Raw genomic sequence first — 144,179 nt, forward strand, 5'->3', positions numbered from 1 at the left:
AATTTTCTTTGTCAGAAAAAAAATCGTCTGCGCATATCTTTATGTAGAAACATAAATGACTTCGAGTTTATTCGCCAAAAACTGAGTACCTAAGTTGAAACTTTAGCGTAAAAATAAAAACAAGTCATATGAACAATAATTATTTCACAGTTAAAACCATAGCTGCGGAGTCGGAGTCAATCTCATTTTGAGATAAAGGAGTCGGAGTCGAATATTTAAGAATCGGAGTCAGTCATTTGTCCACCGTGTATAAATATTTGCCAAAACTACGAAGTCAGAGTCAAAGTCGGGGAGTCGGAGTCCGATTAATTGTCGGGCACAGGAGTCGGAGTCGGAGTCAAGTGCCCCTAAATTCTCGGAGTCAAAGTCTGGAGTTTGACGTCAAGAGTTATTTCCAACAAAATTTGTTTGAAGTAAATCCGCCTTCAAGTACGGATCTTCATTGACTTTCAGTTTCCCCGTAGGCACTATTGTTAAGTGATTTGAACTGTTCAAAATTAAACGGAAAATTGTTCAAATCAAAAAGATATTTTATATACAAGTTTTTCATCAAAAACTTTTTCCTACAAAGCTTGTTTGAAGCAAATTCGCCTCACAGTTCGGAATTGCTTTGAATTTCCCCGTAGGCGCTAATGTTAAGTTTTTTTAAACTGTTCAAAATTGAACAAAATATAGTTCAAATCAAAAAGTGAAATATGGGAATGAGGTGTCCTCGCCGAGATCTTTCGAACAAAAAAAAGTTTGTTCGAATCGGACTATTCATTCAAAAGTTATTAGGGGGGGACAGACAGACAGACCGACAGACAGACCGACAGACATTTTTCCCCATCTCAATACCCTACTTTCCAATTTTTAATTTTTCAATATTTATTTAATTATTTTATTTATTTTTGACTTTTTTTTTGTTTTTCACGATATTTTTAAGATGCATTAAGCCTTCTTTCATGCTTTTTTCTTCTTTTTCTGACTTTTACTGGGAAAGTAGGCTAAAAAGGGTTTACAATAAATGAACTGAATCAATAAAACTGTCTTTGTTGCCATACGTGAGAGGCGAGGTGCATTGGGCGGATTTATAGGGGGGAAGGGGACCAGTGCCCCCCAGTCTTTGGAACACTTAATGCATATTGACAACAAACCTTCCAAAATCTGAAAAGAAAAAAAATCATGTTTTTTTTTCTTTTTTGAATAGTTCAGAAGTGAAAAAAAAAAGAGAATAGCGACTGTCCTTTTCTAATTAGGGGGGGGGGTGGCACCATACACTGTATTACAAGTAGTAAAACTGTCACTGGGTTGCTGAAAATGTATTGAAAACGACTACTTTGAACTTAAAACCATTAGGGTAAGTATATAAGTGGAAATATCGGCTTAACGAGCTATGTATTCAGCTGCAATATTTAAAATAATCGACGATTATTTTAATAAATTAGAAACTAAAGCAAAGATTTAAAAAAAAAAAACGATTTTACCTATAAACTAAACAAGCTATAGCTTAGGGCCTTTGTTGATGGCCCCCTAACTCTCGAAAATTTCATGATTTGTTTCTTAAACAAGTTCCGTCTAGAACAGAGGTTCCCAACCGGTGGTTCGCGAACCGTCAGGGGTTCGCGAGGTGCAGGAAGGGGGTTCGCGAAAATTTCGGTGCAATGGCGGATTTTTCCTAGTTTGGTAAAAAATTATAAAACATTCAATTTGCACACATAGTTACTAAATTTTTTTTTTAATTTGAAAACGCGTCAAACTCTTGTATTAAGCTCAAAAAAAAAAAAAAAAATCTTTCAGCGGTTTTATATTCTTGGTTAAAAAGAAATTTTCTCATTTTTTTTTCCGATAGACAACAAAAAGAGATATCCTTCCTTCTTTATTGCGAGGCGCCATGCAGAAACGTTGTATTAAGCTGTGGCGGGGATCACGATGACCTTAAAAAGGCGCCATCGCGTGGAGTCAATCAAACAATATACGTAATATACATATGTCGAAAAAAAAAAAGAATTCTCAAACAATGCATCATAGGGGTATTATTTCTAATCTGGTTGAAATATAACTCGGGAATTTCCGTCGAATTCAGTCATCGAATAGCAGACATGAGAGCAAAAGGCTCCAAACTTAAAATTTATTACTGGATTTTACCCATCTGTTCGTTTTCAAAAATATATAACATCAGCATGCTCATAGTTCTGGGGAAATAGTTGTTAACAGACGTATTTAGAAATACTTTAGAGATGCTTGAAAACAAGTGATTTTGTTTGCAATTGGTTTTGCTACGTGAACTTGCTACTCTGTTTGTGAAGTTATAATCGTGTTGGTAATTTTTATGATTTAATAACTTTTTGCTGTTATGGATCGATGGTTGAAAACTGGTAGTTTGGTTGAGCGACAAATGGACAAGCAGTCAATCGATCAACCCTCAACATCAGCAGTAACTTTCGAATCAACACAGGATATTGAAATAGATAGCTGTAATGAACTGCCGCCTCCCCCGACTAAACAGAAAAGTGAACTAGGAGAGAAAAAAGCGAAAATATGACAGTGACTATTTACAAATGGGCTTTTATTTTACTGGAGAAGAGTCTGAACCTAGACCGCTTTGTCTTCTCTGCAACGAAGTTCTAGCGAACAGCAGTTTGAAACCGTCACTTCTGAGAAGACACCTCGAAACAAAGCATCCGACACACAAGGTCAAACTTATCGAATATTTTAAAAGAAAATTGGAATATAATAAAAAGTGTAGCATCTCTACGTTCCTGTTAGAATCCAACGAAGATAGTAAAATGGCCCTTGAAGCTTCATATCGAGTCAGTTATAGAATTGCAAGATCTGGACAGCTACATACAATTGCAGAAAATTTAATTGGACCGTGTGCTAAAGATATTGTTAAGTGTTTGCTGGGAGAAAAGTCAGCAAAAAAAATTGACCTGGTTCCGCTATCAAACAACACACTATCACGCAGAATTACTGATTTGGCAAGTAATGTGGAGAAAGAACTTGTGAATAGAATAAAAGAGAATAATTTTGCGATCCAGCTTGATGAGTCGACTGATGTAGCAAACGCTGCAATATTACTTGTCTATGTTAGGTATATGTTTAACGATACAATTAAAGAAGATGTACTATTTGCAAAACCTTTGAAAACAAACACAATTAGAGAAGCAATTTTCGAACTGGTCAACAGTTATTTTGAAGAAAATGGAATAGATTGGTCTTTGTGTGTGGGTGTGTGCACGGATGGTGCAAAATCAATGACAGGAAAATTTGTTGGCTTTGTGGTGCGAGTAAAGAAGATTAACGAGAAAATTGAATGCACTCATTGCTGCATTCATAGACAAGCATTAGCATGTAAGCGTATTCCTGCAGAATTATCCGCTACTTTGAATGATGCGGTAAAAATTGTAAATTTCATAAATTCACGTGCCACAAACTGCCGTCTATTTCACGCGCTTTGTGAGGAATTTAGAAGCCTTCATGTTACTTTACTTCTTCACACAGAAGTTAGATGGCTTTCCCGTGGCAAAATTTTGACACGCTTATTTGAATTGAAGTCAGAAGTTCAAGCATTTTTTGTTGATCATCCATTTCACTTGTCCACTTGCATATTCGATCCTCTTTGGATGCAAAGGCTTGCATATTTAGCTGACATCTTTTCAAAATTAAATGAATTAAATCTATCCTTGCAAGGTGCAGTTGTTAATATTTTCGTTGTATCTGATAAAATTGAAGCTATGGTAAAAAAATTGAATTTCTGGATCCAATGCCTGGAAATGGGTGAGTTTTCTTGTTTCATTTCTCTTAGTAGTTTTTTATCAGAAAACTCAATGAAACTTGATGAAAGCGTTAAAAGAAATGTATGTGAACATCTGCAACATCTTGAACTAACTTTTGACGAGTATTTTACTAATAGGGGTAACGTCCCTCTCTCAAACAACTGGATACGCAATCCTTTTGAAGGAAATCCATGCTTAGAGAACACCCTGACATTACCTGAAAAGGAAATGCTCATCGAGTTATCCTGTGATAATTCATTGAAAACTACCTTTAAAGAGCTCTCGTTAATTGACTTCTGGCTCAGTGTAAGAAATGACTATACCGTTTTGTCCAAAAAAGCAATTCGAATTTTATTACCATTTTGTACAACATATCTGTGCGAGAAAGGATTTTCCTCCTATACTTATCTCAAAGATATATACCGAAGCAGATTGAATGCAGAGCCTGATTTAAGACTCAAACTGTCAGACATTGAACCAAACTTTCAGTTTCTTTGTTCCGTCAAACAGCCACAAATATCGCATTAAGGATTTTTTCCCCAATTTAAAGTATGCTTAAAAAAATAGTTTGTTTATAAAACTTCTTGTTTATAATTTTTCTTGTAGATGTAGTATTAACGTTTTATTAATGTTTGCACTTAATGATATTTTACAATTATATATTTGTTTATTGCAATCAAATGCTGCAAAAAATGGAAAGCAAACATGCTGTTTTGTTATTGTTTCTTACATGTTACTAATTTCAACATCAGGGGGTTCGCGAACTTTTTTGCCTGTTCCAAGGGGTTCGCAAAGAGAAAAAGGTTGGGAACCGCTGGTCTAGAACTAGACGAGCCTACTTTCCCGTATACCCATACTACTTTCTAGTACCTGATCAATATTCTCAAAAATAGCTAAAATCGCAAATTTTTTCAAACATATTTTTTTAAATATTTTAAGCTGATTTCTAGGAATAAAATATTCCTTACTTTTCTTCAAAAAAAAAAAAAAAAAAAAAAAAAAAAACGAACAAATAAAATAGCAGCACCTTTTAAACAAAGCAGCTAATACACTTCTTTCCATTAAAAAATTTTTTTAACAGCTTTCAAAACGAAAAAATAATAATAATAAGTTTATTAAAATAAATACATCATATAAAAAAAAATCGTTTCTTTTTCCCCTGTTGCCAAAAAAATTTTTTCAACGAATTAATGCACTTACCAAAATAAAATAAAAAAACAATAAAATGTCAACTTAAAGAAATAATTTTCATTGTCAAAAAAAAAAAAAAAAAAAAATCGTCAGCGCATATTTTTCGAGTTTATTCACCGAAAACTAAATACCTAAATTAAAACTTTAGCGTGAAAATAAAAACAAATCATATCAACAATAATTATTTCACAGTTAAAACCACAGCAGCGGAGTCGGAGTCGGAGTCAATCTCATTTTGGGATAAAAGAGTCGGAGTCGAATATCCAAGAATCGGAGTCAGTCATTTGTCCTCCGTGTATAAATGTTTGCCAAAGCTACGAAGTCAGAGTCGAAGTCGGGGAGTCGGAGTCCGATTAATTGTCGGGAACAGGAGTCAGAGTCGGTGTCAGGTGCCCCTAAATTCTCGGAGTCGGAGTCGGGAGTAGGTCGTCAAGAGCTATTTCCAACAAAGTTTGTTTGAAGTAAATCCGCCTTTAAGTTCGGAATCTATATTGACTTTCAGTTTCCCCTTAGGCGCTAATGTTAAGAGATTTGAACTGTTCAAAATTGAACGAAAACTTGTTCAAATCAAAAAGATATTTTCGATACATGTTTTTTATCAAAAGTTTTTCCCTACAAAGTTTGTTTGAAGCCACTTCGCTTCTAAGTTCAAGATTTATTTTTGATTTGAATTTCCCCGTAGGCGCCAATGTTAAGTTTTTTTGAACTGTTTAAAATTGAACGAAAAATTGTTCAAATCAAAAAATGAATTATGGGAATGAGATGTCCTCGCCGAGATCTTTCTAACAAAAAAAAAATTTGTTCGAATCGGACTTTTCATTCAAAAGTTATTAGGGGGGACAGACAGACAGACCGACAGACAGACCGACAGACAGACAGACCGACAGACAGACCGACAGACATTTTCCCCCATCTCAATACCCTACTTTCCAATTTTTAATTTTTCAATATTTATCTAACTATTTTATTTATTTTTGACTTTTTTTTGTTTTTCGGGATATTTTTAAGATGTATTAAGCCTTCTTTCATGCTTTTTTCTTCTTTCTCTGATTTTTACTGGGAAAGTAGGCTAAAAAATTATGGGAAAAAATTTTCATTTTAAAGTGCTTAAAAAATTGAAATGTGGAAAAGTGTGAATTCAAACCATAAATTTTAAAATTTATAATAAGAGGGGTTAGGGGAAGAAATGCCAAAATATATCAAATTCAGCTCCTTTCACATCCTGCATCAAAAATGTAAAAATCATGGTTCTCGCGTTTCTGAGACATATTACTTGAGATAAATTTTTGTGAGTCACATGTTTCATATCTTGCTGAAAAAAGATACACTAATATCTCTCTCTATTCGTTTTTGTTTTCTCCACTACTTTTAATTGAAAAAAAAAGTTTTTGCAAAGAGAAATCTAGTTTTTTTCCTTTTAAACTTGAAATTGTTATATAGTATAGTTTCTTACAATGTTAGAGACATACTGTAAAATTGTACCATATAGTACTAAATTGCAGAGACTGGAAAGGGCAAAATGAAGTGCGTTAAATAATTAAAATTATTCTCTAGTCCTTGAAAAGGTTTAGATGAATCTTTGAAATTCCCAAGCAAAGTGTGCTTCAATTTCCTACTACGCCTAAGTGTAGGGCGGTAACTTACTGAATATACCTGCCTTGCCTTCAATATTCGAGTTGAACCGAACCATTGTTTCGGTCACTCGTCTGGTCAGTGCTAAATCTGTATTCTCGACAGCAGGGTTTCTTGACTATGGAGAAATAAGCTGAGGCGAAGAGCAGGAAGTAGTTCCTAGTTCCTTGTCCACTATTCGAACGAAATTCGGTCTTTTTCTTAAGAAATGCTGTTAGTTTGTAAAAACGACGAACATCAAGCACTTTTTCGTCATAATTTGGGTAAATAATTCAATATTTTAAATTTTACGAGCGGCGCAGCGCGGATTAGTACATGGATTTAGAAGCATACAAGTCAGCCAATCAGAGCTCACAAACGGTTGGCGATTTTCCGAGATTCTGCGTTTGGCGCGATTTTGCGAATGAACGTTCACTCTCGTTCGCTGTAGACTTTCGCTCTCGCTCCGTTTATATTTATCTTGTACGCTTTATATTTTATCTCGCTTGCTTGTTTTGTATTTTGTTTCGCTCTTTTTCATTGATTATGATGGAATCGACTCCGAGATTGAATTACGTTTTCCAACCTCACGAGCAAGGTAGTGCTTTGAAAAGCTCAGCAAAAACAAATAGTTATGAATGTGTTTCATAAGTTACAAGAGTGGAATCCCAACGATACCGTTCATGATGTCTTCCATACATATCTTCTATACATATAATAAAATAAGATGTTTGTGTGTGTGTGTGTGGCGCGCTTCCCGGGAAAACGGTAAGGCCTAGAAAGATGAAATTTGGTATACAGTTGCAGTTTTTGCCGAAGATGTGCACCTCGGGCTTCGATTTTTGAAATTTTAATTAGAAAAAAAGTTATTTGATGTTTTATGTGTTTTTTTTGCACTTTTTAGTACGTTTTACCTCACAGACCCCGAACCAATGGCACCACACAAATATTTTTTGTACTATAGTGTAGGAAATTTAATTTTAAATATGATGAATGAAAAAATTTGAAGATAGAGCAGTTTTTGAATTTTTTATGAATTTTTGAAAAAACCTTTAATTTGCATTTTTTCCTGGGTTTTATTTTTTTCTAATATCATCCTGTGAGAAGTATCAAAGCCTCGTTTCTAAAATTTAAGTTGGTAATAGAAAAAACATTTCGCCCTCTTCAAAAGAAAAAAGTTCTTAAAAATACGCAATAGTTTTTTTTTTTACAATTTTTTTAATGCTGAACACATCATGTCTTTCCACGCATCGGTCGAAAAAAAGCGTTCTTCAATCTTGATGTCTCTGACGTCACTATTTGGATTTCGATTCGATATTTAGGATAAAATCTTAATCGCAAACAAATGTTAATCTTTTTTTTTACCTATATAGCTTACTTCTACATTTTATGAAGTGATGACCACGTGTTTTACCGGCAGCGCTTGCTTTTTTTCTTTCCTTCTTTTTCTTTTTTTTTTTTTTTTTGTTTTATTTAGGGATTGCATTTTTTTCTTTTTCCATTCCCTCCCCCCCCCGCCCAAGCTGGACGTTTTGCTGTATCTATATTATTTTACATTTCATAGTTGTGCGCATTTATTTCAATAAAAACAGCGAGATTTTTTTTCTTTGTCAAACGCTACATTTTGCACACTACGGGGAATTTCGGAGATAACTTTTTTTTTTTTTGCTCTACTTAAATAAAAAAAAAAAAAGCGAATTTTCGAGTGATCTATGTTTTATTAAGAAATGGGCGGGGAGGTTAAAATAAATAGAGATGGAAAATTTAGAGATGGATCGTAAGGGTAGATAGCCGCCGAAGGCGGCAATCTTGGCTTAAAAATGTGAATGGCACAAAAAAAGATAGAGGTGGATTGATTAATACTGCTGTCGAATTTATTCAAACAGCCGCCGAAGGCGGCAAACTTGAAGTAAAAAGGTAAATGATAAGTTAGCCAAACAGTCGCCGTAGGTGGCTGCTTGCATAGAAAGGCGAATGGCGTAAGAAGGCGAACCAGCTGGTCGCCGCAGGCGGCTAGTAATAAAATAAGATGTTTGTGTGTGTGTGTGTGTGTGCGTGGCGCGCATCCCGAGAAAACGGTAAGGCCTAGAAAGATGAAATTTGGTATACAGGTGCAGTTTTTGCTGAAGATGTGCACCTCGGTCTTCGATTTTTGATATTTTAATTAGAAAAAAAAGTTATTTAATGTTTTATGTGTTTTTTTGCACTTTTTACCTCACAGACATCCGAACCAATCGCACCACACAAATATTTTTTGCACTATAAGGTATGAGATTAAATTTTAAATATGATGAATGAAAAAAATTTGAAGATAGAGCAATTTTTGTATTTTTAATGAATTTTTCAAAAAACCTTTAATTTGCATTTTTCCTGGTTTTTTTTTTTTAAATATCATCCTGCGAGAAGTATCAAAGCCCCATTTCTAAATTTTAAGTTGGTAATAGTAAAACCATTTCGCCCTCTTCAGAAGAAAAAAGTTCTTAAAAATACGCAATAGTTTTTTTTAAACAATTTTTTAATGCTGAACACATTATGTCTTTCCACGCATCGGTCGAAAAAAGCGTTCTTCAATCTTTTATGCCTTTGACGTCACTACTTGGATTTCGATTCGGTATTTATGATGGAATCTTAATCGCAAACAATGTTTATCTTTTGTTTTTACTATACAGCTTACTTCTACATTTTATGACGTGATGACCGCGTGTTTTCCGGCAGAGCTTGCTTTTTTTCTTTCCTTTTTTTCTTTTATTTAGGGATGGCATTTAATTCTTTTTCCGTCCCCCCACCCAAGCTGCAACGTTTTGCTGCATCTATATTACGTTACATTTCATAGTTATGCACATTCAATTCAATAATAACAGAGATTTTTTTTTTTCTTTGTCAAACGCTACTTTGCACACTATGGGGAATTTTGAAGAACTTTTTTTTTTTTGCTCTACTTAAATAAAAAAAGGTGTTTTTTTTTCTTGAGAAATCTTTGTTTTTATCAGGAAATGGGCGGGGAGGTTAAAATAAATAGAGATGGATAAGAAAATTTAGAGATAGATCGTAAAGGTAGTTAGCCGCCGAAGGCGGCAATCTTGGCGTAAAAATGTGAATGGCACAACAAAAGATAGAGATATATTGATTAATACTGCTGCCAAATTTATTTAAACAGCCGCCGAAGTCGGCAAACTTGAAGTAAAAATTTAAATGACAAGTTAGCCAAACAGCCGCCGTAGGTGGCTGCTTGCATAGAAAGGCGAATGGCGTAAGAAAGCGGACCGGCTGGTCGCCGCAGGCGGCTAGTTTTGAATAAAACTTCGGATGACTTAACAGGAGTTTCAAGTCGCAGCATCTTACGAATGCGAAAAGAACTTTTTTTCTACACCTGGGAAAAAAAGGCCTGCAAGAAAAGGCAAAGCAACGCGTCTTCAGAAGTTTCAGAAGTTTGATAACTTTGTTCTGTCTGCACATGATTTCATTACTTTCAAAAAGAAATAAAATCATTTTAATAAATTTATGTGCATTCCGATTGTTTTTGGAAAACTTTTTCATAGTTTAAAAAATAGAAAAAAATCGCCTTAACTATCCGTAACGATTTTTATATTTCTGAGGAGGAGGAAAGAATTTTTAAAAGAAAATAATACGAAAAATAAATATTCTTTAGTTGAAAAAGCGAAACGAAAAAGTATTATTTATTAATAAAATTAGCTGCCATTCAGTCAAACTCGTCTGTTGGTATATTGAAAGGAAATCCCGCTTAATATAATACATTTTCAATGTACAAAACAGTTATAATTTGCCTTTTTGGTTACGAATGTTGGTATATCCCGCTTATTAGAATAATTTTAGTTGCGAAATGGTTATTCCAACGTGCGAAATACGCGAAAGCGAATCAATTCGCCAAGTAGGCCCCCAGCAAGCGCGGTGTCTTATCGAAACTCCTTCTTGCAAACCTTCAAGCGATCTGTTCACTCAGAGCTTTTCATCCGCGCCTCGTGACGTCATTGTCAACTTAAGTTGCTATCTAGGGCACTCTAGGCTTCCTTAAGAGGTTTTTCACCTCCAGCTCAGTCACTCCTATGCCGGGCTGATGAGTGCTATAAGCACGAAACTGCAGTCCTCGGCTGGAATTGACTGAGCTGACGGTGTATTTTATGTATTTCTGCCTTTGGGGGCCCTGGCTGTAGGGCGGTAACTTACTGAATAGTTCAATACTACCGTAAGTGAAAAGTTAAACTTTTTGATTTTATGTCGTATTTTAGTGCTAACATGATGGACTTTGAAATAAAATGCAGCCACAACTGATTCAGTTTAATTTATGTATGTAGTGATTACGTTTAATTGTACTTCATTTCAAAGCCCATTAGGTTAAAACTGCAAAAGCGCCATAAAATAAAAAAGTCTGCACTGAAGTGGTATTGAACTGGACCAACGAAATGTTTTACATACTAGGGTTCCATTGTATATACTCCAGAACATTCCAAAAAAAGAAAAGCACTTAAGTAATATTGAACTGAATGTATGAAAGATTTTATACGTTAGGGTCCTGTATAACTGCACTTATGATAGTATTGAAGTGGACGCACGAACTTTTTTTACACATATGGGTTCTATATATATGCTTCAGAAACATTCAAAATCAAGAGCAAAAATTTAGCTCTTTAGCGGTATTGAACTAAATGTACGAAATGTTTTATATACAAGGGTTTCCCATATATTCTCCAAAAAACTTTAAAAATCAAAAATAAAAAAATGCACTTAAGCGGTATTGAATTAGAAGAATGAAACTTTTTTCCACATAAGGGTTCTACACTTGAGGCAGTGAGAAACAAAGGGATGCAAGTGGCAAAATTAAAAATTTGGAGATAAACAGTACAAATGGTAGGTGAACCCCTCCTCTATCTTTGGGGTAAGATATAATACTAGTAGCCCTGGTAGGTTCCGGTATACAGCTTGATTTAGAAAAAAATTTCAATGTAATCCTACCTAGAATCGGATCTTTAAACGCGTTTTATTCAAAACTTCAAAATGTCCACTTACATCCCTTGCTCACTGCCTCATATATGCTCCAAAACTTTCGCAAAAAAAAAAAAAAAAAAAAACACTTATGGCGGTATTGAACTGAATGTATGAAATGATTTACATATAAGAGTTCCACACATCGCACATTTGGAAGAAAAGTGCCACAATATACGAAGAAATGAAATTTTACAGGAGAAGCGTTTGAAGTTTAACTAATCAGGAAATTTGCTGTAAGAAAAATAGATTTGCTGTGTTCTCCAGTGGTTAATATTAGAACAAAAAAATCTGTCATTATTTCCAAAGAAAATAACGTCATTTGAAGCCCTTTAAGAAAAAAATAAAATTAAAAATTTAAAACTAAGGCATCGATATCATTTTATTTGTTTAGAATACTTGTTAATATAATAATAAACTTGATATCTTTAGCAAACGGAAATCTTCTGACCATTGACGTTGAATCAGAGCAGCTACAGTTACGACTGCACGATAAGAGGATATGCGTGTGTCAGGATTTGCCATTTGTGTCAGACTAAATACTATTCAAATCATTATTGTTCTCAACAATAGACGTATATATTAACTGGAAGAGCTCCTTTCATTGGTGGACATAATCAAGTTAGCGGGATAAACGTCACTGAAACTAGCAACGCAGTTCCACCGATAGTCTAAATTAAGCAGTGCCTGTGCTAACACATATTAATCTGTTATTTTAATTAAACTAAATTATTATTAAGCTACACTTTAGGGCATATCAAAGTATTCTAAAGTGATGAAAAGCAAACACACGTACACTGTTGCGAAAAACGTAACTTATTTCATGACGGATTTTGCAATGTTTATTGAAACATTATTTTAAACCAGACAAAAATTGAACAATAATTTTAGCCAGTAAAAACTTTAGAATCCAGACAAATGTTTACGTAGAGTTTAAGGGAAAATGCAATGCAACATGGCATCTAAAAGATTCTTGTACTGAAAGAAGTAGTCGTCAAGGCTTTTTTTCGCCCGCCATTTATCGGACCCTGTATCTGTATTATGAACCGCGGCGGATATAGGGGGAGGGTCATGTGGGTTTCATGACACCCTCCCCTAAACCATCGGCAACTGTACCAGTCCTCATTGTGTTCAAACAATTTATGCAAAAATGTAAACGATTACAGTATCTTTTCAATTGATTAATTGTTTTTGAAAGTATGTACTCGTATTTGAACTACCACTTCGGTTCATTGCTTATGAAATTAATTTTCAACGTTTATCCCCAATTAGGTCTCTTATTTCTGGCCGATTTAGTGCTTTTTATTGACCACCAAGCCGTTTCAGAAAGTTTTCTACCCAAAACCGTAGGTTCGCTCATGGGAGGAGGGGAGGAGGTAGTCTTCAGCATGGAATCCCCTAAAATGGTTTTCTGTACCCACCCCTAATTATAAAAGTCCGAAATACGGTAAATGTTGAAAATAGCCGTAGAATATAATCATTCACATATAAAAGACATCGGCAAAGAACAAATATTCCTGGATGATCATCGGTGAAAATCGATAATTTCCTATTTCTGTCTTTCACGGTGACATACAGGGGAAACTAGGGAGATTTGACCACACGGGAGGTCTAATCCACCCTCTCTTTTTAATATTTAAACATTTTTTCAACTGATGAGCATCATATGATAGTGTGGTATCAATTAAAACACAAAGTTGATTCCATTTTCTAGTCATTTTGAAGTAGAATCAAGGAGCATTCATACGTGAAGTATTTTTCACACAACAAAGTATCTTTCTGCTGCAAGTTCATGTCTCCTGTACTATTTGTCATTAACTTACCCAAAAGTGAATGGAATTATTTATTAGCTCAAATTAATATAATGAAAGCTTGAGTACTTATTTTTTACTTTCAATTTTTGTATTGCTGTAGTTTTTAATTTTTGGTAACATGGCTATTAAGAGAGGTTTTACAGACATCAATTCTATCTAGTTTCATTTGATGATGTAACAGATTGTAAACTGTATACAACATTTAAAGAGTTAAATGATGGAAGTTTTTTTCTTACCTTGCATTCAGTGCCTTGACAGTCATTTGAGCATTACTATGATCAAATTAAACGCAACTGAAAGTTTCTCTTCTTACTTGTTAGCAAAGCTATTAAGATACTCAACCCGTATCTGAATAACTTTCCTCAGCTATTAGCTAGTCTTTAATTTATCGTTACTAAATTATCTTTTATTTTATAATATAAAAATCATTGTACCTAATTAAGGATTTACCCTTCCGAACCTGATATCGAAAAAATGCCTAATGTGGGAGGAAAAAAAGAGAAAAAGACCAGCAAACAAACAAAAGTGAATATTAGTTTCGTCTTCAGACAACGAATCTGAACCAAAATAATTTCTCCTCTCAAACAACTGTTGTATCATTGAAATTGAAGGTTTTTCGCAAAATATTTAACCATCTGAACTTTCTTACATTGTATTGGTTGTTCCATAAAAGTAAATATTCATGAATTTTCTGCAAATTGCCTTAGAAGATATGCTGCATGTAGCTTCAGCTTTATTTGTCCTGTAAAAGAAAATGTTTCAGCAATGTCCAAAAAAAGAAGTCATGAAGCTTCCTCATCCGAGGATCAGTAGAGGCGCAGAAAGAGCTGTTTTGGAAATGAAATTTGGAAGTGACAATTCTCTCAATCTAAATCATTACTGATTCAAATTTAATTCGCGAAATAATTTTTGATATTTCTTTTACAATTAATTATTGCTGGTACCTTATAATAGCCTCTCATTAGACATGCAATTACTTCTGCAGCATTTTTTAAACTTTATCTCCGTGAATCAAGACTGCCTTATAATGAGTCAAACCTCCCTCATATGGGAAGATTTTACTCAGTTTGGACACTCTTTAAAAAGTATAAATGAAATAATTCATACCATATTATAATAAAACATAAATAACGTAAAAACTTGCCAGACATCTGAAAGAAAAAACAATGTCAACTTGGAAATTTTCTTGCGGCCAGAAAAAAATAGAAAAAAGTAGTATTTGTAAAAAGTGGTTCAAACCTTCCTACACAGTTTCTGCTTCCATAGTTTAGTTTGCTCCGGGAAAAACATCGAGTAATGCCGCAATCTTCAATTTACTTAAAATAATTTATTTTTTCTAAACAAAATACTAAAATCCTTTTTGAAAAATATATTCTGGTAAGGGATTCTAAATTTCAATAATAATTCATGGTAGAATATTCTGTTACTTCTTTTACTATTATATTACTTTGTGTGATAACTTCTTTATTCTATTATTATTTTATTACTTTGTGCGATAAAATTAAATATATGCATTCCTAAAACTAATAGACAAAATATTTTGCAAAAAAATCGCTCATATACAATTCCTAGAATAAAAAAGAAAAAAATATATAACAACGAAATGGAAAATAGTTTCTAACGTTCATCATACAAATGATGGCAAGGCTCAAAGACTTAGAAAATTCCTTTTAATGGCTATATTTCTGCATTTATTTCGTAGAATATAATTGGGAAAAACTCCAGCAAGCATATATTTCATTCAATTATTTAAGATAAAAAAAAAACTTCTTCCGCGCAGGATTCTCATTCCGAACCGAACCTCAAGACCGCAGTTTTAAACTTTCGGAAGAACATAAATAACGGAATTAATTGATTAATTATTTTCGCGAATGGAAATTTCGAAGTAGGAAACGATCCTTTGGTTGGGAAATGGAAGCGTGTTTCTTCGTCTGTGACAAAAGTTGGAATGGGAAAAGGAGAAAAAAGCGCGGATGGAGATTACCAATGATATCGATTTTTGTCTCTGGTAAGGTAAGTATTACAAAAGCATTGATTAAACCAAAAATCAGGCAAGAACTTGTTAGGATGATTTTATTCTTTCGTTATGCATTTTTTTTTAATGCTGTAACTTGTTTCCATTTCGAGCGGAGTAGGTTACACGTGTTTTATATAATCCTCTTCATCAGACAAAGGGGTTTGTATGATTAAAAATAAAAGTAAAATCATTACCAGTAACAAAATTTAATAAGTTATGAAATGTATGATTTCTGTACCAAATAGGTTAGATATATGCTCTATTTCAGGGCTTCCCAAACTTTATAGCAGGCAGACCCCTTTTATTGAACACTATTCAGTGCGAATACCTGTCATTGAAAGGCATAGATATATGTAGTTTGTAGTTAATTGGAATAAATTAAGTTAGCTCTTAATAATAAGAGGGGAAAATCAGCATTTAAAAAACATTTGGTACGTAGTCTACTATGCCTATCTTGATTGACAAAGTCTGGAGATTAAAGTTTAAAATTAAGTATTGAATTAATGGATTAAATAACCGTTAGTTTTTTTTTATTTGGCACAATTTTAATGTATTGGGTGTTAAATTTTGATACCTGCTGTCGAATATTTCAGAATCTAAACAGCTTTGATATTTAGTTTTTGTCGCTGCATAGGTATAAACTCATTTAATTTGCATAGGTGTGCTGTGACAAATGGAAGAACACGCATTGCTTTCCCAGCGAGCAACACACGTTTTTTTTTTTTGGTTTTGCAGATGAAGTCAAAATGAGAGTAAGTAGCTACCAAGTAGATTTCCATGTGCACTCTGAAGTTACGTTTATATTCACATGACGACAGACTGCAAGGATTTGCCAACGGTTATTTGTCATACGCATGATCTGGCTGCATTATATCTCGAGATGTCGGGAAGTAGTGCTCAAAGCACAACTCTAAGACGAAAATTCTGGTTTTTAAATGCAAAAGAGTTCTTCAAATATTGCTTGATGTTTTTTGAACCTTTTTCCCTTATCAAGGGCAAGGCGGACCCCAAAGGAGTCCGACGACCACAGTTTGAAAATCATGCTCCACTACAAAAAAAAAAAAAAAAAAAAAAAAAAAAAAAAAGAAAGAAAAAAGAAACTGTGTAGTAGCAACACTACTTTTCTACAAGGCATGCATCAGCTAGTAGCGAGGGACAGATTATATCCCTAGTGCAAAATAACAAATCCTTTGTTCGAAGTTACTTTTAACACAAATGAATGAATGATGGTATAAGAGCTGAAAAAACTTTTAAATATTTTCTAACTATAAATGTTTGCAACACATACTTTGTGGCTTTGACTTACACAGGAAATGTATAGATACCTCCATATGAAGATAACTATTCTTTTATGTAAGATAAATTTAGAATGTCAGGGAAGTTAAATTCATCGCTGTTACTCAACCTCATTGAGAAATGAATAGCTTAGGGGTGACGTTCTCAATTTAGCTCAAGATTTCAACCCGAATCATTATAAGGGTTAATAATTGCAGTATCACATTTCTACCTATTTCATTTTCTCTCCTATACTGTCTGTGCTCTTTGCGTGGACAAATATGAGGAGATTAATTGTGGACGAAAGTGGAGAATGCCGGGTGACTGATTCGAATTGCACAACGATGGTTGTTGTAATTATATCCTTGCCGGAAGGGAGCAACTTTTAATGGATTTATTTAAAGTGAGTCATATTTATAAATGTAAAGAAATAGGGGAAGATGGGGCAAGATTTTCTACCAATTGCGGCAGTTTGGTGATGAGAATTACGATTGAGAAAGAAGTCAAGAGGCTCTCACCTGGCGGTAAAAAACGAACAATCGGGGGACCGGAAAAGGTAACGTCGTTTTTCATGAAAAAATGAATTTTGAACAAATTTTTATTTTAAATTAGTGGTGTAAATGTTCACGTCATAGGGTACTCGTTGCAATCTAATGTGCAAATTTTTCAATTCCGGATCAATGAAAATCAGTTTGTTTTGGAGCAAAATGTCTGGAGATAGCATTTCAGATATCAGCCGATTTTGTAGGAATTTTATGTCACACAGTGGTTGAAATGACGGGAAATCAGATGGTGCAATATCGAGTGGTAGCAAAAAAAATTGCATCACCCGCGCCGTAAAGGAGAGGAATATCATCCCGACTGCATTCAACACACAGTCAAGCATCCCGTATCCCAGATGATTTGGGGATGTATTTCTGGTCAAGGAGTTGGTGGGCTTCACTTTGTGCAAGGAACAGTAAACGTTCAGGTGTACATTGGCATTTGGAGGAGAAATTGCTTTCACTATCCGGGATCACTTCAGTTCCAAAAGTCATTTTCCAGGATGATTCTGCTCCATGCCATAGGGCAAAACTGGTAAGTAACAATTTAAAAACCTTTATCCTGCCATTAGGCTTAAATTGACATGGGGTTAAGTATTTTTTTTCTCTAAGCTCACACGCAGGTTCAGAAATGGAAAAATAAGCATGGGGTGGTCAGCAGTTTGCCTTGACCCGGAAACGGCCCCGATCTACGTAAACAATTGTCGAATTCCTGCTGTTAAATGTTTATTTCATAAGTTTGCAGAATTTCACATACATTCATTGTTAATCGGTCGACCAAAACTTCTCAGTGAAAATGCGAGGGTGATGCAACTTTTTTACCATCACTGTAGTAGGTGGGTTGACCCTCCACAAATTAATATTTTTTCTATGGTTTTGTTTTGAGAATTGTTTTGAGTTGCACAACAAAAGTTGGAATTATTCACTTGCCTGAAGGTGGGAACTTTTGATGCCCTTATTTTAAGTGAATCATAATTATAGTGTAAAGAAATAAGGAAAGGTGGTTCAAGATGACGAACATGAGCTTGAAATGTTTTTTTCGCTTTAAGATGACTTGAAGTTTGAACTTATTTCTTCTTTAATTTACTGTTTGAAGTAAAGGAATGAAATTTCTCTCTTATTGATATTTCCAAAAATTGCATCAAAACCAAGGAGCATTTTTTTTGTCATCTTACCCCACGTGACGGGTAAGATGATGAGCAGCCGAAAGTGAGCATTAAGAAAGAAAGTATGTTTTAAATATACTTAGAAACAAATTAAATTACTATTCAGTGGAAATAAATAAAATGATAGACTTCTTAAAATAAATCGAAATTCTGTAAAGATTAGGAGGAACACAAATGTGGAAAAACAAGAATATTAAATTACTTTGTATACAATTCTTGACTCAACTTATGACAAATTATGTGTACGTAGTTACCTGAAATGTTTTAGTTTTCCATGCTTTTCATTGCTTTCTTAGAGGATATTCTTTTAGCTTTTTGTTTTAACCTTTCTTGACTTTTTAGTTCTAGCAATTCTTTTGAAATACATTCTGTGTAGTTTTTAGAGGCATCAATATGCAATAAAAATATAGAGCATCATTTTTTTATTTATATATTTTCAAATTTGAAATTCCGTAAACTCAAGTATACTCAAACTTGAATTTTCACAAAGAGCTGAAATGCAAAGAACAAATTAGACAATATTGCTCATAATGGAGCATTCCAATTTTCTGATTTGAGAAAAACACATCAATGTTTATTGTTTAAATGTTTTTCTTTTCCCTTAAGATTCCTTTAGAAGATTTACTACGTTATAGTTACACTATATTAGTGCTTACATTTTGTTGGTACGTGTGAAAGCAAGTTCAATTAGTTTTTGTTGACTTAAAAAAAGACAGAACTTTTGCTCATGTCTGAGAATGCATTATTACATGATTAGGAGATAATACCGACACTTCTCCAGCCATACAGAAAAAATAATTGATAAATTTTAATTAAGAAATAATCTTATTTATCATTAAAAATAAGAAAATGCTTAACCATCATCCTTTTTTAATTAATTAAAAAGTAAAAAGTTTGTTTTAAATAACACTAATAAGAGTTAAATACTAAGAGAAACTTTTGAAGTTTTAAAGTGATCAAATTGTCTCCACTTCATAAGAGATTAAAAAACACAAGCGCGCCTTCTTCCAATTACGGAAAAAGTAGGAAAAAGAAGCCCGGCTTCTATTAAGCCCACACGAGCAAAACCACGGTTTTGTACTTTTTTTGCTGAACGTAAATAACAGAATTAATTGATTAATTAATTTCACGACGGTGAATTCGAAGAACGAAATAATTCCCGGTTGACGGGGAAGCGTGTCTTTTCATCTGTGACAGCAGTTGAAGTTGAAGTAGGGGAAAAAACTTAGGGATGAAATTGCTTCGAGTATTGATTTTTTTTCTATGAATCCAATGGGTTGCCAGAAAAATAATGAATACATGTGAATGGGAGCTTTTAGGCAACAAAAATATTTATTACGTGCACCATTATTCTATAAGAATAGATGATTCACAATGATAATGCTTTAATACGCGAATAATGAAATAAAGAATGCTTTTCTACTAGAAAGTATACGTAAAATTTGTTGAAACATTAGATGTGTTAAAAAAAGAAAAAAATAATAATTGCACAAAATGGCAGATTGCTGCTGACGCGTGTTCCGGCGTTACAAGGACCGTCTTTTTCAAAGTAAAAGAGATGAGCTTATGTATAACAAGATATTCTTGAAAAAAAAAAAAAAACCCTTTGTCGCGTTATAACTTTGTTATATTTGCCGGATACATTTGAACATCAATGGTGAAAATATAACTTTATAACATGATTCGCTCCGCACTCCAAGGATATACAACTATACAAGGCTGGATCTAATTACTGGTTTTGAAGGGGTCATTATCAAGAAAGGAAAATAATGTGCAATACCCTTCAGTTGAAATTAAGGAATAGCTAAACATTTTTTTTTATTAGGGAGACAGAGTACTATGACAAGGAGAACTTTATGTACAAATTCTAAGATTATAGGTAAAAAATTAAAAAAGTTACGTTACGGTCCAATGAACTAGACATAAATGTTTAAATAAATATTTCAGCCTAAAAGACCATAAAGCATCAAATTTCCTAGCAAAACGTTCTCTAAACAATAAGAAAACATTATGTGAGCATTTGAAAGAAAAATAACTTGTTTTTTAAAAAATCATTAAAAAAACTTTTGCGACGAGACTCCATGCTTGGAAAAACGTGGCAATTCGAATTTCCCAATCCCTAATCCCTGTTTGTTTGTATTGCCAATCCCAAAAACGAGAAACTCTTTCGTAGATGACAATAAGCAAAATGTATAGTCAACCACAATTTAATCCATTGTTTAATGTTATGCAAGTTGTTAAAAGTTCAATTCCGGTCTATATTTGCGCATGCAACTATAAGATTTTTGGAACTTTTTTTGTTATTTGTCGTCGTAGTTTTTAAAATAAAACCAACCTGTTTTAAAATATTAGTGTACAAAAATATTTTGCTTGCGTATTTTTTATGTTATTTCAAAAACTGAATGTGTAATCATGTTTTTTAGCCTACTTTCCCAAAAAAAAGTCAAAAAAAGAAGATAAAAGCAGGAAAGAAGGCTTAATGCATCTTAAAAATATCCCGAAAAAAAAAAAAAAAAAAAAAAAAACAAAAAAAAAAAAAAAAAAAAAGTCAAAAATAAATAAAGAAATTAAATAAATATCAAAAAATTAAAAATTGGAAAGTAGGGTATTGAGATGGGGAAAAATGTCTGTCGGTCTGTCTGTCTGTCCCCCCCCCCCTAATATAACTTTTGAATGAATAGTCCGATTTGAACAAACTTTTTTTTTGTTCAAAAGATCTCGGCAAGGACACCTCATTCCCATGTTTCACTTTTTGATTTGAACTATTTTTTGTTCAATTTTGAACAGTTCAAAAAAACTTAACATTAGCTCCTATGGGGAAATTCATAGCAATTCCGAACTATGAGGCGAATTTGCTTCAAACAAACTTTGCATACGAAAAAGCTTTTGATGAAAAACCTTATATAAAATATATTTTTGATTTGAACAATTTTCTGTTCAATTTCGAACCGTTCAAATCCCTTAACATTAGCGCCTACGGGAAAACTGAAAGTCAATGTAGATTCCGTAATTGAAGGCGGATTTACTTAAAACAAATTTTGTTGGAAATAGCTCTTGACGGCAAACTTCAGACTCCGACTCCGAGAATTTAGAGGCACCTGACTCCGAATCCGACTCCTGTGCCCGACAATTAATCGGACTTCGACTTCGACTCTGACTTCGTAGCTTTGGCAAAAATTTATACACGGAGGACAAATGACTGACTCCGATTCTTAGATATTCGTCTCCGACTCCTTTATCCCAAAATGAGATTGACTCCGACTCCGACGCTATGGTTTTAACTGTAAAATAATTATTGTTGATGTAATTTGTTTTTATTTTAACGCTAAAGTTTTTATTTAGGTATTCAGTTTTCGGTGAATAAACTCGAAGTCATTTATGTTTCTACATAAAGATATGCGCAGACGATTTTTTTTTTTTTTTTGACAATGAAAAGTATTTCTTTACGTTGACATTTTATTGTTTTTATTTATCTTGATAAGTGCATTAATTCATTTAAAAAAATATTTTTGGCAACAGGAGAAAAAGAAACGATTTTTTTTTGATATGAAGTATTTATTTTAATGAGCTTATTAATTTTAATTATTATTTTTTCGTTTTGAAAGCTGTTGAAGAATTTTTTTTAATGGAAAAAAGTGTATTAGCTGCTTTGTTTAAAAGGTGCTGCTATTTTATTTGTTCGTTTTTTTTCCTTTTTTTACGCATCTATTTTTTTTAGATGAGTGAGGAATATTTTATTCCTAGAAAGTAGCTTAAAATATTGGGAAAATATGTTTGAAACAATTTGCGAGTTTAGCTATCTTTGAGAACAGTGATCAGGTACTAGAAAGTAGTATGGGTATACGGGAAAGTAGGCTCGTCTAGTTCTAGACAGAACTTCTTGTTTGAAAACAGGATGTCTGTTTAAATTTACGATTCTAAATATTTATAATCTCATTTGCTCATAGAATTTATTTTACTCAGCAGAGTAAATATAGTAAAGGTAACATTAAAAAGAAAAAAAAAAAAAAACACATATTTTAATTTATTTTTAAAAGCAGAAATTTTGCTTCCTCATAAGAAGGTGCTGATTTCAATGTATGTTTTAATCAGATCTTGAAATTACACTCAAAACAAAAATTGGTTCATGTGCTTTTATAATGCAAATTTTTTAATATTCAAAATAACATAAACTCAAACCTGCTTTTGTGCGATCTTTTTTTGTGCGTTTTCTTTTGTGCGATTTTTTTTTCTACGGTCTATAAAAATTTCACACAACTGACTTCGGCACTCAACTGACTAACCTATCTTTAAAACAACTGCTACCTACCGCAAAAAAACAAGTTTGAGTAAATTTATCTACTCCATACTATCTACATAGTTGGTACTAAAAAAACATCTGTAATAAAGATAATTTTATGGGCTTCAGAATTAACCCTTACAAAATGCTTGTTGATTAATTTTCAAACCCGAGAATAGGAAAACACAAGTTCTAGAGTTCTTCGCATCTTTGAATTAAAGTGTTTTTGGTCATCAAGTCTGTTTAACTTAAGGTCTTCGCATGTAGATACTTAGAGCGCTAACAATTGCAGTGTCATATTTATTCTATCTCTTAGAAAGAGAGATTTGTATGGTTTAAAATGTTTATCTGCTGAAACTTGGTGTAAAATTAATTTACCCTCATGCAAAGGGGATGAATATGAAACGGTGTCTCTCGTTACGTAAGGATTATAAACTTGTTTTAATTAGTCTGGCTGCATTAAGGAAGGAATTATGATGGTGCGGTTAAGAGAAGTTGTTGCGAAATCCTTTTGTACCCATTGAAATTTTCGTGACCTAAGATGATTTCAAAGTCTGTTAAAACAATACCTTTTTCATAAAATAGAGTTGACTGCTTTTATTTATCTGACTGAGTCAAAAGCGTTCTTCTGTTGGATTACAAATTGGAAAATGGATAAGCATTGATGGAAGTTTCATCTTTCTATAATTCAATTTTAATTAAAAGTGCGCTGTATGTTTTGTTTAATCATGTGTATGCAAATTATAAAATACATATGTTTTTACAAAGTAATTAAACTCTTATTGGCTCTTTAACGATTTCAATGGGGTCGTTTCCGAAATTTTAAAAGCCTTTTTTTTCGAAAGAACTTGCTTAAAAACATAGGATCTGATCATTTTTTAAATAATTAGACAAAGTTTAATATTTTTAAAACAATATTTTAATTGGTGTGCAAATTCAATTTAGTTTTTATACGCTTCTGGACATGACATCACAAGTGATGAAATGCTATTCACTGATGCCATTAGCGCAGAGTGCAATATTTAATTCGCATCTTTACTCACATGTACTGGCAACGATATGGTTGATAGCAAACGTAGAGCGCAATAGTTAGTTCGCTTCTGAATTATCACAAGCTGGTAACGTGGTAGACAGCAAGCGTCAGCACTCAGCGCGTCAGTAGAATACGCGCCAAAGTTCATCACTTGTGACATCATGAAGACCACGCTTTGTTTGAAAAATTGGATATTTAAAAGAATTAATTAAAAATTAAACGTTTTGTAGTAAAAGATTTTCCTCGCTCCATGTAATTATTTTTTTGCTCATTCTATCTACTTCAGCAACTAAAAGTAATACTTTTGACTGATGGAAGCGATTGCCATTGTAAAGCAATTACTTTTTAAATAATTTAAAAAAAGTTTCCACGTATGGTTGGAAATGATACAGTGACATTTTTAGGGGCGGGTGAATACTGATAACTTTATACCATGTGAGTGGTCTCCCAGAAAAAGTTTCATTATTAATGCATTAGGTCAGGGGTTCTCAAACTTTCAGACAGTGCGACCCCATTTTTAGACTAAGTATTTTGGCGATTCCCTAAAGTGTAAACTGTCTAAACCCCTAAAACAACAACTAAAAACTACACAAATGGTTAAGTTTTATCTTTAGAAACACAAGCAACTAGAAAAATAAACATGAATTTTTTACAGCAATAAATTAATTTTATTTAAACTTTTCTTCAACATCTCGGCGCCCCCGGGCACATCCCGCGACCCTCCTGGACACATCCCGTGACCCTCCTGGAGTTCGCGACCCATCGTTTGAGAACCCCTGCTTTAGGTTAACTACAAATATATAACATGAACCTCTTGTGAATGTGCAATGGTTCTTTCTGCTACAATGACAATTAAACTCGATGAATTTGGTGAAAATATTTAATAGCTCTGGATAGAGAAGGAATGGCTTTCTTGCATCTCCGGACCGCAACAAATTGAAAAAAATAAGTTAGGCACATGTAAAAGAAAGGTTTTTTGATGACCCACAAATCAAAGCGGCGTTTCAAGGTAAAAAGTTTTATAAAACTAAACTAACACAAGTTCGAAAGCAAGCCTGACTGAAATTAAACCTCCAGAACCCGCGCAGTTTTAGTATATACTATCTTCTAATCTTAAATTTACGATTTCTGTAATATGATTTTTTTCTTTTTTACAATTGAGGATTAAAACTTTTAGTTAGCAAAACGTACGCTATTAATAAAAAAAAGGGGATAGGGGTATAGTTTTTGCCCAATATGTGAGTGCTAGTTTCTACAAATAAGGAAAGTTTCAGACAAGCATTTCACGTTTAGAACTATTTCCTTCATTTTTTTTTTAAATCAAATATGTGTTTAGTCATTAAAAAGGTTAAATTTTCATAAAAAAAGTCATTCTTCGCGCAGTTCTAAAAATCTGCAAAACATTATTAAGAACTTCGTGTGAAATATTTGATGTTTTATCAACATTACGCAAAATATAGTTTGAGACATTTCGAATTTAAAAGTAATTCTCAGAATTTGGTTCAACTTGCTTTCAAAATGTTCATTTTTCGTATGAACGAAAAAACAATGTCATTATTATTTTTTAAAACTTAGTGCAGAATTTGAAAACTTGCATCCCACAATTTTTATTACATGTTATTAAAAAAATAAAAAAGGCTACATGCAGTCTAATGGCAGAAAAAAGGATTTTAATTTTCATGATAAATTGCTTTTCATGTAAATAAATGACGCAATTATTCATGGTCTGCTGAGGACAGTAAGGCACTTGAAGTGAGAATAATGTTGCGAGGAAAATTAATGAACTGTGCCGAATTGAACTCATATAAATATTACAATTTTGCTGAGACGCAATTCTAAAGAAATCCTGTCACGTTTTTCTATGAAAATATTAAAACCGTTTTTTCAGTTTAAAATACGCGTTGACTCTGAGGGTAATAGCACCAGTCACAGGCATGCTTAAGACATCACTCTCAGGTTAACTCGATTTTCTGAGCCTTTTTAATGTATTTGAAATACACAGCCAGCTCAGTCAATTCCAGCGTAGGACTGCAGTTTTGTGCTTATTAGCCTCATCAGAGGTTGTCCACCTTTAGCTCAGCCACTTCCTAAGCCGGGCTGATGAGTGCTAATAAGCACGAAACTGCAGTCTTCGGCTGGAATTGACTTAGCTGGCGGTGTATTCCAAGTATTTCTGCCTTAGCCCTGGCTATAGGGCGGTAATTTAGTGAATATACCTTTTTAATGTATTTAGACTTTTAAAACTATTATTCTGTCATGGAACTGCATCTCGTCTAACGTTTGGCTGATTTTGGATCCTCTGAATCAATTATATTTTTATTTGCTAAATTTCGAAAAAACGGTTCATCCCTTAGTGACAGACACCGAAAAATCTGATGATAACCTATAATAAATAGGTTGTGGAAAGGATGAGTAAAGGACTAAATTTCCTTTTTCTCTTTAAAATATGCAAATGTTCTTTATTTTTAGATCTAAAACCTTATTAAAATGAAATGAACATGAAACACTGGCAGATCTCGTGGTGGCTGTTCATAACCTTCTACCACTGCCTTTTAAATACCAACTGGCTCATGAAATTCACTCTGATAACACTAGATGCTTGCATCGTATTTATGAGTTACAGCAACATCAGTTTCACCCGACTAAAACTCTTGTTACTTAAATCTAATCTTACAACTGTCTGTTATTGGACCCTTGTCTGTCACTGGTGCCATTAACATATATACTTCTATTATTTCGTCACTTGTAAAAAGCAGTTTGGAAAATAACCACGTGACTGTATATATAGTGAAGATTTTATTCTTAACGAATGAAACATCAAATTTTTAGCCAAACTTTAGTTTTATTTTACATAGATTACTAAATTGGAGTCTTTAAAAATTTTTGTAGGTTTAGTTTGAACAAAGCCTGGTGCTTCCAAGGTTATTTTGATTTTGAAAAAAATCATGACAGCACACACACACACACACACAAATGAGCTTAGGTTTATGTTCAACTTCATGGTTTAGTTTTTCATATGAGGTAGTGAGAAGCAAAGAGATGTAGGTAGAAATTTTCAAGTTTTGAGTAAAATGCGTTTAAGTATAAGGTTCGAGGTAGACCGGGGATACTAATACTATTCACTGCCCCAAGACAGAGGGGAGGTTCACCTACCCTTTGTACTGATATCTCCAAATTTTAAATCTTGCATCTTACATACGTATACTTCTCATTTCCTCATACATGTTAGTATTTTTTTTTGTTATGCCAGTCACAACCAAACGCTATTATCTTCAGATAAAGGGCATAAATATTCCGAAAAATGGTTAGAAACTATGTACAGTTTGGCTTTGATAGATTAAGTCATGACCTCGACAATGTTTACCTGTTTTGCGGGTAATAGGGTAGGGTAATTGGCTATGAATTGAGTTGAATTAGTTTCGTCGTAGTTTTACAAAAGTATATCAACTGAAATCTGTGCCCATTACGCATCCCTTTTTCACTGAACTTCCAAAAAAGAACGGAACATTTCAAGTTCATAGCTCAATTTATCAGTCACGTTATGTATACTATATAATGTAACTATTATTATTGTTTTTCTTATATGTTAATGAAGGTTTAGTTGATCGTCTAAGCTTAGAATAAATATTAAAGTTTATTAAGCAATTATTTCAGAAAAGTAAATGTCTCATAAGATTGATGCTTAACACTTAACTGAATTTCAAAAAACAAATCTCAACCTCAGAGCCAGACTAACGTAAGTTTGAAAATTGCAATTTTCTGTTTATTAGTGCATTGTTTGTAGAATCCTATTCCACATCGAACCATATGAACGTGATGCCATAAAAGAAATCTTTTGTAATTATTTACCAGTGTTAAACGAGCGTAAGTCCCATTCTTTGAATGCATCAGGCCAACTTTTCCTGCTCACCTCTAAACTATTAGCCCTTATGCGACTTACGTTCGGCTGACTTTGATGTACAGAAATGCTCCTGCATTTCAGAAAGCATATGTCAAATAGGATTGATGCTTAACACTTAACTGAAGTTCAATAAACAAATTTTCCTGCATTTTAGAGAGTGAATGCCCCGTAGGATTAATGCTTAACACAAAACTGATGTGGGTTACCTGATTGTGGTTTATTTTACACTACAAGAATTCAACTTTTGCATTCAAACATTTTGCTCTTAAGAGTTGCGCTTTTTTCTTGATATGTATGTGTTGCATATGTATGTGACATACGTAACTGTTTAAACTGTATTTATGTAGGGAAATAATAATAAAAAAATATTGGAACATTTCCTTCTTTAATTTGCTACGTTTTGTGGAATAAAAATAAACAAACAGTGGCGGATACAAGGGGAGGGTCATGGGGGTTATGACCTCCCCTAAACCGTCGACAATGTTATCAGTCCACATTGCGTTCAAGCACTCGATGGATAAAAAGTAAACGACTTCAGTTCTCTTTTCAATTAATTAATGTTTTTAAAGTAAATGTTTGAAATATTGCTTCTTTTCATTGATTATAAAATTAACGTTAATGCTCTACTAAGTGCCTTATTCCTGGCCAAATTGGTGCTTTTTATTGATCCCCCAAGCAGTTTCAGAAATTTTTAGCACCCAAACCGTAAGTAAGTTCGTTCATGGGGGGGGGGGGGGTCTTTCTGCATTCCTCCCTAAAACAGTTGTATGTACCTGTCCCTGACCATAGCACTTACGTTCCAAAAAAAAAAAATCACCTCACTAGTTAAGGGTTAATGCACGTTACATTTATATTCAGTTGTATCTACAGCGAATTACGGGACGCGGGAGCGTCCCGCCCCGTCAAGGAAACCAAACGTCAGTTGCCAACAGAAGCAAATCCACCGCCAAAGACAAAAGGAAATAAAAGCGACCAATCTACTGCGAATTACGGGACGCGGGAGCGTCCCGCCTCGCCAAGGAAACCAAACGTCAGCTGCCAACAGAAGCAAATCCACCGCCAAAGACGAAAGGAAATAAAAACGACCAAGACCAAGATTACACAACAGAACAAGTTGGGGTTTTTTGGGTTTTTCACCCCTCTGTATCTCAGCCCCATGAAGACTCCCGGAGTTGATTTTTGGTACACTCAATCTCTAGTGGCCCCTGACGCCGTAAACCAAAATACAATCCCCTGGACCATCAGGAGGAGGAGGTATTAAAGTTATAAAATCGCTGTTCAAAAAAGTTTTCGCTTTCTTTGACAGGGCTACAGCCCAGACGAAAAAAGAAATGAAGCTGAAATTTCGCACACACATCCTTTGTGCCCTACTGATGTGCCTTTTGTGCCATTTGACCCCCTCCCCTTCCCCCGTCGTTTTTACCCCCTAAATTGTACCTTCCCGGGGTTCTATCACAGCCCCCCGGGGGGCTACGGTAATGATTTTTTGTATACATATTCTTGGGGGGCCATTGAGTACCTATACAAAAATTCAACCCCCAGGGAAATCATGGGCCAGAGTAATTGAAGTTTGAAAATCACTAATTTTCCCTAAATTATTATGTACTTACTCTCAGCTCATAGGGTTTGTTTATCTCGGACTGCAATTGCAAGGTTAGAACAGATCTAACAGTTATTCCAAAGTTGTCTTAGGAAATGAAATTCAATCAAGACTAAAACATATCCTACAGTTGCAACTAGACGTTAAATCGCGGATATCACAAATTTACCACAGCGACTGCGCATGCGCGCAAACTTGGCTCATTGGGCTTTCTGTTTTCAGATTCTATGTTGTTTGTTTATACTTAAGCAGAAAAACAAATTAATGAATGAGATTAGAATGCTGTCCCCCCCCTCCCCCCCAAGTTTTGCCGATACGAAATTTCCTTCCCCCTGTTTTTCAGTTTTTATATATTTTTGGAGGGAAGAAATTTTGAATGTCGGCGCGAAACAGGGGTTAAACCATTACAATATTTTACGTGACAAATTATATGAAACTGTAAGCATATGAATACGGCACATATAACTTTTTAATTGAAAGCGAAAAATAGCACTTTTTTATTGGTTTGCTTTTTTTCTAAAGTAATGGATTTTTCACAAACAACACATAATGAATTGAAAATGTATGAAATACGTGTGTGGATATCCGTGCTTTGCAGTAATTTGTTAGCTGAAAATTTTTTTGCAATTAATTTAAGCAAGACTTTTAATGAGCTTAGTCCGCGCGCAACATGCGCATTCGCTATGGCAAATTTAGGATAGCCGCGATTTGACATCGAGTAAAGTTTTATAGATCTTCTGAAACATTTAAATTTGAAATATTTAATGGCTTAGTTTTTTTTTTTTTTTGCTTGGTGATAACATGCGTTATTTCGTTTTTTAAATGAACTTTTAAACAAAACTAGGTATTAAACAAGACAAAGACTTGTATCAAGAAAAAGATAAATCACCAAACAATTAAAATTATCCCACAAAACGTAAAATAACCCACCATTTAAGAAAAAATGTAATTAAACAAGAAAGTGAAAAGCTAGATTAAAATAGCTCTCAAGCTGTAAAACACTTAAAGAAAGCTTCATGAAAATGTTGAATAATCTGTCAAATAAAGAAACTGTAGTAGAATTTATTGCGAAGTTGTAAAATACTCGAAAACAATATAATTTAAAATATAGTATTTTATTATCCAAGAAGTTTTCTTTGCAACAGAGAGGATACAAAGATTGCAATAAAATTTAAACCGTCCAATTCTTGCAAAATGAACATAGAATCTTAATAGTCAGAAAATAACTTGACGTAAAATTAGTCTACCCATTATTGTTCCTTAAAAACACAAAACAGCGTTGTTTCAATTGAAAATTTTCTGACTTGACGTTCTCAATTCTAAAAATACAGACAAAGTAATAATATCAATGCAAAAAGATGTGATATCTCATCAAAAACAACTCTGTTGCAAAAATTTCCCCGCCAAGAAAACCTTTAACTTTTCCGCACAAAAAAGAAAACCTGCGTCCTAAGCCCAAAAACCCTCAGCCATAAAAAGTTATGATATCTAGTTTGCCCGCCAAGTATCTGCCAAACTATCATCCTCCCTCTTCTTCTTTTTCATCACAGCTACTTCCATTAGAACCTCCTCCCACCTTCAACTCCTCAGAAATATGAATAGATCTTTTAAATTGTTTATCTTGTTTGGCGGGAAGCTTTTTGCTCACCAAGCAACCACTTCACTTTGAAAAGCTTCCCGCCAAACAAGATAAACAATTTAAAAGATCCTATTCCTATTCAGAGTCACAACTGACTACAACTGTATTTAAGTCGAGGACTGCATATTAAGTGCTTTGCCTCCATTATTTTATATACCGATAGATGGCAGCACCATCACCGGATCGAACAGTTATTGAGAATTTAGAACTAGTATAGGAGCTAATAGCTACCTAGTGCTAGCACCCCCCAGAGGTATCGTTTCACTTGGAGGACATTGAGACCACGAGCATATTTAGCGTCGCCTAGTCCCCTTTAATGACGACGGTGGGTCTTCGACCATCGAGGTTCGAACCCAGGACCCTCCGGCCCCGAATCAGACACTCTACCGATTGGGCTACCACGGCCCCATTTAAAAGATCTATCCATATTTCTGAGGAGTTGAAGGTGGGAGGAGATTCTAATGGAAGTAGCTGTGATGAAAAAGGAGAAGAGGGAGGATGATAGTTTGGCAGATACTTGGCGGGCAAACTAGATATCATAACTTTTTATGGCTGAGGCTTTTTGGGTTTAGGATGCAGGTTTTCTTTTTTGTGCGGAAAAGTTAAAGGTTTTCTTGGCGGGGAAATTTTTACAACAGGGTTGTTTTTGATGAGATTAGGTATATTCTCAAAATAAAATTGCTTTTGCGTATTGGTTAACTTAGTGACCACAGTACCTGAGTTAAAACATAACTTTTGCGAATAAAATATAGTTATATTTCGATCTAAAATTCTTGAATACGGTTAGTCAATTAATTTAAAGTTAAACCTTACATTTTCAAGAAAAAAAAAATAATTTTCACAAAATTTCATAGCACAATGCAAGAACCTTTACCAATTTTTTTAAAAACTTTAACGTTAACATTTATCTGTACTTTTTTTTTTTTTTTTGGAAATGAAAGAAAATATTTTAAGCCAGAAGCAAACTGGAGCAATAAAGCAAAATATGTATACATTCGTAACTATTAAAGTACTTTTCTGAAAATAGTGCTCCAAATAACCACTTTAGAAGGACAATAAATACACAAATGGTAATAACAACAGTAATAATGCAAAATGAATATTCAATTTTACCGAGAACTTACTTTTCAAGAAAAAGTTCGTCAATGTCCAGTTTATTTACTTCATTTCGGCCGCTCATTACACTGATAAATAGACTGTAGCACATGAAAAATATATATTGTTCCTAAAGTAATATTTGTTGCTGGTTTTAAATATTGAACGAAATTCATTTTATCAATTGCGATTTTTTTTCAATAATAGTTTTTACATTATTGTTTTTTAATGTCATGTCACGCTTGAAGAGTTTTCAGTGAAATTCATACCAATCAAGCTTGGGAATAAAAAGGCGATCTGGTTTTTCTGTTTTGCAGTGGCAGCATGATGGCCAGTTTGATTGGCGCCATATTTAAAATTATACGAAGTAGGTTCTAAAAGTTTCTGGAATAGTGCCGTACTTTTAAAAGTGCTTCTATTAATTGCCAGAATGGTGGAAATAGTGCATTGATGCAGGTTTAAAGTGTTTTGGAGGAAAATAAGGTAAAAAGTGTAATATATTCTTTCAACAAGCTCTGAAGTACAATCAAGTGCCCATGCTTGGAACTGCATCCTAACCTGATGCATTCTGGGTAAGTTATTTTCAGTGCTCATACACATATCAGTATTCCACTAATATGAAATAAATAATGGTATAGGTTAAATGTTTTTTTTTTTTTTTTTTTTGAGATTACGCGAGCTAAACTTGGAATGCATCTGAATGGGTAAGTTTAAATGTTTTGAAAATTTCAACAGAATCTGCAATTTTTAATTATTCAAATAACTTTGGTAACATGTATTAAGAGTAGCATTAATGTGAATTTTACCCCTATTTTTCTAGTCTATATATAATTGTACACTTTTATTTCTACTTAAGTAATTCTATTCATTTTTGCAAAAATTAAAAATAATGCAGTAATGCTCCAAATTAGAAACACTGTCGTAAGTGCAAGTACAAAGACTAGTATCCAAGAAAAGAACTATCGACAATGTGAAGAGTACCGTAAAATGGTACAACTTTGTACCACGGGGGCAACAATGGGCCACTATTGCTATGGTGATTATTTTGCTCTCTAGTGACCACTTTTTTGAACTTACGAGCTCCAAAAAAATTCATCACGTAGTGCAACCATTCAGGTAGTTAATGACACTTTATCAGAGATTGCTACTGTTGTTGTATACCTTAGAGAATTTAGTCCTTCTAAGTGCGTGATACGACTCAAAAGTGGTCTGCCCAAAAGTCTTCTTTTGGCAGACCACTTATACTGTTTTCCAACATTTGGTAAGTTCAGATTTGCTTTACTATTTTGTTAGTTATAGATCAAGCCGCTTTTTGACATAAAATGTGTCTTAGTTTTCACAACTTTTCAACATTTATCGATAGTAGGAATGTTGGGGTACAACAATGGCTCACCTATTTTTCACGATTTTTAGTGACTTGGAGCTTCATTTTGTTCTCTGTAGGGATGTTTTGACCATATTTTGTGTTTTTATTGTAAATAATGGCAAGAAAAGACAGAAGAAAGCTTGGGGGTCGCCCTATCACCCGTATTCATAGGAGTTTTGCAGAAGGTGCTGACTGAAATCCGGACCAAATATAAACTGAGATAATTTTTAAAAATTATTTATTTTGGTGAGATTTGGAACATGTGAAATGTGATTTCCCAGTTTAGTTTTCAAAATTTTTGTTGACCTCGTTTAAAACTTTTCGGACTTACGTATTTTCTGAGACTGAACTGTAGGTATATAGCCTTTAGTTGGTGAGATTTTTTTAGTTTTCAAATGTTTCTATGTCAAATCCTAGGCAGATAATAACTAACGTTACCAACTTTTACCATGTTGATGTTTATTAATCACTCAAAATGATGAGTGATGATTAAACCTTAATAAATTGGAAAAAAAAAAAGGTAAAAGATGGACTAAACAAATTGTTTAGTTATTTTCAAGCAGAGGGTAACTTTAATCTACAGACAACAATAGGCCAGGTCAAGTTTTTAATGTGTTTTCTTGGTTAAAAGGAGGTGACCCATAGTTGTACCCCGTAGGGGTACAACTATGGACCACGGGGGAAAATTTCCCTTCCTCTTCTTTCCAACTGAGATTTTTTTAAAACATTTCATTTGAAAGACGAGATGTATAGCTACCATTGCTAAAGTCCTCAAGTTTCTAAATCAAAGATGTACCCAGAATTTTCATTGAAAACATCGAAAACTGGTCCATAGGTGGACCATTTTACGGTATTGAGAGAATGCCTGTTGTTTTAAAAACGATAAGAAGAAAAATTTGAGCGAAAAAATTGAAAAATGATTACAAAATAAGGTCAACTTACTTCAAAACCAGATTAATGAGATACTTTGTATTTTTGTGTGTGAAATGACAATACTGCTAATTTAGGGGGGAAAAAACGAAGATTAAGTCGTGCGCCAAATGTTGTTCAAACAGTTCAGTTAAAAAAAAAGGAAATAAATAATAATAATAATAATTAAAAAAAACAGATCAAATCTTTTGGTGAAATTAAACGAGCAGAGCGTGAAATGTTTTTTTTTTCGTCTCTCCTGCTTTTTTTTTTTAAATGTAATGATCTGGTTTTGATACTAAACACTTCAAATGAAATAAGCAATGTGTCGGAAGGGAAGGAATGCTGAAAATCAGAATAATGAAATACATAAAAGTCAAAACAAACAACGTAAGTAGAAGCACAAATTTGTAAATTTACAAATTTGTGCTTCTACTTACGTTGTTTGTTTTGACTTTACTATTAAAAACAGGTTCAATACATAATGCGTATGTTAATAATTACCTATATATGATTTGCGTGGATATAAATTATCAGCTATGCCGTCACTGTTTGACGAATGAACCTGCTATCGTGTGCATTTGAGCTTTGTGAAGTTAGCATTTCTGATGCTTTGTTGGCAGTTGAATCTGTCAAGCTTGCGAGCAGGTGATTAGTAATTAACTGAAACTGTTCGTTAATTATATGGGATTTAATTAAAATTGGATAACAGGTTGAGATGCATAAGTGTGAACTAGTTAAAAGGGCTCCGATTCGTAAATTTAATTGTCCGAAAGATTTTAAAATTGTTCATGAAGAAAAAAAGCAAGATCTGAAATGTGTCGAAAATTCTGTATTTCTCTTATTGTTTTAAAAACTTTTCGTAATAATCTAAATATTGATCGTTTGACTTGAATATCTACAGTTTAAAAAGAGAAACAGTATTTTTTTAATGTTATTTATGTCTAAATATTATTATTATACTATGAAAGCAGTACTCCCAAGTAATACTTGGCATCAGGGGCGTGCACAGGGGGAGGGGATAGAAAGGACACCTGTTGGTTCGGGCATTAGAGTAAATAATAATGTACATCAATATTAGACATTGTACTAAAATTATAAACTATTAGTATATTCTCAAATTTAATCATTTCGAAATATATTAAAATTGTGTACTATTTTTAAATACAAATTTTCAGTTAACAAAAATGATAACAAATTTAAGCTGTAGTTTAATCAAGAGAGCGCTTAATATTAGATTCATGCTAATCATTAAAATAGCTCATTGTTTGCTCAATTTACATAATTACTTCCTTGAAATTAAATAGACTTCTATTTTCGAACACTGAAAGTTTTTTATTTATTTTATTTTTTTACTTCCGTGAATTTGTTATTTGTTATATTTTTTTAACTTATGAGTAAAATAATTGGAACTAGAAGCTACCATAAACAATGTCCCAAATAATTTATTTGGGACATTGTTTATGGTAGCTTCTAGTAAGTGACAGTTTCATGTAAGATCGAGAGAGAGAAAAAAAAAGAAAACAAGACAAAAAGTTTTGATACTAAATTTTTTTTAATTCAAAAGTTACGGATTCTGGAGGATGACATATATATAATATACTAATACATTGCATTTTTGGAAAAACTTTACCATTATTAACGTACACGTCGCGTCGTAACTCTCAAAGATTCATTAAACAGAAAACGGGTCCTTTTAAAGCCAAAAATAGTTTTATTGATCAATGACAAACTTTTACCTTTTTACTGAACATCAATTATATTATGCTGCAATTAACCTCTCTAATTTCCAAAAAATAGTTTTTTAAACGTACATTGAGTATTATGGTGAATTCAAGAACTTTTCCATTTTTGCTCTATTATTTGTTTTGAATACATTGACTAGGGTCAAAATTAGAGTAATAATAGTGAACCATTTGTCATTAAAATTAGATTCATCACCAGATGCATTGTTTCAAGAAATAGTATCGTTATGATAGTCATATCAGAGTACCTTTTTGTAAAATATTGTTGTTGTCATGTGTATTTTCTGGCAAAAGTAACAGTGCAACCACAAGTCCTTTCTTGTCATTTTTTGCATTGCCATAATAAGTCATTTCTTGTCTTTATTCTTTCGAAATTAGTGTCGTATAAATGATAGGAAATTAGCATCTTTATGATCAGTAATGTGTTTTCAAAATAAGTGTTGTATTACTCAGTCAAGATTAGTAACATCATTAACAACAATTTCTCGTCAAAATTAATGTTATTCTCACCATTCTCATTCTTGATTGAAGGTAAAGGAGGTACAATCTCTGTTTTTTATTTTCAGCTCTAGTGCCGTCGTTTTCAGTCATTATGATTAAAAATAAGTATTCTTATAATGGATTACTGCTCTGAATTTAATTAGTTATAATCAGCGATTTATTCGTACTATTAAAGTAGTCATAACCAGCAATTTCATTTTTGTAGTTCCTCTGTCATGATCTGTCATTTCTTCTCATTATTAGTTTCATTATATTCAGACCAAATTATTATTCTCATAAACAACCATTTCCTTGTCCAAATCAGTAATATCACAATCATTCAAAATTACTATAATTATAGTCAGTTCAAATCAGTATCACCACAATCAGCCAAGATTAGTATCGTCATAATCAGTCAAAAATAGTATAGTCATAGTCAGTCCAAATCAGTATCACCACAATCAGACAAGATTAGTATCGTCAGGGTCAATATTATCTCTGTAAAAATTATGAGCGTCGTAAATAGTCATTGTTCGCCAAAATTAAGGGCCCGTCATTGGTTTCGTCAAAATTAATGGTTTTAGTTAGTTCATCCTTGTTAATATTAGTGTCATCATATTCAAAATACATACAATTATAAAGAAAAAATATAAACTATATACATATATACTGCATTCCAATGACTTTGGGATGATTATTCCGTTGTTGCTCTTAATATAAATAAGTGTTTGTGCACTTGCAATGCCTGCTATCTCGTCTGATTTCTTCTAAGAATAAGCCGGCCAAAGCAGAGCAGTGGCGTTGTACAAAACCCTCTAGACGACGCTCCAAGCGCCTTGCAATATCACGTAACTTATACGCAGTGCTATAAAGCAGCACCACAGCAACACGTAAGCAAACGCTTATTTGGTTGCCCATAGTAGATCAGTACACTGTTATAACCAGGGGTTCCAGACGAGTGAATATATTCCCCCTAAGGTGAAAGCAGGGTGTCCAAGGGTGCCATCTTGGCCAAGAAATAGAGCAGGGGTGCGAAAACAGCGACAATCGCAGACAGGGGTGCCAAAACAGCAAGCAATCGCTAAATGACTCGCTGGCGCATGCGCTGCCGGCATACATTCACCATTCAACCACTCCAATATGGCGAGGTTATATTCCTATAAACTACTACCTAACGTAACTAAGTAGGTTTAGTTTTAAAGACTAATTTCGCGTATAGTTAAATTAGTATTTAATTCAGGATTCGGTGGATTGTCAGTTTCGTTATGTAGTTGTCTATAGGAGACCCCGACTTCAAAAGGTTATTAAAAATTAAGAGATCGTATATAATTAGTTAGGTATGTATTTAAAATAATTCATCGTATAGTAATTTAAATCAGTGTTTATTTTATAATTCGGTGTTTAGTTTAGTTGATTTTTGTACTGGAATTGTAAAATAAATTTCATTTCTATGTTTGGGTAGGAAATAGAATATAAGTGTAATCAGTTATTTTTTGCTTTTTAGTTCCTGGGTATTTTTTGAAGGCGGTTTTTTTTTTATTTAAAAGTAATTTATAAATATTTTTAATGCTTCATGAAACTCAGAAACAGTGCCAGAAGACTGGAAATTGGCTAACATATCTCCGCTCTCTTCAAGAAAGGGTCTAAAGGTAATACTGGGAATTATAGACCTGTATTTCAGACTTTAATGGTTTGTAAGATTTTCGAAACTTTGATCAAAATTATTATTATGAATTTCTTAGAGACTAATAATCTGTTGACTAGTTGGCAGTATGGGTTAAGGAAAAGTAAATCTTGTGCTACTAATTTTCTTGCATTTCTACGACAAGGTTACCTTAGGTTTAGATAACAAAAAGTGTGTTGATGTTGTTTATATTAATTTTCAAAAAGCTTTTGGTAAGGTACCGCAAGTTGCTCTTCTCAGCAAATTAACTGATATAGGAATAGGAGGAAAAACTTGACTTTGGGTTAGAAATTGGCTGGCTGGAAGCAAACAAAGAGCAGTTGTGAGGGGAAATCATTCTAAATGGAGTGATGTTTTAAGCGGGGTTCCTCATGGTTCAGTTTCAGGGCCCCTCTTGTTTATTATTTTTATGAATGACATCAATGAGAATATTTCTGGGAGCATGAAATGTTTTGCTGATGATGTAAAAGTTATGGGGATTGTAGAGAATGAAGAACAGGTAAAACAGCTTCAAGATGATTGAGATTATATTACTAAGTGGGTGGATAAAAAGGGGTATGGCAGTTAATGTAGGGAAATGTCAAGTGCTATATTTGTCATGGAAATAAGCGTACGAGTTATCGTTTACAGGGTTCAATTATTAGTCAGGCAGAAAATGTTATTGATCGGGGTATCTTAATAAATCAGGACATTAAGTTTAGTCAACAGTTCAGCATTGCAAGTAACAAAGCCAACAGAATGCTTGAGTTTATCAATAGATCTAGTTCAAACAAATCTAAGAAGGTTCTTCTTCCTTTATATAGGAGTTTAGTAAGACCCCATTTGGAGTATGCTGTGCAGTTTTGGTTTTCTCATCTGAGGAAAGATATTTGTGTATTAGAAAGGGTTCCAAGAATTGTAACTAGACTAGTAAGGGGACTTTCAGATTTAGATTATGATACTAGATTAAATAGGCTTAATATGTATAGCCTGGAGCGAAGGAGGATCAGAGGGGACATGATTCAGTTGTTTAAATTTATCAAAATGAATGATGTTAATGGATTAAATATTTGTACACCGAAAGCAGGACGAGGGGTCATTGCTTTAAGCTATTCAAATCTCAGGCTAACCTGGAAATAAGGAAAAACTGCTTCTTTAGTAGGGTTGTGGGCACTTGGAACAGCTTATTGGAAGAGGTAGTAATGAACAAGGGGGTGGTTAGCTTTAAGAGGGCCATTGATCTTCATTGAGGACTAATAAATTGACTAGGACCAGCCTAGCTGGGCCAAGAGCCTGTTGCTGGTCGTCACATTTGTATTTGTATTTATATTTGAACGTTCTGTCCACTTCTTAAAAACTTGTGAAGGTTAAGTTTGTGAGAGTTCATTCAAAACCGCCTCTGCAGAGTTTAGACATGATTTGTTGCTTTCAAAATGTTTGCCTCGTAATGGTTTCTTAAGTTAAGAAAACAGTCAGAAATCACTGATGCAAAATAATTCTGTGATTCCAGCAGTGTTAATCATTGTTTCTGTGATGACGTTAAAGGTTGTCCCTTAGGTTCAATATCTTCCGCATTTTGCCTGCCTTCCTTAAAATTTTTATGCCAGCAAAAAGTACTGACTCTAAACATTGCTTCATCTTTGAAAGCTTCACGCATCATATCAAAGATTACCGATGCTGATTTTTACAGACGAAAACAAACTTTAATCGCATAACTTTTTTCCAACGACGCTTCCGTTTTGACAACTGGCTGCATCTTGTAGGCGCCCGCCAACATGCTTCCATTCAATTATACGTGATAATCAATAATAAGTGAGCATGAGTCTGTACGCTCCAACTATTGGTAGCTTTTGTTAATACACACAGAAGACGTTTTTCGTGCCAGAGAAATTAACACTCCGATGAGTTTTTCGCAGCAGTAAAGTTAGTTTTATTTCTTGTAGGCGTCCACCAACAGGCTTCAATTCAATCACGTAATACTTAGGAACATGAGCCAACTATCGGTAGTTTTTGTTAGTACAGACCACAGACATTTCTTATGCCTCAGGCATTAACATTCCAATAAGTGGATTCGCTGCAGTAAAATTAGTCTTGTTACTTATACCCTACGTATTAGCTTACGTATATATTGTTCCGTGCATTGAGTAAAAAAAGCAGCCACCACTTCAAAAAGTAGTAACTAGTGAAATAGTTACTCCCGATCACTGGCAATTAAAGAATTTCCAGTTCCCCTCCCATGTGAATATGGAAAAAATATTTATTCTTTTAAAAACTGAGGAGAAGCAGCAACTTTTTATTTTGTTGAATTTGCAAATGTATGTAACATTTTACCTTAACATAGCTTAAAAGAATAACAAGAATCTTTTCCGGGAAACACATACCAGACTAACATTTCACTGCAATTTCTATATATTTTAAGACTTAAATACCCCGAAACAAAATAGTTTTAGTTCCTTCATTTATAAATTCTTCTTCTCTTGTCTCGAATTTGCGTATAAATAGCTTCATTTAAAAATGTTTTATACATTTCTTCAAATAGCTTTCTATAAGGAATTACTTTGAAAAAGATTCTTTCAGACATTTTACTTCTACTTATTTTCTTGTTTTATGTTTCAGAGAAGTATGGTGAATTACTTGCACGAAACATTTACATTTTTTCCCTTCAAGCATAGAGACTGCAATCCGCCTATTTCAGTAATTTTCCTATTTGTTGGCATGTTTCTATTTTTGTTAACGTGGGATGTGGTTCACACATTTTTGGCATTCTTTGAAAGAAAAAAAAGTGTTTTGTGATGCATTGGAATTGCGATTAAATTTTCTTAATATAGACAATTTTATAATAAAACGTGCGTCACTGCGTTTGTAGTTATCAATTGAACACTTACCTTAAGTTTTGAAGATTATTCGAAGATTCGACTAAAACACTACATCCGTCCCAATTTAGTCTTTACCTTTAAGTAAAGAATTTTGTTCCAAACCACTTGATACACTTGTATACTTTTGTATTAATTTTGAAACTAATGATTTTATTGAAACATTTTTAAAGATTTAGAATGATATGCCATCAGTCAAGAACATTTTAGTTTACGTGGGATGTAATTCACACACACCTCACATACTCAACTTTACTTGTTTTTAAGAGGAAGGGAATTAGCAGGGTTCTGGTATAACGTAAGATGGGATATCTTTGGGAACTTTTAAAGGTTTTACTCTGTTTCTATCTGCATTTTCAAAGCAAAAAAACTTAAACATTAATATGACAGTTGAGTATTCTCCTTAGAAGATATGACAAAAGTATAACTTTGGTTACTATGGTTTACATGTATATAAAAAACATTTAGTTTGTCCCAATCTTCCCCCTTGATTGGGGTAACATTGGGACGATGCTTTATACCCATTAAAAACAGTAAGAAAAATGACTTTGTACCTATGCTAGCCCGCTATTATTACATAGGCGCATTATCTACATTGGAAACAACAAGGGAAAAAGGTGTATATCAATTCTAGAATATAATATAATAGCAGGTCATAAGAACAATATTCCAACTAATGAGTGAATCACAAGACTACAGATATTTCTTTGAACTGTGCTTTGAAATGTTACTAAACAAACATATAGTGTAACTAATATTACACTATATAATTAAACACTATATTACACTATATAATTAAACAATTTGTAAAGTTTAGTTTTTGCCAACCAAAGGCCAAACGATCGCTGAAAAATTGCAGCTCTTTAGCTTAGAAAATTTCTGTTTCAAAATTACCCCGTTAAAAGATGAACATTTACAAAGTAGAGTTAATAAAACTTATAATAACTTGGTTACTTCTATATTAATCACTTGAGGAGGTATTTATCAATGTGTATACATACTTGAATGTAATTTGGTGTGCGCAGTTCTTGTGGCACAAGAGAAAGACCTAAGTATTTTGAAGAACAAATGGCGAGAACAACTTTGTTGGTATAACACGTGCAGTGCATTAGGGTTCTGACAACTGCCGTCAGGTAACAACTTAATGCTGGTCTACTCTAAAGACCTGAAGGGCTTTAGTATACTCAGCAGACGTGATTGCAGTCTGAACCGAAGCTGTGTGTCCTACAGAGAATCTCGCAAACTAAAAATTGCCCACTGTCCCAGAGTTACCCCGATTTACGATAAGTGACTTTATAATAAAACGTTCATCATGCTTTTGAGTTTTCAGTTGAACACTTAGCGGAAAGTTTGAAGACTGTTCGCAGACTGGTACGGAAATTCTCTCTTTCTGTCTCACACTAGTTGCTACTCTTTGGTCAAAAATTTAATTCTAAGTTAATTGCGACATTTGAACACTTTTGAACGAAATGTTGAAACTGATAATTTTATTGAAATGCTAGCTGCGTCGCCCGGCTTCGCACTGTTTACCTCGAAAATATGTCATGTTATGTCAAGTGACGCGTGCTCAACAATTAGGCTTAAATAGTAGAAGAAAAAAAATATATTATAAATTTCCCGACAAAACAATGGTTCTTAAATTTCGGTAACGGCAAAACTTAAAGTCCAGAATAAATTAAATGCATCTATCCATAGTTACAACTAAAATCCTTGATCATCATCTGCTGGCAGTACAAAAAAAAAAAAAAAAAAAGACGAAATTTTTAAGAATCTTTTTAAACAAAAATGTTTAAGAAACCTTTAAATAAATAATATTTGTTCACAGTCGAGAATGAAAAATGGCAACAGATCAAAAATGATTTTTTTTCATGTTAATTTAAATTCGGCTCGTTGTCAAGAGATGAATTTAAGATTTGATATGCGGATGTTCCATTAGGCTTCAAAATGTTTTTAAATTTTTTCCCGTGGATTTTATAGCCTTGTTTTTTTAATTCTAAGGAAATGAGGCACTTTTAATGGTATTTTTCACGAGCTTTAATGACATTTTCGGGTCATAAAATTAAAATTCGAACGGTACCGTACTATTTTGGTGTTCGACCCCCCCCCCCCTCTTACGTTCCTTCTCGGGTGCCCAAGTACCTCCCTGCCGAATTTAGTCATGATCCGACGTAAACTGGATTTATATAGGAAACATACACCCATTTATCCACACATATATTCTCTGTTTTATGTATTCGCAACTCCAGAGCTCGAGTACGCTATCTTGCGGTGAGTAGCAAAAAAAGGTAAAACATTTTGTTCCACGTGTTTTCTTTGGGGTAAATTACAGGCTTCAGACAGTTTGTGGTGTAATGTAGTTTCAGAAGAATAGAAAAGAAAGCTTCCCACAAACACGATGAAAAATTACTGTCATTCACTAAGCATCAAAGCAAGTTATAAGTTACGGCATTTGTTTGTTTTACCTTTTTCATCCGCCATTAGACAGCGCCTCCTATTATTCATTGGAGTTGCGAATATAGATTGTTAGAGATTTAGTGCTATACTATCAATCATTTAGTTTAAGTGGGCTGTAGTTCACACATCCTTAACAATCTTTGTTTGTTGGAAAAAACATTGTTCAACTTTATGACATAATGTACTTTTGATTAAAGTGCCCTGATACAAATGGTTTTAAGAATAAAACTTGCGGCAAGCTTTGTAGCTTTCAATTGAATGCTTATCAGAAATTTTAAATAATATTCGATGATTTTACTTAAAAAATCCGCCGTCTCTAATCAGTCGTTACATTCAGGCCGAAAATTTTGTTCCAAATTAGTTGCTACATTTAATTACTTTTGAACTAAATTTTGAAACTGATGGTATCATTGAAATATTTTTAGAGATTTCGTGTGCTATGCTCTCAATGAACAACATTTGTTTACCAAGTACTCATTCCTTAAACTAAGTTTGAAGTAAGTAATTTTTGCGTCCTGTTGCGCATGCGTACTTATTCAAAATTTGCAATCAAATTTACCAATGGCTTATTTTCTAAAGTTTGAGCAAAATCTATGTATTTAAACAAATGTTTTTGTTGATGTCATAAAATATACTTATTTTATGATCATTTTTCAAAACTTAAAGTGAAATTAACATAAAAGTAAATAAAATATATTTTGCAATAAACGTAGAAAGCAAGTTGTATCAAATAGTTTCTTTATTTACACATCTTGAAAATGAAAATCAGTGTGTGTAGTAGCACTTAAGAGTTTATATAATAAAAATTCAATAAAAAAATTTCATAACTTCAATCCTAATTACTTCAGTTCTTCGATGACATTTGCATTTCTTCTTAAAATGGGAAACTTGGCTGAAGGTAAAATGTGAAAAAACTAAATTACAAATCACAAAACATTTATTTATAAAAATAATTTAGATATATTGTGTAAAACAGAGACAAAGTAATGCAATCTAAAACAGGATTTATGTTACAATAATACAGTAAAAAGTATTTGCATATTACTTACAAAAAAAGGAATGAACATGAACATCATTTTATCTTTTACTATTTCTTAAAGGTGTTATTTGATTTTTAATCTGGGAACAGTATAACTTCTTTATTAAGTCATCAAACTTTGTAAGCATGGGCGTAGCCAGAGTGGGCAGGGAGGGGCAACTGCCCCTCCCTAGAAGGCAACCTATGACGCCCACGATCTTTTCAAATGTCACAAAAGGTAATTTAAAATTTCAATTTTAAATTCAATTAAAAAAAAAAAAACCAAAGAGAGCCACATAACTACCTTTTCTGCCCTCATCTGACCAAAAATAGCATAAAATGTTTTTTAGGGGTTAGGGAGGATTATAATTTCAAGTAATATCCGAGGTCTGTACTAGAAGAGGAGGGGGACTAAAACCACTATCTTGTTGCACCTATGCTTGCTACTCCCTAACGGGAATGCTGGCAACGCCCATGTTTATAAGTATGGAGTCAGTTAAAAAGATAGATTGTGGAGTCTTGCTGAGTATTCTACTATGCGAATACGTTCATTTTTACAAAACTGTGTGTTTACATACATTATTTTTACAGCACGATTACGAATTTCGAGAGCGAATGTTTCGCACGTGTCAGCTAGTTTAGTCTTATACACTGCAGAGTCAAATTACTAATGTTTGTTTTTTCCTCCTCTTTCGTTAAAATCTTCAACATTTTTTATGGGCAATTTAGATTTTCTTTTTCAAATCTCTAGTTTGATACGCACTGGTTAAAAAAAAGAAAAGAATTGAAGAATTGTAAAAAGACCATTAAATTCGGGAAAATTGTCACCAATTACTTAGCTGTAAATAAATTATTGCTAGGTGTAACTAATTTCTTGGTGAAACATGGAATTTTATGCATTCAACTTTCGACAGCCGGTTATGCTAACGAGAGACTGCAGTTTCGTCTTCAATGTGGAATAGACAATAACCAACCCTGCAGTCTCTGAACAGCTGTCTTATATTGCAGGTTGTTCTGCCTTATCTTGCGTTCGAACTAACTCCAAGAACACATTATTTAGGATGATTCATAATTAATGGGTCAAAAAGAAAAGCGCAATGTGACTGCCGTAATGGATTTATTCAGCCGAAACAAATTTATTCTGCAAGTACAATTATACAAGTTTTATTTAGCAACACGGAAAAATTATCGAATGACGAACTCGCCACTAGAGGTTCTGTGAAACAAAATGTCGTCCATGCAAGTGAAAGAACACTGTGTTTTCGAATATACCAAAACCTCCTCGGTAACTGTTGTGCTAAGACATTTTTGCATGAAATTTCGTAAAGAACCACCGCATCGGCATAACATAAGCAGGTGGACGCCGAAATCACCAGATCTAACGTGCTGTGATTTTATTTCTGGGGTTTCGTTAAAGACAAGGTGTTTGTGTCCCCACTTCCACAGGACTTGGAGGAACTAAAGCAGCGGATAACTGCAGTGTTAAACTCCATCACCAGGGATATGTTATCACGAGTGTCGCAGGAGCTTGATTAGCGTGTAGACATTTTTCATATCACTGGAGGGGCACATATTGAACACCTGTAGAAGCTTGAATAAATGTGGTTTTTAGGTAAATTTGAATTTTCTAAATATATTAATTACAACGTTCACAGTCATGTTTTCTTTTTATCCCATTCATTATGAATCACCCTGTATAACAATAAGTGCGACATCGGTTTAAATTTGGTAAGAAATGTAGCATAAATGTTCGTTAAAATCAGTGGTATTTTAGTTTTCAAAACGTGACAAACGGACACAAAAAATTACAATAAGTATTTTATCTATTAAAGAACGCGGAAGTTCAACAATATTTTTTTGAAAAACATGTAAGCTACTCACAATTTCATAGTATTGCAATATTTTTTTTCGTGTGATTGCTTTCCAAATGTTTATTTGAAAGCCTAAGCAGTAATAACTCTTAATATTGCAGTAATGAGTTTTACAATGAAGAAGATTAGTTGACCCGTGCAAAGCATTGGCGTTCGTACGCACTCCAAGTACTTGGTGTTTCCAAGGGTACTCTTTCTTAGTGTACTCGGTGTACTCCAAGTACTTAGTACACTGCGTACTCCAAGTACGCCGTTTGTATTTGACGTAAGTGCATAATCGATGAAAATATGGTTAGGCGTATAAATTGGATGTTTATTTAAGTATAGATTTTTTTAAAGCGTGATGAACGCAAACAAAAAAGTACAATGAGAAGATGAGAAATCAAAAACTTTTTATGCGTAATTTTACCAAATCAAGAACAATGTCAATTGCATGCTTATTTTTAGCCGGTAGTGGTGCAAAAATCCTTGAAAATGATACCATACTTATGAAGTTCGATGAAGTTGTAAGGAAGTTTTGAGCTACACCAAAAAAGAAAAAAAAAAAAAAAAAAAAAACCCTTGAAAAATGACATATAAAATTTTTTTTTTGGAAACATGTGAAATTATATCTATATTTTATAGAGAAAATATGCAATATACTGCTAATATCTTGAACAGCTGGGATTAGAAACGACAATATAGAATCATTCTTCTTACACCTATGAAGAATAGATTTTCACAAACCTTTTATGGTAATTCGAGCAACAATTTTTTATCTTAAATTCAACATACCTTTTCAACATACGGAACTTCTTTGCATTTTTATTTTCAGGTTTAACACTTTCAACTTACAGGGTGTGCAGGAAAGGAATCCTTGATTTCAAAATTCAATATATCGAAAACGAATGCCGATATTGGAGTAAAATAAACGATATGTTTATTGTGAAACTCATAAAAATCATGTACCAGAACTTGGAAATCAGTAACAAAAATTGCCAACAGGGTCACTGCATGCTATAATTGCAATAGAAATTCCCATAAACAGTGCTGCGAAATGGTTAGGCGCTTCAGCAGTAGTTTTACTTCTCAGAGGTACTTACATTTACGCTAGAAATTGTCATCCAACCCCTTTGCAGCACTCTTTATGGGGTTTTCTATTGCAATACAGCGTGCAGCGCCCCCAGCTGGCAAGTTTTGTTACTAATTTCCAAGTATCTGTACATTATGTTTATGGGTTTCGCAAAAAACTTACCGCTTATTTTATTCCAATATCGGATTTTGTTTTCGAGATATTTAATTTTGAAACTAGGGAGTCCTTTCCTGGACACCCTGTAAGTAGCTTTTATCTTACAAGATACCCCACTGCTTTAACACGTATCACATCACACTGAAAATCGTAAATATCATTACCGTACAAAATATATGCTGTTACTACATTTCCTTATCAGTTCCTGTCTCCAAACACGGCATACAACTTTAATTATCCACGCATTTTGTTTTACTTAATTGATAATCCTATTTTTATACACGCTATTCTCAATCATCGTTGAGATACGATTTCCAACTTTGATACTTGTCATTTTGCCTTGTGTCTTCCTGCTCTTTGCAGACAGAAGCATGAATTTGACAGTGTCCTTCTCTGTGAGCCAAAAATACCCGACCATTGTCGCAGACGCACACTTGATACACCACTTGGTGATTTTTTTCTTTCGATGTTTGTCTGGAAGTTTTCAAGTTCATCATTTTTAGCCGGTTGCTGTCGATGATGACCTAAATCCATAAACAAGAGGAAAAAACATCACTTACTGTTTTAAAAGAAAGCAGTTGTGCAAGAAAGGGCTACTCCCCCCCCCCCCAGGTCCGAACGATAGCGAAATGAAAACCAACATAAACATCCGATGGCGCTACGCGGTGTTTCAAGTATATCCAGCTATTATGTCAGGTATTATAATATCTGTCGGTTCTGAGTGTAGAGCACACAAGCAGAGTAAACATAGCTTAAACAATAGTATGTGCCTCTAAGTGTGAATTTCATACTGTATGGTTCGTTCAACTCCTGGATGCTGTGCAATGTAACAGAAATGTAAGGTTCTACTATTCTGTGACAGTGAAAAAATAATGTACCACGCTGGTTTTCCGACATATTCGCTGCCTTGTCGTATTACAGGAGTGCTCTCTAGATGCTAGTGCCTCTTTATGACGTTATTTGGAAGCAGTAAAAAAACTAATATAGCTCGCTTGGTAGAGAATGCGTCGAAAATCCAGCGAGGCACTTTTTTTCCCCACTGATACAAAGTTGTGTAACCTCAGGTATTCATCGACAAATGTGTAATACAGTGGTGATAAAAAAAAATTGCATCACCCGCGCCCCTAAGGAGAGGAGTGTGTGTGCCAAGATGTCTTAGTAACATCTTGGCACACACAAAGCAAAGACTTCAAGACGATCCATAAATTTAAAATGTGTTCCACCGATAGAAATTTTGCATGATTCAGATTTGTGTTCAAAAGATCCGTTACTGAAAAATTACCATTAAATTATCAAACTTGATGTGATTATTACAGGAGTAATAATTGATCTGGGAATTTTAGAGTCTTCCTCTTATGTAGTTTTTGACGGGTGCTGCAAACGTAAAATGGAAACGATGCGACTTTTTGATATCGAGGTTTTACGAAATTTTTAATTTGCTTAAAGTTGGAATGAAAAAATAGAACCACTTCAAATTAAAAAAAAAAAAAAACGGATATTGGGAATCAGAGATTGACCAATGGTACCTACAACCAAAACTTCGTACCTTTGGTTCTTTCCATCTGGTCAAGAGACGACGATTGTCATACTGTTGGTTTCATTTTATACAGATTAATAATAAAATTGGAAAAAAATAAATAAATGAAATAAAACAAATAAATAGAAATAAATAAAATCGAAATACCTTTCCACCTGTCGATTTTAGATTCATTGTTTTCAATCCAGTCACAAATATGCCTCCTGCTGGTGAATCCACATTCATAGCTCCGTCGCTACGAATTTTAACTTTTTTAAGAAGAGATTCTAACCTACAAAAATAATAATGAAAAATGAATTCATGGTAATGCAAGATAGCATAAAGAACGATTTTAAGACTTATTTTTACTTCATCTTGGTTTTAATGAACTATTAAACAGTTAAAAGTTCCGTGCCTATTATCATCCTCATATAAATATAAGCCGATGATCGAGTAACCTGCGAGTTTCAACGATGAAACTTGCGCCACAGCATGATAATTTGATAATATGTTTTGGTAATATTTAGCATGCAGGGAAAGGCTTTATCGTGACAAGGCTGAACTCGATCCGGTAACTTTAAATTGTTTTATTGGTAAGACTGTCATTTCAGGGGAATGAAGAAACGAAATAATGGTCAACAATAAACTCTACCTAGGAGGAGTTTAGAGTTCATCTACTGGAGTTAGGGTTAAAATTTCAAATGTCAAAATATCACCGAACAGGCAATTGCTTCGCTCAAATGTCGAAGAGTAGAAACAATTTTCACCCGTCATACCGTGACGGGCGACTTTCTAGTTCTATAATATTTACCGCAGTTTCATAAAAATGTTTTCTTTTTTCTGACTTTCTCACGACTAATCAATCCCGAGCAGAAAATTTGCCCTCTAGTGTCTATTCTATGGTGTAAAATGTATCTTGCAGCAGATTAAACAAATATTTTGCGCAGTGTCAGAAGCTTGGCAAATTTCCCGCGGTTACGATAACATGATGGTCGAGTTGGAGAGACTGGGGATAAACAATTGGAGGACTATTTTATATTTTAATGGATTTTTTCAAATTATTTAATGCTTTTTAAAATTTATTTGGCTCATTATTTAAAATTTCAATTGAAGATTTATTTTTCTTGTGAGGCTTTATTTATTCAGTTTAACTTTTGCACTTTGATGGAACTTTTGTAATTTGCTGTGACTCCAAGATTTTGGGAAATTCGCCACGACCAAGTTACTGTATCACTGTCTGTGTGTTCAAATGTCACCGAAAAACAATCATAACCGAAAGTCAGTTCGATTTCTAAAATAGTTCTCTAAGACCTTTACTTCAATTTCAATGCATAGTCGATACTTGAGAGATTAGAGTTCGTTCGCCACATTTGTGGCAATAATCGTTTCGTTCTGGCTACATCAGTGCTACACTTTTGAAATTGTCTTTATTTCGTTTATTAAGAAACTGCTCTTTCAAGAGAAAAAGATAATCAAATTGGACATAAAGGATGAATTTTATTTCTAGAAACATACTTGCTCTCCTCAGCTCTACTCACATTTCAGGTCATTTACATTTTGGTTTTATTCTTCAAATTAAGAGAGAGTAAAAGTTTAGATATATATATCTAAGGTTCATCAAATTTATCGCAAACTTACGATTATTAGCAATGCTGAAAAAATATAGTGTGGATAAATTTCTTGGACGTTAAACCAACTAACTCCATAATAGGCAACCGTTCAGGAAACTATAACAACATAAGGAGCCTCGAACTAAAATTTTTGGAGGGAAAATTCTGAACTTACCGAGTCAACCTAGAATTTCACCGATAGATAAAATATGAACATGGCCTATACCAGTTCCGAGGAAAAGAAACATTAGGAATCATTAAAATTAAAATAAAAAATGCAATGTTCTCTTCAACTTTTCTGAACTCTCAGACAAAATTTTCTAAAGTATCAGACGAAATTCTCCGAATCAGGAAACATTTTGGAGACCACAGTGGATTCCCGGGGCTTCCTACCGAGGTGCTCTTGAACAACATGTGAGGTTTATTGCACGTTTTGTTGTTAGCGGGTTTTAATTAACGTATTTCTTTTTTACAGGCAAATAGTTGGAGCGACTCGTTTTTTTTATACCGATGTAGGTTGAAATAATTAAAAAATGAAGAAAAAAAAACGTTATTTTCTACAATATGTGGAATTAACCGGTTTACAGTGTAAGCCGTCAACATGCTCCTTTATTTTCGATACATTTTTTCCTTAAATGGAGCCATTCCTTCGAACTTCCAAAACCAACACGGTAAGCAAACAGCGCCATGTATAAGTTGTTTCTCAAATGTTTTATCTACCATTGTGCTTTTGATGGCCGTGCAAAAGTTTTCTGTCTTTCAATATAATCTAGATTTCAGTTTGATGCTTTAGTGCCTGCTTTCTCTTCTCCCTTATCTACCTCCCCCGCGTTCGTCGAAAGTTTCGGTTGTTAGCATAGCTCTCCAGAAAAAGTTTCTCTTCAGTTGCCAATATTGTGGGGAAGCGAACCCTTTTTGCTTCTTTTCTTTCCGGTTCCTGGGACTCCCCGGGGTATGTGTGACAAGATGAGAGATATTCTGAAGTGGAGGGGGAGAAAAGACGCAAAAATATAAAAAGCGTAGGGGACAAGCAGACAACAGAAGAGTAAAAGTGCTACGGATTTTTCTCTTTCTCCTTTTGTCAGATGAAGAATAGGGGAAAATTATCTTCCCGAAGTTCCGGATGGGAAAAAAGTGATAATCAAACATCAAACTGGCAAGTGGCATCTACGAATGAGAAATTTTGATTTGGGGGAAGAACTTCAGATTTCTGATCAATGGGGGTACAATACTATGCATCATCTGTTAATCAATAAATGATCCGTATCCAACAATAGTTTGAGTTGCGAAGTTTGTTTGGGGCTGAAAATGTCCTTCGGAGTCGTAATGGTTTTGATTTATCATTTTAAATTAATGAAATAACATTCGAAGAGAGGAAAAAAGAAATATAACTCTAATAATTTCAAAACAGACATTAATGGTAAAGATAAACAAAACAAATAAGGAAATTTAAATAAAAAAATTATTGGTATTCAACCCTTAAACTTTGCAGACATATATAACCTATCTCAGATAACATTTTTAAACTATTGAAAAGCATACAAAGCTAATTTTTGAAAACTATCTTATATTTTTAGAGACATACAAAGGTCCATTTTCTGTGAAGCTTTTACATAATAGAAATAGATTCAAAACCTATTTTAGATGATCTTCTTATATTGACGAATGTATACCGATCTTATTTCATAAATATCCCCACGCTCTAAAAATATGTATTGAAATGAATACAGAGCATTCCTTTGCTTTGGAAATAAATAAGAAGTATTATGTTTGAAGGGGAAAAAAGTTTGGAAAATGCATGTGAAATACATATAATGCCTTTAATTTAACCCTTTCTTTTGATACGTACCACGCAGTGATATTTTAAATCTTATTTGTGATAAAATATAGGAAATTGTCCAAAGAAATTAAACGAAGGATGCATATTGTTACAGAAAAAAATACTTTGCATAATATGATTATTTTTGAAAGCTCTAAAACCCTTTTCTTGTACTTCAAGAAGTAAATACATAAAATAATAATAGAATATATATGTATTTAGTTAAAAAAATGAATTTAGGTTTTAAGTAAACAATATTTTCCCTTGGGAGCTTCGAACTATTAGGTTCGACAACCACGAAAAAATTAATTTTGTTGCTTTAATAAGAACAAGTAGGCAAGTTCTATCGCATCACAATAATGGTATAAAACAATCATTCCAGTATTAGATTCGGTAAGATTTTCTCTAAATTTAAAAAAAAAAAAAAAAAAAAAAAATCAGCAAGAAAGAAAAACCTTGCCTACATTTCAATTTATTTTTGTTTTCATCTACCGAAGATAGCGTGATATGTATTAGTTTTGCTTGAATCCCAAACATTTAGCATTGCACTAATTTTGACAGAAAAATGCGTGCAGAAAATAAATTACTTAAGAAAGTTCAAACCCTCTATTCAATTACTAATACGATGAACGCACAGAAAAGAGAAACTCTGTGTTTTCAACTGATAGAGGTATTTGATATGTACGCCGTTTCCGAATTCTAAATTAATGAAGATGCTAGATTCTCTAAGCAAAGAAAAGATGAACAAGGAAATGAAAATTTAAATTAAAAGTTCTATTTTTTTTTTTCCTGATTTTATACATGATAAAATAGTATTTATTTATTTGGCGTAAGATTGCTTTTCTGGAACAAATAATATTTTCTGTATGCATTTCAATATTTTTCTTGAATTTAATCTTATACTTCATTAATTAAAATTGAAATCTTCTTTTTGAAAATTTTCAAAACATGTTTCTATCTATCTCTCTCTCTCTCTCTCTCTCTCTCTCTCTCTCTATATATATATATATATATATATATATATATATGTATATATATATGTATATATATATGTATATATATATATATATATATATATATATATATATGTATATATATATATGTATATATATATATGTATGTATATATATATATGTATATATATATGTATATATATATATGTATATATATGTATATATATGTATATATATATATGTATATATATATATATATATATATATGTATATATATATATATATATGTATATATATATATATATATATATATATATATATATATATATATATATATATATATATATATATATATATATATATATATATATATATATATATATATATATAAGCTTTACAATCCATTCATTTCTTCCAACCAAACGTTAGCCCATACCATCAACGGAAATAGCTGCCCATGCACTGTAACTTTATATAATGTATTTTTTAAAATTATGTTTTATTTAATAAAGTTTCATTAAATTATGTTCTTCAGTACTTAAGTAGGGGAACATGGGGGAAAGTGAAATAGAGGGGCATAGTGAAATGGTGAAATATTTTCTTTGCTTTTAGCTCCTCTTATCTGGTATTAATTTAACTATGTAGTACCATATGTAGTCTATTCCAGTCAGGAAAAAAAATACTGAATAAGATTAAAATATTTGGCAATAAAGGCAATTAAAAAAAAAATAATAATAATTTGAATTTTGTCATCTTGAATTCAAATTATGTTTTTCGCAATCACGAGTGTGTGTGTATGTAAGCGTGTGTGTTTGTGTGTGGGGGTATGTGTGTGTGTGTGTGGGGGGGGTATGTGTGTGTGTGTGTGTGTGCAGGCATGAGTGTGTGGGTAGTTGTGTGTATGTGTGTAGGTATGTGTGGAGGGTATGTGTATAGGCATATGTGTTTGTGTGTGTGAGCAGGCATGAGTATGCGGGTAGTTGTGTGTATGTGAGTGTGTAGGTGTGTGTGTATGTGTTTGTGTATGTGTGTAGGTGTATGTATGTGTGTAGGCGTATGTATGTGTGTGTAGGTGTATATATGTATATGTGTGTAGGTGCGTGTACGTATGGGTGTAAGTCTAGGATATTGACGAAACCTGGAGACGGTTTCGTTAGAGGTGCAGCATCGTAAGGACCCGGTCGACGGTGATGCTGCGGAGGGTGTTGGTGGGAAAAATCAAAGGAACGTCAAAAACAGTCAAATGAAAGCAATAAGCAATCGTGATTGCTCAAAAATTAATACTCATATTGTAATATTTTGTTGTAAGTCAAAAATTATTTTTGTTACTTATAGAATGATGAAGTTCTTGTTATTAACATTTTAAATATTAATTGAGACTTCCTAGTTTTCCACGAAGTATAAATTTAGTTAATAATAAGCTTATTTGCATTTTAAATAAATTTTACAATTAGTCAAATACATGCAAAGTGAAACAGTTTATTTCATTTACTCATTCAATCATTTAATATAAATCACTTACATTTTCACGTATTAATTAATTCAGTTGCATTCCTTCATTTAGTAATTCACTTATTTATTCATTCATTCACTTATTTTCTAATTCATTCAGTCTCTTACTCCCTCATTTATTTTTCTTCATATTCATTTAGTTATTCGTTTACTGCTGCATTATCTTTCCATTTATTCAATGAACCTTTTATTTTCTGATTCTTTTGATCAAAAATATGTTTTATAATCGAATAGAAAATATTTCATTACAAAAATATTTTATTTTTCACTTTGCCCTATGAAAACAATTTTCCACTTTTTTTGAAGACTCAAATTGACTGCCAAAAATAAAAAACTACTGTTTCAACGCAAGTTTGATAATAAAATACAATGTTCTTTACTTATGTACTGGAATTTTCAAAACAAATTTCCTACTTATTCATCTTGAAAAAACTTAGCAACCATTTGCCCTACATTCCCTTAATAGTTTTCACAAAACATTTAATTTAGTTTTTCATCGAATAAAAATGTCGTATGTTGCATTTCACAGTAATTATAATCTGCATAAAAGTGAAATTTGAAATGTCACTTTTTATGTCTATCTGAATATAGTTAGCACTCATTAGATTTCAAAAGAACACAAGTTTAGTGACGTAAAAATGGGAACATTGATGATTAAATGCAATAGAAATGTTCATAATCATATACATAGTATGATCCTCCCTTCTACAATCTGATACTTTCTGTCAGTTTTTGACATCATGCTTCTATTTCTATAGAAAGCCTATTTTTAATGTCATTCAAATCTCTTTGTTTGTAAGTGACGTCTTCAGCAATCTCGTAATGCTAATGTCAGGATATGTCGGAAAGTAATGAAACGTAAAAAAATGTGAGTAGTTACTGAAATTATATTCTAGCTTTGTTGACCTGGCATCAACTGGGCAGTTAACAGGAAAATAACTTCTAGTAAACTCTATTCTATTTTTTACATTTGAGGCAGTGAGAAGCAAAGAGATGTAAGTGGCAAAGTTAAAAATTTGAAGATAGCCAGTACAAATGGTAGGTAGACCTGTCCTCTGTTTTGGGACAAGAGATCGTACTAGTAGTCCTGGTAGGTGCTGCTGTACAGCATGATTTATAAAAAAAAATCAATGAAACCTTACCTAGGACGTTATCTTTAAACGCGTTTTACACAGAACTTGAAAATGTCTCCTTACATCCCTTTGCTTCTCACTGCCTCAGTTAGTTACCTGTTTTCTAGGACTCAGAATAAAACTTAATTCTTATTTTGTTTTCTTGCAAAGATTTTTAGCATTTTATAAATCTGTATTTGATATGAAAATAGTTTAATATTAGAAGTATTTATTGTAATTGTTTGCGTGTTTTCATCAATTCGCAAAATCCTGCTTTTTACTACTTCATGTTTATGTAACTAGTAATTAAAATATCACGACAAAAGAATGGTTAAATTCAGCGAAACAATATGAATGTTTCCAAGCCATTAAACACTTGTTAATGAATTGCGATAATTGCTTAAAAGTTATTAAAAGTATCTATATTTTTATTCCACATTATGTATCAAGTGGGAGAACAACTTAAAGTCAAACTAAAACTTATTAAAATCATCTTAGAAATTTTTCCTCATTATGAGTCAATAATTATCAAAGCAGGATAAAAGAATATGACATCTTATAAAACCTATGTTACATAATAACCATATTTAAAGAACAAAGTAACGAAAATATAAGTGCATACAAATTCTTGTTGAACAGTTAATAACAAAATACGATAAAAGAATATTGATATCCATTATGCACTTTCATTTAAAATAGAATTGCAACCGAGGTGTAATATTTCACAGTAAAATATTTTCGTGAAATATTATTGTTATAAGAAAAAGAAAAACTTTTAATGCGTTCTAGCGTTTTTGATATAAAACGTTTACAAGAAAAGGGTCTAAGGACAAAGTTAAAAATGTGAAGACAACTAGTAGAAACTCCCATTTGTTTTCCACAAGAAATGGTAATGGTAGTCCTTGGAGATGGAAGTGTTTTGTTTAAAACTTAGAAAAAGCTCACTTACATCCCTTTTCTTCTCATCTCATCAAAGATTAAACGTACCTCAAATCTTTAGTTGCTCCTCCTCTGACAAGCGGTGTTTCTAGAGAACCATCAAGTCTTAAACCTCCAGAATCTAAAAATGAAACATAGCTGATAACATGCATCAACATTATTTTTTTTAAAAAAAGAACATCATTATCAACTTTGTTGGGAACCGTGAACATCGACAGTGACTGTTGCTAAATTTAAAGACTTAAAGCTGTTTACATCAAAAAAAAAAGAAGAAAAAAAGGTTGATTTTCGTAAAGGAGGAAACAAACTAGAAGAAAAGCGTTTTTATTCTCTTAATTTTAAGAATGATAATCTATATTTATAAAGTAGATTGTATTTTATAAACACCCGAGTTTGGTTTGTTATTTCAGGAATTTATTGGTGTTACTAATCATCATTCAAAGCAAATTATCGCCATCAGCTCATATTTGTGAAGTATAAATTATTATCTTGCAATTTTTAAAAGTAAACAGTCACTTTTTGGAAGTTTAATGATCTTTTAAGGTTTAACTGAGATCAAGACTCTATTTCAAATTTAAACAATATTATAGCCTTTACTGAAGTTAAAACTTCAGAAACTAAATTTGATTCCTATTAAAAAAATTATGCTTTAATTTCGTTTTAAAATTGCTACCATATTTACGAGTTTAATCCGGGAATGAAGCGATTTCTCAAAACTAGGACAGTTTTTAAAAAAGGGAAGCATAATTTCGGAGCACATTTATGCCAAATGTTTACACATGAGAATAAAAATACAGAAGTAATTACGAAGTAATTAAAAAAATGATTTACTAAATCTTACTTCTATCAAGATGATATTTTTTAGAGCAACTGAATAAAAAAATAGATTAAGGTAAGAAATTTAAAAGGAAAAATTAACCTGACTTAATTCCTTAATTGGTATGTCCGTTAAAAGTTTAGCTTTGTATATCTTATGTCATATTTGCCCCATGCACCCAGCATAAGTTTCTTTAACAATCACTTCATATTTTGCAGGGTGCGGCAGGAAAATAAAAAACGGGCATGCAATGTTTCATGTAACTTCATTGAAAATAAATAAATTAACAAGACACAGCAAATAATAAGAGTAGATCTTTAGTAATCAATATTTATTTGGTTTCCAACTGGCTGCTTTTTGCAGTGATACAGAGGTGAAACCGCTTACTGAAATTTTCAGGCATGGGCTGATCTTTGACCTTTGACCCAAGTGCCCATGTCCTTTGATCTATCCTATTTCTGCGAAAGCAATTGCTTTAGAGAATTCAATTTTTCGTTTAGTTTAAGACAGGCCCTAGGTTCGTTGGACATGGAAAATATTGCATGCTCTGTAACGCATGGGGTTGACGAATAGGGTGTCCATTCTGCAGATCATCATGTCAGAAAAATGCGCTTTGCACCAATCTTGTCTTAGACCATTTCAGCTGATGAATCAAATTGAAATGTGCAATCTACATTGCCAAAGTGCTTCATGGCCCGCGGAACTACAATAACTTCTAAAATGCTGCGCTATTGCTTTGTGATTCACTTTTAGCACACACCAAAACCAGAGTTTTTCAATCTTGTGCAAATTCCGCTACAGACCAAAAACGACTTCGGATTTTGACGATTTTCAACATTTATTAAGCCGCTTGGAGTCTACAGACTAAATCCTTTCGTTCTTGGAGCTATAAACTGGTTGAACGGTAAAGAGCTGCTTATCAGTGAAATGAATCTCTCCCAATGCTGACTTGTGGCCAGTTTCAAAAGTTTTTGTCATCTTTACAGCATCACAAGTTTTTTCTTCTAAGAAAAGCTGAACCCTATGGAACTTGTAAAGTGTCTGTTCGAGTTCTGTTTTGGTCATTAGTCGCTCTTTTCAGGCAAATATTTCCGTTTTTGAACTCTCTCATGGAAAACAGTGGATTTGATGGAACTTGTTTTTTGATGACCTTACGATTAACGGAAGTGTTCACTGCACTTCTTTGCACACTTCTAGACATCGAGTATCATTTCCAAGTATCATCAAACAACTTATTCAACCAAACTATATGCCGAGGCACATCAAGCAAACGAACTGTTGTTCTCCTAAGATAAACAACTTTAAAATAGCCTGTCATGCAGAGCTTTTGCTTGACATTGTAACCCCCACGCCCCCCAAAAAAGCATGAACTAGAAAATTATTTGAAGAAATAAGATGAATTTTAAAAATCAACTAAACAAAAGGTAGTTTCAGTGTTATTAGATGATGACAATACTATTGCAAAGGAAAATAATTAAAACTATTGACACTCTTAATTTAGAAAAGCAATATGAGTAAAATTGAGAAGGTAATAATGTAACTTTAAAAAAATATGTTTTCATTCTTTTACTTTGGTCTATATTGTGACTGTAATTTGCAAAAAAAAATATGCAAAAGAATCGTAACACCCATTTACCAGACACTACCATGTGATTAGCAGCGACGACCATTTCTTGAGAATCCACGTGCAGGAGTTCGTGCCCCAATGTGCTGAGAACAGTAAAATAGTTTCCAATCGACTGCAAACCGGCTTCTCCTACAGATATAGAAGACATAATGCATTAATATATTTACTGTGATTGATAAAAGTGTTGTTGAGATATTTTAAGCATTTTACAAACTCAAGTATCTTATTTCATCAATATGTTTAACTAAAACAGCGCTAGAGCAGCAATCCTTCTCCCTTGCGTTTGCAAACATTATCAGGACGGTACTCTCAAAATTAAGCTGTGCTTTCTGGAGGAATAAGGAAACTGTTCGAGAGCTTGTTGGCACCTTTCACCAGCCGAATTGAGCCTCAGCCGGACACCCAAACCGTCGATCAAAGCCTTCTTCAACCATTCAGAATGCTTCAATCAGCTGTTTGTGTGGCGGACTGAGGTTTAACTCGGTTGGTGAATATGGCCGTGCAAACGTCTATTTTGACTTTGCTGCCATTCGTAATGGAACTTTTGACTGAAACTACCACAAAGCAAGATGTTGGGTTACGGTCTTATTCGCCAGATGACTCGGATCTTCGTCAGTCACCTGAACCACCGGGTCCTTCCTGTTGTGCGGCATTGGTCGTCCTGAATCCCGATATTCCATCAACCACAGATTGTTGACTACGTTTGTATCTAGTAAGCGGTTTTGGGGTGGTAAATTAAGCAGGCATCAGAAACCTCCGGACCAGGTACTATCTGAACCCACAGCGTCTGGAATCGTAAATCGATTGAGCTGCTTCTTGAAGAGGAGGCGTTCACGCAATCCCATCTTGGGGATAAATCCGTGATACCGTTGATGGCAATAACGGTGTGTTCACCCTAATTAGTACCTGAATCATAGAAAGAAGCTTTTTGTTGATTTAAGAACATTCGATTTAGGTTCGAATCGTCTGATGAAAGATGCAGTTAGTCATTTGAATTTTGAATCCTAAAAGCATTAAGCTGATTAGAAACTCTGAGTAAACTTACGGAAGAGCTTTATGACTGGTGCAAAAGTGCCGAAAGCAACCCCAAAGGTATTTTGCTTTTATTAAATAGTGTGTTGCACTTGGAACCCAGGATCTACCATCGGCTTCCAAAACTAAAATAATATTTATGTAGGAATATTCTTCAACGGTGATGAAGAAAATTTGTTAGTTCAATGCGAGCTCGACGACATGATTTAAGCTGGTTTGACATGCGTATGCAAAACAACTATAGTGCCGTTAAAAATTCATGGGTAGAGGTCGTGTTACAGTTAAAAAACAGAGACCAGTTTGAATTTTAAAAAGATTTATTCAAAAATAACCAAATGTCTTTTTTTTTTCAAAACCGGAAACTTTATTTTTGAAGCAGAGGCATTCCTTACGAATTTTTAATATCTTTTACAGCACAGTTACTTAACAGGATGGTATAGTATTTGCATTTATTTAATAATAATAGTATGCACACAGAAAGCGAAGTGCTTAATTTCTGGCAAAAGAGGAGTGGGTGCCTTCTCATATGGTCTTCATAACTTATTTTCATATATAAATGGTCTGAATTGCTTCTAATACGTAAAATGTCATACAAAATTGTAAAAGACCATTGGCCTTTGAGATTCTACGCTAATTAAGCCCAGACAAAGTGTATAATCAAGAAATATTTAAAAAGAAAATGATTGTTTTGACAATTACCAAGACTTAAAATATTGGTGAAGAAGCCACGCTCATCCGCTGCCATCAGAGTTACATTTCTTGAAGATTCTATTTTCAAGGAATGATGCTGTGCAAAAGAAAAAAATGTTACTTTGAGTAGCAGCTATTTCATCATGCATTCAGAAAAAAATATTTTAACTGACCGAATTTATAAGACTTAGCCTATTAAATTTAAAACTTAAAAGAACTTAAAATGGAAAAAACAAAAACCGCAAGACATTTTAGAATTTAAAGATGTAATTAATTGATGAATATTGTTGTATAAATTTTAAACTTTTACTTTCTATTACAAAAATAACGCACATGAAATTTAAATAACTAAGAATTTTAAACTTACTGTTTCTATACATAAAATTTTTTTTTCTTCACCAGTATCATTTCTTCAAGTATCAATCTTTAAGGAATGATATATTGTACAGAAGGAAACAAAACAAATAAAATTTTTTAATAATTTTTGTTTTTTAATGCATTGAATAGAATAAGCACAATAAATTCAGTATCTTGAGTTAAAAATACAGCTAGAGCGGTTAAATTATTTAAGGACGTTTGAAGGCGTTTTTAATAAGAGAAGATATTAACGTTCCAATAAAATTTTTTCAAGTACACGCAGATTCAAAAAAAAAAAAAAAAAACCATGCTTTTTTAAATCAATAAGTTTTGAGTTCATAATAGAAGTTTACAATGAGGAAAAAAAAAATATGGTAAATATGTAGTTATCATTCCAAAATGATTTTAACAACAATATAAGTGTGGTTAAAAATCCTGCAAAATCCTATTTAAACCTGTGACGTCTGTGTGTCTTTAACGTCATCTCCTCCGGACTGGTCAATACTGGTATCGTTGAGCATAGGACATTCAAGGAAAGCCATTCTGCTATGTCTCAGCCCTGTAAACTTTAAGGGGCCGGGCATTCAGGGGTAAGAGGCCGGACAGTCAGGGGTAAGAGCATTAAAACCATAAATTGTCACCCGCTGTAGGTGGCATTGAGTCACCGCAAAAGGCGAACGGGGGTTGGAGAGCAAAACGCGCAGAACGTGGAGCCCCCTATTGCATATAAATAATATAGTTACGGAATTTTCTATCAGGATTCTGCAGTAGAAAAAAAAAAAAAAAAAGGCCTTTTTTTAGCCAGTGAGGATTCGAGCTCACGATCTTCGCAATAGCAGCACGACGCTCTACCCAACTGAATCAATGAGCCTGCCTTTCGGATTGATAAGCATCAAAGCAATGCTTAATAAAACACAAAATAAAAACGTTTTTTCGTCAAAACAGCAAAAATATGATTCGTCTGTTTATTTCTTGCCAAAGTTGCTGAAAAAATATTTAATACGATGCTTTACTTGTGATGTTCAACAACTTATTATGGTGTTTCGACAAAGGATCATCTTTGAGAAATAATGCATATGGTATATGTACATACTTTTATTGGTTTATACTTTAAGTTAAAAAAAACATTTATTTCTTTTCCTTTTTTTATTGATGAAATTGTTTTACACTACTATTTGATAACACATGTGATTTCAAATCAACATAAAGAGTTTTCAACGCGAGAAGAAAGTTCTAAACTACGGCTATTTCAAAAAATAACCAGAAATGTACACTGAAAATAAGTTAAATAATAACTAAACTAAAGTTGAGAATGCAGCTTTCTAAAAGTAAAAATCCCCCTCATTAAAGTACTCACCCCCCAATACAATGTGACACAACGGGCGTTAATCCGTATTAGGACCGTTAGTTCTAGCAGTAATTAGAAAGTGATGCATACTGCTTGTCAATACTATCTGTCGTTACATCTCGTTATAATAAAAGGAAAGGTTAAATAATACGGTTGAATAAGAGAAAAGTTCAAAAATGAAGTAACGAATTAAAAATCATGAAATAAAATAATATATAATAAAACAAAACAACACAAAGTAAAAAACAATATGATTGCCCTTAATAAAATCACGTCTCATTAATGATAACGTAGCAATAAATTTTGTGCTATTTGTATTTCTAGCCGAACAGCCAGGTTTTTTTTTCTTTATTTCCCTCACCGAAAAGATAACAAATTGCCTGATTAATGTTCACCGCAGGCCTTGAAAATGCGAAATTTAAGCCTTTATAATTATTTTCACATTTTGCAAAAGCTCAGTGCACAATTTTACGCGCCACAAAACTTGAAGCATACTATGTCTTAGGGGAATTTATATCTTTGAGCTCATTATCTGCGGACTACTACCTGGTTAGTTCCTTCAAAGTTTGAAAGGGAAAGATTTTTTTCGTCTCGATGTCATTTTTGAGGTTTCCAGATCTTGTTTTTTTTTTTTTTTTTGTCGTTAATTTTAAAGTGTTATTTTTAGTACTTTATTTATTTAAAAAATAAACAATATTTATCGTTTTTTTTAATTCATAATTGAATTGTAAAATAATGATATAAAAGACAAAATCCAACAAAAAACCATTTTTTGTTGCATAAAAATTATAAGAATAAAACGAGAATTATTGTAAATCGTAATAAACTTGGAATAAATCTCTAAAAATCTAGATTGTGTGTCAACTTGCGTGTAACTTTTAGAAATCCGCATAAGAGCAAATTTTATGTGATATTATTTAAGTCTAAGAGAAATTTTCTTAGAACTTTATTAGAAGAAATTAATTCATGAGTTAAAAACCGCAAATTACATATCCAGTGCTGCAATGGGGTGGTTTCCTTCAGTCAAAACTACTACTTTTAGTCACTGAAATGGATAGAATGAGCAAAAAGAAATTACATGGACCCAGAAAATACTTTCATTTTCCTAACAGTTTTTTTTAAATTAATTTTTTAAAATGTCCGATTTTCCAAACAAGACGTGGTCTTTATGACGTCACAAATGATGCAATTTGGCGCATATTTCTACCACGTTTCCACGTTATGATAATCAAGAAGCGAATTACAATTGCGCTCTACGCTTGCTATCAACCATATCGTTGGCAATACACGTGAGTAAAGAAGCGAATTAAATATTTTGTTCTGTGAATGGCAACATTGAATGGCCTTTCACCATTTGTGATGTCACACAACAGAAGTGTAAACAATGAAAGCGCACCGATTTAAGTAATTTTTTAAAGATATTAAACTTAAATAAATTATTTAAAAAACGGTCAGATTCTATGTTTTTAAGCATGCTCTTTCAGAAGAAAAAAATACTTTAAAAATTTTGGAAACGACCCCATTGGGATAAAAATATTTGGAGGAAAGAACAATTTTTACAGAGTTGACGATTTTTTTAGGATAAAAAAACTTTCGATTACTTATGCTTGCTTTAATTGAGAGTGTAGACTTTTATTAGCGATAGCAGAACTGGTATTACCCCCCAAAGTCTTTTGTTTTTATACGTACTGTCGATTCTAATATTGCCTTTTTTGGACTGTTGTGAGCAAACCCTCACCTTAGAAGGTATATTCTAGCTGTGGTAGTGTCAAGAACTGAATTGAAAATTGTCTAAATATTTTCAGAACTAGAAACTTTTTGAGATAAGGATCAAAATAAAAAAAAAAGAAAAAGAAAAAATAAACAAAAACTGAAGCAGATTTTTAATGAATTTCCTTTGAGCAACATTTTATAAACAGTATATTTTCGCACCCCGTTAGGTAGTTTTTTAAATTACACTTGCAGCTATATCCCGTTATCAATGGATATGGAGAATTTAGCCATTTTTCGTGCCACTTTAGGCAACTTTATGTATCGATTGTTGTTATTTGTAGAAATATCGAGCTTTAAACATTACGGTTTAACACACTACAGTTTACACACAAGTCGCAAATTTAGCTCATGCTGTAGAACTAACCATTTTCGTTGATTAATAGTTGCCAAACTTGGTGAACTTTATTATTTCTGTACAATCATTTTACCCGTAAATCAAGTTTGAATTTTTAAACGCGATCTCATTACTGCTTACTGAAGATGAAGATTGACTTTAGATTTATTACTTGTACACATCACACTTCAAAGAGTTCAAAAATTTTACTCTTGTATAATTGCATAAATTGCATATGAAGAATATAGATTATACTTTTATAAAATGCAATTAAATTTTGATAGCGCCAAGAAACATTATTTTTGGCTTAGTAACCGATATATCGTCTGAGATACGCATGTTACGGAGCAAAAACAATTTTACACATTGTTTAAGAAAATCTTCAAAGTTTAATTCAATTTCAGAGAAATAAGAGTTGACGTTCTTCAAAGTTCATGAAACGAAACAAAAAACTACTATGAAATTGAAGTAAAAAAAAGTTAAAGAAAAAAAAGTAAAAAAAAAAAAAGAAAAATGAAAAGAAAAGAAAAAAAAAATAACTTTTCTATTTTTTAACTTTCTAAATTTTTTTAAAAATATTTTTTACTAAGAAGCTAATATATTTGGAGTCTGTAGGGCAGTTTTTGCAACAACTGTTACGTCTATTACCTTAGAGTTGCCCCTTAGTAAATTCAAAAATGCAAAAAGTAATATCATAAATTGTGTCATTACCTGTTGTGCAATTATCTGTCTTGCACTGAGAGTGTCGATAAATTCAGCATCACTATCAACTTGCAGTCCACTCTGTGATATACGAATCTTTCCTGGACCTTCCTGTCATAAATTGATTGTTTTAATATCAGTCATGATTTAAGATAGAATATAAAGCAGGGCTTCGCAGACTTTATAGCCAGCGGGCCACTTTTGTGCACCAATATTCAATTTCATGGTTGTATAGATATTTGCAGTTAATTGACTATTTCTAATTGGAGTGGTATACCGCTCTTTAAAAACAACACTGTGGTATAGTTTACAATATTTAACTTCACTTACAAGTTTCGGATTAAAGAAATTTAATTGAAGAAACAGAAATCAAAGTACAGTCTGAACACGGATTGCATGGAAAGGAAAACATTCGGTTTACAGACGGACATGGACGCATTTATTACTTTTTAGGGATGTCAGCTTTTGCAGATGTATGTTAGACTCTAAATTAAGCAGAGTCACATTCAAGTGAGCGGAACACGCGCATTTTTTTTTTCTTTTCTCCCTCAACTGGACGTTACAACTCCGTCCCAATTCCTTATAATCCATGGTCAAACAGTAACAAGAGATTAAAATTGAATATCGAATTAATGTTAGGAGTAAGGTTTTATTTAGATGGTACAATTGTGTTCAATTTTTCAAAGCTGTAGTATAATCTCAGGTTCAACATCTAGGCAGCTTCGGTAGTTAGTTTTGTTAGCTGCTTAGGTGAAAAATCCGGATTCGTATAGGTAAGTAGTGTTAAATGAAAGATCACTTTGCCTTTTCAACGACAGGTTGCACGGGTTAGGTGAAACAGAAAGCGATTTGACCACCTGTACACTGTAAAAAAAAAAAAAAAAATCCGAAACGTTACTGGTTATTTCCGTGGAACGTTTCGGGATTTCAGAGGTTTTCACCTATCTTCCCGCAAAATCAAGTATCTCCGCAAAAAAGTTTCCTAAATTGCTAAAATTGCACGAATGCAGACCTTTCACTGGCGTGAAAAATGTTTTTTTTTTTGCTAACAGTGTGGTATTAAAGAAGATTTATTTGCAGTAATTGAGGAGTTAAGAAATTGAACTATTTGAAATTAATACGAAATGAATAAATGCTTTATGCAACAAAATAATAACAGGAAGACACAGCATTGAAATTGGAATAAAGTAGCACCTGATTGCAAACTTGTGCTTCGGGATTTAAAAAAAAAAAAAAAAAAACCTTTTCTATGCAACGAGTGTGAGTTTTTAGATTTAAATACACAGAAAAAAGTGTAACTATTGTTTGGTCATAATTTCAATGTACTCAAAAACAAAAAGTACTAAATGCAGTTTAATAAACACATTTGTACTTGAAAAGTAAAAGAAGAAATAACGATTTTTAATAGCACAAATTTGTTGCTTAGTGCATACGTGTTGCGAGGTTACAAATAATCTAGTTTTTAATATAAAAAGAAGTGAGCTTATGGATGAAAATCTATCTGACAAAAGGGAAATCTTTATATGTAACTTAAAGTTGCCCTTACTGTACCAGTCGGTTGATTTGTGTTATATAATACTGAAAGTTTAGTATTACATTTTAAATGCTGCGTTACTGATTTTTGATTGATGTAATTGCTAAAAATACTCGCCAATTCTAATTGAATTAAAATTAATAGTAATATTCATTCTTTGGCAAAACTTTTGCTTTGGTTTTTGTTCTTTTTTTACGTTGCCAGTCAATAGACTTGCATTGTAACATTGAACTTTTAGCATCGCATTTAAATTGCTATGCTATTGTGGATGTAATTGTTGCAAATACTCGCTAATTCTAATAATAATCTACTTGCATTGTAATACTGAACTTTTAGTACCACATATTAATTGCAATGCTTCTGATTCTTGGTGGATGTAATTGTTACAAATACTCGCCAATAATAGTTCAATTAAAATTAATAACAATATTAATTTTCTGGCAAGCTATTGTTTTGGTTTCCACTTTCATATCACTACTTACGTCTTCTTCAATTTGACACATTTGAATTTCCATATACTTAAAAACATAATACTAAATATTAATATTTTTTAACTTAAAGTTGTTCTTTCGTTACCAGTAAAAAGACTTACATTGTGATACTGGAATTTTAGTGTCACATTTTAATCCTTATGCTATCGATTCTTGGTATTGTAATTGTAACATCTATTTGCTAATTAAATTTTATTAAAATAATTAGCAATATTTTTTTTTTCTGGCAAAATTTTTGGTTTTCGTTGTTCTTTCGTTTCCACTAAATATACTTGCATTATAATACTGAACTTTTAGTATCACATATTAATTGCAATGCTATTGATTCTTGGTTTATGTAATTTGTTACAAGTACTCGCTAAAATAATTCAATTAAAAATATCAGCAAAATTTAGTTTCTGGCAAATTTTGCTTTGGTTTCCACTTTCATATCACTAATTATGTCTTCATCATTTTGACACATTTGAATTTCACAACTTTCCAAGCCATGCGAATCGAGAGCGCTTGGAAATATTGCCTGGTTAAATGAGAAGTTTATGCAAATGAGCGACCGAAAAGCTCATCTAATAAACAATGCTTTTGGGAACGTGTTAATTAGTTGCTAGCATCTGGCTGACAGCTGAAAAGTAGAGATAGTTGATGACCTTTTGTGTCTTGACAACACATGAATTTCTACTTCGTTTCAAAAGCCTCCAACAGCAATTTCTCATGACTTTTAGCGTGAGTATGTATTGCAATGTTAAATTGTATTAATTGTTGGCTGATGTTATTCGAATATGGTTTGTTTTAAATTTATTTTGTGAATTGAATGATTTCCGTAGTGCAGAAAAGTAACATTCGGGAAAAATAACGTTAAAAATTTGTGATCCTACAAATTTGGTATAAATTACAGGCGCGTGCTTCGGGGCTTTACAATTGACACTGTTTTGTTGCAAAAAACAGTGAGCTTTCATCGGATGGCTTGACATCCAAATTGTCTATAATTTATTGCTATTTGTGCTGTTTAAACTCCCCCCTCCCACTACTGTAATTTTATTTTCCTTGTAGCAAAGCTCACTTTCTTTCTAATGACACAATCACACGCATTTTTACGTATGTGTACTTAAAAAAAAAACAACTTTTCTCTTTTTTTTAAATGAAGTAATTATTTTAACCCACAAATTGAAGAAAAGGTGATTTCATACAAAAATATGTTCCACTATATGTTAAAAAAATTCTAAATCATAGTTATTTTCAAATTAAGTGAAAAACATCATTTACATAAACAATTATTATGATAATCTAGCGAAAAAAATATAGTGCATTAAATAGTCAGTTATATACTAAAGAACACATCTCCAAAAAGCTCTTTCTATAATGCCTACAAAAGTGATATTCATAATTGAAAAGATATTACCTATCAGCATTAAATGTGATTTTGAAATTGAATTTTGATATAAGTATTTGTTACAAAGCATTTGAGTCACAAACTTGTTTCCTTTTCATATTTTAGTGTTGAAAAGCCAACAACTTTTCAGAAATCGGAAAAAAGTTTACGTAAGTTTTTGTTTTTCTACTTTTATTTTTCAAGTGAAAATAATTCAGTTAAGAGAGAAAAAAAATCAGATAAGAGACATGTTGCAGTGGATAAAATAAGTTATAAAATAATAAATAATTTCAGAATACTTTCTGCTTAGTTGGAACGATAGCTATGTCTATAGCAGCTTTGCTATGTAATAACACTTAAAGAGCAATAGAAGATCTGAAGTTCAAAATACATGAATTCTCTGTAGAAGAGTTAAATTAACAATAACTCTTCTAAACCAAAATAATACCAAATTTATAGCGTGCTTTTACCATAAGAGAAACAATCTCAACCGGGTAATGTTTTATAAATTAAGTATCCTTATTTTAACAAAGAGCCAAATCTAGTTTCAAAAACTAGAGTAGTGTTTTACATAGAAATTTCAGTCACAATAATTTTATCAATCTTTAAATTATATTTTAACTCTGTTTAAACAAAATGGCAAAAAAGCACGACTTAATTCGTATTAGTCATTATTTGTAACAACTATAAATATATAAATGACATTGTGGAAAAGGAAAAAATCTTTACCAAAACTTAAAACTGAATTTCTATTTATTACTGCAAACAGAGATTGTAATCTAATTATTGTTATATGCAGAAAATTTTAATTCATATCTTAAAATTTGATATTTTTTTGAAAAAATGGAAAGAGAAAATGGTAGTCATCAATTAAGCGACAGGTTGTGATTCTACAATGGAAATAAATTAAAATGTCCATACGTACACGTGTTTGGGCTTATTCTCTGTACATTACATTCAACATTACTTCTCAATACATAATAAGGCTTCTTAAAAGTCAAAAAATGATAAATAATTTTGTAAAAAGGAAAGTTACAGCATTCAGTCACGAAAATCTTCAGTGCGGAGGTTAAAAATTATCGTTTGTCTCAGCCAAAATTTTCATTTGAATGTGAACACTTTTTATGTGTGAGGTTTTCAAAGTAATTAAACAGCAAATCCAACTTAACAAACATAATGTTCGTTTCAGCCGTGATTTCATATTAACCGTGGTCATATTAAGAGCGCTCAACTCTAAATTAATTAATATTTTCTATAAAACTATATCTTTTCGTAAAAACTTAAAATTATAACGAAAAATATCTTCATTGCTGCTACGAATATAAAACAAACTTCTTAATATTCAAAAAATCATTACTCACTGACGGAAAAGGGGTAGATTCTATCAATTATTAAAAACGCAGAAGAATAGGAAAATAGTTTTTTCACTTAATGCGTAGAAAGAAATTGACATTTCCCCGGATTACTCAATTCCATCTAAAAATCGAATCGCTAGAAGAGCGTGAACTCCCGAAACAATAGCAGTTAAAAAATGGTACTTTAAATTATCTATTGCGTATCGCCACCGATAAAGGGGAGGTAAACTCCATTCCCTTAATGTCGATAAATTTCAAAAATCCCTGTTCCCATTACAGTTATCTCTTTTAAGAGGGGCAATCTAATAAATAAATAAATTTATTTAGAGACCTGTTAAAGGAAGTGAGGGAGAGTATCAACAGATAAATTATGAGCTTTTATCAAATGGATTTTCAAATCCTCTAGAAATATTTGTTCATACATTTAGCTGTCATTTGACTGTTCATTATAAAATTGTTTATTTAGAGTATATTGTTTTTTTTTTGTTGCGTACTTCCTACTAAAAATAAAGTAGAAGTAAAAGATAAGTGTCAACAAACGATGGAATAATATTTAATTTATATTTGACTACGTACTTTGTTTGAATACTATTCATTTTTTATTCATTACCCATATTTGTTAAATACTTAGCGAGATATGTGTGTGACAAAATGTGTTTCCCCGCAGTAGGGACATTTTTTTCGTCTAGATTTTTAATAAAATATGATCAAAATGGAATTACTACTTACATTCACAAAAGAAGGATAGTTACTTGAAAGGGATGAAAAAACAGGATCATTTATTTAAAAACATGAGAATGTTTTTTCTTTCTGGAAGAAACGCAAAGTTTTTAAGTTTCTTCCATTGCAAACATATTCAAAACACATGGAGTTAACAATTCTGTACATGGGAGATAAAAAGGACTATTTCCATATTTTTTTTTCTAAATTGAGATGTAAGCACCGTTTCACTTCATTTATTATGCACGATTAAAAGTTTAAAGCACTAAGAATTTGGTAGGAACATTTTCATTTTATACGCCCATAACTGACAATCCAGTAATAATGGGTGTTTTTTTTTTTTTTTTTGAGGTATAGAACTTTAGGTTCAAATAAAACACCGTTAAATGATAGAAATCGCCATGAATTTGGCTTTATTCGAAAGATAATTATTTTTATTAAAATGTGATTTCTGGTATATGGCCACTTCGGCTGGCTTGGAGAACGTCTAATCGGGAAGTCCAATTTTCTATCACTTTTTGCAGCAATGTGGGCCGTATGTGAGTGATATGTGGCGAATGTTCTTGTCCAAGGCGTCAATCGTCTGTGGCTTATCGGTGTAGACCTGAGACTTCACACAGCCCCACAACAAATAGTCCAGCTTAGTTAAATCGCATGCTCTCGCAGGCCAATTCAAGGGTCCATTAAGCGAAATTATTCGTTCACCGCAAATTTCTTTCAATAAATCAATTGTGACACCCGCTATGTGGCGTGTTGCACCGTCCTGTTGTCTATTCATGATGAAATGGCAAACCAAACTAAACACAAAACAAGTGACAACTACCAAAATGACGCACAAAACTAAATAACAACTTTTGTCTGCTAAGGTTTTGAAATGCGATTTGTTAAATGTATCTGATGTCGGTTTCACTTAAATAGTGAAGTGTACAACATTAATGAGATCATTCAGATAGAACATGATCGTTAGATATATTGGGGACCAAGGTAGGGACTCAATTACGAGAGTGGGTTATATCGCATCACTAAACAAGTTTTTTAAAGGAAATATCAAATAAGTAATAAAGATGTCTTGTGTTTTTCCACGCATTTTTTTTTTTTTTATTTTACTTGAAACATTCTCTACTTCACATACTGGACATTTTTCCAAAATTAAAGTGCAATGCCATTAGAAAAAAAAAGAGGCAGTTTCAATGCTTGATTTTCTTTACCGTTTTCGCTTCTTTTTTTCTGGGATTTTTCAATTTATTTTATAGTTTTTTAACTTGTGTGGATCTCGTAACAAAACTGGGGTGGATTATTTGTAGAGATATCAAAGAGGCTTCTAAGAGACCATAGCATGTTATATATTTTTAAATTTCTCGATTTCAAGTGTTTAATGTTTTTCTGGTACGAAGTTGTGGAGTAGAAAGATGTTGTAAGATTTGACTTTTTTCTCGTGTTGTTTCGTTTTATGCAACTAAACTTTTCTGAAGTATTTCTTTTCCAACTTATATGTTTTTCTAGTAAGATTTTTTTTTTTGTTTTTTTTTTTTTTTTTTGCTCAGCCAGCAGTTAATATAGAGTTATGTATTTAGGGCGAGTTATTGATGCTGTATCACCAAGCTAATTTCGGCAACTACTTTTCGGCACCAAATTTTGAAGAGAAATTGCCAAATGTGACAAAGTTCGGCGACATTTCGAGTTGAGTAGATACTTTTTTTTCGGTTTCTGAAATGTTTAAATGTATTATTCCTAGTGAATAAATAGGAGCTTCTAGAACCTTTCGGAGTCAGTTCTTCTGCCGAAATTTTTCTATAATGCTTTTATTATATTTGCAAGTAAATTTGCATTTGTTGTTGTAACGACGGTGCTTTTACAAAATTTGCTGAATTGCTGAAAATTTTAGCAATTGTAATGACTTATTTATAAATATTGTAAAGAAATTTGCTTCAATTTTATACGAATTGAGTCACATTTCCATGAACATCTGAATTATGGCCGGACTTGTAACAATATCTCATTCATTAACTGTTCAATTAAAAACAAGAGATTGCACACAAAAAAAAGTCTGAAAACATTTAATCTTTACTAATAATAAAGCTGAAAGTTTCTCTGTCTGATGTCTGGATCTCTATGACTCGCATAGCACTTAGACCGTTGGGCCAATTTTCAAGAAAATTGGCACGAAATTAGAAAAAATGATTAGTAGGATGTAGCATGAAGGTGTGCACTTTGAAGCGATTTTTCGAAAATTCGATTTTGTTCTTTTTCTATTCCAATTTTAAGAACGTTTTACCTATCAAATTATTATCCCATGGACGCGTAAATTATTATAACTTTAACGAGCAATTTACCATAACGTGGGCAAGCACATTACCATAACATGGGCGAGCAAATTAACATAGCAGATTGGCAAGAAATTCATCATCCCATTACAGTTATCATCCGTTATTTGTAAATTAACGGGCGAACCAAATGATCTTTTAATTTTCTACTACAGGCAAAGCCGTACGGGTACCACTAGTTATTTATAAAAACAATCACATGGCAATAAATCAGAAGAAAACCTTTACAGCTGTCGTTTTTACAAGCATTTCACTAGTATAAACGTACTGTTTAAAACTTGTACGGAGCGCAGAATTTTATCACATCACTAGATTTCAACAATTCCTTAAAGTAGTTGGAAAAAAGCGAAAGCTTTTCTTTCGAACACGGTCCATTAATCAGCTTACCATTTGGCGGAAGAATTGTCTTTAAAGTGATTGCTTTTCCCTGAGAAATTGGAGATTCATGGAGAGGGAACATATGTCTCTTTTGTCTTCGGTGTCAGACACAGTACTGAGAGATATATCAATAGTTTTTTTTTTTTTTTCGAAAAATAAAATTCTGGGTTAGGTACGGGATTTATAAGTATTTTTTAAAAGCGGATATTAAAGTAAAAGTAATGGTTGAAATGTAAAGAAATTTTTTATTTGCTTTTATTGTAATGATATTTTTGGGTATAGTTAAAAGTTAATTGCATCGTTGATAAAATATAAATAAAAATTTATAAAAAGATATCTATAAAAGAAGAAAAAAACATGCCTATGACTAGTACTTTTACTTTAAGTTAAACCTGCTTAGAGTTTTATTTTTTTATGACAAACTTATAATTATTACACTTGCCTTGAATTAATTTTCAAATGCTTTTTTCTCCAAAAACTTTTAAAGCAAAAAGAACACATTCCTACCAAACAATTAAAGTATGTTAAGTCAAATTATATATATCGCACCATACTCGAAATCGGCTATTTTCTCATACGAGGTATTTAAAATTTTTAACCAAAATGTACAACTTAGCCTTTGTTTTACAAATTTATCTGATGTTGAATAACGTTTATGAAAGCCATAATCTTTTGTTTTATTATTGCTTTTAAATATACGTACATTTTCGTGCAATAGTATGTATGTTTCTGATAATGTAACTTCGGCTATTATTTGACTCTCGAATAATTCATGAAGTAACACACATAAAGGTATGGATTTTGGAAGAAAAACTAAGTAAATCCCATTTAATTCTGAATTTACTGCTTTTTTTTAAAATTATGACCGTGTGGCATTAAATGTCCGTTATGGTAAGTTTAATTTGGTTTTGTGCCACTTACCGAAGTAAGATCGAGTATTTTGATGATCCACAAAATGAGGATCATGTCTATCAGCACCACAGACACCAGAAGAATGAGCAGAAGGTATAGAGTTCGTTTCTTCCAGCCAAAGATTCCTCCAGGTGGATACATCACTTGAATAGTTTCTGTTGTGGTTAGGCGACCATTGCAAGATGGTCCTCCTGTTGTGGCCATTGTCAAGGTTTTGGTCGCCATTTCCCTTTCCTACAAAAAAATGCATTTCAGAAATAAGATTAAGTCTGATAACCTGTGAAGACACAAAACACGACATTATCGTAAGAGTTAGGTACCTAATAACTCCTTGCAAGTCATTAATAAGATTTCGTGTGGGATGCCTTCACATGTCCTCTCATTGACGTAAATTGTACCACGTAACTTTTTCTGTTCTTTTCATTTTTTTTTGTTAATTCGACTTGTCAAATGCATTTTAAAGTTACAACATTGCTTCTATTTCAGAGTCTTGGGCATGCACTAACCAACACAAAAGTTTGGACTGTATTAAAGTAATCGCTTCGGCAGGAATGGGGTAAGTGAAAGACAGCAGATTTGATGCCCATTGCTCAAAATTTTAATAATCGTTTGCATCGTTGCAAAAATCGCAGTTTGAAAAAAATTATTTTTTAGAAAAAAATGTTCGCTAATTACTTATATTTTGTTAATTTGTTAATTCTTTATTTATATATATTCAAAATTGTTTGTCCGCTTTTGTTTGCCGCAGCTTACAAAAAAAAAAAAAAAGAAAAAAGAAAAAAAAAAGGTATTTAACTAAAACGTAAATGAAACGTGAAATTTTCAGTTGGTTAAACAAGACATTTTTAGAAGGAAGGTTAAGCAGCTAAATATTTTTGCTTCGCTAGACCTACGATTTTAAACTTGAATCGTACGAGAAATTTTTCTTCGCAAGTCCACTAAGCAATTGCTATAGTCGAAAAGATTTTATATATATATATATATATATATATATATATATATATATATATATATATATATATATATATATATATATATATATATATATATATATATATATATATATATATATATCAGTGGCGTACACAGAAATTTTGCAAGGGGAGGGTCCATAGTTAAAAGTCCCATTTTCATACCATACCCCAATATGCCGTCAAACATATTGACTTGATTTTATTGATTCTTGAGAACAAAAACAGTAAAAAATAAATTATTGAATAAATAATTAACACTAATTAATAAAAAAATATTAATAACGGATACTTAAATTACCAGAAAGCAAACGAATTTATGCAATGTATTTACTTTTATTATTGTTCATAAATGAAAACAGATGCCCAAATTCAAGTATAAGAAGCATCAAGTCTGAAGAACAAGAAAAATCTCATTTTAACCTGTAATTACAAAACTAAAAACATTATTATTATTATTTTTTTGTCGTGTCCATGGACAATTAAATGGCTCCGTGTGTCTTCAAGACCGCGTCCGCTATCTACAACGCATCTGTGCTGTAGAGGACCTCTCGAAGTTCTGAAGCCAGTGGCACCATACCCAGCTGCAGAACATGTGGGATAAGGGCCGGGCACTCAAGAATGTGATCCGGAGTCAGTTGGGCATCGGTGCAGTTCTTGCAGGGAATATAAGTTCTCGTTTTGTCGGGAAGAATTTTCATCCCTTTAAAGTCGTTAAAGTTTACAAAACATCGTAGAATAAAATTTAGTTTTCTAGGTCATTTTTCGATTTTATTTATAAATTCCTCAGGGTGTGATGGTGACATTGCTTGAATTCAGCAGTACAAGAACACATTAAACGTTCATTATACATAGTACTATTTAAGTATGTTTTTAGCCTTCTCAAAGTCGAGAAAGATCTCTCACTTGTGCAATCCGTTACAAGAAATGTACACATTTTCTAAAAAATCTTTTAACAAGAGGATTTTTTTTCCCTATTATTAGAACTGAAATTCTTGTTTTCTTTGTTCGGAAATATTTTGTGTATAAAGTATATAGAATCATAATCAGTTGAAATAAGAAAAATGCAAAAGCTATGGGAGGGGTCCGGACCCCCTGGACCCCTCCCTTGTGTGCGCCACTGATATATATATATATATATATATATATATATATATATATATATATATATATATATATATATATATATATATATATATATATATATATATATATATGTAGTGTGTGTGTGTGTGTATAGGAAAAATCACAATCATTTTACTTTCTAAGTAATTTCTAGCTCTTCAGATTTCGAATTAATTTGATTTATGTATGAACATTTCGTTTGAAATTCTAAAAAAATTATTCATTTTTTTTCTCACATATTTGTATTTAAAAAAAATTTTTAAAAATGAATTTTCATTTTTAAACTAGCTAAAAATATTTTCGGTAAAAAGTAATTAAAAAATAAGAAGCTGTGTTAACTGCGTATATGGCTGCATAATATTTGCATTTCTAATTTAACCTTTTCCGCTTCAAAGATAACACTTAAAAATAAATGTCAGGTACAACTTCAACTGAAACTAGTATTTCTAATTAATTAATAGCTAAGTGAACTGAATGCGTATCAACTAAGAGTTCTAAATACGTAAACAGATTAATTAGAGTTCATTTGGGTTTTTAAGTAGTGCCAATTAGAAAGTCCAAAATTTAGTGTATGGCTTTTTAACTTTTCAAATGTACTCTTATTCCAACTTAAAGTTTGCAAATTAAATAAAAGAAAAAAAAACTGATTTCTGACTAAAACATTTTAGTTGTGGCTATCTGTTACACAAAACTCAAGTTAAATCACATTATTATCTTCAAAATGGCTTTCAAATGTTTAAAAATATTTATTAAAATTAATATATCTCTGAATTTGTGGATTTCCTAATGAACACCTAATGGGCCCTAGGAAGAGCAAATTAATTTTCAAATTAATTAAAACAACCTTAGTTTTAAATGTCGCATTAAATAATACGGTACATTGACTACGATTGGTTTTAATGGTGACACGTTTGCTTAAACGTTGCTTTTGAAAAGAGATATTGCGGGGACTAATTTGTTACAAAATTTCTGCTAAATTTTTTGATTCTGCGATTTTTTTGAGCTGTTTTAGAACTAAATAAGTACGCTTATTTCAGAACTGTAATTATGTTTTCTTCTTCTACGACAGGTCACCCCCCCCCCCCCACGCACGTTGGGTGAATGTGACCACTTTCCACGGAACAGCGCTTATCACAGGGAGCCCAATGGCTCTCCTATTAGTTGAAATAAACATTTTGAAATTGATATAAAATGATTATTTTTCATAAAATTCTTTTTATTATCTGTGTCAAATTTTAATTCCCTTTATTGGAGTGGCAAAAAAAAAAAAAAAAAAAAAACAAAAAAAAAAAAAAAAAACAATTAATAAAGACTAATAATTCCGCGTTTATCAATAATACAAAAAAGTAATTTTCTTGTAGAGTGTATGCAAAGTTTAATAATTATAATCCTATTGTTTTCTCTTTTTTTTTATACTATATTCAAAAACAAAAACTATGTTTTGTGAATTGGTCTTTTTCAAAATACTATTTCTGTTCTTTAAAACGAATTTTAATTCATTTTACTGGTTCAACAAAAAAAAAAAAAAAAAAAAAATGAAACAACCAATCAAGTCTGCATAAAATTCCATGTTCATCAGTAATGCAAAAAAGTAATTTTTTTAATTGAGTTGTATGAAAAATTAAATTTTTTTTATTATCGTAATTTTTCCGTTTTTTTTGTCCTATAATTTGAAAAAAAAAGTGCTATGTCTTGAGAATTGGTCGTTTTGCTTCTTCTGTCGCTTAAAAACGGAACATGATAGGCTTAAACTGAAATCAATTTTGGATTGCTCAGAGGCCATAAGATAGTTGAAAACGAGGTTTTAGATCAAAGATAAACAAATTGCCGTTATACAGTTTTACTATTCGCGTAACAGTTTGTAGTTAGAGACTTTTCCATGTTTTTGATGCTACAGTTCCTCTGTGCCGCGAGAGTGTAATTTTATAATGAAGCAAATGTGCCAATTGGTGGCAAGTCAATGTTTTCCACTCAAAGTAAATAAGGATAATGTTTGCTCCCTGATATTTACCGACCTTGGGTTGTTTCTGCTTTTGGCAAGATGTTTAACCACCACACTACTGTCCACCTCTGAGATGTTGAGCTATCGCGTTGAGGAAGTCTATTTCTTTCAAGGAGAGTTGGACTACAATCCATTGCAACCTTTTTGTTGGCGAGAAAATCCTGTACCGCTTGATACTTCTTACTTGAAGAGCAATATTGTTCGCCAAATGGGCAATAACACTGCCAACTAAATCCGCAAGTTCTTAAGCCTTTTTTCTCACCTCTATTTCAACTAATGGAATCGTTGAATCGGTCGAGCAGCGGAGCTCAACTTGCTAGAGGTGAACAGTAAAAATTTATTACTAAAAATCTAGTCCAATCTAGATTACGAATTTAAGTTCTAATTTAAGTAATTAAGGCATATTTTTGAAAGGTCGAGAGCTTGTATGCATTTTTTTTTATTTTTTTTTTTGGGGGGGGGGAAACTAATTTTAAGTGCTTCTTTGTGATTCCACGCGTCTCTTAACAGTGCAAAAGATTTTGGAGGGGCTGAAATTTTAACTTGAACAGCTGTCCTCTCCCTTTTCCCATTAATACAGCACTGGTCTCTGGTCTAGTGTATTTGCTAGCTTTCGGCACAGGTAACGTAAAGGGTAAAATTACCGGTTGCAACCGCTACGGGGTGACTGAATGGAAAAAATGGCGATTAAATAAAGGTCAATTGCTACTTCAAAAAATAAATTTACTATCAAAATAAAGATGCAGATTTTATGCACTAATTCATAAATGTGTATTACTTACATTAAATTATGTATTTACGGTTTTTAACTTATACAAATTAAAAAAAAATCGTCTAGCCTTTTTAGTAAAAAAAAAGTTTTCACTACTCGTATTTCAAAACATTGGTAACTAATGAAATTGTTACTGCCGGCAACTGGACTACTAAAGATTTTCCCCAATTTTTAACATTAAGGTAATAAACAGTTTGTAGGTTACCAACCCACTCAGCACCTCAGAGTTTTGGCGGCCTACCTGCCTGCTTGTGTGGCATTCGCTGCCCACCTGCCGGGGACCATGTGCTAATTTCTCAAAGAGCAGACAAACCAATGCGCAATCCTTCCGTTTCGTGGACAACACCGTGAAATTAGTGCTCACTACGTGATTTCGCTCGGGTTTCTCAACTAATAGCACCAAAGCCGTAGAAACTTTTTTTTTAATAAAAAAATAAAATCTCGTGTTCCACGAAGTATGCTACGAGGCTTACAGGAGTAATGAGTAAAAGTAAAAATTAAAATTGTTTAAAAGTTTAAACTATATTTACAAAGTCAAACAAAATGACAAAAGTCCTCGATCATTTTACAAGATCTGAGAAAATAGGACACCAGCGTAGGGAAAGGCTAGCCGAACCTCTCCTAAAAGCAGACCTAGGACCTGCTTGCAAACTGCAATGCAGAAGAATAAGCTTTACGTTCCGATTACTATCTCCAGATTTAAAAAGGTAGAAACGTTTGAGTTACAGTTTGTAACAAGTACCACAGAAACAAGATAAAGTTTGGTTCCAATCATTGTAACTAGAGCCAAGCACCACTTAAAGGAAAAGTGTCAAAATATTTACCGTTTCGATAATATTTAATGCCAGAGTTACAAGTATTGTGTGCACATTTCACACTTTATCTCTAACAATAATCATTAATTCTCCCCTTTAATCAACTAACAATTACGAATTCAAACCAGAATCGCTAAAATTCAATTCATTATCCATCTGGAATTTGTATCGAAGCAATCAACTTGCGGACTTACCAATTGACGGACTGTTAGCCAGTTGACGTATCAGATCCACTTTGGATTAATAATATATTTCCTATGCAACTAATGTTTCATTAGGGAACATCTAATCAGATGGATTAGAATCGAGGCACGCACTATCGTAGAGAATTGTTACGCCATTTGTGAAAGTGTAAGGCATAAACTGTATTTTATCAATTGATAGTCTCTCCTTAATCGCTTTTTGGTCCTCGTTTGGCTTGAGGTTAGAAGGTGGATTTTTTTTTGTTTAACATATTGTATTATTGAACTGGGTGGGAAAGGTTCAATTTGTTCTTAGCGTTGATGAAAATACGAGAGTTAAAATAAAAGATTTTTTAATTAAATAAATTTAACATTTTCATAAATAATGAATATAACGAATTTTTTGGTTTAATGGATTAATTAAAATTACACCTCCATTAAACTTTACACATTGTCGTAAACAGACCAAACATTGCACAAACAAAATGAAAACAATTTGATAGTATAAAGCATGAAGTGTCTACGTACTGGGTATCCTGAAAAAGACTGTTTTCAAAAATTTATAACAGGAAAACGGTAACTGTTAAAAAGATAATTCTTGCAGAAAATTCATGTGGTGGGCTGTAAATTTTTTCCCCTTTGAGTTCCAAATTTTAGTTGAAAAATTTTCCAACAGATGGCGCTGCAGTAAGCCCGGAAATTAAAAAAAGGAGAAAATTACATCATAATTTTTGAAAATAATGAACAAAAGAACAAAACAATATTTTCAAACAATCGTCGGCTGTAATCCCATGCCGCAATCGGAGAAAAAAATTGGTAAACTTCATTTCTTCTTTTTTGACTGACCGGCTTACTATGTGCAGCGCCATCTATTGAAACATTTTTAACTAAAATTTGGAGCGCTGAGGGAAGAAATTTAGCGCCCACCACGAGAACTTTCTGCAAGAATTTGTTTTTTATCATTAACCGTTCTCCTGTTATAAATTTTTGAAAACAGTCAGTCTTTTTCAGGACACCCTGTAGGTAGATGGTAAAACAACTAGTTCTCAAGCAAACATAATAATAATCTAAGAGACATTTATAAAAACACTAGTCGCAACCGTTCCTCGAGGCTCAAACCTAATACGGCATATAAACGTTTAGTAGGGTCTGGTGGAGGAAAGTGGTCAATGGGGTAAAGTGGTCATTCGTCAAATAAATGGCTATAGCTTAGAAATAAATGTTCGAATGAATGTGAAAATTTTATTTTAGAGTAGGGCAGTTAGAAACTACATTTTGAATACAAAATTTTACAAGTGGCAAAATTTTATTTGGTGAAAAAAAATATTTAGTGTGAATATGAAAAGTTTTTAAATCTAAACACCTCTTTTAACTTCCTTGGAAAATTTTGTTTGTTAGAATTATGAACAGATTGACTGCATAGGAAGCTTCCTACATGTCTCAAGAACTCTTACTCAATAGCAGTTAGCTGAATCTCTTTTAGATATTTTTTTAGAACAATTTAAGTAAGATGGGGTAAAGTGGTCATAATATTAGGCTTAAAACAAGTATTGTTCTTCTAATGCCACTTAATCGTTAAGTATAAGACAGATATAAATTAAGTAGTAATTTCACTTAATATGTATTGTTTTTACAGTAAATGGGGTTAAATTTACGAGTATATGCATATGCATACGCATATACTCGAGTAGGCACGTATATAGACGTACGTATTCACATAAAAGCACCAATAAATACGTATATGAGTATCTGCAAATATTTGTAATCTGTACAGATATACATTCGACTTTACAGGTATATATTCACTCTTACTCGTAAACACTTATATACTCAGGTAGACATGAATATACGCGTACGTACTCGACTAGACACTTACATGCAAACATACAATATACAAGTAAACAGGGTGAGTTTAAACTTTTAGGCAAATTATTAAAATGTGTAACAGGGAAGGATAAGAAGCAAGAATCGTAAAGAACATATGGTCACAAACACAATGCTGACGCGCTACATGCACGCAAAGCCAGAAACTGATGCATGCAAAACATTTCACAAATTTATATATTACACAAGGAAAATTTTACACAACATTTTAGGTCTCAAGAAGGTTTTAAAGCGACTGATGAAGTTTGCGGTCTGCAGCTGTAATACATGTGCGTCGCAATCACAAAGCACTCTCTGTTGCAATAACGAAACTTTTGAAAAAGTTTCATCTGTGTATGCGCCTTTGTTGCGATGCTTGTATTGGAGCTACTAGAGGCCATAACTTTTAACAACTGCTCTAAATATTTCTTAAAAACTAAAACGTTGGGTAAAATCATCTTTGTGTAACAAAATTGAGATTTTTTTGCATCCATCCGTTTCTGGCTTTGTGTGCATGTAGCGCGTTAGCGAACGTAAGTACCTTATAATTCTTTGCTTCTTATCCTCCCCTTTCAAACTCCTTAAGATTTTTGCCCAAGAGCTTTTTTTGCTCATTCTGCAGGCACACATGTATATAAGCTTAAATACTCGTGTATACATACATGTATTGGTGTATACACGTAAATGTACGTATATACGTCTATACAGGTATATAATCGTGTTTGCACGTATACATACGTATATACTCGTGCTTCACAATATATATATATATATATATATATATATATATATATATATATATATATATATGTAAGTAGACACGTACAAACACGCACTGGATGTATCCACGAATTAACTCGTGATACCAGTGTATGTGTGTATGTACACTTATATATGCGTGTATACGTCTACTGTACACGTATACACTCCTGTAGTAATCACGTATGCATGCTTATATACTCTTGTATACATGTATATACTTGAGTAGGCACGTGCATGCATGTATCTGATGCGTACATGTATCTACTCATATATGAAAGTGTTTACTAATGTTTACACGACACGTATATACTCGTGTATACACACATATGCTTGTGCATATACTTGTAACTGTAAAAATAACCGAAATATACAAATATTAGGGTTGTTTATAAAGGTTTTGAATCTATTTTGAACTGTGACCACTTTACCCCATGCTATGACCACTTTCCCCCACCCCATGGGGTAAAGTGGTCATAAATACAAAGGGAAAAGAAAGTGTTGTAAAACTACTTAAATAAATATTTATTTTCCTAAAACTCAATGTACTGTGTTCTTTAATAATGCAATGTAAAATAAAAACAAAAATAGTTTAAATGTTAAAAGAATTTATTGTATCTATTATTCACATAAGTTGAAAACATACGATTTTATGACCACTTTACCCCACCAGACCCTATCTGCTTAATAAATGTTACTGGTTGCTACCTAACAAAATTTTGTATGTCCCCATTTAAAGAACTTTTCCTTTAAAGTAAGAACAGTTTCAAAAATGTCTAATATTTAAATCTTCGAATGTTTGAAAGTGCTTTCGTACTTTCTTTAGCAATCTTTTTCCATGTTGCGTGTATTTCTTTCGGTGAAACAGATTTTTTTTGTACACAATATTTTAGTTCCTGAATATTTCAACATGCATAAAAAGTATGAAGAAATAATGAAGTAGTACCTTCTAAAGCGTGAAAGTTCCATCGCTAAATATTGTTAAGTACATGACATTTCTCCTTATTTTTTAAACTTTAACTTCCCTTCGTGCTGATTTTCTTCCGGTATGTGAAATTATTTGATTAGTTTTTGATTGTTAATTTATTTCTTGTTATATCTTAAATTATTGACTTAAAACATCGTCAATATTTATGCGCACTGCAATTAAAATTGGTGGAAATATGTAATAGATGTTGTAGCAAACAATAGAGCTAAAATGAGAAATGGGAATAGGTTGGTAAGAATCAGCGGGCTGTGTAGTAGAAGATGAAATAATGGACTCCTTAAATTGTAATGTCTCCAGAGCTCCGATTCATTCGCCGCAAAATTAATCTGAATCCGCTTCTAGAATTTTAAATAATTCGGTTCTTTTTCTCCAAAATCAGTTCGACTCCGACTCTGCAACTTTGGTAAGAATAGTTATTAAAAATGAAATTGTGTTAGTGAGCCTAAAAAAAAGTAAAAACAACTGTTATGCGTTTAATAAATTTTATGGCGACATATGGATACAATTTTTGCACCCGTTTAGGAATATTAGCAATGAGCTGGATTAAATGCATATACTGATTTTTTCCCGAGACAAACTTATTTACATTTTACTTTCATGTATTAATTAATGAAAATGACTTGTAAAAAAATAACGCAGGCCTGCAACCAAAACAGGCAGTTAAAAACCAGTAAATTGATAGATTTTTTGGACGCTGATTTAATGAAAAAGTAAAAAAATTGCATCACATACGAAATTTTAGATTTTCGTAGCCCTACCAACAAATTGTTCGACACTTAAGGAAAGGGAGACACATATGGTGTCATAAGCTCCTTACGGACAAACCTAAAATCGTTTCGGCCTGTGGGAGTAAAAAAAATGGAAAGAGGAGCAATTTGTAAGTTAATTAATATGTTAAAAAAATTTTTGTTAACAAATTTATCCTGAAAATAGCTCTAACTTATGAAGCGAATATGTTACATATCCTCATTAAAATCCAGTTGTAAGCACTAGAGGAATTTCAAAAGAGCTAGGTATGGCTAGAAATTATGATTCCCTTACTTTTCGCTACCCCCCTCCCTTATCTTACATTTCTGCTACCTGTTCAATTACGCTTTGATTGAAACGATTCTGTAATCTGTACCGATCAGCACATTTTTATTTTTCTTAATTAAGGTGTTATATTTGTACAGGGGAATTTCCCCAACGGCAGATGGGTGTACATAATTTTATGATTTTCATATGTTAAATGCTTTAACCTATCTTCACACTTCACAGTTCCCCATATCTATTGCTACTTGTAGATTAACTGGTTGGTTGGGGCCCTGAAGACTGCTCTTTTTTTGATACAGACCTGAAACCGAGCAATATCTGATTTAGCACTCCCAGAAGTATCGATTCAAGGAGGAATTTGCAACTACGATATATTTAACGTGCCCCAGTCAGCGTTAACGATCACCGATGATCTTTGAATAGCTGGCATGAAACCCGCACCTTTCTGTTATCAGTCCGACGCCTTACCAATCAGGTCACTCCAGCCGGTTTAACCTACTTATTAAATATACTAAATGATAACGAGGGCTTGTCTGAGTTCAACCGATTCCTTTTGTTACTTTTCAGGAGAAGTTGTAGTGAAGAAGCATCAAAGAAATATGATAGATTTTTGAAGAGAGATTATTATGCATAGTTTGGTGTAAAAGTTGGTGACTAGGGTAAGAAGCAAAAACAAAATGAGTCACCCTTGTGTAGAGGATTTGAGAAAGTGGTCAAAAGGCGTAGAAGTCATAGAAGTCTTTTTATTTTTGGAAATGAAAATTAAACGTTAAAGATACACATGAATCCCTGCTATATTTAGCAATAGTAACTGTTCTAATTACTATAACAAATATATTAAGCATGTCATTTACAATTGTATGATGCATACATTAGTTTGTGAATAATAAACGTACAGATATTTTGAAAAGAAATTCTTTCTCCTAAAATATATAAAATTTTGCCCATATATTTATTCCCACTTTGTGAAAAACCCTTATATTTTGATTGAGAAAACTGGATGAAATATTTGAAATCAGAGCACCAAATAGTATAAAAGTCACTCATTGCCATACAATCATTTTTTCATGTCCCGAATTTGGCAGGTAATTAATTACTTGCCTTAAGTAATTTCATTGTATATTTTAATTGAAGACGAAAAATGAAACAAACAAAGGGGCGGATATCTTCTGTTCTCCATCAAGATTATGCAGAAACGTTCAAAAAATAATTTTTATTCAAAAGAATTGCATTCGGTAAAATGTGATTAAACTTAAAGGAATCATTAGTCATGCATAAACAATTTTAAATTGTTATATGACCTCGTTAACAGTGCTGAAGAATCCTTTACTACGATAAGTTGAGGGGGTACAAAAATACGTATTATTCCAGAACTATTTCCGAAGTTTTAATGAGGTCACTTACACGCAATTAAACATTTTTCTTTACTGAATTTGTTAATAAGTTCTGAGGCATCTTTTGTTTTATGGAAAAATTCAACGACTTAACTTTTTTTGACAGAAACTGATTTGAATGAAAACGTAAAGTATTCTATCTTTAATATTTATGATCATCAACATGTATTCGAAATTTATTTATTTTTTAAAACTTATCTTCAATGATGTTAATTTATGATGAAAGTTGAAACAATATTTTCCTTTACAACATTCTACATTCAACGCTATATTTTTACCTTAACCTGTATAAACATTTGAATCAAATTACCCGCCTCAAATTTCACAGAGAAATTAGTATTGATGGTTAAGTTTATAATTACTGCAAAATTTTGAATGTTTAACGTTTTTGATCTTTCTATTTTTTGCGTACTGTAATATTTTGAAATTTTATGATTTAATTAAGATAGTTAAATAAAACAATGAATCTTTAAAAAATAGTAGGAAGTAAATTTGAGTTAGGATATAATGGGAGAAACAAATCCGGCAGGACACTAAGTGGAAATTTTACTGTATTACTTTTTTGCGTACACTTGATTTGCAGGGAACAGTTATAAATCGAGAAAATTAATTTATGTGACAAAAGAAAGAGTACAAATACCATAAAATTTTATAGGAAGGAAACTGATGCATTACATTCCTTCTTTTAAAGATATTTTTTTAGCTTCAGCTCACTTTTAATTTGTATATATCTTACAATCCGGTAATAAAAACAATAATTGAAATTTCAAAATTTTGGACCGTGGTGGCCTGTTAATAGACTCGTTGCTGGAGGCCTCCGGATTCGATGCCAGCTGGTCGAAGTTCCTCTATGTTTTCTAAATGTGACTGGTGCACGCTAAATATGTCGTGGTCACAAGTGCGTCAAGTACCCATTACAAATCAATACCTCTGGGGATGCTGGACTAGGATTTGCTGGACTATTGTTCTGGATCTAACCTTTTACATATTTATAGATGGTGCTTCATCTATCGTGTGCTGTTTGAGATATTCGGACTTCCACCACAATGGTTCTCCGTAAAACATAATTTATGAAATTTTGAAATGGGACAAGGGAGAGTGAGTTAGCAACAAGAAGCGGGATATCACGCATTTTTTTAAATAACAAGATACAAAGGCTTACTTCTTTATTAATAATGAAGTTGAAACTCTGTTTCTGGATGTTTGGATGTCTGGATCTCTGTTACGCTCATAGCGGTTATACCATTCGGCCGATTTTCATAAAATTTGCCACAGAATTAGCTTGTAGCATAGGAGGGAGGGGGGGGGGAACACCTCGAAGCGATTTTTCGAAAATTCGATTTTTTTTTCTTTTTTTATGATTTTATTTTTACCACCATTGGTGGATTTAATTCCTCTGCACCAAGCGAATTGCCATAACATGGACAAGTAAATTAACACAGCATATTGGCAAGAAATTCATCATTCTTCATTTGTAAATATACAGGCGACCAAATGATCTTTCCATTTTCTACTACGGGCAAAGCCGTGTGGGTATTGCTAGCATGTAATACAGCACGACCAGGAGAGGAGAGGGTGTATGTTGAAGTGCAATAGTTTACGGCTGAGAGATGAGGGAGCAAATATGTTGAAAAAAGTGAGACATAGTTTATGGAAAGCCCCTTATGTAAATTGCAACGAATATTCCTTCAGAATTCCTCTACTAGTGAAAAGTGTTGCATTTTTGAGAAACATGTACGTTTTTCAGGATAAGCCACCAAAAATAGTACTTTTGAAAGTAAACTGATTTTTTTCAAGTTCTAATGTAGATAAAAAGTTTAAGGAAACAATAAGTGAGAACGAAGTGAAGTTTGGCACTATAAAATGACGAAGGAAGGAATGCAAAACTTTGTGGATTCCATGTCTAAAAGAATGGATACTCTAATCAAACGAGAGGCGGCCCGAAAACATTATTATATTTGGTTTAGTTGCACTCTTCTATAATTTTTTCAGCTTCGAGTAACAACGTAAAGTTTTATTTTAACTCTGTTTTTCTTCTTTTTTTTTCGATGAGGAGCCGAAATTAATTCCAACTTCTGATAACATGAACATTTATTTTTTATAACATATTTTTATGAATTTAATAAATACTTGTGCTAAATAACTCAATTATGTCTTTTAATTAAAGCAGTTTAACAGTTTGAGAAAAAAAAAGTATCAGTTGAATTGGAAAACAAATGGGGTCTCATCCTAGAAAAAAAAGAAAAAAAAAACAAACCAAAAAAACCCGTTAGATTAATTACTAAAACTTACAGTACTTTTTTGTCCAGTACTGTTTTTCTTGATTCAAAACTACTGCATCAGATCATTTTGTTCTATGTATGAAACAGATGATTAATTTTGTTTAGAAAACAAGCATCAGTTACGTAATCATTCAACCTGCAACAGCCAGTAATTGTGATGCACGGTAAAGCAAAATATAGTTAATTCTGAACTCGCTGCGGAATGCGTATTAAGGCCATTGCTTTAATCCCCAATCAGTTTCTGCAGTATTTCCGAAAGATGCTTAAATTATTACTGCAAGTGAGCGGACTTTTCAGGATTTACCCATAAGTCATTATGAAAACTAACTGCGCGTTGAAATCCATCCTGCCTGACAGAGAGTAGTACCCTGGCAGGAAGCTCCCGAATTCGCCATCCGCATGTACCATCAATGCAGGGGAAAGGGAAATCATACCCTCAGGGCACTAAAAGCTATCAAATTCATTTGAAAGCTATCGTATTGAAAGTCAGATCATTAGCTAAATAGAAAACCTAGCAGTGGGGACAGTGTGTGAATGGTTTAATGGGATAGAAAGCATCGGTACATTAAAGCAGGGATTTTGAAAGTCACAATTTAAAAGTTTTCCTGCTCGGTTTTAATGAGGCTAAATATAGGAGGGGGGATTTTTCATATTTTTATTTACGCCGGTTAGGAATTTTTAGGGAAGATTTTTCCTTTAGGCTTAGAGGAACTTTTAGATTGTGCGTGTAATATGGTTTTAAAGAAGATGTCCCCATTCATGAGGTTGAAATGAAAGAATATAATAGGTAGGTTACCTCAAAAGAGCAACTCAGTCACAGCATGTTTGGATGTTCAATGCACATTAAAGCATCTAAAGGTAGCGTACCTTAAAAAGGAGGTCTGGAGGCACTTTTAAATACTTGCTTGAACTTTTCAGAATAGTTTGGAATATTTTTCACATTAAAAACAAGTCTGAAATATTAATTTAAAATCTAAGAATTTGAAGTAGAAAAGTAAGATTCGACGTTCAGGAAGTGTCTGGTAGACGTAAAATAAAATAAAGAACATGCTTTTCATAACTAGAAAATGTTTAAAATTCAATTTTCATGATTTTATCGATGTTAATAACTTAAATCCTCCATTAGAATAATATTATCCGAGTTTTGAAGCATGTCTAGATCTGCTGTTTGGATCAAGCGTAGGACTTCGTATTCATTACAATCTTTCCTGAGACATGCGTTTACTTTGGCGTTGTACCCTAATTAATATTCTTGATGTAGGGGAAATGTCGGGCAAAGTGAAATGGCTAAAATGACTGAGTTTTTTCAAAATAAACAAATTGGAAATCTGTTTTGAAAATTACAGTACAAAAAGAATCCTATTTTATGATAAAACATTCATTGAAACATACTTTTTTATTTTTGGCAGTAATTTGCAGCCTAAACAAAAAAGTGGAAAATTTTCACTTTTTTTTTCGTAGGGTAAAGTGAAAATAAAATTTTCTAATGAAATATTTTCGATTTGATTATAAAAGTATTTTTGATCAAAAAACAAACCTGTAAATAAAATGTTGTATGAAGAAATGAAAAGAAAATAGGATAATAGGCGAATATTTAAATTAAGTAATTAATTAATAAACGAAGAAAAATGAGTGAGAAAAAGAGTGAATAAATAAGAAAATAAGTAAATAAATTAATGAATAAGTGAATTACTAAAGGAATGAATGTAAATGAATTAATTAACAAAAAAATACGTAAGTGCTTTAGTAAATGTTTGAGTGAGTAAACGAAATAAGCTATTTCACTTTGCCCCGTCCACTTTGCCCCGCATGCACTCGACTACTTGAGCAAAATATTTAAAATGTAAATAAGCTTGATATTAACTAAAAAAATGTTCCACAGCATATTATAAGGTCACAATTAATATTCAAAATGTTAATAACAAGAACTTTCTAATTTTATTATATCAAAAATAATTTTTGACCTACAATAAATATTACAATAATACTATCAATTTTTTAAAATTGCCTGTATCATCTTATGCTTTAATCTAGGGTGGTATTTTTTCTCCTGATTGGAACAGACTACAGGTGCAACTACACTGTAAAAAAAATCTGTAAAATTTACGGAAAAAAACTGTCAGCCAGGACGCCAGTTTTCTTCCGTATATTTTACAGAAATCTTCCGTATTTTTATTATTTATTCAAGCTGATTTATTATTTTATGAAGATTAAAAAATGAAACTATACTTTTATAAATACATTTCAATATTTACTATACTACTACGAAATACATGTATACAAAGGTAAATTTCCTAATATGCCTCTGTAACAGATGACAAAAAAACATAATAATAAAATATTGATTAGGATGCAATGAAATGGAAGTTGCAAACGATTTAAGACTTACTCGCTTTAAATAAATATAAGATCAAAAAACTCGAGCACGAGAACCAAAATCCAAACAGGCGGGCGGAATTTCGAAGAAAAACAAAGTACGCGGTGAGGCGATGGTAACAGTTAACGCTTATAACCGGTTACAGATTCAAAAAAACAGAGAAATCCTGTATTTTATTACGAACAGTTTTTTTCTGTAAAAAATACGGATAACTTCTTCAAAATTTACAGTTTTTTTTACAGTGTACATTGTTAACATATTACCAAATAGGTGGCGCTAAACGCAGAGCAAATATTTCAACTTTTCACTTTGCCCCTCATTCCCCAACGTAAACATCATTTTCATCCTTTCCAGGAACAAAAAACGCATCATTGTTCTTCAAATGCTGGTTTAATGCACCGAAGATTCAGTCAACTTTATCTGAGTTAAATTTTCAGGTGGACCTTATTTTGTAGTTGCGTAGTTAAAACTCTTTGAGGCAGGGCATTTCGGTTGACGTTATTTCTGCTGAAAACAACTGACATAATGGCTTCAAAAATTGTTTGGAAAAAATATTGACTTAAAACTAAATCTCAATACCTCAAAGGGTTGAGTAGATCAATTTAGCGTATGAAGCTGGAGCAAAGTTTATGCATAGTTCGTTGTAGAACCTTTATTTTCACTTTAAAAAGTCTTTCTTTTTGATTCAAAAGCATAATGTAACAACAGTACACTTCTAGAACTGATGTGTTATAGTTGAGAAAAATTTAACTGGCAGTAGATGCAGAGAAAAATTATAATAAACAAAATCAGTTTTTCTATCAGTCATTTGTAGTTTTCTTGAACACATTACCAAATTCATTTTATTATGCGCATATAAAAACTATAAAACGGGCAGGCAATCTCCTAACACGGTTCAGTTTCTTCTAATGTAAATTTCACAAAAAAGTTTTTCAAATGAAGTTTAAATTTTAAAACAGTATTTATTATTCACTTAATTTCATTGTAATACAATCGCATTTGTATATAGCGAAGCCGTCGGAACCAAGCAAAAAATTTGTTGTAGCCATAATTTCGTTATAGAAACTTAAATTATATGCAGCAAAGCGTGAAAGGGAATTGAATCGATTACGTTACAGCCATAAATTCGCCAAAAACGACTTCGCTATAAACCGGCGTGACTATTTGGTAAAAATACTGTCAATCAGATCAACAAACTCACTAAGCAATGAATTTTTTGCAAACCTTTTACAACCCATAATATTAAAATAAAATTTTAAAACGCACAGTTATATCTAACTTTAATGTAATACTTCTCCGGAATTTTACTGTACTATTGGAAATCAAAGAATCAAATAGTGAAAATTGAGCAGTAAGTTTGTCATACTGAACAATTTACAAGCAATAAAATGAAACTGCTAAGTTTAAAAAGTTTGAATGTAATAATAATTATTTTATTACAATATTTCTCAGAAATTTTACTGTAGTTCAGCAAATTTAGTCCTTAAATTTATATTCAAAACCAAGCATTAAAAATAATTTAAATTTTCATGATATAGTAATAATTCGTACAATCAGAGATAAATTTTAGTTTCACGTCTACACTGAATACAGAATCATTATTTTTTAAATGACAGAGCTATTTCCTAAATACATATTTTTTCCGTGCTAAAAATAATTACATGTATTAAGAAAGACATATTAAGAAGGCATATTCATCTTATAAATAAGGCGATTCTGTAATGTCTATTTTCAGGTTTTTGATACAAAACTATGAAGAATATTCCAAAAGATAAAATTGCTTATTAAATAAACTCATTAAGTTTTGAAAATTGTTTTAAACTAAGAACTGGAACGTTCGATCGTTCATTGTATTTCCCGTTACATGTAGCTAAGAAAATAGAATAATTCAATGCATTAGTGCAACTTTGTTTCAGAAGATTCATAGTTCTTTAAAGGAGAAACCAAGACGTACAGCGGCAAATTGCAATTGAATGGAATTCTTAAGCCTTCGCGACGCAAGCATTTGAGTAATTTCAACTAATACTTTTCGGTTATATTTGCATTTAAAGTTATTTGTTGGAACGATGTTGGTATCAAGTAAAGATAACGCGGTTAAAAAAATTCATAAAAAATAGAAATGAAATTAGTGTTTATTTCTTTTGTCTAACTTTAAGTAATCATGTCTTTTAATAAAATGTTTTTTAGAACGTTATATACTTGAACCAATTTCGACGTAAAGGTCCAAATTTGTGATAAAAATTTCGTGCACGCATTTTAAAGCTTCCGTCTCTCTTTTTTTAATTAAAAATGTTCCGTCGAGAGTCGAAAAAGGAACTAAATTAATAAATGAAAGTGAAAATTAAATATGACGAATGAAAATACAGATTAAAAAAATAGTAGTTAAAAATTTCAAGACCTTCTTTTCTGTATTATTTCATTTTGAACTGTTAACAATGAACTGAAAAGTAAAAGAAAATGTTTTAGTGAACATAGCTTTTTTCTATAGTCATTTGAATTTTGTCTTTCGGTTAAAAGTGGCATTTCGTCACAAATTGAATGACGTTTTAAAGGTACAGTTGATCCAAGTTTAGTAGCCATCTCTGGAAGAGGAATTTGCTTCTTCCAAAATTTGGTCGAACCTTTCTAAAAATTTTAAAGAACGAAATGAACTATAACAAGAAGATCCAAACATCTAAGCATGTTTAAAATTCAGATGTTATTTCCTGTGATATATATTGAACTTCAGTTAAATTTCGTATCTTCACTTTAAAAAAACGTGATTTCCGCAGTTTCCGGGAGAGCATTTTACCTTTTAAAAGCTTCGTTTAATATCTAAAAGTTATAAAAAGAAAGGATTGAACATGTCGCTCTACGAGATATTAATTTTTTAAAAGAAAATCTAAGTTAGTGAACTTAAAAAAAATTGACAATGTTAAACTAATTTTAAAAAAAATACGAGATCCAAAATAACTCCAGTTTCTGGAGTGTAATGAAATGATTGCGGTTGACTTATATGAGAAAGAAAGACATGCCTTCAGTTAGAAATTAACAGAAACAAACAATCTAAATTTATAAAACACACTTGAAAAGATATTTTTTTAACAGTTTTTTAATGTTGGCTTTTAAATTTTGCAATAATTAACAGCAAAGAATTGTAGAATATTTTATTCAGATACAGTTAAAAGTTGATTTTATGCAGTGATTCTTCTAGAAGATTTATTTTTGTTTTATAAATTATAGAATTTCACAGTTCTGGTTTCATTAGTCCGAACGGAATGTTCTGAAATCTGAACTACGTCAGTTTAAAATGTTTTCCTTGATGGATAATATTAAATGCAAAATATTTTCAACATTCTTCTCTACTTCTAATTGTATTTAGTAATTTTATTTTGGAGTTCATTGAAATATTAATTTGCTAAAATGGTAATTTGTTTTTTGAGATATATGTCTACAAAACAGTTCTCATTGAATTGAAAAATTTTCTTTACTTGAAACTGTCAGAAATTAGTGGTAACTTCGAAAATACAAATTAAGTGGATGAAGATTTTTATTTAAGAAATGACGGTTCTGCTTATGAAGGATTGGTTCTTTGCAATACTTGATCCTGTAAAGTTAAATTTAAAATTCTTAAGAAAGTTACACTGCAGTACAAATTTTAACGGTATTAGTGTTGAGGACTATCTAACTATGTGCACTTTTATATTTACAAATCACTTACAGTTTCCTAGAAGTAGTTATTATTCTTCTCATTCTCACTCGACACAATTACAATTTAAAACAGATTGAGTGAAAGAAGGGGGGGAGAGAGTGAAAGAGAGGAGGGGGCATGTTTTTTTATTGCATTTTTTAAAATCTATTACTACTTTTTTTCAAGTCCAGAGTGTTTTTCCTTACATCTTTCAGTAAAACCTTTTTCCATTTTTCCATTTAAAGCTATAAAGAGATAGTAAGAGGGATAATCTCGAAAATATGATTACGTAAATGAAGATTTTTAGTTAAGAAGAGAAGGTTCTAAATATGAAAGATTAGTTTACTACTTTAATTGGTTCTGTAAATTTGAATTTAAATTTCTTAAGAAATTTAAACTGCAACACTCAAGAGTCACATATTTTAAGAGTATTAGTGTTGAGAATAATCTAAATATGCGTACTTTTATACTTACAAAGAACTTATAGTTTGCTAGAAATTCTTCTTTTCATTCTTACTCCATGCAATTACACTCTAACCTTGATTGAGTGTAAGAGAGACAGAGAGAGAGAGAGAAAGAGAAAGAAAAGCCTGAAATATCCTTTTTTCAGCACTTTCAAGTCAAACAATGCTGTTTTTTCAAGTCCTGAGTGTTTTTTTCCTTGAATTTTTTTAGTACTACTTTCTGAGATTTAGCGATTTAAGCCGCAAGTACATACGACTCGCAGAATATTTAAACACTATTTGCACAACTTTTGAGAAGGATTACATTCAGAGTTATTTAAAGGGGTTAAAAAGTTGTGACCCAACGGTTTCGAAATTCATATTCATTATTTTTTCATCATAAAATCACTTTAAAATTATATATCCATGTTTGTAACGTTATCTTCGCAGTTGTGAGTAGTTAGTAAATGTTTGGTTGTACTTTTTTTATTGATAAGAACATATCAACTTGTCATCAAAGACTGAGTTTAAAATAGCAACTGTTTGAAGGGCAATTAAGCTAACGGTTTTTTTTATTAGATGAAAAAATATTTTTGCAGCTTTTAGCATTATGTGTTTTTTTTTAGTTTGTCTGATTAATTATCTTCGCTCTTTTTTCATTTGAAATCATTCAGTTGGTATTCTGTATTTTATTCAGGATATTTTTGGTGCCCTCTTATTTTAGATATTCTAAAAAAATAAATTTGTAAAAATTGTACACTTAAAGAAAAATTTACATCATCACCATGTCGTATTATCGGAAACAACTTACTAACAAGCTCTCATTGTTAGGAAATTAATAACGTTACAAGGAAAAAATTAACGTTTTGTAGCACAAATGTACATATTAATGCACGTGTTTCGGAGTTTCAGGGAACCCCTTTTTCAATGAAAAATAGTGAGCTTTTGGAGGTAAAGATATCCGGTAAAGGTAATGAGAATGAACATCAGCAGACAGTTTAAATAGCAAAATGTATTTTTACGGGATTATTTGAGAAACTTAATGTTTTACGGTTTTTCTTGAATTGAATCGTGCAATAAATTTTGGCTCTGAGTTCCATTTGTCTTATTTCGTTTTTTAATTGCTATTTTTCTATTAAAGCTGTCTACTGTTCATTTTTGTTGCTTTTACCGGATGTCTTTACATCCAAAAGCTCACTGTTTTGCATTGAAAACGGGGTTCCTTGAAACCCCGAAAACACGTGCCTGCAGTTATCTGTATATTTGTGCTACAAAAGGTTGGTTATTTCCTGTTATTTCATTTATCCATATTTGCACAGAAATCTACTTTACGCTTTAAGGAGTTACAAGCGTATTCACGGCAAAAAATTCTCTCGTAGTCACATTTTCTTGCGCTGAAGAAAGTGGTACATTGTAACCTCAAAACTAACGGACTCAGGTTTTGTCACGAATTTTGATTCTTACATCGCTGGATTTTTAGTTCAGTATTGTTTAGTTTTCTTAAAATAGCTTAATATTTATTTTCAAACATAGAAGGCTTAAAAAAAAAGAGGTTCAATAACTTAAAATACTGAAGAAAAAAAATGTTTGTTCAGGAAACGGGACGTTTTTTAACAGTATACAATTAAAAATGTTAGAGGACTACAATGTTTCAAAGAAAAATTGGGACACACGTGTACCACGTTGACAATAGGTATAAATTTGTTTTTGCAGCTAATCACTGTAAGGGAAGAGGTGCGGAATTGAACTTTTTTGCGTTATCCGTGACTGCTGTATCGGAAGTAGAATTTCAAAGATTACTACAAAAGAGTGCCGCCCGCCCTGTCTGATCGTCAGAGGAGTCTTACTGCGATAGGGAGGTCCCGGGTTCGAATCCAGATTTGGGCATGAACGTACTTTCTCTCTCATGTCCTTGTCCTTTCTTTGAGTGAATGTGTTGTACTGTGAATGGTTGCCTAGCCTATAAACGGGTCCTTATGGCATGTGTGAATTGTAGAAGTCGGACTTCACACCATATTATAGTACAGTTGGAAAAGTGAAGCAGCGCACCCCGAATTGTCAGCCTAGCTGGCACAAGACAACAACAGCAATAACAAGTACAAAAGAGTTTACTTTGATGATCCTCATTGCAAATAGGTGCTAATTAGGTTTTGGCAAAAATATCTGTGAGGGAGTGGCGTATTTTGGTAATAACTTCGATTTTGGAACTTTTCTATGAAAAAAGTAACATTTTTGTAAGAGCTTTACTAAACTCTTTTTCTCTATGATGACCATGAACCTACAAGCAAGTTGTTTTTCAGAAAAGATTGCTCCATTTTGAGTGATTCTTCGAAAATCATATTAGACAAGTGTCTTTTTAAAAAACAAATGTGTATTTCATTTTTTCCCTTGAAGTATTTATTTTATCTTCTGATGATTTTTCTTTTAGCACAAAATTTTTTGTTTATTTTTCGAAAAGTTTTTTACTTTTTTAGGAACAAATATCACTAAAAAGGGCAACATTTAGAAAGACACTTTAGCGAAAAGTCCCCCTTCTTAGACAAAGTTTTCTTATCAAGAAGGTCAGTAAAGTAAAATGATACTGAAGAAGTTGTTTAAACAAATGTTGGCCAAATAGGTGAATGTAGCCATAACTGCTCAATTTCGACCTTACTCAATCAGAATCGGGAATCTAACGAAATTTGGAATTTAATCAGAATTTCACGTTTGGATATTTTTTTTATTCGGCAAAATATCTTTCATCAGAAATCAATCTAGCAATCATGCAATCTTTCCAAAAGCTACGTATTTGTATTGAAAAAGTGACAGTCCGATTTGACCTGTATTTGAAGTCATTAAAACTTGAATAGCGTACTTATGAGAGCAATTTTCTGTCCATTTTTGAGGCTAACTGAATGGTTGGGGAACTCCCATCAGGAACATTTTCAGTTAAGGTAAAGTACCAATAGTAGCCCCTTCAAGGTTTAAAGCGCACTAGTAGTGGCCGCAGTGAAGTGCATTTTTAAACTGTAGGTCTACAATATTAATTGTCCTCTTGAAACTCAAAGAACGTTTTATTGCTCAACGTTTTCTAACTCTTCCCAATTTCTGAAAATGCCAAAGTTTCAATTTGTTCAATTTTTATCAATTTTTTCTCAAACCTCAAATTTGATCCAACAGCGCTTACTCCAAAATCTGAAAATTTCAGTAGTGGCCATCTGACATTCTCCCATTCGAAGAGTTCCCATTTCTTTAAATTCAAATAAGTGATGAATAAGATTGAATCAATATAATAGTTACCTTAAGTATCAACAAAAAATCACATTATTATTGTTCATTTCTTTCTTCAAAGAACAAAAGGAAACTTGAAGTGACCGCTGTTGAAGCACTGGCCACTACTGGTGTTTTACCTTACTTGTTTTCAGTTCTTTATAAAAAATGTAAGTCGTAGTACAAATACTAAAATTAGAATTATATGCAGAGTATTTCAATTGTACTATATCAAGTCAGAGGACTGCGTTTGATGTAGATCTCGCCTGTATTTCTTGGAGTTCGGTTAGTTGACTGGTGAACGGAAATAAACTACATTTTCAAGTTGATTGATGAAAATACTCTTTGATTTTTGAAAGGGAACTACGAATGAGTCAGAACTAGGCAACATAAAGAACACATTCGCAGGAGAGCCCCGACGGGTGGCCACGGGAGGTTACTGTGACCTTCCAAAAATGTCCTTCTTCGGCAAATTTTACCTGACTGTTCGGAAAATTTGGAAAATATTTAAACGCTGGAATGTCCCTTTTCATTGGATTTAAATTATGTGTGCCTTAGGATGGTTCAAAAAAGAAAAAAAATCGAACTAAAGTCCAGGACACCCCTTATTTTTTTTAGACTTACTAATAGTTTTCTGCTGTAAAAGTTTTAGCTTTTTACTCAAATTTTAGGAGGGTGCTCAATGACCCCTTAATTTAACATTAGCCGTGGTACAGAAAATGCTACAAGTTTAGAAGTAATTTATTTCCCTAGCTGTTTTTTGTAAATAATTATTTTAATGCCATGTAATGCATATTGCTGGTGTATATTATAATATATAGCATTATGTTTTCAGTTCAATGTACTTTTTTACCTCCTCCCCATACGTATGAAGTTTGGGGGAAGGGGTTGAGCACCCTCTTTCATTTGAAATGTGAAGCTAATATTCTTCTAGCATAGTACTATTTACAAGTCTAAAAATATGGAGGGGGTGTCCCGTTATCTAGGATAAACTTTTTTTCTATGTATTTCTGAGCCACCTTAGTGTACAATACTCGTATATGGGTCATTCCATGTCAAGTGATCCAAAATTTGGGAAATTTTTTCCCTCACCCTTTTGTATTTCTTTGAAATTTGGTTCATCGGTTGTACCCTTTGAGGTAATTAAAAGTCCAAATTTTTAGATTTTTATCTCTATTATTTTTTTATTTATGACACTTTGATTTTTCGAAAAAACGTCTTTTTTTTCATGGATGCTTGAACATAAAATGGACGATAACTCAGCACCAAATATAGATAGATAGATTTGGTAAAAAGCATTTTAAAGTACATTAGTTGCTGTTTAATGAGATATTAAACATGACTAATTTCAGAAAAATTTTAATTAAAAAAAATAAAATTTTAATTTTAAACTTAAATTTCTCAGAAAAGGTATAATGAATTTAAAAAAAAATTCTCAAAAACTTGTGTGTTTTTTATCTTCATTTTTGCAAAGTTTCAGTTTGGGATCTTAATGGGATCATATTTTTATGAATTTTTAAATAAAATTTGACTTGTGAAATAATGACATTTTTCAGATTCTAACTAGTTAACTCCTTAAGACCGAGGCCGGCCGTATATGGCTTTGTAGCTTAGATCCGAGTCCGCCCGTATCCGGCCGAGTTCTGCGAATTCAGGGGTGGTGGGTAGAAGAAGACACCCTACTGCGAGACCTCCCCGAAGAAGACCCTTTCTTCTAGCCGATAGCTATTTAGCAAGTGATAGCGACAACTGCATGAATGGGGAGCTGCTAATGACTTGTTGTCGCTTGGCTTCCTCAAAAAATGAGAGAAGATGAATGCGTAGTTCGATTTCGTTTTAATTTCCTCCACTTCTAATCCTCACTTTTTTGTACCACTTTTTTAAAAATAAATTCTATTCTAGGATTTAAAATTAATGTTTTGTATAATTTTTATGATAATTCGTACAACATTAAAGCACAAACTTTGCAAATAACTGCATATACATGCTTCAGGGTTACAAGGAACCTCGAAACACGGGTGTGCAATTACTACTTGCAATATTTCGCCATTTATTAACCTTTTCTATTTTCATTATTTTTATTTTCAACCCAAATGTAATTATTTCTTTCCAGTTTTGGAAAATTAAAAGTAGTACTCAGCAAATCAGAGCTTGGAAGGCATCTAAACAGAACAAATCTGCCCAGAGCTTTAACTTGCTCGTGAAAATATACTGCACCCCACCACACAACTGTTACCCAAACAGTAGCGCCCCACAAAAAGTAAGATAGGAGGTCATAATTCCATAAGGACTTAAAACACACATAATATGTAAAAGTGTATGCATGGATCAACCAACTCCAGTATTCAGGTCGCACGGGTGACTAAAGAAAATGCCTTAGATACTGGTTCTCTCAGAATGGTCGAAAGAAAAGAATTTTGTTACGATATTATACAATTTACAAACTACCGTATTATCCACTTTACCTTTAGAGTTCAAAATTTTGAGTAAAGTGATATTTGCTAGCAATATAATATATATTTGCACTTATAAAAATTTAATCACAAAATAGCATTTTCTAATTTTCTTCTGAACAACATGTTATTCATTAATTTAGGAAATTCAGTCAGTTTGTCAACATGTAAGTTCAGAACCATGATTTACAAAAAAAAAAAAAAAAAAAGGTGAAAAATGACAATCTGCTTAAATCTTCAAAAACAGTTGTCTCTGAAGTGGGATAAACAGAAATTTCTAATGGCGCTAAGTCACATTGTAATATTCCTTTAACGATTGTAGTGTAACAAACACCAAAAAATCGGATTTAATTCTTTCCTAAATTCATTTAATTAATTTATAAAGACATTATCTCTTGCTTCCAGTAGCACATCCCACAACTTTGTTTCCTTGAAAATATAAATTAATTGTTCAATTCTTCAAACAAATTAAAGTACATATTTACTTCTGTATAAATGGCATTATTCAGGAAAACATCATCAGAATAAATTGTAGGGAATATTTTTTTAAAATCATGTCATACAGCATTTTACTTACTGATAAATATAAAGAAAATCTAAATTTGTGCTTCTACATCTGTTGCATTTACACTTTTAGCACTAATTTAGAATTAATTGACTTTTTAAGAGAAAACAAATGTCACCTCCTTCCCCCAATATGAAATTGTTGTCAATAATAATTAAGCGATTTCAGAGTTGCATCAAAACAAGAAAACTTTCGTTCCTTACAGATTTATCTATCTTGCATTTCTATGTTAAAAAGTTGTATGTTCTCATCTTTATCATATTCGATTAGCTAGTTAGATACGATTACCATGGCAACTTGTATGTTTGTGGGTTGGGGGGGGGGGGCAATTTTACCTTACTTTTAAAAGTAAAGAGGCCGTGCCCTCTCACTTTTCAGAGTTAAAAATTAACAATCGACTGAAAAATTATTTCTACTCGGATTGATTTTACGGATTAATTTATTTTGCGGGAATAAAACCAAAAAACTAAAAAAAAAAAAAAACTGAATTTTTCTTATGTTATTTCATTGGAATGAAGATTATAATTGGAAAAGTTCAGGGCCGGATTTGGAAGTGTGGAGGCCCCGGGGCAAACGAAGGAGTGGGGGGCCCCTAATCAGGGTTCGAAAAGATCATCATATTTTCGAAAATATCCGATACTTTGATATACAGTAGAAGACCATTATAACGCCGACCTATATAAAGCAATTCTCTATAAACCGTACAACTTTCCAGAAGTAAACAATAGGTTTTGAAGTTTAAAAAATACCTCTGTTTTGTTATGCAAACATAAAAATTGTTATTTTGAAACAGTTTTTCATCTTTCCATCTTAATCCAAAGCTTTTAAATGGAAATTAGTACCCCCACCCCCCTTACAGTAAACAGAAAATACCAGATGACTCTTGCAAATGCAGCTGTTATGCAAACCAAGAAGCTAGCAGAAGTGCAGGATAATGCACTTTCGTTTCATTGTGAAACATATTTATTTGTGAATAACTAATTGTAATGTTGGTGCTTTAATACTCATTGCAGATAAAATTCATTCAGAAGTGCTAATATAGAGACATATTCTGAAAATTAGTTTCAAAATTTGTGAAATGATCTATATAACGCAAAGACCTGTATAACGCAAAAGCTCTGGTCCCAAGGTGTGCGTTATAATGGTCTTCTACTGTATATCCGAATATATTGATATATATGTATATATCCTATATTTTCGACCCGTGAAAGCTAGGATCTTTTGTAAAAATTTTATTGTGGAGGCCCCGGGGCAGTGGCCCCGCCTGCTCTCCCCTAAATCCGGCCCTGGAAGAGTTAGTCTACGGTGGCTATTCATCCCAAATTTTGACGCCAAACTCCATTTTTATCTGTCATTTAATAAATAATGTCAAAATCCAATTACATAGGCTAGTTTTATTTTTAAAAAGAAAAAAAAAGGGGGGGGGGGGAAATAAATAAGATTTCGTGGCTTCCCCACTAACCATTCTCTTAACCCCGTTTTTTGAGGAAAAGATTTCTTTTTTCATTATTACTCTTGAAAAATTTTCTTTCTATTATTTTCTTTTAACATTTCTTTTTTTTTTCTCCTGACTGGGATAGCTTTTATTACTTGTTCGTAGTATACTCAGAAATGGAAAAGAGGACATAGGGGATTTCTTCCAAATATTTGAAAATATTTTCAAAAACGTTCTTTCAGTAATTATTCTCATCAGTTTGTGCAAATTTAATTGATTGTAATTGGAAAATTTAAATTATTGCATAATAAATCTTAAGCTTGTGCTTGAACTGTAATATTCTTATTTATGATTAATATATTTTTTTCTTTGTTTACCTTCTCTAAAAAAAAAAAAAAAAAAAATCAAGATGACTGATATGTATCTCGACATAAGTTTGAATGCCATCAAAGATACCATTAGAGCAAATGTGAAGAAGTCCGCGCGCCCGCAATTAGCAAACAGAAGAACGGAAGAGGAACGGTCGAGGGGTCTTCAGCGTGGACGGTTCCATTTCTAAAATAGCTTAGGCGAAAAAGTCAGGACTTAACTGCGGCAAAGTTTCCCCCCGGCTCGGTCTTAAAGAGTTAAATATGGGGTTCTCTTACTGGGGATGGTCTAGTAAGTAGTAATTGATCATGACTATGCTTGAAATGAGCTCACATGAATACATGAATTTGTAGATTAGTACCCCCCCCCCCCCCTCCGCCACACAACCATTTTTTGTCTTTTTTTCAAAACTTTTCAAAATGTAAAAAAAAATAAAAATAAATAAATAAATAAATAAAAACCAAAATGAATAGTAAACTTATTAAAAATTGGTAAATGTTTTTCTTTAAAATAAGAAAAAGTCCCCCCCCCCCAGACCACCACTTTTACTATTTTTTTTTCAAAACTATTTTCAAAATGTAAAAAATAAATAAATGAATAAAATAAAACAAAATGAATAGAAAACATATTAAAAGCTGGTAAATGTTCTTCTTTAAAGCAAGACAAAGTACATTATCCCCTCCCCCACTCATCCACACATACGATTAGCACTATACTAGTATCACGCCTCACCTGATGTTTTTTTTTTTTTTTTCAGACCAAGTGTTTCCTTTTCAATCCGAACTTTACAAAGTATACTTGATTAATTCACTATCTGATAAGGAAAGTTATGATTCATTTCATCCCTTACCCCTGCACCAACTTTCAATTTTGGAGGGAGGAAAGAAATAGTTTGCCCCAAGATCATAGCAAAATAGGAGTGTTTCCCCTCGTGTTGTTTCATTCTTTTCACACTAAACTAAAAATAAATCTAAGGATCAGATCATATGTCTGTCCGCATAAAACTAAATGTCTTTCTACAACATTTGGAGTGCAGCTGTTTTCTTTTCTTTAAGGCTAGCTTTCTTTTAATTTCAGTTGTAAAGGAGAGCAATGCAGCGAGATCTATATTTGCATATATTAAAAGCAGTTATAGATCAAACAAATTTTGCTAGTTTGAGCATAACCTTCCATGTTGTTAAGTTTCATTCCAGATTGCCTCCCCCTCCTCCTCCCCCTCCCCCCTACCGTCCCAGTTTCCGAAAGAAAAAAAAAGCTGTAAATGAGTGGTTCTATTTGTCTGTTAAAGTTTTTATGACCCCCCCCCCCCCATTTATCACTACTGATGTTTTGCAGCGTGCGTCCCAGTTTATTACGGTTATAACTCTTACGTGCCAGCTTTTTTTTTTTTTTTTTGAATACTGTTTTGAAAAAAAAAAAGATAAAATGTGGTTGTGTGGCGGAGAGGGGGGGGGGGGTACTAATCTACAAATTCATTTCAGCTCATTTCAAGCATAGTCATGATCAATTACTACTTACTAGACCATCCCCAGTAAGAGAATCCCATATTTAACTAGTTAGAACCTGAAAAATGTCATTATTTCATATGCCAAATTTTATTTAAAAATTCATAAAAATTAGATCCCATTGAGATCCCAACTTGAAACTTTGCACAAGTGAAGATAAAATACACACAAATTTTTGAGAATTTAAAAAAAAATTCATTATACCTTTTTTGAAAAATTTAAGTTTAAAATTTAAATTTCATTTTTCTTAAATTAAATTTTTTTGAAATTAGTCATGTTGCATATCCCATTAAACAGCAACTAATGTACTTTAAAATGCTTTTTACCAAATCTTTCTATCTATATTTGGTGCTGAGTTATCGTCCATTTTATGTTCAAGCATCCTTGAAAAAAAGAGGGTTTTTCGAAAAATCAAAGTGCCATAAATAAAAAAAAAATAGAGATAAAAATCTAAAAATTTGGACTTTTGATTATCTCAAAGGGTACAATCGATGAGCCAAATTTCAAAGAAATATAAAAAGGTGAGGGAAAAAACTTTGGATCACTTGACATGGAATGACCCATATCGGAAAAACTTGAAGCTCCAATCGGCAAATTAAGAATTTATCCTTTACAAAAATTTTAATTTCTGGTAGTCCCTGGACATTCCGAAATGTTCCTCATATTTAACAGAACTGTGTGGTTTTTAAAATTGTTTATTGAGACAAGGTGAAAACATTTGCACATCAGAGTTTTGTGTTCTCAACTTTGCATCGAAAGCTGAAAGAAAGCTATTAACGAAAGGAAACTGCTTTCAACTTATTCCATTTGTCATAGTAATGGATGCTAAAAACAATTTGTTATAAATTTCACCTCCCATGTAGCAGATATATAAAGATGATATCTATAAGAATAAAGCGGATGGTCAAAATGTGTTACTCATTCCCCCCATACGCACTGAATTACTTGGGTAAAAAACAACTAAGCTTGACTTCCTTGATTTCTTGTTGGAAGGTTATATTCTGATGTAAATATCTTGTGCGCATCACTTTTGTGTGTGTTTTACATGAATTTGGCGCATAATTGAATTTTTGGATGATTTTTCTCTCTTTCTCTCTCTCAAAAAAAAAAAAAAAAAAAAAAAAACCTCCAGATTACATTTAGAGAATTCAGCGGATCGCATGTGACCAAGGGGCTGCAGATACAGCATCGTTGTTGCAGATATTCTTAAGTCTTTGAACTGATTTCGCACGTCCATGGTTATCTGCCTACATAAACTTCATAGGGGAGGAAATCAATGGTGCCATTTGCCACCTTGTCTCTGGTAGAAAAGAAAACGGGATTTTATTCGTGAGCAACTAGTCATAAAGTTGAATGTTTTGTACCCAGTTATTTTCAGGCAGTAAAGCTTTACATTTAAGTCTCCTACAAACGAGGCAACTTAGTTGAATTAACTTTTTATTAACTTTATCTGCAAGTTTGTCTGCACTCATAGCTTCAATGAGATGAAATCTGCGTCCATCTCGGTTATTCACTAATCCAGGCTGATGAGTTCTAATAAGAACGAAACTGCAGTCTCTGGATGTAATAACCGGGCTCTCAGGTATATTGCATGTATCCTTAGCCTTGGCTTAAGGGCGGTAACTTACTGCCCAATATTTATTAATCTTGACACGTAAGTAGGGGAGACCGGGGCAAGATGACTATGATAAAAAATTTTGTGGTTTATTCATTTATTTTTAAGGATAGTAAAATTAATTTAACATGAGCTGTTAGAGTAGTCCTTTGAAGTATTAAATATATTGCCATTTAATTTTTCAAATAAAAATAACGAAGGATATTTTTATTTTTTCATAACCTTAACAAATCGTCATCTTGCCCCAGCACTGGGGCAAGATGACTTTGACCTAGGGGCAAGATGACAACGTTGAAAAAGGTTGAATATATTTTATGTTTTGAATATGTTACCTAATTTTACAAATGATAACTGTTTCTACATCTTACTAAGTATCAAATTAAGCGTAATGCATTGTAGCGTAATGTTCAAGTGTTATGTTGTGCAGCTAACAATAGACACAAATAAAAATATCATTTTCATGATTGGAACATTCCTCATGTCACCACTCTTGGCTTTACAGCTCTGAATCCATTCTTCTGTTGGAGGGTCTCAAAATTCCACTTTCCAAGCGTCTTAGAACACTATTCTTTGAATTTGATGCAACTGCATTGCTTGACATGAATACGGGCCCACAGTAATAGATTTGGGCCTACAGGAACTTGGTCTGAGTTTTTTTTTTACTCCCTTTTTAGCTTCACGAGCTTTTTTTCCCTGTTTTTTTAAATAATTCTTTTTTTTTCTTCCGCTTTGCTCCTTGTTTTGACATTTCTTTGATGGGTGTGCTTGTAAGAATGAACTTCTGTTTTTGTTTTTTCGCATTGTGTTGCCTTTGGAAATGCATTGAAATCAAAAACACTAACATGCTTCTTTGGTGTATCGGAATCAGCATTTGCCAAGGGCACCCATATAGGGGGGCAAGGGGGGGGGGCTCTTAGAAATTAGAATTTTTTTGCTTTTAGTACTTTTCTCTTTGCAAAAATGTAAAAACATTTCTTTTCCAGCTGTTAATGAATAAATTATAAAAAATGTCAAATTTTTATGACTCGAATCTGTCCTAAAAATCGGTTTCCATGGGGAAAATATCCTGCTAAACTATGGTTAAAATATTTGAGCCCCCCTTACAATTTTGCACATAGGCGCCCATGGTATTTCTCATAACTTCTGCTTCGTCTGGAGGGTTTATATGTTGGTTTTTTACTCCCAAGGTCAGAGGATTAGCACTATTATTCTCAGTTTCAGAGCCAACAACGTCATAGTCCGCTAAAAAACAAGAAAATTATGAGACTCGATACCTCATTCTTTAAACTCTTTATCGGCATTTCCAACTGTAGCTGCTTTGAAGTAAGCGGTGCTCAAAAGCTCACCAATACTTTTTTTCTGTGTTAGTTTGTCCTCGATGAATGACCATAAAGTTGTTACATGCTTGGTTTTTAATGGGCAGAAAAATGACGCATCAGGAGCTAGAGACGATGCGATGTGTGAAATGGCAACCCAACCACGATAATGTTTTTTTCACTGCAATATAAGATATCCTGCAAAGCTATGTGAGATTTATGATGGTCAATAACCAGCAGAGTAGGAGATTCTTTGCTTGGTTTAATTCATTCAACTAGTTATTTGGTCAACTAGGTTATAAATAGCCCCTGGTCACCCGCTTTCGAACGATACCTACCTTGATTCAATGCGTCCTTTAACCCCAGAGGAGAAGCGCAAGGTCGGGTGGACAAACAGACAGCGTTTACAGGAATTTAATAAAATAAATTCCGAAACACGGGGAATAGGCAAGCTCGTCATCTTGCCCCGCGTTGCTGCTCGTTATCTTGCCCCAGAATGCCTGTTCGAACGGATTCTTCTCCATTGCCATAACAAAAGGCGATTAATTGACATTTATTCATGGTAATAGGTAGTATTTAAACTAAGTTACTCATAAATACTCAAGAGACACGATATATCATATATGTATATGCAGCAGAGCTTATTTACACATGCATAAAAGTTATATCGTGGCAAAGGTAAACAATCAGAGCTTCAGAACTAACACAAATATGGCGATTTCAGCGTTTCTATACTATTGCTGAACAAATAGCGGATATGAGAGCCAGTAGCATGCAGTTGATGCAGTTACATAGTTTAAAACGGAAAAATTAAAGTGTTCGTCATCTTGCCCGACTCGTCATCTTGCCCCGGTCTCCCCTACAAGGAATCCAAAAAATCCTTGACGCACTTTCAAAAATCATAGAAAAGCAAAGAATTGTTTTTATGGTGATTTGGGTCATAATACTTCACAGATTCGCAAATACGTCATTATACTTTACAAATATTTTATGAAGTCGTAAAAAAAACGAAAAAGGAAAAGAAGAAAAAGGAAAAAAGAAAGAGTGTAATTATAGATAATCGCTGTATCGTCACCAGGGGCGTGCAGAGGGGGGGGGGGGAGATACCTGTTGGATCGGGTCCGAGCCTAAAGGGGGGCCTGAAATTTTTAAAAAGAATGTCAAAAATATGTAGGGACTTAGGGGTAAACAATATGGAGAGAGGCCCATAAAAGTCATTTGTGGCGGGCCCCAAAATTTCTCTTCACGCCACTGATCGTCACATTAAGAAAATTAAGAAAAACAAACGTCATGTGAGGTGTTTTTAATCATGTTATTCAACAGAAAGTAAGACGCTTCTTTACCAGAGTCCCATGTGTGTGTAGTTTTTGGAAATGGGATAATTTGAGTACCATTTAGATGTGGTTCGAGCAACATACGATACACACATTGAACTGCATCAATGAAACGTAATGTTTTCTGTTTAATAGAATGATTAACGCCTCACATGACGCATCTTTTTCTTACTGTGACCATACAGCGATTACCTATAATTGCACTTTTTTTTTCTTTTTGTCCTTTTTAATTTTCTTTACGATATCATTAAAAGTTCTTGAACCTATGAAGAGTTATGGCGCAAATAGGATATTCATACGACAATTTTTTGCTTTTCTATAAATTTTTAAATGTGTAAAAGATTTTTCCGACACCCAGTAGTTTTGCATGCGTTAGTGTAAATTGCTGTATTCATCGGTTTTATTAAAAGCGTTGGGTCAAAAATTACTATCTGCAATACACTAAATCGTTTGTTTCTTTGAAAGACCTCTAGAGTGTTATTATTCGCTCGCAGTTCTAGAATTTGAGTACGCATCCTAACGGTGATTAAATAAAATAGCTAAAGCGGTAAAATATTTCAGTTTTGCGTGGACGAGGCAGATGTCTCATTGGACAGGTTCAACAAAAGTGTATTGATCCTTTCCTATCGTTCATCAGAATTCCGAATTAATTTTGAAAAAAAAAAAAAGTTTTTATCTCATTTTTTCCCAACAGAAATATTCAAAGTATGCTTAAATGAATGATAACTTCCATGCACTTTAAAGTTAACGAAAGTTTAAACTTTAAGTACGAACTTGGTTTTTTTATGTTTCAAAAGTTCAGCGTAATTCTTATAAGACAATTTAATTTTATAATCGTCTACTGCCCTAAGACAATTAAATGAATGTACTTTTTATTCATGCTTCTAAAAATAGATGACGATGATACGAGTAATGATGTCAATTACTTTCAAATCGTAATATATTATTAACGCGTTAAATAAAAATATAGGAGACTGTACTTCATCTTTTAAATATTTTCAGGTTCGCAACTTTTTTGTTCACCTGTGCGAAATTACTTGTGCTTTGTTTGTTTTTATTGCCTCAGTATAGATAATAAGGAATGATGATTGTGGAAAAAAAAAGTACATTAGCGTTTTCAAGCATTCATCAAACTTGAAATTAAACAAAACATCGAAAAATGAACTAAAGGGAATTTAAATATCGTGTAATAATATGTACGAAAAGCACTTTTAAATTATCAAAAAACTAACAAATGACGATGAGATTCAGTTAAGTTAATGGCATCAAATAAATCAAATGTTTTACACCAACGTAGACACAATTCTTGACCCCAAATTTCGTTCTATTAGCAACCATTCCTTGACGCATTTACGTTAATTTTGACTTCAAAAATCAACAAACGCGCTGAAACTAGTTTGAGTAACTTCCTTAGGCAGACAGAAATTAATTACGATAGTGTTACGAACCCACAGATACAAACGAAATAAGCGGAGAACAGAAGATAAAACCAAAACACAACACTTACTTCAGCCACGCTTGAAGCTTGCCGCCTTTCCGGATCGCGTTGTTCCAGGGAAAGTAGGAGAGCGCCGAATTCGGAGAGAGCTGTAGATTTCCTTCTCCGCTTCTCAGTGTGAGGTTTTCTTGGAGAAGATACTTCTCCCTACGCTTTCGTCCACTGCCAAGAGATGGCGCTACATTGCCTAAAAGGTGTGAGTAGGCGTGTCCACGAAGATACGTCACAGTGGGTTGGACAAACTCGCGGTGAGAAAAGATAGTAATGGCACGCAGAAGGGGTTGTCAGATTTGGGCCAAAGTTGGAGAATTTCACGTCATTTGCTGCAAGTAAAAAATAAATAAAAAACGAAGGAAAAGAGGCGCAGAGAATTTTTCTTTTGTGTAGGTTAAAGGACACACGCGACAAAAGAAAAGTTCTGAATTTGTTATCTGGAAAGTTTCTGAGTAAAAGGAAAACTTGAAATACTATAATAATTTTTTAAATAACTCTTTAATTTATTGAACATTATTCTGTTTATATTAAAAGAACAAGAAGTTAAAATAGAAAACATAAGATTCAATACATTTCAGTTTTATTTATTTGTTTTAATCAATACTTGTGCTGACATAACTTGCAGTAAGCAGATGAGAGGAGAAGTGGAAAAACGTCATAAGAGAAAAATAAAAGGGTATTCAAATTCATAGCAATAAAGTAAGTTTGTTTTTAGCAATATAACCGAAAGTTTCTTTTCCTTATAATATCTCCTCCCCCACCCAGTTCTTTTTTCTCCTTATCCAGGCATATATCATATGTTTAACTGCTAACTACTACACTATAAATTTAGGCCGCATAAAAAAAAAACTTTTTATTTTAAATCAGTGCAATTCCGCACTGCTTACTACAATAATGAAATGAAATTTATGCATAATGTTTTACCATTTTAGGGTTTGTTTAAATTTATTTGCTGGACAAACGTTAAACACGTGGATTGATTCATGAATACGCGGCTTTGATAAATAATTACACCGGTGAACACACTATATTACGGTAAAAACAGTTAACCATGTAGAAGTTAAAAAAAAAGTCAGTAAAAAAATTGCAAAATATTAATTACACAAAATTATCTGTTAAAATAATAACCGGTATGTCTTTTGGCTTCAAATATCATGGTGGTCCCTTTTAAGGATTTTTCCAGATAAGGAATAATTAAAATGTTTTCAAAAAGTAATATTAGGTCTGAAACTTCTTGACCTTGTGTGTGTGTGTGTGTGTGTGTGTGTGTGTGTGTGTGAGAGAGAGAGAGAGAGAGAGAGAGAGAATCCGTTTAGAATTTTAAGTTAAAAAGAAGTAGCTTTCATAATAAATTGTAAATCCTTTAACATTAAGAAACTTCTTTAATGATAATTTGAAATTTAGTTTTATCCTCTTGGAAACAAAAGCAATTTGAGGAAAATGTTTGAAAATATTACCGTATCAGTATGATTTATTTCAAAAACATATTTTTAAGACAAAACAAATTTTCCTTAAAAATTGGTAACTGAAAAATTAAGGAAATGGTTTAAACCTAACTGTCTGTATTTCGAAAGCAGTACAGCACACATTTACAGTGACTGGATTGTGATTATCGTCATCTAATTTAAAAAGCTAATTTACCATTTTCCCACATAATTTGGTGTTGCTGAAATATGGTACCACTTCGTTCTTCATTTGTGAATGATGCAAGCAAAAAAAAAAAAAAAAAAAAAATGTAGTAAAACTTTACGTCATCCTTCGTAGCCAGTAAATTGAGTTTTTTGGTGCAACACACCTCTAATTTTTTAACAGTTTATTTTTTGTTGCATAGAAACGAAATGAAGCAAAGCGATTAAAAATTTCAAATAAAATGGTAAAATAGAGAAAAATTACACATATAGTCGTTTAGGATAATCTTGAGTGATGTGGGTTTACTTTGTATGGCTTCATATTTTTTAGTAATTTGTCTTCAAATAAATCGTTGAAGACCAAATGCTATGCACTCTGCTTGCAAGGTTAGAAAGCAATTTTCTACTTTCATTTTACAAAAAATGTTAGAAACGTTGGACGCATATCATTGTATCATCCAATAATTCTAAAGTTTGTTATTTTGGAGCTACTATTAAATGTTAATTTGAAGTTGTTGAAATCTCTCGTTCACTACCGTATAATATTCTACGTAATACAATAAATTATAGAAAGTTTGAGATGCTGTGAAAGACAAATGACAATTTTTGAAACATTCTTAACATTTCTTCATCTAACAAGATAACTTTGAAAATTTTGAACAAATTTGTTTTAACATATCATTTTTCAAAGGTGTTTTTTTTCTTTTTGAGAGGGAGAGAGAACACCATAATTTTCACAATACACTATAAAACTTTATAAAAAAGGTATCATTAAAAAAAATTCCACCGCTTTCGGCGGAAAATAAAAAGACAATTCACAATTTGGTTGTTTGGTCAAGAATCCTATTTGTTCTGTTTTTTCTATTGCGAATTGCTTTAATTCCTAGCATCCCGAAATTGATACCCAAAGGTTGGGGATGAAAGTTACTCAGAATGCCAGTGCATCGAGTTTATATTGAGAAATAACTAAACCCATGGAAAAAAAATATATATTAGATAATAATGGATACTAGAAATAAGTATACCTATGAAGGAACTAAATTCCAAAATTGCATTGACACCATCAGATCATTATATTTGCTTGATCAAAAAAAAAAAAAAAAAAAAAAACGAAATCAACGTAAAAGTAAAAAAGATACTATTTTGGACAGGGACAATATTAATGCCAATATGTTTTTTTTTTTTTGGTTACGTTACCAAACCAATATTAACAATATTGAAAAAATATATTTTCAATACCTGCAGTGTATTTCTAATGTTTTCCAAATCTATCTACATTAGCTACAGCCTGCAGAAAAGAAAAAAAAAAAAACTTTTATCTTCTTTTCCGAAAAACAATTTAAAAAAAAAAATCAACGAAAGTAAAGTCTTTAGATAAACATATATTTTGCCATTTAAACACAACCTGTCGAAAAATTCGCCCGTACAGAGAAAATCTTCCTCCACCCCCGTGTGTTGTTCGAAAGCGCGAGTGGAACAGAGAGAAAGTAACTTTCCCGGAGTGTCTCTCCCTAAGGGCCGTGGAAGCCCGTTTCCAGGGCTTTGCACTTCGTCCCCTCTTCTGCCTTGTAATCGGGAATATTCTGTCAGCTGGAGTGATGGTTAAATGAGGGAAATCCGCTTTCGTTTAAGATAAATATTGGACTACCCGTCAGAGCGGCAAGTGGGAAATCCAACCTGGGAGTGGGTATTGTCAGATACTTCGAAAGGAAAGTTGTGAACTTTTTATTTGGAGTCTTCTCTGGATTTGTATGGTTCTATCGGATGAGGGAGATCTTGGAGGAGGTCTTGATTCAGGAAGGAGGATATTGTTCTTCCGATTTTTAAAAGTCCTCGTGACCACCAGTTGTAAATTTTTGGGAGGGTGGAAATTTTCAATATGCCGAATAGAACTACTACCAATTTCACCAAATGATGGTAATTTTGCCGAATGGAACTCCACATTTTTTCCGAAAGATAACAATTTTTTTGAATCGTCAGACAAAATTTTGCCGAATAAAGAATTTTTTGGAAGGTCACAGTGACCCATTGTGACCTCCCATCGGGGTGATCACAGCTTTGAATGCTTGAAGTCACACGTATAGTTAGCACACTTGAACGTAATTATTACAGTATTGCGACAGATAGACAGGTTATAAAAGCTAATTTTGGCAAAGGTATTTGAAATTAGAAAACTTTTCTTTGTACATAATTAACAATGTTAAATTTAACAGATATTGGGATGACGTACTTGAAAATTTACAAGCAACCCACATGAGTAAACATTCAGTTTCAGTATATACAGAAGAAAATAATTGTAGAAAGTTTGACAATAGAACAATTATGCAGAACTTATGATCCAGATCTGACTAATACCGGGATAAAGATTGTCCAAGCGACTAAACCATGCCTTTGTGGCTAATTATTAAAGCCAAATCACACCGAATTATTGTAGAAACTGTGAGAAATACATGAAATATACCAGACCGCCTGGTTGTCTTAGTATATTGCATGTAACTCTGCAGTAGCCCTGGCTTATGGGCGGTAACTTACTACTAAATATTGTGAGAAATAGTTTGGTAGGCTCCAAAGTATATTTCCTGGTTCCTGAGATCTTAGAACTTTTGCTAGACTTTGCTTGTGGCAAAAAATGTAAATTCGTTAGGTTCCAAGATGGTAAATTTACTATGAATTATTTCTTACTCAGTGAATGATGTTTCAAATGCATGCTACTCATTACATTAATTCTACTGTAATGGAGAAAGGTGCAGAAAAGGAAATAAAAAGTGTGGAGATTCCGAAACATATAACTTTCGAAGCTTCTTCATTTAAAGTAAATGGTTGTTAACTACAATTCGGTTTCCCAAGAAAGAAAAGAGATTCTAGAAAAAGTTAATATTCGACTATGCACTTTTTAAAAATTGCTTGCTTTTCCTCAATTTTATAATAACTTTTTTCAGTCTCAACGATTGGCCTTAGCATTATATACTCCCATTTAGTAAATGTAATATACTTTTAACTATATTTTAAATCAAAAAAGTGAACATTAGATGAAAAGAATGTTCTAAAAATGATGCAATCTTGTCTTGCTGAAGGGTAAAATGTATTTCTACAGTAAAATGAAACAAAATGTTTCACTGAGTTATACAGGTGTAGCAGCATCATTGCCTCTCGTTGTATTTTACGGTAAATACAACTTCAGTCTTAGTTAAATTATTTGTGTACAGTCTATATTGCACTTTTGTACTTAACTGTTCAATCTACAGCTTATTAAATATAATTTCGCTTTCTTTTACTTAGAAATTCTTCTTATATTTAGAAGTTAATGTTAAGTTTTTTTTAACTGGTCAAAATTAAATATAAATCAGTTCAAATCAAGAAATAAAATATGGAAATGAGGAGTCCTCGCCAAACTGTTTCAAACAAAACAATATTTGTTCAAATCGGATGATTAACTTAAGTTATTAAACGGAGGGGAGGGGGCGGACGACAGACCGAGACAGACATTTTTCCCGTCTCAAAACCTTTCTTTTAAAATTTTCATTTTTCGATATAAATATAATCATTTATTTATTTTTAATTTTTTTGTTTATAGTTTTAGTTTAACGATGTGTTATGCCTTTTTTCATGCTTTTTTCTTTTCTGTTAAGTCAATAAAAATACAAGCAGAGAAATTACCTACTACAGAAACTAGTACGGATGCAAAAATGAAAAGCATCTCTTTGTAAACGACTCAAAAATAATAATCTATCGTTACCAACATTTCTGTTACGTAGTTTTAAATATTCTATTATATTTTAGATCTGACTTTGGCGAGTATCAGATCCAATTTATCTAAAATGAGTAGATAAAATGCATATTTAAATTTTAATTAAAACTCTTTAAAAGAGTTTTGTTACGATTGAATATTTTTTCAACTAATAAAAAGTTTTCTGAACCAAGAAGTTACATTATGTAACTAGAGAAAATCAGATTTTATATCCTATCCCGGAAAAATATTTCAGAGATAATAATGAATAAATACATTTGTAGCTTGAAGATTAAATGAATCAATTAATCAACGGTTTTATGCACAAAAATTGCAAATTACTGCAGACACGTGTTTCGGTGTTACAAGGAGCATATTTTCAATGCAAAAAAGTGTGAGCTTTGGGTGAAAAGTTGCATCAAAATGTTGGTTAATTGATTCATTAAATTTCAGAGACACTTACATCAAAATGTAACGAGTTACTTATAATGATTTTTTAAAATAAAAACTTGAACAAAAATGTATTTCATATTATATAATTAAAAAATGTGCAACAATTTTATAAAGTGCTGTATTTATTTACATTTTATATCAGTTTTCTTTTTTACTTATATGAAAACTAATTCCAAATAAAAGAAAAAAACAAAAAAAAGTAGGCTTTCTTTTAATGTTACCCTTACAGTAATAGTCAGTCTTACACACGCCTGCAAGATTCTAACCTTCAACAACTGCTTTGATGCACCGTGTCGCCAAACACGTGTGGATTTCCCATGCCTCGGGCAAGGCTTGTCACATAAAGGTTTCCGGATGCCGGATTTTAATCGTCCTGCAAGGACCTGTCAGTGTGAGTGATGATTAAATAAGGCAAATCTTCTTCCAGTTCAAGGTAAATATTGTACTGTCCATCAGTGTTAGGCCGTTGATCTTGGGGGGAGACCTTGGAAAATATGTTGTTAGTGACCTGAAAAATAAGTTTGACGAATGGTAAATATTTTCGGGATACGTTGTGGAGAAACATATCACAATGAAAATTAAATAAAATGTTATTCTGCAGCGATTGCATTTTTTTAAAAGAGCTGTTTTTCATTGGTTTTTGTCCGTTAAGTTTTTATAGTTATTAGTCTTCTTATTATTTAACCCCTTTTCTTAAAATTAAATAAGCAAATTTAAATAAGTATTTTGAGCACAGTTTTTCCAAGAACATTGTGTCTTAAAAATAGAAGTCTTTATTCTTGCAGGGTTCATAGTAGATTAAAATTTAAAAGAACAAAATGTAAGGGGATTATAAGAAAAAATTGTGAAGTCAAAATATACGGTAGTACGGCATACCGTGGTTCTCTTCTCTATTACGCTATCATTGCTACATGGGTCATTCTCCAGAAAACGTAACTTTTGAACGCAAAAATTTTTCAATTTCGAAACCTTCTGTTTTCATTTTTTTTTCATTCTTACACGAAAGTGTTACCTACTAGAAGTAACCACAAAAAATTGCCCAACTTAGTTTCAATTATTTTACTCATAAATGAAAAAAATAAAAAATGCCTTGTTCACGGAAATAAAAAAACAAGAAAAAAACTTTTAATATTTAAAAATCGAGACCAATTTAATATCAAAGTAGTAATTTTGTTAATTGGTGCAAACAATCAGCTATTTTAATGATTAGTGGTTAACATTATATTAAGCTCTCTTAATTAAAGTACGGTTTAATTAGTGGTTTCAAATGTATGTTAAAAATAGTATTTAGTAAAGTTGAGGATATAATGGCAATTTATAATTTTGGTAAAATGCCTATTATTGATATATTTCCCCTCTATCATTCATTTTCACTTCAGAAATAATGACATGGATAAGGTCTCTCACGGATGTGAGGAATTGTCCATTAATATAGGCCTAATAGATACATTTTGCAGGGAATTTTTTTTTCTTCGTTGCTACAATCTGCACATATTAAGCATATGAAAACATGTTTACTTCTATGTTTACATTAATTTACATCCCTAAAATTCAAGTTCACGGAGATGAGAAGTCAGAATAACCACACTAAGTTTTTAAAGCAAAATCTATCTTCTTGTGTTTCCCCGAAAATCTCACAACTTCAACTATGATTGAAAATAAACAAGGGTTAAACCCTTGTATCATGGAAAATAAAATTTGATGTCATTACTGCCACGTGTTAATGAGGAATGGCAAATTGGGTTTAGGTAATGGATGTGAGAATTTATTGCGTGACATGACTCCTTGTCCTACTAAAACGAACTAAAACACAATATTAAGAAATTAAATATAGTTGAACAATTAGTATTTGAGACACTTGTGAAAGGAATAACAAACAAATAAACATATACTTTTAATTAAACAAGTTATTAAGCAGCACAGACAGTCACACAAGGTGTATGACATGCCACGGAGATGAGTATTCACATGTTGTGAACCAAAAATGTACTAAAATAAAAATTATTATTAAAAATTTGTTGGTAGGTTTAAAAAGATATATTTTTGATGAAATAAAAAATCATTGCTAAATGATTTGTTCCTTAACGTTTTTACTGTAAAAGGCATGTGACAGAAAAGTTACACTTTTTGAAGAATGACCCATATATTTAATTGGTGGCCCTAGTCGATTGGTAATGTTCTGATTTTGAGTTATTTTTAATGAGGAATGATTGAGAGATGATTTTGCATCTGCATAGAGATATATTAAAATTATATAGGGTCTGGTGGGGTAAAGTGGTCATAAAATCGTAGGTTTTTAACTTTGGTGGATAATAAATACAAAAAATTATTTAAACACTTCAACTTCTTTTGTTGATATTTTACATTGCATTATTAAAGAACACAGTACATTGAAGTTTAGAAAAAAAAAATATTGATTTAATTAGTTTTACAACACTTTCTTTTCCCTTTGTATTTATGACCACTTTACCCCATGGGATGGGGGAAAGTGGTCATAGCATGGGGTAAAGTGGTCATAGTTAAAAATAAATGCCAAATTATATTAAATAACCATAATATTTGTATATTTCAGTTATTTTTATGGTTACAAGTATTGCACTAATATATGTGTGTATACACGAGTATATACGTGTCGTGTAAACATGAGTAAACACGTTTATATATGAGTAGATACATGTATATATCAGATACATGCATGCACGTGCCTACTCAAGTATATACGTGTATACACGAGTATATAAGCATTTTTACGTGATTACCTAAAGGAGCGTTGACGTATCTACACGAGTATATATGTGTCATGTTTATATATGTGTTACGTGTATATACGCGTATAAACGAACGTCATATGCATGTATGCACTTGTATCTCGGGTATACACGTGCATACCTGAATATATACGTGTATAGTAGACGTATATACGCATATATATACAGGTGTACATGTATATATACAGGTACATACACAAGTGTACATAAATGTATATACGGGTATACACGAGTTAATTCGTGGATGCATCCAGTGGGTGTTTGTACGTATCTACTCACGTATACACATGTATATATGGAAGCATGATTATATACGTATGTATATGTGTAAACACAGTTATGTACCTGAAAAGACCAATATACGTACATTTACGTGCATACACCAGTACATATATGTATACATGAGTATATACGCTTATATACATGTATGCCTACAAAGTGAATCCAAGCTCTGGAGCAAAAATCTAAGGAGTGTGAGAGGGGAGGATAAAACGCAAAGAATAATAAGGAGCTTATGGTCGCTGACGCACTACATGCACACAAAGTCAGAAACTGATGGATGCAAAACAGTTCACAAATTTTTTACACAAAGATGATTTTACTCAAAATTTTTGTTTTTAAGATATATTTAGAGCACTCGTTAAAAGTTACGGTCTGTAGTAGTTATGATACACGCATCGCAACAAAGGCGCAGCGATGGATGAAAGTTTTTCAAAAGTCTCGTTATTAAAACAGAGAGGTCTTTGTCATTACGACGCCTGTATTACAGCTGCAGGCTGCAGATTTCTTCAATCGCCTTAAAACTTTCTTACGACCTAAAATGCTGTGTAAAATTGTCTTAGTGTAACAAATTTGTAATCTGTTTTGCATCCATCAGTCTTTGGCTTTGCGTGCATGTAGTGCGTCAGCATTGTGTTTGTGACCATATGTTCCTCATTATTCTTGCTTCTTATCCTCCCCTCTACACATTTTAAAAATTTTCCCAAGAGTTTAAACTCACCCTGTATACTTGTATATCATATGCTTGTATGTAAGTGTCTACTCGAGTACGTACGTGTATATACGTGTCTACCTGAGTATATAAGAGTTCGTATACACACGAGTAAAAGCAAGTATATACGTGTATAGTCGAATGTATATCTGCATAGATAAAAAATACCTATATCGCAGATACCCATATACGTATTTATTGATGCATTTATGTGAATACGTTTATGTACGTGCCTACACGAGTATATGCGTATGCATACGTATGTACTGGTATATTTAACCCTACTTTACTGTAAGAACAATAGATATTAAGTCAAATTAATATTTAATTTATATCTGCCTTATATTTAACTATTAAGTGACATTAGAAGAACAATATTCGTTAAGCCTAATATTATGACCACTTTACCCCATCTCACTGAAATTGTTCTAAAAAATTATCTAAAATATATTCAGCTAACTGCTAATGAGCAAGCGATCTTAAGACATGTAGGAAGCTTCCTGTGCCGTCAATCTGTTCATAATTCTAACAAACAAAATTTCCCAAAGAAATTAAAAGAGGTTTTTAGGTTTTTAAAATTTTCATGTTTGCACAAAATATTTTTTTTACCAAATAAAATTTTGCCAGTTTTGAAATTTTGTATTCAAAATGTAGTTTCTAACTCACCGAACCTGAAATAAAATTTTCACATTCATTCGAACATTTATATCCAAGCTATAGTCATTTTTTTGAAGTATGACCACTTTACCCCATTGACCACTTTCCCCCACCAGACCCTACATTGCAAATTTCGAGTACAATTTTGAAATGTTACCTCAGGGTCCCCATACCTACTGCTTTATGGTTTACCAGCTTAATGGGGCCTGAAGACCAGTTCCGCCAATTGTTTCCATATACATACAGATAAGCAAATACAGCTGAGCAATATATTTCTTTTCAGTACACATTGGAAACACGTTTGGGATACTTTTGTTCTGAAAAATGTTCTAGTTGTCTGAATGTGCTCTACCGAATAATGTGTTCTCTAAAATGTGTTCTGAATGTGCTCCGCAGGAAAACAAATATTGTAGTAAAATGTGCTCCAAATTCGTCCAGTTCACGATATTTTAAAAATTTAATCGTGATGATTCATTTGAGAACAGCTATGGAAAGCATTTAGGCGCACATGTGAAATCATCTCTTTCCTTCGTAAAATTCCAATTTTTAATTCCAATAGCTCGTTGTACCTACCAGTAGATAGAATCTTACAATAAAGTACCATAAAAACGGCCTAACTTTGGGACAGTGGGTAATTTTTTGTTTACTGGGTTCTCTGTGGGAAACACTGCTTTGATTCAGTTTCCCAATCACGTCTGTTGAGTAGACCTGTATTGTACTGTTACCTGTTGGCAATTGTCGGGACCCTAGTCTACTGCACTCGTTCTGGGACGAAAGTTATTTGTTTTTCAAAACATATAATATATAATAACGACATACATATTTGTTGTCGTCATTTGTTTTTCAAAATTCTTGTTTTGATGAAACTTTCGTTTTGGCCCCAAGAACTATGCACACCAAATTACATTCAGATTTGTACACACATTGATAAATACCTCCTCAAGTGATTAATATAGAAGCAACCATGCACTCAAAAGTTTTATGTTACCCTCTACATTGTAAATTTTCATTTTTTCACGGTGTAGCTTTGGAACTTAGAAATTTTCAAAGTTAAAGAGCTACAAGTTTACAGCGATCCTTTGGCTTTGGCTGATAAAAACTGAACTTGTGAAATACTATAGCAACTATAGTAATTCTTTTGCCATACCTTGTAAGAGGAATGCTTAACTAACATAATAATATTTTTTTCTTTAGTTTTTTACTTTGAAAATAAATATAGGCACGGAGTAAAACTTTGAAAAGTGTCTCTAAGTTACCCCAGTTTACGATATTACTAGAAATTTTGTAGCCATGAATCGCTGTCGGTTGGTGTCGCTGAAAAAGAGGTCCTTTCAATTCGTTACAACGTTTTTCAAAAGAAAGGATACGTGTCAGTGTTCATAAAATATTCTTAAATACGTTTCCAAAAAGATAAAAAGAGTGCCGAACCAATTAAGTTGCTCCGAAAAATGTTTCCAGAAGTGTTCTGAAAACTGTTCCAAAAAGTGTGCTTCAAAGTTTTAAAAAAGGGGAAAAGTTCAAAATTGATCAATCTGAAAATTTACAGTGTAGTAGATAATTAGTATTTGTACATTTTATTTATTAATATAATCAAATTACGTGCACAGTACCTTGTTTTGAAAAGCTGTTTCCCCTTTTTGTCGATCGTGGTAAGTGGTGTTTTCATAAACTTGTTTATGTTTTTATCAGAAAAGGAATCAATTATACATGAATGAGATACATATTTAAATTCTATCCATGTTTCACCATACCTTTATAAAAGCACGTGATTTCGCTTTATTCACTGTCAAGAATTTTCAAGAATGTTAATTTCTCATAAAATGCTTTTCGGTTACGCAGTCTTTCGTGACACGCTGCATGACTGAATTTACGAAATCTGTTTAAAATCTTAGGAAGTTTTAGTTTCTGAAAAATATGATTTCACTTTTCTCTACATTTTAGGCAAAATAGCAGAACACGAAGCTTTGATTTAACTCAGCATGAAATATAGAGTGCAGAAATTAATTCAACGAATTAATCTCAAAAATACGATAATTTTAAAAGTTGAGTTTTAATAAAAAATAAAAGTTTAATTTAAATGCGATTTAAAACGAACTTCCGATTTGAATTTACCATAATATTTTTTTCTAGGTATCTTCTCAATAGATACTTTTACGTGCTCTCATTTATAAACATAGAGATTAAGCTGTGCGAAACACGTGTCTGCAACTTCTTGCAATATTTGTGCATTAGTTACGTTGCTTCTTATAGTTAAGAGGTAATGTTTTTTTTTTTTCGGCCATCAAAATTCTGTGCTTGAAAGATTTATTAGCTTCAGCAGAAAATATAAGGTGGTAAACAGTTATTTTTTGTTATCATGTTAGTTATACACTAATTATTGTATTTCAAAGTTCAGTTATGATGGTTTATTTTATAAATGGTACCGCGTCTGCTTTTTTATCATTCCAATTATTGCAATTGCATTTTTATTTAGTTTGTGTACTACATAGTGATCTTTTTATGCGGTAACCTAAAAAACCCAAATTATACGCTATCGGCTTCTACTAATGACACGTTATGAATTACTTCCGACAAATATTTAATTTTTAAACTTTTGAAAATTGGTAAAGCAATTAGATAATTTACTTTAACACCAAGTTGAGGTGCCTTTGTTCATTTTCCTTTTCTAAACTATCGTTTACAGACAAAAAGAACAAAACCGTGTAGATTGGAACACGAAAACCAAGTGGTGAAAAAGGATGATTACAGCTTTTTTCTCACGAGAAATGAAAAAGGTGAAAAAAACAGCTCAGCTCTAATCGTTCTTGCTGCAGAAAATTAAAGAAATGACGAAAAATAAAGCCCCCAGCTAAGAATGAACTGAAATGAAATGATAAAAAGTCAAGCCGCGTGTGTAATTAATGAACATCTCTTGAAAGCCATGTAATTTAAGCTTTAAATTGCAATCATAAATAACAGAAGCAGTCTGCTGACAACTAATTACTTGGGTCATTGGTCTTTTACATTCAAAGAGCTTCGTTTGAGACTTTCCAAGGAAAGAGAAAGTTCCTGCTGAAGCAATTTTCGATGGCATTCTTTTATGAGTATTTGTTTTATTGTAAATGCTAAGTGTTTAGTGGTACGTCTTACAAAAAATAGCAAAGCAATAGATATAAATTGTAAAAGTTCATGCAAAAGTATCCGAAACACTTTAAAAATTTACTGGTTTGTAATTTTTTTTAAAAACTGCTATCGAACATAAAAACATCCAGTTACTGGTGTAGTTGGAAAAACAATTTATAGGTTGAATTTCGTGGTTGATGAACAATTCTTAGGGTCTAATAGGTTAGTGTAGATTACTTATGCCTGCTTGGTTCAAAAATTAAAAAAATAGAAATTCAATTAACAAATGCGGTTTGAAAACAATGTACTTTAAATGTGTAGGTGGGTGATTTTAAAAAATTCTAACAATATTATGTCATAGTAGCCTAACACAAAAATTGTTTAACTCAGAAAGTGCTTTTATTTTTTTTATAGTTAGAAATAACTTATCTGATGTTATTCCACTCTTAGTAAAAGAATAACTCATTTAGATTTTTCTACAAAAATTTTTAAATAACCAGACAGTCACACTTTTGTCGTGTCCCCAGCAATTTTTCAAATGGACTTAAATTATTTAAAAATTTTATATCAACATTCCACAAATTCAATTTGTCGTACAAAATTGAGCATGTTTAAAGGTGTAAAATAGCATTCTTTAAATAAATTAAATTATTTAAATCATCAACATACATCGTTTTAAACTTTGTCCCCAGGTTTTATGTCATTCTCCTGTCCTAAGACCAATTTCAATTATTATAGATTAAAAGAAGGATTTTTTGATATGCTGTGCTGAAATACTGTTTATTATTACTATTTTGTTAGATTCCTTGAGTATTAAGTTCATATGATTTATCTGCTGTTCTTACTAAAACTTTGAAGTTCAAAAATGGGTATGAAACATTTTTGTTGTCATTCTCCTGGACAAAATTTCTGTGTTAAGTAAAAGAAAAATAATAATTCTACTCATATAGTGTGTAGTTGAATTAAGAGATTAGAATCGAAAAATAACATTAGATATCTTAATTATAATCCTGGGCTTACGCAACAGGCAAATTGTATGGAAAATGTCATACTCCTGTCCTAAAAAAAGTGTTGCATACTTCTGTCCTTAAAAAAAATCACTCTTCTAGCATTATTTCTCAAGCACTGGTAATGCATCCCGTAGAATAGAAGGATTTATTTCCAATGCATTAGTTGGTAAATAAGATTGATTGAAAAAAAGAAAGTTAAATTTGGCAAATGATAAATAAAAAATGTATCGGTGGAATAATTCTATTTATTTAATATTTTTTTTTGTTGTTGTTCAGACTAATCGTTGCAAAAGAGATTTATTGGTTAGACATTTGTTTATCTAAATGTTGCTCGAATAGGTTAGTGAAGTTGCTGTAAATTTCGTAGTTGCTTTAAATTAAAATTAAAATATATTTTAAAAATATTGCTGATACCCTTTTTTATGTTTGTATTTCCTGAACCATAAAACAGTTCGCAGGTAATGAGACGGTGACTTTTCTTATTGTAAATTTTATCATACTGTATGGCTAACTTAAAGAAAATTTTAATTTAGCAATCGATTTTTTTTCGTTGAAATGAATGTCTGTTTTTCCAAATGTAAGCTATTCAGAGTGAGCAATATGGAAAAACCTGTGTGATTTATACTCGAAGAAATTCTGGGTGTCCGTTAACGGAGGTTTTACATAAATTTTGTTTTATCATTTAATAACCATACTTTTTGATTTAAGTTTCAGTTTTTTCCTTATTACTATAGTTACATTTTAGATAGCCAATGAAGAAATTCATTTTGTAACTCTCCTGGTGCTGCTTGTCAGTTTCTTGCTGTATGAAAATTTGACCCCCTCTTTTGAGGGTGTAACATAGTTAAAGTGAGTTCCCTCTATTTTACTCTTAATAAGTTCCTAGCAAAGAGTAAATATGATTTTTTTTAAAGATTCTTTTCAGCATTTTTTTAAAAATGTGATTGGAAAATGCTAGGTTTTTGGGGAATCACCCAGGTATTATTTTTACGATAACAACGTAAATACGTAAGCAAACAGCTTTTATTCGCGTCACCACCCCAACTATGGAACTGTCTCCAGCGAAATGACAAAACTTTATTATCACTAATGTGAAAATGTGTAGTGTGTGAGTATAGCAATATTTTCGACTGTAATTTAAAAACTTATGCGTATCTCTATGTAAAGGAATGATCATTTTTTTACGAGCGCTGTCGCTCAAAAAGTTATGTGATTTTGAAAAGTTATAAATAGCAATAAGATCTACTGCTTATTAATATAATTTTACCGTGCATATAAATTTCGTATTTTTATTACTTTTTTCTGTATTTAAGAGACGATTCAATATAGGGTTCGTCAAAACGTCGATTTTAAAATTTCATCGTCAAAATTTCTCTATCTGTTGTGTCAATAATTTATTCCAAAACTATAATTAACGAGCTGATGTGTGCATCACATGACTTCCTTTTACCCCAATTTAATGTCATTTCCCCATTACTGGCAATTTTAATGTGATTCAATAGTTTACTCTCTAAATATCACCAACAGTGGCCAAATTGAAACAAATTAAAAAAAAAAAAAAATAAAATTTGTCGCCAGGTTGCGACAAAACTTAGTGATCAAAATACTGGCGATAGATCACCAAGTGTCCGATAAATTATAACACCACTTGAGTTTACATCGAAATAAACAATGATTTTCCCCAAAAAAAGGGGCAAAAGACCCCTTTAAAAACACCCGACTGCAACCAAAACGGGAGGTGCACAACTAGACCCCACTAGGAGTCTACGTATCAAATTTCAACTTTCTAGGACATGCCGTTCTTGAGTTATGCGACGTACATACAGACGTCACAAGACAATTCGTTGTAATTTAATCGGGAATCGTCAAAATGGATACTTCGCGTGTCTGTACGTTCTTAGGCACTTATCCACGTGTGGTCGAGTCGAAAAAACCCTCAACATTCATTCGGGGGTGAGCAAAATGGGAATTAAGGTCGATTTTTGAGTGAAATTTTTTTCACGAATACAATACTTCCTTTTTTGGAAAAGGAAGTAAAAAGGTTATGGTACTTTGATAAACGATGAAGACCAATAGAAACTATTGCTGGTTAGTACCGCATGCCAATGTTTGGAGGCACTCTAGTTGAAAACTTTCCTGTTTAAGCGTGATTGCTAGTTCTGAAGAGGTAGGTGAAGGCGGGGCCAAGTGAAATAGTTAAGATAGCTTACCTTTTTTTATCAAAATGAACGAATTGGAAATAGGATATTGTGAGATTCCTGGCTGTTGTGTCGTGGTCTGAGTGTTTTTACCCAAACATTTGAACTGCATCTGTGGCGGTCATCTTTAGTGTTTACGTGATCAAAGCTTCCCGGAAAGCAACTTCCTATCAACTGATGCATATTTCGAAGTGTTGTCAATAATTAAATATTTATATGGAAACAGCTAGCTCTCCCTTCGTTTTGGGCCAGGATTGGCTGATGACTGGTCACACCGGCCGGGAAAGACTTCATTCTTACATTATAATGGAAATACTTTTTGGAAATTACGATGCATAAGAAAAGAACAAGGTATTCCATAATAAAAATTGCAATTTTTTTTTAAATTTGTGGCAGTAAATTTGTACTTTCAAAACAAAAAGTTGAAAATGTTTACTCCTTTTTTCATGGGGCAAAGTGAAAAAAAAAAAAATCTGATTGGATGGTTTCTATTTTATTAATAAAAATATTTTGATCAAATGAAGGAGTAAACAAAAGAAATAATGAATAAATGAATAGATAATGAAAGAATAACTGAATAAAAAATAATTTAATTAAGTAATTAAATTATGAGAAAAAAGGCATGAGTGAATAAAATAGTGACTGAGTAAGAAAAAAAAAAGAAAGAAAGAATGAATGAATAAATAAATAAGTGAATTATTTGATGAAGGAATGTAAAATAGTCTTTATTTTTACTAATAATAAAACTGAAAGTCTCTCTGTCTCTGTCTGTTAGGATCTCTATGACGTGCATAGCGCCTAGACCGTTCGGCCGATTTCCATGAAATTTGGCACAAAGTTAGTTTGTAGCATGGGGGTGTGCAACTCGAAGCGATTTTTCAAAAATTCGATGTGATTCTTTTTCTATTTCAATTTCAAGAACAAAATTATCATAAGTTGGACGAGTAAATTACTAAATTATCATAACGTGGAACCGTAACATGGGCACAAGCCAATTGGCGAGATACGAAATTATCATAACGTGGAACTGTAACATGGGTACAGGCCAATTGGCGAGAAAATTCATCATACATTATTTGTAAATATACAGGCGAACCAAAAGACCTTTTAATTTTTCTATTACGGACAAAGCCGTGCGGGCACCACTAGTTAATTAATAAATTAAATGTAAGTGATTTAATACATGACTGAATACATAAACGAAATGAACTATTTCAATTTTCTCTCCATTTTGCTTCACATGCACTTAACTACTTTTATAAAACAATTAAAATAAAAATAAGCATAATATTAAATAAATATTCACTGCTTCGAATTCTAGTTGGTCGCAATGAGCACTTAAATTGTTAAAAAGAACTTGATCATTTATAATAACGAACATAATTTTTGAATTATAACAAAATATTACAAAATGAGTATCGATTTTTTAAAAATTGCTTGTATTATCGTATATTTTGACCTTTATATGTAACCTTTACCTGACTGGAACAGACTACTTGTTTTACTAAGTAATTAAAATATTACCAGATTGGGGGCGCTAAAGGCAGAGTAAATACTTCAGTATTTTACTATGCACCTCAATTTCACTTTGCCTCACATTCCTCTATCTTGAACTTAAAATATCAGCAGAAAATGCAGCTAATCGCTAAAAAGAGTAGTTGAATAATACTTCACTCAAAAAAAATGTAATGCACATTCCTTGTTAATTTAAACAAAAAGATGTTTGTAGGAAAAAGACAGAAAAAATACGCTCATAATAAGTTAGGTATTCTTACGTATTTATTTTGACTTGACGTTTTGTGCGAGGGAAAAAATACAAGAAAAACACTGGTGACAAAAATTAGCAGCATAGAATAATCTCTATGTTTAATACATAAAATTCTGACAAATGTGTATAAGTAAGTCATTTTAAAACTTCAAAAAAAAAAAAAAAAGAGATAAATCTGCTTCTTATCGGAGCATATCGAAACAAAATTTTCATTCATCCAAAAATGTATCTCCTACATTAGGTTCTCTAAAAGACATCAAAATATCAAAAAGTTGGTTTTTCTCATTTTCCAATTGTTTATCACCTTTTTCATTTACCTTTTTTCAAAATTTGATATATAAGATGTAATGCCTAAAGGAATTATGTAAAATTTACAATATAGTTACAATGTTCATAATTAATGACATCCAACATAGTTTTAATATCGCTGAAGACAAGATAAGTTCTTTTATCTATAAGAGACTAAATCATGTAATCCTTTAGTGCTCTCGATAAAATAAAAGTATTTCCTTAAGGTTTTTGCCAAAAACCCGGAACTAAAAAGTTGTTTCACTGTATTTCTTAGGTACATACATGCATTTTTTAATATTTTTTACATTAAAGAAGTCAAAGATTTCTAAAAATGTATTTTCTGTCCTTTTTTCCCTCCTCGTCTGTCCATTTTCCTGGACATTGTTGAAAGTCGAGAAATGCGGCGAAACTTTCGTTACCATAGCAACATAGCCATTTTGTAGAAAGGTGTCCTACAGTATCAACGGATTCTTTTGGCTTTTCTGTTACAATAATAGTTCCAAACTCTTGTAGAATTCCAAAGATTTCAAAACCTTCGGTTTGTTACATACACCGTTTTTGTGATAGCTGTCAATGTAAACCGAGAAATGGCATGGACGTTTTTAAAGGATAACATAATGTATCAATATAAGTGTGTGTTTAGATTAGTCGACCACATCGAAAAATGAAATATCAAGCGAAAAGTATATATGTGTATTATGTATGTACATTTTTTTATTTCCGTGTCCAAAAGTAATTCAAAGTATAGCATCAGGAATAGCTTGAAAATGGATGAAAAATTTAGCGTTAAATTTTAAAAACCATAACCAAAGGATATTACCGGTGAATTACGAGTTTTCTCCTACTGCTACAGTGAAAAAGAATTAAAGAGAAAGAGAAAGTCTGTGTGAGGCAAAAATGCAAATTCAAACATATGATAAAATAATTTAAATACAAAGAAAAATACCGCTGTTATATTTATCTAAATTTGAAGATTATGTAACAAACTGTATAGTAGATACCTCTAACAAATCTAATCACACTTACATGAGTTAAAAAATGTATCAAAACTTCACTTACATATTGAGCTAAAAATAATTCCCAATGCATTTTTGAAAGAACATTCCGCACTGGAAATATTAAAAACTTTGCATATCAATGGAAGTTTGGTATGAAAATCCTCTAAATATAAGTAAAATTGCAGACGATAAAGCACAATTTTTTGATTTCAAATATGTTATTTGAAAAAAATATTTTAGAGCCTCTTAAAGGCATTAGTGATTTAAACGAATTTCATTTCTCATAAAACATAAGAAAAAAATCAGGCGATACTTTATTTACCTGGTTTACGTTATATTTTTAATTAGTGGTACTCACACGGCTTTGCCCGCAGTAAAAAATTAAAAGGTCATTTGGTTTGCCTGTATATTTTACAAATACTGGATGATGAATTTCTCGCGAATTTGCTATGTTCATTTGTTTGCCCATGTTACGGTTCCACGTTATGATAATTTGGTAATTTACTTGTTCACGTTGTGATAATTTGCTCGGTAAAATTTTCTCAAAAATGGAATTGAAAATGAACAAAATTGAATTTCCAAAAAATGGCTTCGAGATGCACACTCCCATGCTGTAAACTAATTCTGTGCCAAATTTCATGAAAATTGATCGAACGGTCTAGGCGCCGTACGCGTAACAGACATCTCGACATCCAGACATCCAGAGACACAGACTTACAGCTTTATAATTAGTAAATGTAAAGAAGAGTAAAGAAGATTATTTAAGAGCCATTGTGTGTAAGAATCAGGCAGTTTACGGCATTTGTGATTGTTGATTTTTAATTTTTCTTATTTTTACATATGTTGTCCTTTATCATGAATGTAATGTTTGTGCAAAATATGAGCTTTGTCTGCCTTACCGTTTTAGGAAATTAAATGTTTAAATTTAGGGGGCGTGGCACAATTTTTGCGTGTTTTTCAAATTTGCAGATTTTAAAGTTCTTGTTGCTTTAAACGCCCCTATAATGACATGGATTTTAAAATTCTATACTATTATATGGTCTTCTTAGATACTATTACAGCTGTCAAACCGCTGTCACTACGAGGGCGACGGCCACGAACTCCGTTTAAAAATGACCGAAAATGAATTTTTTTACTACATTCAATGCCAGTTTTCTAAAAGCACCTTCATGATGACGCCAACGTTTTTACATATATTCTTAGCTACACTTGCATACATCAAAAATATGTAATAAAATTGGTGTCGCTATAAGGGCGCCAGAAAATATTAGAAGATATTGGAACTTTTATGTGATAAATTTCACAAAAATGCAAATGTTTAGAAACCTAACTACTACTGTCGCCCTCATAGCAGTGATCTGAAACTAATTAAGTTTGATAACCAACATATTCGTCTAACATAAGAAATAAAAAAATCGGTGTCACTCCTATTACTTTCGAAAATATAATCATTCGAAATTAGTATGATATGGAGTTATTTAAAAAAAGACTTTTCTAATTCATATGGCTTTTTGCACGGTTTTAATATAAAGTTACAGTAGTGACACCTAAAATAATGTTTTTAATGCTTTTTATAAAAAAAGCTTTATGAAAAGCATTAGAAACACTGTAAATCGATATAGGTACAGATGAACGTATTGGGTGAAGTGCATTATGGGCTAAAATAGTCGTACTAATATTCATATTTTTTCAACCATACTAATTTTTGATCTGTTATTTATATTAAAAATGCAACTATTTACCACATAATGTCTTAAATAGTTATGAACATAATATATTATATAGCGAGCATTCAGAATCTGAAACATAATTTGAGGATGATGTAGACTAAAACAAAGAAAACATAAAAAATCAAATCACCCAGTTTCAGAAAGACGGTCATCTCTTATTGATATCGGGTAATTTTGTAGCACTAAGGCTTGGGAAAACATGGTATCTCGGAGAAGTAGTAGAAGTTGACCATTTGCAAGTAAAGGTCAGATGCATGGCAAGAAGGATTAGAATAAATAAATTTATTTGACTGAAAAAAAGGCGAGTATTGGTATGATAATCTAAACATATTATGCACAATAGATCCACCTGTACCTATATCAAAACGAGCATTTTCTATGTAAGATAAAGACGCTCTTACAGCCCAAAACTGTTTATGTTAAATGTTACTTCTTTGTAATAAATTCAAAATAAATATGGTCAAAAACACTATCTGGATGAGATAAGATTAAATTAACAAAATACATAAATAAACAAATAAAATAAATTTTAAAAAAATAGTAATAAATGAAAAAATACACCACAACGTACTAATTTTGAATGATTATATTTCCAAAAGTAGTAGGAGTGACACTAATTTTATTAGTGCAAATGTTAGAAAAACATGTTGGTTATCCAAGCTTAATTAGTTTCAGATCTCTGCTATGAGGGGGCTAGTTGTATTCAGACTAGCAAATGGTCAACTTCTCCGGGATACCATGTTTTCCCAAGCTTTAGTGCTACAAAATTACCCGATATCAATAAGAGATGACCGACTTTCTGAAACTGGGTGATTTGATTATTTATGTTTTCTTTGTTTTACTCTACGTCATCCTCAAATTATGTTTCAGATTCTGAATGCTCGCTATATAATATATTATGTTCATAATTATTGAAGACATTATGTTGTAAATCGCTGCATTTTTAATATAAATAACAGATAAAAAATTAGTATGGTTGAAAAAATATGAATATTAGTACGACTATTTTAGCCTATAATGCACATTACACAATACGTTCGTCTTTGCCTATATCGATTTACAGTGTTTCTAATGCTTTTCATAAATTTTTTTTTATAAAAAGCATTAGAAACATTATTTTAGGTGTCACTACTGTAACTTTATATTAATGTTTAAAACAAACCGTGCAAAAAGCCATTTGAATTAGAAAAGCCTTTTCTTAAATAACTCCATAACATACTAATTTCTAATGATTATATTTTCGAAAGTAATAGGAGTGACACCGATTTTTTTTATTTCTTATGTTAGACGAATATGTTGGTTATCAAACTTAATTAGTTTCAAATCTCTGCTATGAGGGCGACAGTAGTAGTTAGGTTTTAAACATTTGCATTTTTGTGAAATTTATCACATAAAAGTTCCAATATCTTCTGGCGCCCTTAAGGTGACACCAATTTTATTACATATTTTTGATGTATGCAAGTGTAGCTAGGAATTTATGTAAAAATGTTGGTGTCATCATGAAGGCGCTTTGAGAAAATTGGCATTGAATGCAGTAAAAAAAATCATTTTCGGTCATTTTCAAACGGAGTTTGTGGCTTTCGCCCTCGTAGTGACACCGATTTGACAGCTGTAATAGTATCTAAAAAGACCATATAATAGTATAGATTTAAAAATCCATGTTATTATAGGGGCGCTTAAAGCAACAAGAACTTTAAAATCTGCAAATTTGAAAAACACGCAAAAATGTGCCACGCCCCCTAATTTTAAACATTTAATTTCCCTAAAACGGTAAGGCAGACAATGCTCATATTTTGCACAAACATTACATTCATGATAAGGAACAACATTTGCAAAAATAAAGAAAATTAAAAATGTCAACAATCACAACCTGCCTGATCCTTACAGACAATGTCTCTTAAAACGCTCACTTTTTTTTTTGATCGTCTGTCTTGAATTTCAAAATAGAGTAACACTTTCATTTCATCGAAAAACAATTATTCGAGTTGTTTTAACTGTCGTGGATTTTTATCTGGTGCATATTGTACGGGTTTAAAACGTTGCAAAATTAGAAAGACAGAATTCTGGTCTTATTATAAGACCTAAAATTGAAATCATCATGATGTCTTAAATTATTTTCAATTTAAAAAATACCTTTAGCGGTACATCTTGGTACAGAGAACTTTTGCACCAGGTTTGTTGAACATCCGTTATAATATGTAGTTTTGTATCAGATACGTACATATGCAATTTATAAACCCTCTATTTTACTGATATCGTAATTCGTGTTCTATTTTTTAAAACTGACAGAAAAATAATTCCACTTCTGGTTTTTATAGTTACCATGTGCTGGAAATAAGTTTATAAAATCATTCATTAAATGTTATTATTAATTGCTTTGATACATAAATAACTTTAATATGTGTACAGGAAAGCCATGTATGCGCAAAAGTATTTTAAAACAAAACATTGTATTATGTTCAAAGACATAAAATCTCCTACGTCGTGTTTAGCTGACGAAAGTTTTATCATCTTAGATTATTTGCACAGTCAGTCAAAAGTAGCTCAAAAATTTTCCTTATCAGAAACAATTCACGGGGAACATCTTCAAAATATTATAAGCACTTTGCATCTGCTTTTACATTTCAGATTTTTCGGGAACTTTGCATGTAAAGCAAAACTCATTTAAAAGTTCACCTATCCAATAGTTTCTTAAATTATCGATGGAGATTAAATGAGTAGGATACATACAATAACTTATAGTTGCAATTTAACTTTCGAATTAAACAGCTACCAAGTACTTTCCATTAATTACGAGCCATTTCTTTTAGATTTATTTTTATCTCCTTCATTTTGTAAGATTTTTTCTTTTCTTTTTTGCATTTGCTATGTTTTCTTCTGACTCAAGTTTTTTTTATACATTTTTAGAAGAAAACAAGAGACTTACATGGGGAAAAGGAAAATTTATTGCTTTTCATCTTGTAGTTAAGAAATATTTTTTAATGGAACTTTATAGGATCCATTGCTCTTGTTAATGTTTCCTAGTAGTTTAATATTTTTTTTCGGGAAAATATTTGATGAATCTCTTTATGTCTCTATATTGAGCTTAAAAAATGAATGCGGTCCACATAAATACTTGTTCATTCTTAAAAAATACACATAAGAATTCTTTTTTCCTCCAGAGAATTTGCCGTCCTTGGGACATCATTTTTTTTATGCTTCAAAACACATTGCTGTTCTTTATCCCTAATCTGCTTCTAGATGCAAACAGTGACTCCTAAAAGTGTTTGTACATTTTTATAGTAAAACCAAAATAACACAAAACTGAATTCGAATATGAAGTCCAATATTTTTTCACATTATTCATTTGTCATTCTAAATAAAACCCTGTAGTTTTTTCAAAATATTGACGAATCTTCTTTTTGAAGTGAGTCAAAAAACGAAGAGAGAGAGAGAGAGAAAAAATACGCCACAAAAAAGTCATCGTACACTCAAATATTTTCGAATAATATCATGATTAAAATTATCATCCGTCGTATTTTTTTTATGATTTTTGCATTGTGTTGACCCTTATAAGTCATTTGGCTTTAGTTTTTTGTTTATTTATTCCTAAATATTGTGCTTATTACTTTAAAATGGTTGACATTCGTAAAAAACCACAAACACCATTCGAAATTTGAATCTTTACCTCACAGTAGCGGTAAATTGGTTTGAAATGTCTCTAAATTAGTTAATTTATTCCATCTATAGTAAAGTGCTTGATGAAATGCTTTAAAAAAAGAATCGGACCGAAAACAAGGTGAGAAAAGGTCAACCGGCAAAGTTGACAAAGCGTGATCGGAGATTTATAATTAAAAAATTTATGAAAAATACACATTTGAGTGCTGTAAAAGTTTCCGTAGAGTTAAATGAATTTTTTTAATTTTTTTTTCTCCCCTAAAATTGTTCACCAAGTTTTCTGATTAGCAGGATTAAATGGAACCTCTTCCCGCAGAAATTTCCTTGGCCGTGCGGAAAACAGAAAGCTTACTCTGTTCGTCTCTAAATTAATGATAAATAAGCTCAAAACGTTCTGGAATTACGTTTTACCAACAGATAAAAATAAATTCAACATGTTTGGTTAAATTGTTGCAAATAGAGGAAAAAATTAGGAACTTAATCTTAAGTTCTTGTTGTATAGTTGTATAGTAAGTATAGTTGGACCAGTTAATCAGGACGGTGAAGATGATATTGTGTGAGGGTGCATATCAGCATCAGAACTTTTTGATGAAATAATGAATCATGCTGTTCATTTAAATATTTTAATAACCAATGTTAAACTCTTAGCCAAAAATTTGGTTACCAAAAACAAATTTTTTTTTCTGGGTTTTTTTTTTTTTTTTTTTTTTATTAAGATAACTATAAGAAGCTCACCGCCTTCAACGTTTGCATCCACTGCTTAAAAAATTGTCCTAAAGTTTAGAGAATACCCTTCAATTTCCAGATTTGAACTTAATACGACATATTTAGAGACATCTGGAGGCTAGATTACGAAAATGCGACTTTGAAACGAAAATAGAGCTAGAATCAGTAAGACTCGAAGTGTGGTTGAACACTTAATCAGAAAATACGCAAAAAAAAAAAAAAAAAAAAAAAAAAAAAATCCTTTCCCAGACGTTTAAAAGGTTTTGTTGATACTGCATGATATTCTACTAAATAATAACTTAATAAAAAGTTAGATTATTCAATGATATATAGAAATTTTTTAAAGCGTTCGAAGACTTTTGTGCGATAAAATTTCCAGCACTTTTTGGTTTTTGATTTTAAAGAAAATACAATTTAATGTTAAAAAAAAATCATGTAGTTTTGTTGAAAATTGAGTATAGATCTTATAATTAAATACCTATTCCGAAATATCAATTCTAACCAATGGATAGGGTCCTATTTCATTGAAAGTCGTTTGTGTACGAACACTTTTGGGAGTCACTGTAGGGCCCAACAATCCTCAAGAGCAATGGCACACCCCCTCAAGTACTACGAGGCACTCTCCTAAAATGAAATTTCTCCCTCCAAAAGTAAAATGTACCCCATAAAACAACATCCCTTTATTTTTTTATGGTGCAGTATGGGTTATGCCCCCCCCCCCCCCCACATCCGAGTTCCCGTGCTTAACACTTACTCTATGCATGAAAGCAGATTTTAAACAATAAAAGATACATTTAAAACTGAGAAAGTAATGTAGAAATCGCATTTAGTAAACTCATCGTTTTTCTTCATTGTTAAACACTTGGACAATCTTAAACTTATGTCTCGTTAAATTATTTTAGTATTATTAACGTCTTATGAAACTGCATTTTATTTATTCTTTACCAAAATTTAAGTCTGAAATTTGCTCCAAAACTACTAGCTAACATCAACGTTTCAAGAGTAAACATTTCCTACGCGTATGTTTCTAACTTTAATAGCCTTCTTTGGTAATTACTCCGGAAAATGTTGTACTTTTAACACTATATAGAGAAAAAATACTATCGTCAAAAATTATCTTAAATATTTGCATTTAAAAAAAATATACTTTTATTGTATTAAGGAAACTTGAATTTGGAAGAAATTATCTCAAAAATATTTAATCCTCCTAGTTTGTAACATATCAGGAAATTTTTTAAAAGCAACAAAATTTCTTGCATATGAAAATAATTTTCCGTTTCAATTACTGTCATGTCTTTTGTTTATTCTGTTACGCAAAATGACTATAACGTTGTCAACGCTTGCAATAAAAAGGCAAAAATGACTTTTGTGTCCATCATGAGAGAAAAAAAAAAGTGTAACCTGCAAATATGAAAGGAGGACAGATGCTGCTAATGCATTTCCTTGTCTTAAAAATTCTCTTGTGACAAGCTTCTCTCATAATCTGGAATGATTTTTGAAAGCATCCATTAGCTGGAGCTCCGTAGCAGGTTGCAAATGGGGACCAAGAAACCGAAACAAAATTCAAAAAATTAAAGCGTTTTCACGAAACTTTAATGAATTATGGCACAGAAAAGAATATAAACTTCATAGTGAATATACGTAGATCAATTTTTAACTTTTTTTCTGAAGAAAGCTATGGTTCCGTACTCATCGTTTTGTCGATTTGCTTTTGAATCGTTTTCGTTTAAAAGTTGTAACATTATACTTCTATGGTTAAATGATTTTATAGTAGTTTATTCTTCTAAATTGTCAAGTCGTTATTTTCATTGATAATTATTTATCTACGAAGTTTTTGCATGAACTATCTTCGTTACACATTTTCTGATGGGGTACATAAAAAAAACAGGCGTTTTGTCCTCTACGTGACAAATCTATATTTAATATTAAAACGTATATTAAGCAAAGTTTTTTGCCTAAGAAGTTGCACGCTGTATGTGGATTGTTACAAGAAAAAAACTTTGCTTTTTTAAATATTACATTCGTTTTCTTTATTAATGATTTTGCTTACTTACATATTTGCTTTTTTAATTATTAGTTTTGACGCGAAATGTAGAGCTTTTAGTGTGGGGCAAAATGTCTGCTCATTGAAATGGTCTACTAATTCTTTCATTATGAAAGTAGCGCAAAAAATAATTAGTAGAAAAGCAAAGTATATATTTAATATGAGAATTCTGCAACAAATTTTATGGATATATTGCTTGAATCAAGAACTCTAAAAATGATTCCCCACACGTGTGACATGTTTTCTTCATCAAAAATATCGATTAAAAATAAATTAAAAATGTTTTTTACTTTACAAATCGCACAAGTCAAGTACTTTCACTTGTTCAGCAAACCTTTTACTCTCAATCCTTATTTATTTACATATGTATCTACATAATTATAAAGAACATTTAGTCCGAATTTTCACAGAAGTAACCGTGAAATCATCCTAAAGATTTTGCTTTTGTAAACAATTGTTTTAAACATTGTTAGAATATGAAAACAGAAATAACTCGCAAAAGATACAAGCTATTACGAATGTTGTCAATAACGGATTGATTAAAAAAAGCATATCACTCAATTTTTAGTATTTCTTCTCCACAAGTAGAAGGAACAAATAGATGCTTCAATGTTTTCTTAAGTTTCGATTTTACGCATTAAAAAAATAAACAGATATGCAAATTAGGCATTTCTAGAAGAGTTAAGTTCCTAAAGAGCTTCATAAATCTAAAGCACATGTGTATCAACTTTATTTCAAAATATTCCGTACTATGGTATATTTGCATAACAGTCAAGTAGACAAACAATTTGAAATGAGCTCTGTTTTCACGAGTCAGATAAAACTGAAGTTTGATAAACGAAACATTAGGAAAAAAAACATAGGTTTAACTGGTTTAATATAACAATAATGAGGTAAAGGAAATAGGTCAAACATGAATCGTGAAGTAATGAAGTCTTGAATAAAAAAAGATGTTTTTTGCTTCAAAATAATTTGCAGGAATCGAATGAATCGAAATACAAATAATGAAAAAGTGGTTTAGCTTAAAATAAATTGATTAATATGCATTCAAATAACTTAGAACTGCAGAAAACTCTGCATTTCAGTATTTACACCCAACATTTCAAGCGAATACTGTAATAATTATATTGATTCGTATAAAAATTCTTTTGTATCAATGATTTTGCATAAGAGCTATAGCAGGGTGGTTCAAAAATACATGTAAAAAAGTTTCTCCTAGGTAACAAAACACCCCTCAATATTTTTAGACAGGTGGATAGTAATATACTGGAAAAGATTTAGCTTCCTATTTCATTTTAAACAGGGTACTCAACCCCTCCCCCAAACTTCATAAGTATGGGGAGGGGGGTTAAAAATACATTGAACTGAAAAAATAATGCTACATATTATAATACACTAAAGTAATGTGCATATACAGGGTGTTTCAAAATGAATAGCGGGGTTTTAACATGTTATAATATTTATTACACCAAACTTACAGCCACAAGTGATATATTAAATGAAAGGGAGACTCAAACAGTTTTACATAATAGCCTACAAGTGCTCAATGGGAGCACCATTCGTCACTCGGCTCACGTCAAGACGATATGCCAGTTCTTCCCAATCTTTGATGAGTGTCTCATTAGTAATTGCTGCAACAGCTGTTTCAATCCTGTTCCTTAATTCGAGATGGTCGACTGGCAGTGAAAGCACATACACACGGTCCTTAATAAACCCCCAAAGATAGAAATCTCACGGCGTTAGGTCGGGTGACAGTGGAGGCCATGGGGAACAGCCCTGTCATTAGGCCCCTTACGGCCAATCAAGCGGTCGGGTACAGTTAGGTTAAGCCAATCGCGTACCTCATTATGCCAGTGAGGTGGCGCACCATCTTGCTGAAAGATGAAGTTTTCTGTAAAACACAAAACGCTTTCTGTTTTTCAGTCGCCATCTTTGCTACTAGCGTTTTCTAGTGGATTGCAGCAGAAACATTCCACGCGCATGCGCACTGATGCCAACAAACAAAGCTGTTTGAGTTTCTGTTTCATTTGATATATCACTTGTGGCTGTAAGTTTGGTGTAATAAATATTATAACATGTTAAAATCCCGCTATTCATTTTGAAACACCCTGTACATTGCAGTAAAATAATTATTTACAAAAAAAAAAAAAAACAGCTTTAAAATGTAAATATTTTTAAATTTGGAACATTTTCTATGCTACGGCTACTGTTAATTTGGGGGGTCATTGAGCACCCTCATAAAATTCGAGTAAGAAGCTAAAACTTTTACAAAATATTACAATTATTAAGTCCTAAAAAATATAAAAAAGGGGGGGGGGGTGCCTGGGACTTTAGCTGAAAAATGTTTTTTTTTTTTTTTTTTGAACCACGCTAAGCTATTGCAATGCCCTTCGCATTTTGTGCGTGGGGCAATTTTTTTTCTTATTTTAGTTATCGAAAGGACATAGATATAAATTGCGCACCAAACTGCACCAAATATTCCTTATTCTAACTACCTTTTCACTTGACAGGGAGTTGACTTTTATGTAAGTGGTTAAATGCCAGTAGAAGTCTATCACTGACTTTACATATTTCTGTACCTCAGAGCCAGAAAAACGTAAGTCACGTTATGGTAATTTTACAGGAGAGAGGAAAAACTTTTTTTTCTGGCGCATACAAAGGATGGGACGCGTGCTATTTTAACCCCGGTTTAAAATTGAAAAGGAACTTTTTTAATAATTTGTTATCATGGTTGGATGCGGAATAGGCTTCTACATACGATGTAAGGGGGACCGGGGTTAGTTGTAACAGGGACAAGTTGTGCCACCGAGCCTCCTGACTGAGCCAATAGGTTTCAACACCTGTCACGTCATGTGAGTGAGCATTGGTTGATGGTCTAAGTGTTTTGTTTAAGTTTCGAAGTATAGCGTTGAACCGTTTTCAAAATAAAAATATTTATCGTGTTTTCTACATCAAAAGTAAATTTTGTGACCTACGTTGGAATTGTCATTGCCACTATATATCCTGAGGTGTGAAAACTTTCTAAACATTATTTAAATATATATGTTTTGAGCTGTTCTTCTAAGCAGTTCATTTGTTGATCACGATAATATTATGGAAACTATTGAGTAACGTTCAAAATGGCGTAACGTGGGTCTAGTTGTGGCTAAGTCAACGAGGCACGTTGTGACAGTGTCACTACTTGCACCGGTCCGTTATCCGTCAAGATGAGAGTGTTGATGACAAAAATGATAGTGAAAATAATAAATATGAAGCTGTTATCAAACCCAGCATTTCAGCAATACATTTAGTCAATGATAAAGAATGCAGAACAGTGTTCAGAAGTGAGAAATCTCAATGAATTAAATGAGTCTGTGACAGTTGATATTAGCATTGTAATAGCGATACGTTTTATGGAAAAAAGACGACCTAAAGCTAACCACTCGTAAATGTTTTAAAAACTGTCATTCTAGCAATCGCACCTGAAGAGAAAATTCGAGCAGAACAAAATGCAAGAGAACGCAAGAAACAAATTGAAGAAGAAAAAGAAAAATTTAAACTTTACGGAATTGCCAAAAAGTACAAAAGCATTAGACCAAGGTTATTAAAAAATTTGAAAAAAAAAAAAAGATTCTCGGATAACTCTCTAGATGATGATTATGTCTACTTTGCTTGGAGCTATACGAAGTTTCTAGACCCGTAGACTGGATACGATGCATGACTTAAAAAATGATAATGAGTGATTATGAAAATAGGCCGGCCTGTGGGATATGGGCCTACATATTGTACTGTGGGTAAAAATTAGTGTTGGTGTACGTTTTATCTTTCCTGATTAACACAGTTTTTTAATGTTTCTCTAAAAAAGAATTCACAAGTGCAACAATTTAACTTTGTTGCCTTCATTTCGTTTAAAGTGTTGTTGAAAACATGAAGCTGCTCTTTTTGGTGTTAAGAGTATTTTATGTGACTTATTTGTTTTCATTCATAAATTAAAGTATCCCATTTATTTGCATTTTAAAATAATTTGTACGTGTTATAGCGTATGTGTACGCATTTTTTTGAGTGCCACTATGTGCCTCAAGCATGTCACTACTATCTTCGCTGCGGGGCTAGTTGAGACAAACTTAGAGGCTACGTAAATTCCATTTTATGTCATTGAAAACGTTTAAAATGTTGATAATTGGTTCATAAATACATTGCTCAAGAGTTACTCTAATGATATGATGCACTAAATGTTTCACATCTCAGTTCAAATATTAAGGTAATATAAAAAATTACAAAAGTGTCACTTCTAGCCCCTGTCTCTCCTACTAATAAACGGGAAATCGCAGTTTTTGGACTTGACTGCAGTCTGTCACTGAGGTATAGGTTTAAGAACAGTGTATTTTTCAGTGAATCAGAAGATATATAAAACGTACCGTAGTGCCATCTTTTTCTTTTAAAAGGGTCAAAGCACAAAATCACAGTTTTAGCAAACAGACCAGAACTGTTGACAAGTTCAAATGTGTTAAAAGTTAACTTTCAAGCAAACGTATGTACGGAAATGAATGTGCTAAGATTTAGAAGAGGTTTATAAAGCTGCATATACTGCATGCCACTCCGTCAAAATATATGTTATACGGCATTGTTTAATTATTTGTTGTAATTACGTTTGATAAAAGTTTTTTTTTTGTATAAAATTTTACGTCTATCAAGTTGTTCTCGAAATAGCGCTCTTTATATTTGATTATTAATCTTGGAGCATCTCTCGACATCTTCAAAGATTTTTACCTAGATCATCGACACCCAGTCAAAATCCAAAAACTTTCATTCAATAAAGCAGTGTAGAGTGCTTTGAATTACTCCTGATTTCAATAAGAGACATTTGAAGTGGCACTGTATAAGAAAGCAATATTTTATCAGGATTAAAAAAAATCTTTTAAGAAAAGGAAAGTTTTATCGCATGTAACATTAAATGGTTATCAATGCAGGAAAATAATTGATGTAGTAGCTGTGTCTATAGAAGCTAGTCAAAAGCGTTGAAAATCAGAGTCGATGACTATGCAAGAGTTCTTGTGATGGTGCGATACGATGAAAAGACAAGGCAAAATGGCATGGCAATCAAAGATAGGATCCAGTGTTAATTGAGTTTGTGGGAAATTAACGCCGGATCATATCTTTGACATCCTAGCCATCTTGGCTTTTTTTAATTAGGAAATAGCAAACACAGTTCAATAAAATGAGTGAGTTGTCAATTACGGGTTATTTGTTTGAATTCTTTGAAAGTTATATTTAAAACACCTCATTTCAAAGCATTTTATTTGCTTCTAGCTTTCGGTAAGAAATAATTCAACTGACTTATCTAGACTCCTCTGAATAGGATCCACAAAGTCAAAATTTTTTGAAAAGGAATTTTGTGTCTCCCTTCCTAAAGCTAGAATGAAGTGTATGCTTTTAAGCTAAATAATCATCCCTAAGCGCCACTTACATTAATGAAAGTGCCATTGTTATTCCGGTTCGATTTGTAACTAATGTGGTTTAAAATTTGGTGAAGTTGTTCTGAATTTTATAAGCGCTTTCATACAGTAACAGAAGTAAAATCCTATATTACATCACCAGATCTTCAATTTGCACATGTGTTTAAATTAAATAATCAGACAAAATATCTTCTGAAAACTTTCACTTGGGTCAACCTCAAACTTAATGGTAATTAAT

The 144,179-nt window shown here is 32.4% G+C and overlaps 1 protein-coding gene across 1 annotated transcript; it reads right to left on the bottom strand.

Annotated features, from left to right (window-relative positions):
* Window positions 1-47,692: 47,692 nt before the first annotated feature.
* On the bottom strand, window positions 47,693-110,857 carry LOC129217381 (delta-sarcoglycan-like). Its single transcript, XM_054851673.1, has 8 exons — window positions 110,774-110,857; window positions 74,760-74,984; window positions 65,680-65,781; window positions 61,166-61,253; window positions 59,444-59,563; window positions 57,039-57,111; window positions 49,214-49,337; window positions 47,693-48,053 (listed from the first exon to the last, which is right to left on the bottom strand). The coding sequence occupies exons 2-8, from the start codon at window positions 74,973-74,975 to the stop codon at window positions 47,820-47,822; spliced, it is 957 nt and encodes a 318-aa protein (XP_054707648.1). The 5' UTR covers window positions 74,976-74,984; window positions 110,774-110,857; the 3' UTR covers window positions 47,693-47,819.
* Window positions 110,858-144,179: the final 33,322 nt, after the last annotated feature.

This window comes from Uloborus diversus, chromosome 2, assembly GCF_026930045.1.
Source record: "Uloborus diversus isolate 005 chromosome 2, Udiv.v.3.1, whole genome shotgun sequence".
Classification (NCBI taxonomy): Eukaryota; Metazoa; Arthropoda; class Arachnida; order Araneae; family Uloboridae; genus Uloborus; species Uloborus diversus.

Excerpts from the sequence above, each read along its gene's own strand:
- LOC129217381 (XM_054851673.1), bottom strand. The coding sequence starts at position 74,975 with ATGGCGACCAAAACCTTGACAATGGCCACAACAGGAGGACCATCTTGC. Across the intron at positions 65,782-74,759 it reads AAATACTCGATCTTACTTCG|GAAGGTCCAGGAAAGATTCG; the intron begins GTAAGTGGCACA and ends AATTTATGACAG. Across the intron at positions 49,338-57,038 it reads GGAGCAACTAAAGATTTGAG|GTTAGAATCTCTTCTTAAAA; the intron begins GTACGTTTAATC and ends TTATTTTTGTAG.